Raw genomic sequence first — 144,179 nt, 5'->3', positions numbered from 1 at the left:
TCTTCTCTCCTGGCTTCCCCATCAGCACCTCCAGTTTGGGCTTTCTTCCATCTCATTTGCTTTCGTTTTCTAGCTCCTTCTTGGGCTCTGCCTACTTCCTCTGTAACTTTGCTCTGCCTCAGTGTTTTCAGCTGTGCCCTGTTCTCTCCTCTGCTCCACTGGCTTACTTGTCCTCTGTCATTGCACCAAGGACAGGCTATTGGCGTTGATGATTCTCGATCCAACGTGACTCTTTAGCTCAGGCTTTGCTGAGCTCCAGCCTCATCCATCTGACTGCGTGCTTTTGTCTCTACTTGGTTGTCTCACTGCCATCTCAAATTAGCATATCAGTGGGATGATTGATTCAACACCCTCCCCCACCCAACCACTAAATAAATGGAACCCTGACACCTACATCTGCGTGTTGGCCATTCCAGGATTATGAAAGTCATCTTTGAATCTCCTTTTCATCATCCCTTCTGCACACCTCATCCAATCCGGCAAGAAACCTGCAGGTTTAGGCTCCAAAATATATCTTGGATCTGCACTTTTCCCCATTTTTATTCCAAGCCTATATTATCTCTCAGTGAAACTTTTCCTGTAGCATCCTAGCAGGTGTCCCCTGCAGCCTTCTAATCTATTCAACATGAGGCAATAGCAGCGATTACGCCACCAGCCTGCTTAACACCTTTCATAGACCCCTCTCGGCCCCTAGAATAATTACAGGTGCCCTGCTGTGGTCCACCAGAGGCAGCATGAGCTGTTCCCTTTTCTCGTTACCCCGCATACATCTTGACCTTTTGTTTGTTTGCTTTTCAATTCCTAGGACACGCTGAGCTATTTCCCGAATCAGGGACATTGTTGATTTTGTTATTCCCTCTACACAGCCTGCTCTTTCTTCCCTTTCTGTGCATGTTTAGCAACTACTCATCCTTCAAGACTCAGACTAAATGTACTCACCTTCTCAAGGAGGCCTTCACTAAGCATCTGGTCTGAAGAAACCCTTCCTCCATTATTCTCTGGCTGGCTTTTGTTTTCAAGGCACAGATCATAACTAGTATTTACTACTTTTTGGTTTGCTTTTTAAAATCTCTTTCCCTTACTAAAGTGTCGATTCCATGAGGTCAGATAACAGGTTTATCATAATCGGCATTCTATTCCAGAGACTAAGGTCCTAACAGAAACATAATTGGTTCTCTATAATTATTTTATACAAAAATAAATTAGTATTTGCTGTTTTAATGTGATAGGAATTCTTTCAGGTCAGAAATTTTGGCTTGTTCATCTTTGTATCTACACAATACCTGGAAGACAACAGCGGCTTAGTAAGTGTTAAATACCCAGGTGGACCAATGGATGGAAGAGTACAGGAATGAATGTAGCATATATAGATGAATGAGTGAATAAGGAAATGAGTGGATGAAGGTAAGCAGCATATTCTGTTTCCTTCACTTAATTTATTTAAATTTGTCTCAATCTAAGTCTGAAAGTTTGGCAGAATTTCATGGCAGAAGTGCTGAAATCTTCTCTGCTTCATAGAACAAAAGCAGAAAGAGGGAGAGAGTTTGGAATGTTTGATCCCCAAGGTTACAAAACCCAGACATTGCTTCTCTCTGAGCCTTGGTCATGTTTCAAATCTTGCTGACTTTGAGTCAAGGTTTCTGGGGGCAGTGCATGTGAGTTGGGGTGTGCATCAGGGAACTTGAGAAGCAATGATATCAGCTCTTTTCAAACTTAAAATAACAAGCCTCTGTGGAAGCTTCACCCCAGCCCCCTTATAGGGTTGTTGAGTGGTTGGGTTTCTGAACACAGTAAACCAGGAAAAGATGTTTTCTTGAAATCAAAGTTCAAATACTCACCTGCCATCTCAGCACCTTTCCTGCTCTGCCACATGCTCACCTGCTATCTTTGTGGAGGTTCATGCTCTCTGGTTTTCATATGATGGCATTGATGATCATAGCTACAGTTTTTTGACCACCTCTGTTGTGCCAGGTACTTTACGTATGCTACATATTTAAAACAAAGAAACAAACAAAAGGATATAAAGCAACCCTTCCTGCCCCCATATCTTGCAGAGTGTTGGAGACTCTTCCTCCCTATTCTCAGTGCTCTCCTGCCTGACACTCCTCCAGGCTCCCCCTATCCTTGGCCACAGATTCTCAAGGTCTCCACTTGGCTAGATAAAAGGCTTCAAGTCATAAGCAACAAAGAGGCAGAAAGTGGAGGCAGAAATCAAGGTATTCTGCATAAAGATGTGATTTGGAGGAGTGGAGAGGAGAAGAAAAGAGCTAACCCATTAAGCACAAACTTTGCTGTAGTTAGAGTGAGGTCTTTCTGTTGACTTCCTGGATTTTGATGATTACATTTTTATTTTCAGGGTAGGTAATATTGCCTCCATTTTCAGAGGAAAAAACTAAGGCTAAGGCAAGTTATGGCCTTGTCCAGTGACTAAGTAGGAGAGCAGGGACTCTAGTTCAGGCCACAAATTCTAAACATGGAATTATTTACTTTTCACCATGCTACTTCCTTACCCCAAATAGGAAACAGAATCATATTTGATTCTGACAATATTAGAATCCTTCCAGGACCCCAGTCCTAGTGGTAGGGGTTGAAGAACAGAGGCGGCAGATTTCAACCATTTCTATGAGCAGGAAAGGAATTGTCACCAAGATAGACAGCAGAGTTAATGTTAAAAACATGGCGGTTATTCAGAGGAAGCCAGGAAAAATTTGGAGCTGTCTACATCCCTAATGATCTGATTTTGACTTTTTGAATTCTTAAAAAACTCTCTCACCCTTCTTCCTCTTGTCCTTCTGATGAACACCAATAGCATTGGGACTGAAAGGCCAAAGGAAGAAAAATCAATGGTTTTTCCAAGATACAAAACTCTCAGAGTAGATGGTCCCCAAACATCAGATGTGAGGTGTGTTTCTGAGAATGGGCTTATACAGATGCCATGAAGAAAGATGCTGAAACTCCAGACCATTACTGTAGGTAGTCATGTATCCATCCATCCATTTATTTATCTATCTACTCAAAATTTATTTATTCTTCCTTTCAAAGGAATATTTATTGAATGTCTACTGTGGTCTAGACATGGTGCAATGTAAAAATATCAAATATAAAAATGAGTAAGACTCTTGGAGTCTATGGTCAGTAAGGAAGAAAGGAATCAAATGGTTTATCACAAAACAATGAAAGAGGTGTTGCAGTTGAAGCTGTATAAAGGATTGTGTGAACATATTGGAAGGAACAAATTTTCTTATGGATAGGTTTGACAGTTTGCACAAAGGAGAGAACATTTGATTTTGGTCTTTAAGGATGAGTAGGTGTTTGCTAGGCAGATACATTTGCAAAGGGTATGTATGATTTGCAATGAATAAAGAACACAGGCACAAAAAGCACAGAGTAATAATAGGCTTTAGTGGCTTGTGGCCAGATCAAAAATTGTGTGTGTGTGTCTGTGTATGTGTTAAGGGAGTGGGTGAAGAGCTGGGTCTTGAGTCTTGGGTGGGGAGGGAAGAAAACTAGATTAGTTTGTTGGAACCAGGTTATGAATTGTCACAAATAATAAATGCCAGGCCAAAAAATTTACATGGGATCCTGTAGACAATGGAGAGACACTGAAGTTCTGCTCAGATGCCAGTCTGTACATCGGCATCATTTAATAAGCTCACTAGTTATGATTATGGTTTCCCTGGAGCTTGTTCTTTAAATTTGCCAGCTTGTGTGATCAATGCATATTAGTGAAAATAGAGCAGAGATTGTATTTTGGAAGTATGAACCTTTTATAAATTACATAGACAACATCTTGCCAATAAATACAAGCAATTTATCAGAATTGATTATCCCACCCCAATTCCATCAAAACACCCTGATTAGTCGCAGGGACAATTGAACTTATTATCTCCTGTGACACAAATCAGAGGCCAGTTTCACTCTTGGGACATACTGACTGAATTTAGTCATTTGGGCTCCAAAGACTATAGTATACTAAAGACTTATAAATATACCTTTGTATATTTTATTATGATGTAATCCTGATATCACCCTATGATAGATATCAGGTGCTTTTATCTTCATTATTCATGGGAAGAAAAGTTGAGGTTTAGGGATATAAAGTGACTGGTTTGAAGCCACACAGGTCAAAAGTGGTAAGTCTGAGATTTAAGTTCAGGTCTGTTTGCTTTCATATCTGATGTGGCGGTGAGAATAGAGAAGTCCTCTTACCTCATTCTTATGAAAAGGAGTTCACATTGATTTTTGACATTTTCTGGATTCAAGACTCTATTTACTGCATTTTATTGAGCATCTTCTATAAGCTGGGCACTTCTCTAAATCTGGAGAGACAAGACTGTTGCCATAATGGAGCATATATTCTGATGTGTCTGACAGATAATAGAAGAATGAACCAATGTAACTAAAGAAAATAAATTGGGGTCTGGCCAGGCGCGTGGCTCATGCCTGTAATCCCAGCACTTTGGGAGGCTAAGGCAGGTGGATCACGAGGTCAAGAGATCAAGACCATCCTGGCTAACAAGGCGAAACCCCATCTCTACTAAAAATATAAAATATTAGTCAGGCATGGCGGTGGGTACCTGTAGTCCTAGCTACTCGGGAGGTTGAGGCAGGAGAATGGCGTGAACCCAGGAGGTGGAGCTTGCGCTGAGCTGAGATTGCGCCACTGCACTCCAGCCTGGGTGATAGGCAGAGCAAGACTCTGTCTCGAAAAAAAAAAGAAAAAAGAAAATAAATTAGGGTCAAGGTAATGGAGAGTGACTGGGGGAAGGACAGTAGAAGATGGAGTGGAATGTAGACATTGGGCAAAGAGACAAAAACCATTAAAAAATTTTTGCATTGTGGTAAAATATACATAACATAAAATATACCATCCTAGCCATTTCTTAGTGTACAATTCAATAGTGTTAAATACATTCACATTGTATTGCAACCAATCTCCAGGACTCTTTTCATCTTGCAAAGCTGAAACTCTGTACTCATTAAACAACAATTCCCCATTTTCACCTTCCCCTGGCCCCTGACAATCCCCATTCCACTTGCTGTGTTCATGGATTTGACTATTCTATGTACCTCATATAACTAGAATAATATAGTATTTGGCCCTTTGGCTGATTTCACTTAGTATGATGTTTTAAACGACCTAAGTTGTAGCATATATCAGAATTTACTCCTTTTTAAAGGCTAAATAATATTTCATTGTGTGAATAGTTCACCTTTTGTTATTCATTCACCATTGATAGACATTTGGGTTATTTTTATCTTTTGGTTATTGTGAATAATGCTGCTATGAACATGGGTGTACAAATATCTCTTTGAGATACTACTGTCAATTATTTTGGGTGTGTTGCTGCAAATAGAATTGCTGGATCATATGGTAATTCTATTTTTAATATTTTGAGAAATTGACATACTGTTTTTCATAGTGGTTGCACCATTGTACATTTATACCAAGAGTGCACAAGAATTTGTTTTTACACCCTTACCAACTCTTGTTAATTTCTTTTTTTTTTTTTAAAGGAGCCATTCTAATTGGTCTTAGGTGGTACAAAAAAAGTATTTTTTAAAGTTATTTTTTGACCCTGAAACCAGAGCATAACAAAAAGCTACCTCCTGTTAAAGACTTTCTCAATCCTCAATCAAAATGATTTATAATGGGTCAAATGATTTATGATGATTTATGATGGGCTAAATCAGCCCTGATTTATGATGAGCTCAATCAGTAGCTTATGGACAGAGTCCATCCCAGGTCTGGAAAGCTGAGGGTTTTTTCTTGAGGAAAGTCTTGCTTCTGTTTAAAGCTTCTGCATAGTTGATTGCTCAGCACTGCTCAGCACCTGAGCCATCCTTTTCATAAGAAGCACCATTTTTCCTTGGAGCCTTGAGTTGAAGAGGTAGTTAGGGAAAAACTAGAAGTGAACTCCCTCAATCTGATAAAGGTCATCTATGAATAAACTCTGGCTAACAACATATTTAATAGTGAAGTATTGAACACTTTTTCTCTAATCTTAGGAATAAGCTAAGCATGCCCACTCTCATTTTTATTCACAACTGTCCTGGAAATCCTAGCCATTGCAATATCACACACACACACACAAAAAACAGAAAAGAAATAAGTGAAAGATTCTCTATTTGCAGATAACATAATTGCTTACACAGAAAATGCTCTAGAATCTATGGAATCTAAGAAACAGCTATTAGAAATAATAGTAATTAACTGCATTATATATATGTGCGTAATACATATATTATATATATATATATATAGGCAGTAAACAATTTTAAAACCTTAAAAAGTTCCATTTGCAATAGCATCAAAACTTAACAAACCTGGGAATAAATTTAACAAAAGATATGCCAGGCCCCTTACATTGAAAACTATAAGCTATTACTGAGAGAAATTTAAAAATACTGAAATGGAGAAATATACTATGTTCATGGATCAGAAGAAGAACAAATAGTGTTATAATGTAAATTATGCTGAAATTTGTCTATAGATACAATACATTTGAAATAAAAATTCTAGTAGGCTTTTCTTAAAAATAGATTTTGACAAGCTGATTCTAAAATTTATATAAAAATGTGAATGACCTAGCATAGACAAAGCAATGTTTAAAAAAAAGAATAAAGTTAAAGTTTATACTGCCTGATTTTGTGACTTAATATAAAGTTACAGTAATCATGATATCACGGTATCAGTAAAGGTTATATATACAGATCACAAGACAGGATAGAGAGTTATGAAATAAACCCACACATATATGGCCAATTAATTTGTGACAAAGATTTCAATTCAATAGAGAGGGGAATCTTTTCCACAAATGTGGTGAAACAACTCTGACAGGAAACAAATGAACAAACAAACATCAGCTCTTACCCCCACTGTACACAAAAAATTAATTAAAATGGATGATTGATCGAAATGAAAGAGCTACCACTAAAAGTTTTGAAGGGAAACATAATAAATCTTTGTGACTCTGGGATCTAAGAAGACAAATATTTTTTAGATCACTAAAAGCACAAAACATAAAAATAAACTAGATTTCACCAACTTTTTATTTTTATTTATTTATTTATTTTGAGATGGAGTCTTGCTCTGTTGCCCAGACTGGAGTGCAGTGGCACAATCTTGGCTCATTGCAACCTCTGCCTCCCAGTTTCAAGCCATTCTCCTGCCTTAGCCTCCTGAGTAGCTGGGACTACAGGCATATGCCACCGTGCCTGGCTAATTTTTTTTTTTTTTTGTATTTTTAGTAAAGAGGGGTTTTGCCATGTTGGCCAGGTTGGTCTCAAACCCCTGACCTCAAGTGGTCCAAGCGCCTTGGCCTCCCAAAGTGCTGGGATTATAGGTATGAGCTACCGCGCCCAGCCTCATTTTATGAACATTTAAAAAAAAAGCACAAGGTTTTCTTCAAAAGACACGGCTAAATTAAAACATGAACCACAGAGAAAATATTTGCAAGCTCCTTTTTGACAAAAGAATGCAGAATGTATGAAGAACTATTAGAACTTCAAAACATGATAATTTAAAAATGGACAACAGGCTTGAAAAGACACTTCACAAAAGAAAAGACACTTCATGAAAAAGCACATGACAAAATGTTCAACCTCATTAGTTACCAGAAATTGACAAATTAAAAACAATGAGATACCATTATAAACTGCCTAGGTGGGCTAAAGTGAAGAAGACTAACAATAACAAATGTTGGTAAAGATGTGAAGTTAACTAGAATTCTCATATACTGCTAAGTCATATACTTGTTTTGGAAAACAGCAATTTTTATAAAAGGTAAACATACACTGTAACATCCACTCCAGGTTATCTACCCAAGAGAAATAAAAGCATATGTCTACAAAAAGACATAGTCAAATATTCAAAGCAGCTTTGTTTGCAATAGTGGAAAATGGGAAACAATGCAAATGTTGATCAGTGAGTGAATGAGGAGCTCCATACAATAGAACACTTATCAGCAATAATAAAAAGAATAATCTATTTATAAACACGACAACTTGGGTGAATCTCAAAACAATTGCACAGAGTAAAAAAAGTCAAGCAAATACAGACATCACATGGCCTATGAAGCCATTTATATAAAATTATAAAATAGTACATTAATTTATAGCAAAAAAAAAAAAGCCAACCAGTAGTTTTCTGGGGCCATGGGTGAAGGGAGAGATGGATTGCCAAGGAGCAAGAGGAAATTTTTGGGGAGTGGCAAATGTTCTGCTTCTGGACTGTGGTGGGTGTAAAGCCGAAGTCATTGAACACTCAAAGTAATTAAACTATGCACATTGCAAAGTATAATTTTACTGCATCTAAATTATACTCAATAAAGTAGATTGAAATGAAGTAGAGAGGTAGGTATGAGGGTGGGGGAGATGAGTGGGTGCAGACAGGGAGGTGATCCCACTGCACCATGGTGAGGGGCTAAGAGATCAGAGAGGGTTGAATTCACCACCCGGTTCTGCCTGGGTGCCTGGTCAGCCTAGGGGTCAAGGGACTTAGGCATCTTTTAGAAGGGTCACTCTGTCCTAGATCTGACAGTTACCAACAGCAGAAAACAAAGGCTATTGCTAATGGGAAGGAATCTTGGACTAGGAGAAAACAGATGGGGGCTCTTTTAAGCTTTTCGCCTGACATTGAGTAATGATCCTCCCCTCTCTGTGCCTTGAAATTTAAATCTCCAAAATGAGGAAGTTGACTTAGAGCCTAAGATGATCAGAAAAGTTCTCTATAACCCTGATATTTGAAAAAAAAAAAAAGTTAAGCCTTCTTTTTAAAAAAATAATAAAATTACTTTTTCTTTCCTCAGTTCAGGCATATATTTTTCTAAGATGAGAGAATCAAACATCTTTCACATGAAGCCTCACATGCTTCAGAATCTGGTCCAAGCTCCCTCCTGCTTTTCTCTGCCTTCCTTTGTACATATTTGTACCCTGTGCTCCAGGGACCTAGGACATTTTACCTTTTCCCAAACACTCCAGGCTCTTTTTACCTTTCCTCACTGTCTCTGTCTCAACAACTCCAATTAATCTTTGACTCCTGGCTCAGACACACACATTCTCTCTCTCTGCGGCATCTCCTGACTCACTTGGACAGCTATTTGCTTCCTTCTCTGAGACTCCTTCAGTGCCCTTTTTGGAAGGTTGCTACAGATCCAGCTCATTGGGCTATAATGATTTATGTTTGGGTGGCTCCCTCTTGACAACAGATTATGAATTTCGTTATTTTGTTTGTTGAGGTATTTATCCAGCCTCCATCTACATGCAGGGATTATATCCAAGAAAATGGTAAAATGCAAATAAGTAAAACACTGGGAGCAGAGAACGTGTCAATTATCACTGTAGAGATGAAGCAGGGGAAAGTGGGTCACGGATGTTCATTCATAAAGACTTCCTCAGTTGCTAAAGGTTGGGCATCTTGGAGGCTAAATCAGAAAAAAAAACTGTGAATTACATGGTCCTCCCTATCCCCAAATGAAAAACACAGAAGCTCACCAGCACAGCCAAGCTTTTTCTAGTTTTCTAATTTAAAATAAGTATTTTGCTGTGTGATATCACAGTGGGGACACAAAAAGAAGATGTGATTCAAGGCCTGGGTGGCATCCCTAGAGCAAGGGCAGGAGCCGATCTCACAAGGCTGTTGGGTCCCTCTGTGAAAGCTGAAGGCAGGACATCAAAGAAACCCAGTCCAGCCATTCTGGGAATTATGGTGTGGTGCTGGGAAACTCCATCGCACTTGTGGTTATTGTTGTCCCTGTTCTACCGCTGAGGCTGGAGAGGTTGAGTGATGTGTACGTGGTCTTGGAGATGGCAAGAGACATCCATTTGGCAGGCAAGTTTTGAGTGCCTTGGATGTGCCAGGCGCTTTCTTGCACTGGGAAGACAACAGTGAAGAAAGCAAATTTCTTACCCTTATGGTTCTTTCATTCTATTGGTAAGAGACAGATAAACAAGCAGACTAACAATGACTACACTTTATATTAACTGGTGATGCACACTATGGTGGATATACCACGTAAGGAAGGGGCGTCTTACTGACACCAGGCTATGGGTGAGGCCTCTGCTTTTCTAACAGAGACCAGAGGGAAGTAAGGGAGCTAGCCATGGGTATCTGAGAAAAGCTCTTCTGGGTAGAGAGAATGCATTGAAAGTCTCAGAGGTGGGGACACGCTAGGGTTGTCAAGATGCATCAAGGAGGACAATGTTGCTAGGGCAGACGCATGAGAGGGAGTGTGGAGGGAGACACAGCCAGAGGGAGAGTGTGCGGCAGCTCACGCAAGGCCCTGTGGGCCATGACATGGAATTTAGATTTTACTGAAAATGACATGAAATAACACTGAGAGATTAAGAACAGAAAATGAATGTGATCTGACTTATGTAGTCTACATATTAGTTTCCTTGGGCTGCCAAATCTTGGTGGCTTAAAGCAACAGAAATTTATTTTCTCACAGTTTTGGAGGCCAGAAGTCTGAAATTTAGGTGTCAGCAGGGCTGGACTCCCTCCAGAGGCTCTAGGGGTGAATCCTTCCTTTGCTTCTTGCAATTGGTTGGGGCTTCAGGAATCTTTTGGCTTGTGGGTGCATAACTCCAATCTCTTCCTCCAGATTTACATCAGCTTCTCTTCTGTGTGTTTGTCTTCTTTTCCGTCTCTTCTAAAGACATTTGTCCTTGGATCTAGGGCCCACCCAGAAAATCTGGGATAATCTCATCTCAAGGTATTTTATTTGATTACATCCACAAGGCCTTTTTTCCAAAGAAGGTCATGTTCACTAGGTCCAGGTATTAGAATGTGGCCATATTATCTTTGGGCAGCCATTCAAACTGCTATACAAAGTGAAGCAATCACACTTTTTGTTTCAAATCACACTCTCTGTGAGAATCTGCGAGAGGGTTAGGGTGGAGGAGGAAGACCAGTTAAGAGGCTCATACAATCATCCAGTGAGAGATGCTGTGGCTTGGGCCAGGGTGGGGAAGTGGAGAAGCACATATTCCAAACATAGAGCCAAATGGAATAAAACTTGTGAGAGGAGAGGTGACAAAGGTTGCTCCAAATATGGAAGGAAATTAACACTAAAAGAGATGAGGATAACTGTGGGAGGAACATGTTTGAGGCAGTGGGAGGCAATCTAGAATTTAGTTTTGGATACATATACCTATGTTTTCTATTAGACATCAAAGTGATGATGTTAAGTAAGTATTTGGCTATATCAGTCTGGAGTTCAGAAGAGAGGTTGGTGCTTCAGCTGTAAATCACTAAGTCATTGGTGGGACAGGGTTGTTGGTGAAGCTCCCTAGGAATTGAGTGTAGATGGAAAATAGAAGGTCAGAAGATGGGGCCCTGGATTCTCTAGCATTGAGCAACCAGAAAGAACAATGAGAATCAGCAAAAGAGAGAGAAGGAGCAGCTAGTGGTTGTAGAATCAAGGGTTGGGATTTGGATGGAAATCTGAACCCAACCTCCATTTTAAACACCATATTGTGAGGAAGCACTGTGGATTATAAATCTGTGTCCCTTTGCAGGCTACCACAGAGCCTGGCACAAAGCAGGTGCCAGCCATGTGTCTGCTTTGTGATGAGAAGGATCCCAGACAGGGCACCTGGTAGACTACAGCCTCTACATTAGGATCATCTAATGGGACCAGCTGGAGCAGGTGGACAGGGGGCAGCAAAACAGGGAGGACCTTGACTTTCCTCAAACAACTGAAGCAAATCTCTGTCTCTGGTTGGCATTTCAGGAAGCCCTCAGCCACCCAAAGTGTTCTAGACAGAAAGGCTTAGAAAGAAAGCCAGTTAGACAGAGGGGGTGGCTCTCTGGTGCACAGAGTGGGAGCAACTGAAAGACAGAAAAGATGGGGAAGAAAGCATAGAAGGCGTGGCCTCAGTGAAGAGAAGGCAGGACTTAGTGGAGGAGGCCTGGAGTGTAGGGAGCTGCCTTAGATGACATGGGGATGCTGGACTTCGGCTCAAGTTGAGGTTCTACACATCGTTGCACTTCAGTTTTCCCATCCATAAGTGGGATTGGGCCTGGCTGTCCTCATAATTTTGTGATGAGCATCAACTGAGAAAATGCAAGTGAAAGTACTGCATAAACAAAAAGCACAGTGGCCAGAAAAGGGGTTCGTTTTGAAGGAAGAATCAACAGCAGCAGCTTGGAAAATGATAACCTGCAACTCCAAGAATGCTAGTGTTTACTGCATCGGTCTAATTTTGTATGAAAGACACATAGGAAACACCTGATCTGTGTCAAGCTCTGCGTCCAGCTTTGGAGGAATGAAGAACTAGACAAGATTCTGACTCTCCAGTGCTCCTGGTGGAAGTGTGGTGGTGGGTAGTGAAGTCCATTTGGCTCACACATTGCGAGTGTCTTTTGTCCTCCTGATATCATGGAGTGCTTCCCATGTCAGCCATTACACTGTGGTAGCCTCTAAGATAGAACGGTGAATAACAGTGTTATCTCAGGCTGAGGGAGAATGTCTTTGGAGTTGAAGGAACTGAGTTCTGGAAGATTGGCACCTTGGACGTTACGTTGGAGTTTATAAAAATGCAAAATCTTTAGGTCCTTCCTGGGCTGACTGTATCAGAATCTGTAATCTAGCACAATCTCCAGGTGACTCGTGTTAAAATTGACTGCATATTAAAATTGCAGAAGCAGAGACGCTATTGATATTCAGCCTGAATAAGTCTGTATTTTGAGGGGATGTCCTGTGCATTGTTGAGTGTTTAGCAGCATCCCTGGCCTCTACCCACTAGATGCCAGCAGCATCCCCTTCCCGCTTGTGAAAACAGACATCCTCCAGATGTCCCTTTGGAGGAAAAACCGCTCTACCATTGAGAACCTCTGGTATAGAGCAGGGCGGCTCAAAAACTGATCCCAGCCTGATAGCCTCAGCAGCGCCTGAGAACTTATAAGGAAGGTGGATTCTAAGGCTCCACCCCAGACGGATTGAAGCAGAAACTGTGGGTGAGTGGCTGAGCAGCTGAGCTTTAACAAGCACTGCAAGTGATTGATACATGAACACTAACGTATGCTAGAGCAGTGGTCTTGTCCTGGATGCGCATTACAATCACCTGGGAAGCTTTCCGAGCTCTATCATCTCTGCTCCCCATCGCAAACCAGTTAAATCAGATCTCTGGTGGTAAGTGACCACCAGATTCAAATGCAGATGCAAATGCAGAGCCTGGGCTGAGAACCAATCAAGACAAATGCAGAGGGGATTCATCCAAGCTCACTCAAGTCGACAGTAAGAGGAGACCAGAACTCAAGTCTCCCGACTGTCTGGTCCAGGGGGACCTTTCCTCACTAGGGAGAGGACAGGTGACAAACAGCCTCCTGAACTGGCTCCCGAGGAATTGCACACCCACAGGGCATGTTTAGATACATCTTTGATCAGAAGTCTTGGTGCGTGCAAAATGCTCTAATCTCTGAGACGTTCTGTGACATAAACTGCCCAGCGGGCTTTGCAGATAGGTTTGAAGGAATTCACTGTGTTTATAGTTTTCTGGACACCAACAAGGAATTCTGGGCCCAGATCTTCCTCTCTCTGTCCGCTGTCTTCTTCCCCAGCACCCGGAGGTCAGAGCATTTGCTGACTTCTTTTCATAGGGCTCTGTAGGTGATGTCGTCCTATCAGGAAACACCAGAAATGTCAGCACTCATATAAAAGTGTTTGTCACAGGCGATAACCCACATAGTCACTCAAGCACCACAGGACAAAAATAGGCAGAAGGGACTTTTGAAATTCTTTAGGGGCAGATAGGCGGTAAGTGGGCTTCGCACTTTCTCCTCAGCATCCTCACACACTGTTAAGAACCAGTTTCGAACATGGCGCCTGGTGAAGCCAGACATTCTCCATTAAGGGCTCTCGGGTTCCTTCCTGACCCAACTCCAGGCAGCACACCCTCACTCACATTCATTATCTTGTCATGATAATTCTGTGGAGTGTGATTTCTCTCTACTTTGCAGCTTGGAAACTGAGGCTCAGAAATATCTGATTCCCCCTATTCAATTGTGCAGTCTACATTGATTGAGTGCTGACAGTTGAGGCTTTGAGCCAAGAATGGAGATATGCTACAGTTTTGGACAACCTTCACAGAGCCCGTAGTCAGATGCAAAGGTCAATAGATAAATACCATGCGGTGTGGGCTGTGCCAGTCATTGACTTTTGTCTCTCAGCCAAGCCCATTCCATACTCTGAGATGATGGGGCTGGGAGTCTGAGAACCACGTTCCCCAGAATCCCTTGCTAGCAGGTTAGACTCCCAGGTGGGATCAAGGGGATGCCCTTCCCGTTCTTCCACCTCTCAAAGGAGCAGTACAGAGCTCCAGCCACTCAGGGTTTGTGGCAATCTAGACACAGCTATGCCCTACACTGCACTCTGAGCAGCAGCCGTCCAGGTGTGAGGAGGCCCTCTGAGGAGCCAGTGCTGCCTATGAAAGTGTCCCCTGTCCACTCAGAGACTCAAGCACCAACTGTGCAGGACCCTTGAGGAGGCCCTGGCCACAGACACGTGGCAGCTACTTGGTGGTCAGAGCACCTGCTCCCCACACTCCCCTTCTCTGAACTTCTAGGTCCTAGTAACCCCACCTCTTCCCTTTTGTTCCCTCAACCCTAGAGCTAGTAATAGCTCTCTCAAGTCACAGATCTCTGAGTAAATGCAGCGCTAATTTAGAAAAAACTTTTCAGCCTTCCCACACCTGTAGCACACATCTACTGTATTAAATCTCCTCTGGTTGGAATAACCTCTCACGGCTCCTGGGTCCTCTCTGGACCCTGACTGATTCAGGTCAGCTCAACCTGGGGAAGACCTACTTGGGAAAGTGACAAAGCTGAGAAGTGGAGAGTGAACAGGAGGCAGCCAGGCAAAGAGAGTAAGGGAGTGTGGCAGGAAGAAGGAAAAGGGTGTGCAAAGGCTCTGCGGTGTGAACACACTTCTGCCATTACAGGAACCGTGAAAAGACCTCTGCAGCTGGAGTGGGGGCAGTGTGGCACCTGATGAGGCTGAAGGGGTGTGCTGACGGGGGGCCTCATAGGCAGGGCCTAGCCATAGTTGTATGTGGGGTGCCCTGTCTTTCCTAGGGTGGTGCCATGGCACGAATGACCTCTCTGAAGGCGTGTCATGCAGTGCCCTTGCCTGTGGGTCACAGAAAACATTGGATCTAATCTGAAGAGTAGTGGATTTTGAATGGGAGAGGTACAGGGTGTGATTTGTATTTGTAAAGGGCAACTTTACCTGCTATGTAGACAACACATTGCAGCGAGGCCGAGGGGAACTGGAAGTGGTTGTAGCAGTTTGCGCAGGAAGAGATAGGGAGGAATGGGGCTGGAGCAGCATGAGGCTCCCTGGCTCTCTGACTTGGAGGCAGTCACTTCCTCTTTCTGTTTAACCAGCTATAAAAGGAGGAGGCTGGGCCAGGGCAAGGATTTTTCAGTTGGAGTCTGAGTCCTCTGAGGGGGTCTATGAATGGGGGTCAAGGGGTGGGAGAGACTCTGAGATTGTACACAAATGGTTGGACCTATGTCCACAGATGCCTTTTTCCCTCAGGGAAAAGGGTTCTTGGCTTTCAGCACATTCTCTGTGAGGTAACAGCCACAGAGTTTTAAGCCACTCATCTAACAATGTGGAAAGGGACTTGCAGCTCAAATTGCCAATGGCTTGCGATTCTGGACCTTCCCAGTGAGTCATGCATTCTTAAAGTGTTCCTGCTGGATGTTAAAGTATGTGAGGAAGGGGAGGGGACCCTGACACCATCTGGAGGCAGGGTGACATGCCCATGGAGCTGCTCCAAGCACAGGTACAGAGGTAATCCACTCATGGTGGCCTTTCTGAGCAGCAGGCTGGAGGCACCATTTCACTTGATCATTGACACAACCCAATGAGGCAACAGGCATCGACACCCACTTCGTTACCTGTGCGAAGGCTCCCTGAGGCCACCATGCCACACTGCTCTCTCACATCACAGCCAGGGCTGCCTTTAGGAGCGCCCCATGTTTGCCTTCTGCCATCCCCACCTTCCAGCATTCGTCGCCTCTGACCAGTGCCCTCTGACACCTCTTTCCATCTCCCCTCTCTTCGGAAACAACTGAGTTCTCTGGAAAAATAAAATGTAAAATCAGACTCACTCTCAGTCCCACGAATTGGGGTCACTGTGTCCAATTTCCAAAGGGAAATGCTAGCTTCATGCTGCAGTGAGACTGGAAATACCGTTCCTTTCTGAAAAAGTGGGTCAGGCACTAGAACATGTTACAGGGACTGGGGTCTTTACATGGCGCCCCTGGAATCCCTGAGGGCAGGGCTGCAGCTGGCTCTCGCGTGTGTGCCCACCCTATCCTGCCAGCCCAGCCCGTGGGCTCCATCCTCCAACCGGGGCCGAGGCAGAAAACCAGATGCCTTTCCTATGACTCCGGCATGTCCCATCTTGCTAGGATTTTTCAAATTTTTCTGTGGAAGCTCTTTATGGTCTGTGACCCTGGCCATTGCCGAGCCAAAAAGACAACAGATTTATGGCAGGCCTGGAGAGCAACAATCCATGGATGCATTTTCCCTGCTTTCAGTCGGTAATTTATTTTTAAATGATCTTTCTGTTATTTATGGGTCTCGCTGACTCCGATGGCCAGGGTGAACTGCATCTTATCAGACTAGCCCTTAACTGGATTAAAGGGCATCCCTCACATGTCATCAAAAGGAGGACTAAGAACCCCGATGTCTCAGAAGTGCAGCTGAACTGATTCGTCTCCTTTTGTCCCTGAACAGCGATGTGAGCTCAGGCCAATGCCTTTGGGCCGTGGGGTCAAACCTTTGCGGCTCCTCAGTGTTGAGGGCACCAGGCATGACAGCCGACTTCCTGCCTTGTACAGTGGGGCTCAGGACACCCGCCAAAGACGCTTATAGTGACAGTAGGAGAAGTCGTAGGGAACACCTGGTACATCTAATACTCAATAAACGCTACCTGTGTGATTATTATGACCTTCTTTACCTAGCCCTCATCTCCCCTCTGGGAATACACCACTCAGAACCCAGGATGAAAAGATAATCATCTTTATATGGGGCTTGACCACTTCTAAAATAGAAATTCAAACAATAAACCAACTTGGGGATGCGCACGGTGGCTCATGCCTGTAATCCCAGGAATTTGGGAGGCTGAGGCGGGTGGATCACTTGAGATCAGGAGTTCAAGACCAGGCTGGCCAACATGGTGAAACCCTGTCTCTACTAAAAATACCAAAAAAAAAAAAAAAAAAAAAAATTTGCCGGGCATGGTGGTGTGCCTGTAATCCCAGCTACTTGGGAGGCTGAGGCAGGAGAATTGATTGAACCCGGGAAGTGGAGGTTGCAGTGAGCTGAGATAGCACTATTGCACTCCAGCCTGGACAACAAGAGTGAAACTCCGTCTCAATAAATAAATAAATAAATAAATAAATAAATAAATTAATAAAATAAGACAAAATAAACCCACTTGGAATCCTGAACCCTGATGTTGGAACAACATGGGAAGACAAGACCAGGATGGCAGTTTATTTCTCTCCCAGAAACGAAGATCCGCTTCCACTCCAGTGTAATTACAGTTTAGCAGGGCCTTGTCTGAGGCTGAGGATTCTCACAAGTACACAACTGTCTATTGTTCTCCCTAGCTCGTTACCATGGTGATCTAATTAAAGCCGCACCAATGCTGCCAGCCCGTAGGTATGGGCTGCCCTTGCAGCTCCTAGTGGCCAGGGGCGTGTGGCCTGCCCCTCTTGAGGCACCTTCCCAAATTCTCAACGAGAGCTGGTTGTCTGGGATGGGACACAAAAAATGCCCTCCATCTGGGGGCAAGCTGCGGGTTAAATGCTACTCCCCGCATGTTCAGAAAGGTGCTGCAGGCTTGCTTTGGGACCTTGGGAAGTGGCTTAATACACTTCATTCTCAGTTTCTTCGTGTATAACAGGAATGACAATATCTGCTTTGTACAGAAAAGAAAAGGTTTGTGGAAAGACCTTGAGGGAGAATGCAAGCAAGCCTGCTCATGGCTGTCATCCTTCCGCTGCACCCTGTTGCAGTGGCAGGAACATGGCAGGGGTGAGGAAGGAAGCCTGGACAGGCCCAGGTCCAAACTGCGGTCCCGAGGCAGCTGGGAGCTGCCTCTCAGACCTCTTACCTGGTCTGTAAGATGGGGACAACCGTAGTCAGCTCACGTGGCTATGAAGATGCAACAAGATATGTGAAGTCCCTGGCACATGCTGGGCATACCACCACCTCCCAGTAAATGCCAGGCCAATGGAAGGACAATTCAGTGTCAGCTCCCCAGTACAGGAGCCAGCAGCCCATACCATGCCATGATGAAGCATGCCACCTGATGGGCAAGAGCATGGGCTCTGAGTTCAAATCCTTGTGACTGTGACCCTGGGCAAGTCAATTTCTTCATGCCTCTAGTCTTGTTTGTAAAATGAATATAACAGTGTTGGAGCTGGAGCTAAATGATGACGAAAATGGATTATGCCTAGAATATATTTGATACTGAATTGGAGGTAAACTCCTGTCCTCCTGTTCTGTCCAGGCCCAGGGCACAATAGGCCTCCTCCCTGTTTGGATCCAGTGCTCAGCCCTTTCATTTCACAAGCATGCTCCCCGTGAGGGAGCACTGTGTAGGTGCCACCATACACACCTGGTGTCTACTTTAATCTTAAGATTCAGCCTATGATATGAGCACTATCGTAACCCCAGTTTTTGGAAGGACAGACAGAGATTTAGGCAGGTAAGGTGACTTGTCCAAGGTAACACCACCTGTAAGTGATGGAACTGGGATTTGAGCTGAGGCAGTCTGACCGCCTTGCCCTGGGCTTATGCTTCTTAACCACTATCCTCTGCTGCCCCTCACTGGATTGTCATTGAAAACCTGTGAAGTAGGCACGAGGATCCCCATCTAAGCAGATGAGTGAACAGGCCAGGAGAAAAGACTGGGTCTTTCAGTGCCCCAAAGCTGGCCAGTAGTAAGGGCGGGACCTGTATGTTGGCCTCATCCCAATGTCAAGGGCAAATGCTCTCCTATCTCATTGCCTTGAACCAGCCTTTGGGATCATCACTGAAACTGGCAAACCATCCAGTTAGCCACCTGACAACGTCTTCCATCCCTTGCCTCTCCTCATCACTTCCCTTAGCATTCCTGGGGTCCTGTGTGAATCAGGCAGTGTGTCGTGGACATGTGCTACTGATTATTTCCCCGGCTTATCAAAGGCCTGATCTCTTTCCTTGTAGCCAGAACAGCTCAACACCTCGTCCACCCACCACAGCCCTCATTTCCTTTTTATGAAGATTGGGGAGCAAAAACATTTCAAAGGCTACCAATTAAATGAACCCTGCTGTGCCCGTAACCACAGTGCCCCTTTAGAGAGCCGGGGAGTTATAGAGTCAGTAACTGACAGGCCAGCACATGTGGTCTTTATGATCCTGCAGTTCTCCCAAGATGTTGGCTGCTTTCCCTTCATTCTTGATGCCCTGAGTTCTGCCCAGTCAGTCCAAAGGACAGGGCTCCATCTGGCATATTTCCAACTGGATTGTGCAAATCGTGTGTGCCCACCTACAGGCCTTGAATGCTCCACAGGCCAAGAGCCTGTCCTTTATCAGGGAGCTTTATCAGGGAGGAAGCTTTATTGCGGAGGAAGACCAGGTTCTGCACGCTTAACTGCATGCCTAAGCCTGATTGTCCTAAATCCCCTGGATAGCCCAAGAGCCTTCTGTTTCTCTCCACTCCTTCTCCATTGCTCAATTCAGACTTCGCTATCTTCCCTCTGGTATGTTACAACTGTCCCATAAATGATCCCTCTTCCTCCACCAACTCTGACTGCAATCTACCCTTCCCATGACCACCAAGGGATCTTTCAGAGAAAGTTAGTTTTTTATTTTTTATTGATTTATTTATTTTTGAGACAGGGTCTTACTCTGTGACCTAAGCTGAAGTGCAGTGGTACAATCACGACTCACTGCAGTCTCAGGTGATCCTTCCACCTCAGCCTTCCTGGTAGCTAGGACTACAGCTGTACCACTATGCCTGCCTACTTTTTGTATTTTTTGTAGAAATGAAGTTTCACCATGATGCCCAGGCTGATGTCAAATTCCTGGGCTCAAGTCATCTGCCCACCTCGGCCTCCCAAAGTGCTGGGATCACAGGTGGCACTTAAGCCTTCACTGCCATATTCGAAGTCCTGTAATGACTCCCTATTGCCTATAGCACAGAGGTGAATCTTCCTAGGTTGGCATACAAGACTCTGTGATGGAGTTTTTGCCTATTTTTCTAAATCTTCCTCTCCCTAATTTAAACTCTTTACTCCAGCAACATGGAACAGTAAGAAGTTCCCTGTACACACCTGCATACCACCACACTGCCTATTGATGCCCTTCTGAGCTCTCCTTCACAAAACCGCTTCTATTTATTCCGATATACAGTCCAGGCATCACCTCCAGTGGAAGATGACTCCACGATCACCAAAGCTCACAGCCCCACCTCGGTGCTTTTGTATACTTGTGGGCCCCTTTCCATACAGCAAACATTCTTTTATACCCTAATGATCTGATTTCTTATTCTTTGGTTCTGGTAGACAGATGGACTTCTGAAAGTAGGCATTTTACCTTCTTTATTTTGTCATCTGAGTGTCTCAATCAGTTGCTGGCTCAGAGTAGACACTCAATAAGAGTCTGTTGAACTGAGCCAAGATTAAGTTGGCTCAGGGAAAAAGGAACGGCTGGCAGCCTTGAGAGAAGATCTTTACCTCTTTGGGCTAAACTATGTGTTTCATTGATCTTGAATGAGAAGCCAATGAAGGAGTTCACATGCCTGCTCCCAAGGAGGCTGCTTGACAAAATAGCAGTGTGTGTGTGTATATATGTGTGTGTGTGTGTGTGTGTGTGTGTGATTTTTATCATCTTAATCTGAAAACAAGAATGGGCCAAGCCTTGCAGGATTCAGATCACATGCCTTAGTGCATGTCTTTGGGTTGGAAGCATCTTCTTCAACACTTCTATTACTTGCTAGAGGAACACACCAGGGAAGAGACTTCGTCCCCTGAGGGTGGCATATTTGGAGCTCAACTCAATACAACCACCATAGAATGAACATTTGCTATAAGTTCCACCAGGGGATGAGCCACACATAGAGGACGTCTTGGGTAGCAAAGAGTGAACCATTCCCGATCTCTGCCCGCAGATGATCATAGTCAGGGGCAGGATCAGAAGACGGTGTAGATAATTGTAATACAGGGGATGATGCCATGATCCAGCGAAACTCAAGGGCCTGAAGGATAGCCTCTGAGTCTGACTGTGTGGTTGAGAGGAAGAGGCTCTCGTGCTCATTTTCCAAGTACTGCCAGAAATTAACCAGGGGAATGGGCAGAGGGAGCTGCTGCTTGGCCAGCAGACAGGCTGTGCTGCTGTGTACAATGTGCCCTGCTGCTTTGAGAGGCCACAGATCACCCAGTCAGTCTGTCCCCCATACAGAGACAGGTTCCCTCTGCATCTTCCCTAATAGCTTGGCCTCCAGGCCACTTTCTGCACTAGGGTCACTGCTAATGCTAAGCCAGGACTTACCCTTCAAGCCATGCCCTCTGGATCATTGCTTTTAAAGCAAAGAGCAAAATGGAAAGATTTTGCAGCTGTAGCTGGAGAAGAGAAATGATGATAAGGCCATCCCTGGGTTCCCCTGTGAGTTTTATCATATATGAGCTGCCTGACTTTGGTTAAGTCCCCTCACATCTGGCCTTTGGGAAGATTTGATGACGATCTCCTTCTAGCCAGGTTTTCTGCAAGAAAGCCCTGTCCCTGGGCTGGGCATCAAGACCCAGCTTGGGGTGGAGGGGAGTCTGACATTTTGGACACTGGTACTGAGGACTGGGGTAGGGTGGCCTCACCTGGATTTCCTATGCAGATCAGGCAGGCCTGCAACACGGTGGGGGCGTTTCAGGTTGGACAGTTGCTGCAGTCACAAAGCCTCAGAATTACCCTGCAATGCACGCAGGTCACGAGCAATAAAACGCCTTTTAAAATGTCATCTGCTGAACTGCAAATTCCAACTAATAAATCCCCGTGACCTGGAGGTACCTGGGGTCAAACATTTGCAATATGGCCCCTGGAGCTGCCCTGCTCCCTGGAAGATGCACCAGCTTTATGAGCTTGCTGTTTGATGGTTGCCATAGAGGCCAGCACATCCACCTGGGATGGGGGGTGGGGAGGGGACAGAGACTCAGTAACATGTTGTAATTACCCAACATCCTAGTGAATCATGTGTCAGCACCCACAGTTGGGGAAAGATTGGGAGCTGTTGCTCTCCAAGGACCAGCTCTGTAATCTATAAAACAATGAGATCACCATCTGGGCTAGGGGAAATGGAGACAGGGCTCGGCTCTGTTCTCAGAGTAAAGGAAGGGAAGAGAAAAAAGATAACGATAGCAACAGAGAGGCTGCTGCCTCTGGCATGGAAGGAAGCTCAGTCCGTCCGTCCATTGTGCTGCGCTTGACTTCCCGACGGCTCTTGGGCATAGGCCTCAGTGCCCTCTGTGCCAGATGATGACAGTGCAGCTCTGAGGGCTCATTCCACTCTCCCAGGCTGCTCTGAAAAGGGGACTGTCTGGGCCTTTCTGGCTCTTTCCTCAGTGCTGCTCCTCCCTGAAGATAGTGCTTTCCAGTGCACAGGCCATTTTCCTTCCTGTGGGGAACAGTCCTTTCCCACAGAGAACAGGGAGGTCATTCCTCTCATTTTACAGATGAAAAGTGGAGGCTTGGAGAGTGGAGAGACAACGAATTGAACCAAATTTTACAAGATGATTGGGTTTGGGGTAAGCTGAAAGGCACAGGGGGCATCCCAGGTGGTGAAAGCGGTGCACACAGCCTCGAGTGACCTGCACCCAAGGTGTACTGGGCTCCAGCAGAAACAGTGCTTTGGCTGGAGGGAAGTGTATCCAGTGGTCTCTCTCAGGGAGCAAGGTTCTCTGGCTTTGGTACTACACACACGATTTCAGGCTTTCATAAAATCACCTTTGGGGGTGCTCCTAGATACACCCTTAGAAGTCAGGTGGCTTGTCTGCAGCCTGACACTCAGGACAGGCCACCATCTGATCACTGCTTCTCTCTCCAGACACTCCCCTTGCTGAGAATTTCGGCCAGGTCTCACTGCCCCACATGTCACCTCATTCTGTCCTGGGTGTGACCCCCTCTTCCTTCGCCCTTCCCACTGCTCATGTCCTAGAGAATCCTGCCTCACCTTCAAGGCCCAAGCCCCAATGACTCCAGGAAGCCCACCTGGATTGCTAACTCTCTGAGTCCCTCCACACAGTGACTTACCAAATAAAAACAGCTTCTCTTTTTTTTCCCCATTAGGAACTGAGGCTCATAATAAACATAAATGACAAGTTACATACAACATGTATAATTTATACATAAACCGCTTTTTTTCTCTTCGGACTTTATGATGCCCTTATCTACTGAATTTGTAATCTTTGCTCTATTCATGCTGCATAGATACTGAGTCTAGCTCAGTGGATGCTGCTATAAAGGCCAAGAAAAAGAAAAGGGAGAGCTGACCACATCTTGATGCTTGGTGATGTGATAATATCATCGCAGTGCTTTATGCTTACTGCAGAAAATAAGGAAACCAGCTCTCATGTTGGTGTCTGATTGTTCCAATGTAATGAGTACCCTGAGAGGAAAGCTCTAGCTTATTGCAACAGTCATGGTTTCATGCAATACTGAGAAACTGCTAGTGTGTATATCTAACACAGAAAAGCACTCACTACATTTACTCTTCTGTTTTCTGCTTTTATTCTGATCATTGTCACCTCAATTACAACTACAGCTCTTTGGGGGTCCCAGACCCTGGCTCCCCATGGACCCAGGAGTCCTGGAAATAGTACATGCTCCATGCATTCTGGTTGGAGTTCTCTTTTATTGCTGCTACAAAGAGGAAGGAGCAAAATGATCACAGTAGCTCTTCCTAGTGGAAATGACTAAGGTGTAGAGATGCCTTAAAATTTGTATGTAAATGTCGTGGGTTAAAGCTGACTTTGCCACAGGGGAATATTGACAGGGCTTTAAAAATAATGACCCAGCTAATTAATGGTGAAATACAATAGGGTTCCTGGAGATGTCCTCAGGATCTTTTCATTCAGAGCATAAACAGGAAATCAGAGTGGCCAAGTGGGCTGTGCCTGGCACTTGGCTTCTGCGCAGGGAAGTGGAAGCACAGGTGATATCACTTTGTTTCCTGTCTGTGACTTTGGAGCTGTGAGGTCACTGGGCACAAGGTCCATGTGATGTGATCCCAGACAAAGCACAGTTTCTTAGTTCAGGAGTGAAATAAATGGGTGGAAAGAGTCCTCCATTGGGACCAAAGAGATCCATGTTTTAGACCAAATCTTTGACTTTGGACAGGGGACTTAACCTTTTGTCCGTTCAGTTTCCTCATTGGAGACAAAGATGTCAACCATCCAGGGTTGAATCAAAATGAACACAGAGAACTTTTTATTTTATTTTATTTTATTTATTATTATTAGTTTTTGAGATGGAGTCTCTCTCTGTTGCCCAGGCTGGAGTGCAGTGGAGTGATCTCAGCTCACTGCAACCTCTGCTTCTGGGGTTCAAGCAAATCTCCTGCCTCAGCCTCCCGAGCAGCTGGGATTACAGGCGCCTGTCACCAAGCCTGGCAGATTTTTATATTTTTAATAGAAATGGGGTTTCACCATGTTGGCCAGGCTGGTCTTGAACTCCTGACTTCAAGTGATCCACCTGCCTCAGCCTCCCAAAGTGCTGGGGTTACAGGCATAAGCCACCGTGCCCAGCCCACAGAGCTTTTTAAAAAACTCCTAGCAAACAGTAGGTGCCTAATTAATGTTAGTCCATACAGCATAGCCACCTCTGTTTTTTGATACTCACACAATAATAATTTTCATGATTTGCCTGACCCCTTGCATATTTCTGAGGCAAAATCTGAACTTGTGTCCCATAACTAGCTGTTGCTCCTTAGATCTGGATGGTAGGTGGATGATTTTAAAGAGCCAGGAGAGCCCCGTGTGCAGAAGACTGCATGCATGGCTCACCTTTCCAGGAAGCTTTTCCTTCGTAGCCCAGGCCACCCTGAGCTCTCCCATCTTCATTTTTTATTGTCTGTTTATATTGCTTTTGTATTTTCAGCAAGGTCATGAATCATTTCATGAATCTGGATTTGATGTTAGGAAACTTAGGTTCTAGGGAATTGCACTATTTACTATGACTGGGACAAGTCACTGAAACGCTCTTAGCCTCAGTATCCACATCTAAACTATGGGGCCAACCATACCTTTTGGCTTTGTTTTGAGGATCAAAAGTGATCTCATGTTGGTGGCAAAAGCCCAGTTCTGGGGTACAGTGGATACTCCTGAAGTGCCAAAGCGTGGCACACAGAGCTCTTTCCTCAGGAGTCCTGGCCTAGCTGAGGGCCTTCTTTCCTTCCTTTCTCCAATGATCTAGACCAGAGGTGTCCAATTTTTGGCTTCCCTGGACCACATTGGAAGAAGAATTCTCCTGGGCCACGCAAAAAATACACTAACACTAATGATAGCTGATGATCTAAAAAAAAAAAATCGCAGAAACATCTCATAATGTTTTAAGAAAGTTTACAGATTTGTACTGGGCCACATTTAAAGCCGTCCTAGGCCCCTTGGGCTGTGGGTTGGAGGGTTGGACAAGCCCCACCCCCCGCTGTCCTCTGCACATCTTTTGTGCATTTCAGGCTCTTCCTCTGTGTTGCTGTTGTTCCCTCCCTACTAAGTGCTTCCCCATTTTACTCAACTTCATTTAAACATCTTGTAACCAGCTCACCTGTCTTCACTGTGGAAGGTCTCTATTGTCACTTTGCTGCCTGAGGCCAGAGGCTACTCTCTTTGTGGCCTGCACCAGGCCTTTCTCGCCCTGCAGTGGAGTAGGGGTCAGGAGTGAGGGATGTCAAGCTGGGAAAAGGGAAGCCTCATGAGCCGTGAACAGGACATAAATACATGCCTTTCATTAAGTCCCTACTATGTACAAGATTCTCTGATGGGTACTTTACTGTTTTCACTGTTTTCTCACTCTCAAAAGACAATGCTAAAGTCACATTTTGCCAAGGAGGAAGCAGAAGTGTAAAGATGAAGTCACGTGCCTAAGTTTTTAGGCCAGGGAAGCAAACACTTCAGTGGATCCAGGTTTTGAACCCATGTCTATCTAGGTCCAGAGACAGCTGAATAAAGCAAGACAAAGTGTGATCGATGGGCGTTGCAGGAAGTCATCTTCTGACTCCTCCTGACACGGAGAGCTGCTCGCTACAGAAGGCATAGAGTCTTTGAGGACAGTGAGCTACAGGATGCTGAAATGTGCAGGCAGGAGGTGAAAATCATTGGCAGGGGCTGCTGTGGAGGAGATTCGGGCCTCTTGTAATAATAAAGTTAAGTGAAATCAAAAGAAATACTCTTGTTCTCTCCTAGCTCTGATGGCCCACGGAATTGCATTCTCACTCTGACTGATGCTGAGGGCCGGCTCAGTGGCTAAGAATCCCTCTCGCCTTCTTGAAGTCTGTGTCTCCACAACAAACCTCCAAAGCTAATGCAAGGCCATCTAATATGGCTGCTTCTCGGCACCTCACCTCCCAGATCTTAGGCTGCGGCTTTCGGGAAAAAGCTAGACCTAGCTAGACCCACAGCCATACCTCCTCCTGCATCCAGGCCTCGAACACCCACCAGAGTGGGACCTGGGGGCCCCTCCTGCCTGCCTGTCCGAGTGCTCCATCTCCGGAAGGGTCCCCGAAAGACCGGGCCCCACAAGGGGAGGCTTTGGAGAGCCTGATTGCATGACAAACACCACACATATTGAAACACTCTGGCAGTTTCCCGGTGCTCCCAGTCAGAGACCTGACCCTTTTGACCTCAAACATCTTATTAAAGCCCCTAGAGCCCCACGTCTCTGCGAGGGAGAGAACGAAGCAACTCCTGGACTCATTCTCTTCCCTAATTCATTCAAGTAAGCCCGGCTGAGTGGGGCCTGGGCCTTTGATGTTAAAGGCCCCTAATTGGAAGGAAGTGAAGTGTTAGCCTGTCAGCCTTTTAGTCTCTCATCAAATACTTTAAGAGGTATCCACACAGTGCAGTTCTCACACTGGTGCCGAGAAAGCCCGGAGTGGACTGCTTTTTGTTAAAATGTTTAAACTTTGCATCTGTCTAACAGAAAGTTCATTACAGATGTCACAGTTCCTGGTGGGCTCTCTCTTCCCTCCCCCGGCCCCCACCCACCTCCTTCTGCTTTAGGAAGGACTTGTCTCAGGGCCCACAGTGCTCGCCCACCCGCCCACCCTTAGCCCACCCGCCCACCCTTAGCCCACGGGAGAGGAAGGTGGCTGCAGGAGCTAATTACCGACCCCCAGACGCAGGCCTGCAAGCTCCTGGTTGGGGCCTCCCTCCGTGGGGCTCCTTTGATCTCCGTGTTTGGAATTGTGTCACTCCCCAGGAATGTGCTCCCCCACCCCCATCTCTGCATCCCAGAGTGTAACCCTTTCGGAGCACCTCTCTTTTTTACAGCCTGGGCCATCAAGCCCAGAAAGGGAAAGTGACTTGCCCAATGTCCTTCTGGGAGCTAGTGGCAGCGCCGGGTCCACCAGCCAGGACTTCTGATCCCTGGGATGGTGGTATTCTGCATATACCTCAATGTCTGTCTTTGGGAAAAGAAGGCTGGGACTTTACTTATCTACATTTATATAGAATGGGATTACATTTGCCCAGATTCATGGGCAACAGGCTTGATGATGCTTGAGTCTGGAAAGGGAAAGTGGTTCTGTTTCTCTAGGATACATATGGTGGGGGCAGTGGGAGAGGAGTGCGGGCCACTTAGCAAAGAGACTCCAGCATCCACGAGGGCTTGACCACCTGCCAGGGCTTGGCAGGACTCTCAGAGCAAATCCCATGCACCCAGACCTGCCACAGGATGCAGATGCAAACGCAGGAAACTCCAGGCCATGTGTGGACTGAATGTGGGTGCTCCTGTGCATTGGTTTTACAGATACACAAAGTTTCTAACTGATCTCTTGTGGTTGATGAAGAAAGCAGCAAAATTCCTACTCCACGGGACTCTTGAGGGTTCCTACAGGGACCATTGTGAGTTAGTAGAAAGTATCAAATACATAATAAATGCCAAACACATGTAATTTCCAAATCAGTTTTTGACTTTCTGCAGTTACACAGTCAATGCTGGGCTCTGGTAAGACCCCCTTCAGACATTTAAGTTAAAATATTAAAATTTGAAACAATACAACTTGATTCAATTCATTCTTGGTCCTAAGTTTCCCTTTTCAATTTATAAATGTAATCATGGCTTGATTATTATGCATTTAGGGAATTCATTTACTTATTCATTTATTCAAAACATACTCTGCATGCTCCTGTTACAGGCTAGAATGGCGTATCTCAGGTACCATTTTCTCTCCAGTGTGTTTTCATATCATTAGTGTCTCTATAACAGCGAAAGGGAAGAGCTGATGTTCTCAGTTTTAAGTGTGAGAATTTGAAGTGGAAAAGCAAGTTTGTTATTCCTACCAGGGACCCTCTGATAGATGCTGGCCATGCCTGCCTGCCTCTACCTGACTGAATGAACGTGGTTTCTGTTTCAGACCCTGTTTCCACTCTGCTACCCCAGGGTGGGCTGCTCGCTGGCCATAAGCACATGCAGCAAGCCATGCATCTGCCCACATTCCAGGCTCAATCAGGGTAAAGAACTGGTGTGAAGATAGAAGACTGAGGTCAGCTCTCACTAGAAAAGCCCTCAACTCAGCTCTATCAGAAAACCCAGGGCTGGAGAGCAGACTTGAACTTCATTAAGTTTGTCTTTGAAATCTCGACAGACCTTAGTTTGAGGGCAAGCCAGAGAAGGCCAAATATCCACTGGTAGACAGACTCAGGCAGGGAGCCCTGACCCAAATCCAGTCCAGAAGGTCCTTCAATTTGGTAGACGCACACAGACACAGAGATAGAGAGATATATATATATACACACACACACAGAGATAGAGATACATATACAACACACATAGAGATAGAGACATATATACACACACACATACACAGAGATAGAGATAGACACATACACACACACAGATACACACATACACTCACACACAGAGAGAGACATATACACACAGAAATACATATATACACAAACACACAGAGAAACATTTTATATATATATACACACACATATACAGAGACACAGGCATATATATACACACACATACACACACAGAGACACAGAGAGAGATACACATGGAGAGGGAGACATATACACACATATACACACACACAGATATACACACACAGACACAGAGAGACATGTACGCATATATACATACACAGATACACACACACACAGAGATACACATACACAAAAGTACACACAGAGATATATATACACATGCATACACAGACACATATATGTATATATTTTCACTTTAGGTAATCTCATGACATCTCCATGAAAACATTTCCAGAGCAAAGCTCCTTTTAGCGAGGTTTGCCTGAGCACGATCAGGTTTGGGAAAGGTCCAGCATAGTGTCCGGAGCCCTGTGGGTGAACCACAGGCCTGGGGTAGTGTCTCAACACGCCACATGTGTATTTCTAAGCCCCTTCAATTCTTTCAGCATTTCACAAATGAAGCTATTAGAGTAGACTGGCTTTAAGTCTTGTTCCAGGGGGAACATTTCATGATACTATGAGAGTACCAGAACACATGGGATAGTTTCATAATCATTACTAAATAGAATAGTGCCTAGTTTGCCAAATTTGAATAAAAACAGAAAGACAAGGCCCCGTTGCCTAGGTTTATAAAGTTCCATGCCATTTTCAGAGTGTGCAATTTTGTCTGAATATTCCATGTCAGTGTAACCTAACCTCTGTTTTAGATCCTGGTGATGATCCTGCAAAGTTGACATAATCACCACCACCTTCCCAGGTGCATAAATTGAGACTGAGAGAAAAACAATCAGCCCCCGATTTTACAGCTACAGAATGCTGGAGCTGGAGCCTAGCGTCCTGACCCCTGTACTGCACTTACAGATTTCTCCGGATCTTGACTACGATCCAAAGCAATCGTGCTGGAACTAAGGAGAGCTGCAGCCTTATCCATCAGACTGAATCTTTTATTTTTCTTCTGGCTGTTTGCATGTTATAAACAAAGCTACGAGTTATTCTTTTTTTCCAAGGTGGCACACAGTAACTGGTGGGGAGGGTCAGATGCTTTTCTTGGAGTACTGATTCCTAGGAAATACCTTAATCTCATTGAGTCAATTCATTAGTAGCTTCTAAGACTTTAATCAACTAACATTTCTGTGCTAAGGCAAAACCAAACTATTTTAAAATTTTTAAAAAAACAATTTCTAATCAACCTGACTCCCACTTAGAGTACTTTAGCTGAGAATCTTTTTGGCCCCTCCCTAATTGTCTAATTAATGCAATATTAAATTGACACCAAGCAAATGGGAGCTGAATTGTGTGCTAACAGTTTGGGCAAACTGAGAAGAAGTGTAATTTCTGTGCGTAAGCCAGATGGGAGCAGAGAAGAGGAAGGGATATGTGCATGCTAATTTGCAGTTTGACAAACTCCTTTTGTAAAAATAAACACTTTTGCAGAAGTCTAAGGAAAGCAAATGTCATCCATTTCATACCACACAATGCCTACTCATAGATATTGAACATGTGCTCAGTGCTCATTTCTTTTTTTTCGACGGAGTCTTGCTCTGTCGCCCATGCTGGAGTGCAGTGGCGCGATCTCCGCTCACTGCAAGCTCCGCCTCCCGGGTTCACGCCATTCTCCTGCCTCAGCCTCCCTAGCAGCTGGGACTACAGGCGCCCGCCACCACGCCCGGCTAATATTTTGTATTTTTAGTAGAGACGGGGTTTCACCGTGTTAGCCAGGATGGTCTCCATCTCCTGACCCTGTGATCCGCCCACCTCGGCCTCCCAAAGTGCTGGGATTACAGGCGTGAGCCACTGCGCCCGGCCCACGTGCTTATTTCTAACCACATTTTACAGTAAGAGTCACATCTAATGAAAGCAGAGAAGTTCACCTCCTTATTCCATCACTGCAGTATTGGCTGTTAGGTGCAAAGAGACTTGAGCTGAACTAAGAGATGCATCCAGCCTGGTGCTGGGAGGAAATGCTCCAAGTTCCTTGTTCTGGAACTGGCCAGAGGCCCAGGGGACTGAACAGCACTCCAGGTTTCCATTCTTGCAGATGTCAGATGCCCACCAGAGACACAATCTGGGGTGGCAGCATTATCTGGTCCATCTCCTACATCGGTCTTGAAAGGCTTTTTCTGAGGGAGAGGGAAGATTTGCTGCAACCCATTCTTGGACATCCAACAGAGGCTTTAGTGGAACCACGAGTTACAGATCAGGAGCAGTGACTATCAGTGCTATAAACTTTTTTCGTAACCCTCCCAGAGATAGACCTACAGATGTGCCACCCAGATCCTTCAAGAAAAGACTCGTTGCCAGTCATAAGGACCAAGGTCAACGGACAACCTTTAGCTATTTTAAAGTCTCCTGCAGCTGCAGAGAATGATACTTCATGTAAGGTGTCAGTACAGGTGCCTGATTTGGGGGCGGCCTGTATCAGGTGCCTGTGCAAGGCAAGAGGGGCACAAAAGCCCAGCCATTTCTCTCCAACATGGGAAGCTGCGAGGGATAATACACTCTCCAGAGAGCCTCTACTGGATAGTGGAGGCTTTGCTGGGCCTGCATTACGGTTAAACTTCTCCCTCTGCCCAATCCTCCTCCTTCACAGGCATTGATCCCTAATAAACGTCTTGCTCTCCAAACTCTCTCTCAGTATCTGCTTCCAGAGGATCCAGCCTGGGGCACTGTATTTCTTGCTTGTTTTTTCCCTTTCTGTAGGGATAAGATCCTATGAAATAAAGGAATGCTTATACTGGCTTTCAGGGATATTATCCAGAGTTGAGAATATTTTTTCCTGATTTGGCCCCTATAGTCTGGGAGATTTGGGCTAGGAACCCTGGTACTGAATGACTTAGGATTTTCTCAGCAATAAGCAGTGTGGCTTTGTATGGCTGCATCTCTGTGCAGAGCACACTGATATAGCAGAAAGCCAGGCTGTCAGCAGTGTTAGGAGTTAACTCTTAAAACTCGGACATTAAGCAGATTGTTTTGAGTAGAAGGCTCTAGGGACACAATCAGATTAATCTAGATAGCCCAGGCAATTGCTTCTGAGTGTATTGAATTAAGCTCAAAGACCAATTCAGGAAATGGCCCGGGTATTTGCATTACCAAAACAAACAAACAAATAGACAAACAAAATAAACAAACAGTGTGATTCGCTTGGAGGGCAGCAGATCCCCAAGATGAAACTGAGCCTGAGGATTCCACAGCAAACTGTCCCAATAGACATAGCCACAGACTGTAGGGCAGCCAGTATTGCAAAGTATCACTAGGCATATGGGCAGCAGGGGTGGTGCTGACCCGGAGAACTACCACCACCACAAAGTGCCCAACACATGCGGCACAGGGAGAGCAGCCCCCAAAGTGACCCTGCACATCTCCACAAGACTCGCATGGAACGCTCTTTGAGGAACCCTGGTTAGGATTCAGGATTCAACCATCCACAGGAAATGAAATTTTGTATATGCCCAGGCATTTTACCAGGACAAGCTCATACCTTCTTCAGAACATGAGAAGGAAATGTCATGGCTCAATATTTACATGAAACTAATTGTTATTTTGGCTTCATCCAGGGCTTAGAAAGATATCTCATAATTAAGGCTGAAGTGTCTCAGCTGCCACTGGCAGGGCAGAGCTTCAGACCCAGGGGCAGAGGAAGTCTGTTAACTCACAAACTGGCAAAACAGGAATTATTAGAAAACACACTGGCATCTAGTGATTAGAGGAGAGTGGACCCTAAATTGAAACCAGGAGACAAAAACCACTGTGGACTTTTTCTACAAACCACAGAGTAGGATGCAATTTCAGCTGAACTTAAACGAGCAAGACTTAAGAATGGAGGAAGATTAAAGATAACTCATTTAGAGACGTTCCAATGGTCCTGATTTGATACTTGATGGTCCATTAGAATTCTTGGAAAGTATAAAAGGAGAAATACATTGTTGCCAATTACCAAAGGGTCATCAGGCAAACACCTTCTGGCCTGCCTTCCTGGTGGCCATTCCCAGTGTACATCTCAATTTTCTCAAAGACTCTTCTTAGAAACACAGGATGCTAAAAGGAGTGGAGCCTTAAAGATGCATCTAGGCATGGGATGCCATAGATGAGGAAACTAAAATCTAAAGGGAATGGGACTTGTCATCCCTGGTGCCATGCGGGGCCCAGGCTTCCTACCTTCTAACCCATACTCTTCCTGCAGAACCTTGCTAACTTGCAATACTTATGCTAGGGATTTTCAAGAAGCCAGGCGGAGAGAATCTCATTATGTACCTAAAGCTTCTCTGGTGCTGCAACACACTGTTCGATAGCTTAGGTCTTGTTGAGCTCATGAAACAGTATCTGTGGCCTCTTCTGCACTCTCCATATTTGGCAGCCACACCAAACTGCATCAGAGAAAGATCCCCAGCCAGGGAAGGAAGGCATCTGTAGAGTGCAACTTGCTTGATTTTCAGTATTGATAAAATAGGTCTGCTTGGTCATTTGGGGAAAGCACAACAGAAGGGAAGAGGAGAGAGCACCTCTGCACACCCAAGAGCAAACTAGGGGGTGGGGTCTGGGTGGTGGGAGTGGGATAAGAGGTCAGGGGCAGCTTAACCTGTCCTCCTGTCTGCTTTACTAATCTCCTCTGGACAGCTCTGATCTCACCTTGCCATGGAGTTGTAAGTATGTTAGGAGAGAGCGCACAATGGATGTCAGAGGTAGACACAAGCATTAAGGAGTCTGCTGTCAACAGGCTCAAAGGAATTAGTGGGGGCCTGTGTTAGGGGCTGACTGTGATGGGTAAGGGGCAGTTTGGAAAACAGTTCTTTCCACTTGCTATCTTCCAACAGTTATCAGTTGCTTTACAAATGATAGTCATGCACCACATGAGGATATTTCCATCAACGATGGACCACTTATGTAATGGTGGTCCCATAAGATTATAATAGAGCTGAAAAATTCTTATTCCCTGTTCCCACCACATCAGTGTGCAATTACTTTATTTTTCTCATAAATTTAGTGTAGCCTAAGGGTACCATGTTTATAAAGTCTATACAGTAATATCTTAGGCCTTCACATTCACTCACCACTCATTCATTGACTCACCCAGACCAGCTTTCAGTCCTGCAAACTCTATTCATGGTAAGTGCCCTATACAGGTGTACCATTAAAAAAAACCTTTTGTACTATATTTTACTGTACCTTTCCCATGTTTAGATATGTTTAGGTACACAAATAATTACCATAATGTTATAATTGCCTACAGTACTCAGTACAGTAACATGATGTCCAGGCTTGTAGCCTAGGAGCAGTAGGTTATACCACATAGCCTGGGTTCATAGTAGGGTACACCATCCTAGGTTTGTGTAAGTGTGATGTTTGCACAACAATGAAATCATCGAACAATGCATTTATCAGAACATATTCCTGTTGTTAAGCAACACATGACTGTAGGAGGTTCATCCTCAAAGACTGAAACTTGAGTACCTGAGCATACCATCCAGGGGCGTGGGTATCACCCAATCTAGCCTACCACTGTTGACACCTGAGCAGTCCTTCTGGTATTTGAGGTTGGACCCCCTGAACCTGCTACTACCACCACAGCTGCCACTCATCTGCATGTGCCATCTGCAGACCTGGGGACTGGCCCATTCAGCCCATTGTAGCCATCATCAAAAACAGCAGGGATCTCTTGGGTCCCAAAGATTGTCCCACCACTGCTACTGTGATTGCCCATGCCACACCTACTGCCCAGGGGCTCAATAACCCACCTGCCCAGCCCACCTCTGTCATTCCTGGCACCTGAGCAAGCCACCTGGAAGGCCAATAATCAGCCTGCCTGGACTGGCTAACACATGCCAGCAGACACCACCCTGGTGCCCAAGGATAGGCATGCTCAGCCTGCTGCTGCCATCAATGGGGCCTGAAGACTGGCCCACATGGTGTCTCAGTCCCCAGCAAAACTTCACCACTGCCTCCACTAACAACTGCACCCTAAGACACTGAGGAAATCACAGATACCACTGATGCTGCTTTTAGCCAAAGAAATCATACAGAGACTACGCTACCGCACAATCCCGGAATCAAAGCCAAAGTACCATACTCAACCAACACCACAGATACATCTTCAGGAAAATGTCCTTCCCCAAAAAATCAAATTAAAAAATTGGAAGAAGAGACTGTTATGCTAGATGTGCAGATATCAACATAAGGACACAGGAAATATAAAAAAGCAAGGAACTATGACACCTCCAAAGGAACACAAGAATTCTCTAGCAACAGATAACAATCAAAAAGAAATTTATGAAATCTGAAAAACAATACAAAAAAGTCATAAAAGCAATTCATGATATGAATGAGAAATTTACCAAAGAGATAGATATTATAAAAAATAACCAAATAGAAATTCTGTACCTGAAAAATTCATTAATTTAAATACAAAATACATTCAAGAGCTGCAACAATAGACTAGATCAAGCAGAAGAAAGAATCTTAGAACTAGAAGACAGGTTTTTTGCAAAACCCAGTCAGATAAAAATGAGTACATAAGAATGAGCAAAGCTTACATTGATATATGGGACACCATAAAATGACCACATATTTGAATTTTTGGCCCAGAAGGCAAAAAGCAAATGAAAGGGTAAGAAAACATATTTAATGAAACAATAGACAAAAACTTTCCAAGTTTATTTAAAAATTAGACATCCGGATACAGGAGGCACAAAGATTCTCATATAAATACAATTCAAAGAAATCTCCTCCATGGCACATTATGGTCAAACGGTCAAGTCAGAGACAAAGTAAATTTTTACAAACAGCAAAAGAAAAGCTGCTAGTAACTTATAAAGGAACCCCCATGAGACTAACAGCAGATATCTCAGCAGAAACCTTACAGGCAGCAGAGGATGGGATGATATATCAAAAGTGCTTGAAAAAAGAAAAAAAACCCTGGCAACCCAGGATACTATATCAGCAAAGTTATCTTTTGTAAGGGAAAGATAAATAATTTTTTTATTCTCTAAGCAAAAGCTGAGGAAAATCATTACCACTGGACTGAACTTACCAGAAATACTTAATTGAGTGCTACACTTGGAAGTGAAAGAACAATAACTACTGTCATGAAGACATGAAAATATAAAAGCCACTGGCAGAGAAAGCTCTTAAACAAGTAAGAGAAAAAACTGAAATGTTACCACTACAAAACACTACCAAACCACAATGATAAACAATACGAGAGAAAGAGAGAGGAACAAAAGATATACAAAATAACCAGAAATTACTTAATAAAATGACAGAAATAAGCCCTCACATATCAGTAATACCCATGAATTTAAACTGATTAAACTTTGCACTTAGAAGATATAGACTGATTAAATGGATTAAAAAACATGACCCAACTATGTGCTATCTACAAGAAACTCATCTCACCTGTAAAGACACATATGTATTGAAAGTTAAGGGATAGATAATGATATTACATTCAAATGGAGACTAAAAGTGAGTAGGAGTAGCTATATTTTTATCGGATAAAACAGACTTTAAGTCAAAAAGTAGTCAAAAGAGATAAAGAAGGTCATTATACAATGACAAAAGGATGAATTCAACAAGAGGATATAACCATTCTAAACATAGATGCACCCAACATCAGAGTGCTCAGATATGTGAAACAAATATTATTAGATCCAAAGGGAGAGATAGACTCTAATACAAGAATAGTTGAGGACTTTACCATCCCACTTTCAGTATTAGGCAGATCATCTAGACAAAAATTCAACAAACTTCAGATTTAAACTGCACATTAGATCAAATGGATCTAAAAGACATTTGCATAACATTTCATTCAATGGCTACAGAATACATATTCTCATCAACACACAAAACATTCTCCAGAATAGACCGTATGTTAGAACACAAAACAAGTCTTAACAAAATTTTAAAAACTCAAAGTCATACCAACTATCTTCTGAGACTACAACGGAATAAAACTGAAAATCAACACAAAAGGAACTTTAGAAAATGTACAAATACATAGAAATTAAACAACATGCTCTTGAATGACCATTGGGTTAAGAAGTAAACTAAGGAGGATATATTAGGTGAGTGCAAAAGTAATTGCAATTTTTGCATTGTTGGAATTTGCTACTTGATATTGGAATACATTCTCAAATAAATGTGGTCGTATTATACATCATTTTAATGGGCACTTCTTGCTTTATGCTTTTTTGCCAGTGACTTATTACTTGCTGTTTATTTTATGTTTATTTTAAACCCTGGAAATAATGTTAGGCAAAAAGTAAATTTGAATGATTTTCTTATTCGAGTTCAAAATGGGTTGTAAAGCAGTGGAGACAACTCACAACATTAACAATATATTTTGCCCAGTATCTGCTAATGAAATACAGTGCAGTAGTGGTTCAAGACTTTTTCAAAGGAGACGAAAGACTTGAAGATGAAAAACACAGTGGCAGCCACTGGAAGTTGACAATGACCAATTGAGAGCAATCGTAGAAGATAATCGTCTTACAACTACACGAGAAGTTGCCGAAGAACTCAACATCAACCATTCTATGGTCATTTGGCATTTGAAGCAAATTTGAAAGGTGAGAAAGCTCCATAAATGGTTGCCTCATGAACTGACTGAAGATTTTAAAAATCTTTATTTTGAAGTGCTGTCTTCTCTTATTCTATGCAACAACAATGAGCCATTTCTTGATCGGATTGTGATGTGTGATGAAAAGTCACTTTTATACAGTAATTGGCTATGACCAACAAAGTGGTTAGACTGAGAAGAAGCTCCAAAACACTTCCCAAAGCCAAATTTGCACCAGAAAAAGTAATGGTCCCTGTTTGGTGGTCTGCTGCCAGTCTGATCCACTACAGCTTTCTGAATCCCACTGAAACCATTACATCTGAGAAGCATGCTCAGCAAGTCAATGAGATACACTGAAAATTGCAATGCCTGCAGCCTGCATTGGTCAAAAGAAATGGCCCAACTCTCCACAACAACACTTGACAACACGTTGCACAACCAGTGCTTCAAAAGTTGAACAAGTTAGGCTACAAAGTTTTGCCTCATCTGCCATATTCCCCTGACCTCTCACCAATCAACTACCCCTTCTTCAAGCATCTTAATGACTTTTTGCAAATAAAATGCTTCCACAACCAGCAGGATGCAGAAAATGCTTCCCAAGAGTTCATCGCATCCTGAAGCATGGATTTTTATGCTACAGGAAGGAACAAACTTATTTATGGTTTGCAAAAATGTGTTGATTGTAATGGTTCCTATTTTCTTTAATAAAGATGTGTTTGAGCCTAGTTATAATGATTTAAAATTCACAGTTGGAAACTGCAATTACTTTTGCACCAACGTTGAAAACCTTTTTTGAAACAAATGAAAACCACAACACAACATATCAAAATGTATGGGATATAGCAAAAACAATCCCAAGAGAGAAGTTTATAGCGATAAATGCCAACATAAAAAAAGTAGAAATATTTCAAGTAAATAAACCATCGACAATGCACCGAAGGGCCTAGCAAAGCAAGAAGATACCAAACCCAAAATTAATAGAAGGAACAACAACAAAAAGATCAGAGCAGAACTTAAAGAAATAGAGACTATAAAACAATCTAAAGGTTCAACAAAATGAAAAGTTGCGTTCTTAAAAATATAAACAAAGCTGATAAACCACTTGCTAGACTAACCAAAAGAGAGAAAAGACCCAAATAAACAAAATCAGAAATAAAAATAGACATTGCAATGATACCACAGAAATACAAATGATGATCAGAGACTGTCACAAACAAATGCATGTGCACAACCTAGAAAACCTAAAGGAAATAGATAAAGTCCTGGACACATACGATCTACCAAGATTGAATTAGGAAGAAATAGGACATCTGAACAGACCAATAACAAATAATGAGATTGAATCTGTAATAAAAAGTCTCCCCCAAAAGTAAAGTGCAGGACCAGATGACTTAGCTGCTAAATCCTACCAAACTTTCAAAGAAGAAATAATACGAATTTTCCTCAAGCTATTCTAAAAAATGAAAGAGGACATAATTCTCCCTTTTACTCATTCTATAAGACCACCATTACCCTAATACCCAAACCAGACAGGAATGCAATGACAAGAAAAAAACTGTAGGCCATTATCCCTAATGAACATAGATGCAACAATTCTCAAGAATTGAACACACTGAATCCAACAGCACATCCAAAATATATATATATATATATATATATATATATATATATATATATATGCCATGATCAAGTGGAATTTTCCCCAGGGTTGCAAGGATGGTTCAACATAGGGAAATAAATAAATATGATGCATCATATCAACAGAATGAAGGACAAAAACCATATGACCATCTCAAAAGATGTAGAAAAAGTATTTGATAAAATTCAACATCGCTTTATGATAAAAACTGTAAACAAATGGGGCATAGAAGGTAAATACCTCAAAATAAAAAGGCCATATATGGCAAATCCAAAACTAACAAAACATCACACTAGATGGCCCACTTTCGTGACTCCTAGTCAACAGAGTACTGGAAGTCCTAGCCAGAGCAATCAGGCAAGAGAAAGAAATAAAAGGCAAGGCATCCAAATTGGAAAAGCAATCAAATTGTACCTCTTTGTTGATGATATGATCCCATAGCTAGAAAAAATGAAAGACGCCACCAAACAACTCTTAGGTCTGATAAATAAATTCAGTAAGCTTGCAGGATACAAATCAACATACAAAAATCAGTAGCATTTCTGTACATTCCTACTGAACTGAGAAAGGAATGCCGAGGGCAATCCCATTTCCAATAGCTACAAAAATAAAATAAAATGCCTAGGAATAAATTTAACCAAGGGTGTAAAAGATCTCTACATGAAAAATAACAAAATGTGAATGAAAGAAATTGTAGAGGACATAAACAAATAAAAAGACATCCCCTGCTCATGTATCAGAAGAATTAATATTATTTTTTTTTTTTTTTTTTTTTTTTTTCATTTTTAAAAATTTCAACTTTTATTTTAGATATAGTGGATACATGTGCAGATTTGTTGCATGGGAACATTGTGTGATGCAGAGGTTTGTAGTACAAATCCCGTCACCCAGGTAGTTATCATAGTACCCAATAGGTAGTGTTTTAAACAAACCACCCCACCTAGCTCCATCTCTAGTAGTCTGCAATGTCTGTTGTTCCCATATTTATGTACATTTGTGCTCAGTATTTAGCGCTCACTTATGTGAGAACATGCATTTTAGTTAAAGAGAGTATATCTGCATTTTAATGTTACTCCCCTGTCTAAAATCCTTTAATTTCTATGTCCAGCATAAGATCCAGATTTTTTTTTTTTTTTTTTTTGAGATGGAGTTTCACTCTTGTTGCCCAAGCTGGAGTGCAGTGGCGTGATCTCAGCTCACTGCAACGTCTGCCTCCTAAGTTCAAAGGATTCTCCTGCCCTCAGCCTCCCGAATAGCTAGGATTACAGGCATGCGCTACCATGCCTGGCTAATTTTTGTATTTTTTGTAAAGATGGGGTTTCACCATGTTGGCCAGGCTGGTCTCGGACTCCTGATATCAGTGATCCACCTGCCTCCGCCTCCCAAAATGCTGGGATTACAGGCGTGAACCACCATGCCCGGCCCATATACACTCTTAATTTCCAACCTACTTACCTGCTTTCTTAAAGAACCAGTTCTGTGGCTTTGAACATGATGTTCTTTCTGACTGGAGTGGTCTTCTCCCTCCCTGCCAGGTGAGCTCCGACTCATCCTTATTTTCTGTGAAGCCTCCTCTTACTCCCCAGGAAAGACGTCAGACACTCCTTTGCATTCCATAGTAACTTGCATATGTCTCAAGTAAAGCACTTATAAGTGATGCTGTTGTTTGCATGCCATTCTCACTAGACTGAGGATGCTCTGAGGTCAGGGTTCGTTCTTGATTTACTTAGCTCCATCCCTGTTCCTTCATTGGTCTTTTTCAACAGTGGCTGTCTATCCCAGGGCTACTGGTAGTTCTTTTTCAAGTCTGTTTTGGGCAATGCAAGGATAGCAAAAAGGAATAGGAAGATTTCTTGGAAAGGGGAAAGGATCTCCAGGTTTAAAAATACTTTCAGAAATGTTCTGAGAGGAGAAATTTGTGTTAATTTTTGTGAGAGCATATTACTAAACAGCAGCCTCCTCTCCCCAAATTGAAAGTAGTGCATCCACCGCCTCCCGGGTTCAAGTGATTCTCCTGCCTCAGCCTCCCAAGTAGCTGGGACTACAGGTATGTGCCACCATGCCTGGCTAATTTTGTATTTTTAGTAGAGAAGAATTAATATTATTAACATGGCCATACTGCCCAAAGCAATCAACAGATTCAGTGGAATTCATATCAAAATACCAATGTCATTTTTTACATGAAATAGAAAAAATAATCCCAAAATATGTATGGAATCAAAAAAGTGCTCAAATAGGCAAAGCAATTCTGAACAAGAGAGAACAAACCTGGAGGCATCACACTATCCAAAATATACTACAAGGCAAAACAGAATGGTATTGGTATAAAAACACACACACAGATCAATGGACAGAATAGAGAATCCAGAAATAATTCTATGCATCTATAGCCGACTACTTTTTGATAAAGGTGTCAAGAACATATACTGGGGAAAAGACACACTCTTCAATAATAGCTCTGGAAAAATTGAATGTCCATATGCAGAAGAATGAGACTGGATCCCTATCTCTCACCATAAACAAAAATCAACTAAAGATGGTTTAAAGACTTAAAATTAAGATCTGAAACTATAAAACTACTAGAAGAGAACATAGAGAAAACAGTTCAGGACAATGGTTTAGGCGAAGATTGTATGACTAAGACCTTGAAAGCACAGACAATAAAAACAAAAATAGGCAAATGGAAGTATGTTAAATTAGAAGGCTTCTTTGCAACAAAGAAAACAATCAGTAGAATGTTGAAAAACTTGTTGAATGGGAGAAAATATCTGCAAATCATTCACCTAACAAGAGACTAATATCCAGAATACATATACCACTCAATAGTATAGAAACAAGTAATTCCATTAAAAAGTGGGCAAAGGACATTAACAGACATTTTTCAAAAGAAGACATAAAAATGTCTAACATGTATATGAAATAATTCTCAACATAACCATCAGGGAAATGCAAATCAAAACCACAATGAGATATCATCTAACTCTGGTTAGAATGGCTATTACTAATAAGAAAAAAAATTACAGATTTTGATGAGGATACAGAGAAAAGGGATCTCCTATGCACTGTTGGTGGGAATAGAAATTAGTACAACCATTATGGAAAACAAAATAGAGATTTCTCAAAAACTAAAAATAGAACTACCAAATGATGCAGCAATACCACTACTGGGATTTCCAAAGGAAAATAAATCAGCGTATCAAAGGGATATCTGCACTTGCATGTGTATTGTAGGACTATTCACAATAACAAAAATATGAATCAAACTGAATGTCCATCAATGGATGAATTACTAAAGAAAATTGGGCATATATACACAATGAAATATTATTTGGGCATAAAAAAGAATGAAATCCTGTCATTTACAGGAGCTGGAGGTTATTGTGGTAAGTGGAATAAGCCAGACATAGAAAGACAAATTTCACACGTTATCACTCACATGTGGGAGCTAGAAAACTTGATCTCATGAAGGTAGAGAATAGAATGATAAATACCAGAAGCTGCAAATGGTGTGTGGGTGAGCGGGGGAATGAAGAGAGGTTGGCCAATGGGCATAAACATACAGACAGATAGAAGGTATAAGTTCTAATGTTTGATAGCAGAATAGGGTGTCTATAGTTAACAACAATGCATTGTGTAGTTCAAGTAGCTCTTAGAAGAGAGAACTTGATATGTTGCCAACATCTAGAAATTATAAATAATCAATGTAATGCATACCCTAATACCCTGAACTGATCATTATGCATGCATTCTATCTAACAAAATATCACATGTACCCCATAAATATTTAAAATACTATGTAGCAATAAACTTTTTTTAAATAAAAAAGATTAAATATTGTTTTAGAGATTGCACAAAAGCACAGCTTCTAGACTACAGCTCTATGGCTTCTCAGACCACCATTCTCATTAAGATACAGAGCGTTGACCAGGCGCGGTGGCTCACACCTGTAATCCTAGCGCTTTGGGAGACTGAGGCAGGTGGATCACTTGAGGTCAAGAGATCGAGACCATCCTGGCCAACATGGTGAAACCCCATCCCCACTAAAAATACAAAAATCGTCTGGGGGTGGTGGTGCGTGCCTGTAGTCTCAGCTACTTGGGGGGCTGAGGCAGGAGAATTGCTTGAATCCGGGAGGTGGAGGTTGCAGTGAGCCAAGATCGTGCCACTGGACTCCAGCCTGGTGACAGTGAGACTCTGTGTCAAAAAAAAAAAAAAAAAAAAAGGTACAGAGGGTGTTAATGGTGACCTCGAATGCAAAAATGGCTTCTGCTTACTGATTTCATCACATTGACATTTTGCCTGTATGTACTGACTAGTTGGTGGCTTAAATGTTTCTTTGCTATGCAAATCTGATCAGGCCAGAAGGAGGCTACAGCTGATCAAAATGTTGAAAGTTTATCAAAGCTGAAATGTACAAGACAGTAGTGACACTGAGCTCTCCATTTATTTTTAAGAATGGGGCACCAAAAGGTTCATTGGTAGCTGTTGGTGTTTGTATGGGGAGCATAAGGCTTATCAACTTGGGTTGCTCTTAGAGTGCAACTCTTGTTGAGTTTTATGTTGCAGGAACCCTTCGTGTCAGTGCCTCTAAGTTTATTCTTGGGCTGGTCAGCTTCCCCAAAGGAGACTCTTCCAAACTCCTGCTAAGCTTTGTAAGTGTGGCTTCCCTTTCTGAGGCTGAGTGGGAGAAGAGAGCTGAATGGTGGTAGGGTTAGGGGTGAGGGTTCAACTTTCTCTTCTTCTCAGCTATACTTCTCTTCATATGCCAAGGGAGCCTCTGTTTTGCAATCAACAGAGAATAAGTCTTTATTCTTCTGCTGAAGTGAAGGAAGAAATCTAGGGTTTTACAGCATCAAATATAATTTTAATTGATTCTCCTGTTTTTAACTTCACCTGTATCTCCACTTTTAGATGTACATAGAGCCACAAATTCCAGAGCCTTTTGAGATTTCTTCTGTTTCTGGAAGCTTTCTCCATCACTGGCTTAGGATACAGCTTTCTGGACTTAGCCAAGTCACTAATCCACTGGTCCTCCTACTCCATAGCTGTCAAAATTTTGTTGCAATTGTCCTTTTCACCGATTGTTCTTGTTCTTGTAAAAAAATCAATTTATTGACACATTACTGGAGTTTCTGGAAGGAGCTGAAGGTAGTGTATATGCTCAGTCTACCATCTTGAATGGAAGTGTTAGAATTATGTCTTTGTCTCTTCAGCATTGTGTGAATCTCTACTCATAACACTGATAACTCAAACCTAGAGCAAACCAAAGTAGTTTCCATAATCTTCAGAATCTCTTTTGACTTTTGTTCTCCTCTTTTTCTCAGTGATCACTCTCTGTCCTGAATAATTAGTTGACTCATCAAACCATATCTAGGTTTGTGGGTCACAAAACTAGATACTCACGGATCCAGAAAAAGGAAGTGAGGACAAGCATTCCAAGTAGGAAGGTGGGGTTGACACAAGCAGAGGCAGGGGCAAACATTGCATGTTTGGTGAACACAGTGATCAATGTGACAGGAATGTGGGTATGTGTATCAGCCGGATGAGGTGTGTCTGGATAAGGAAGTCACAGCTTGCCACACATTCTTTTCACTCTCCACCTCTCCACTTCAACAAGGCTGCCCCACTTGTAGGCTTCTAACAAGGTCAGTCTATTTTACGGTTATGTATTTTCCTTCTCCCATTCCTTTTGCTTGGAATGCAAAGTCTCTGCTTTGTATATTTGGAAAACTCTACTTTTTAAAGATTCAGCTCAAAAATATCTACTCCATGAAGACTTTTATATACCTTGCATCTTATTCCCTTCTTTGGGACACTGTCTGGTCTCTTCGCAATCTCATGGTTACCTACACAGCCTCCCATTAATGAGATAAATAAATATTAGATGTTTTTCTGAAGGGCAAGGATGGTGTGTTATTCCTCGGATATTCCCAAGCACCTAGCACATGGTGGGTAGTCAGTAACTTGTGTTAACTTAGAGAATAATTTATGTTAAATGGTTTATTTGTTTGCTCATTTATTCCTTTAGTTTTTGATTCATTGAGTCATTTGATATTGATTGAGGCTGTCAATGATCAGGCCAATTAAGTAAAAACTATTACTCAGTGGGGCAAAAGTTCTCTGAGTGCAGTGGTTAAAAAAGGTATTCTGGGGAAAGAAGACTCAGGTCATGAAGAATGGGAAAGATGTAAACAGCTCAAGGAGAGCCTATCTTCAGATTCTCCCCTTAAGAGACTCATAGTCTTAGAGAAAAATAAGATGTAAGTCCTATGACTCTGAAAATTGAGTAAAGTAAAATGTGATGTGTAGTTTAAGAGAAGTTTAAATTACTATGGGAATACAAAAAGTAGGGAGACCCCACGGACAGGGATTTCTAGGGATTTAATGAAAGAAAGACCAAATGGGTGTTATCTCCCTCCATCCATGTCAATCTGCAAAACATGAACTCAACTTGCTCTGTATGAGGCTCTGTGCTCATTACTAGCATGACAGACATGAGCAAGACACTGTTTCTTCCTTAAGTTGTTGCTGGGAAATAAATACCTTTTACAAATTCTCCCAAGATGGATGTGGACATGGATGTGGACAAACTGGAACCTTTGTGCCTTGCTGGCAGGAATGTGAAATGGTGCAGCACTGTGGAAAATAGTCTAGCAGTTCCTCAAAAAATTAACATAGAATTACCACATGATTCAGAAGTCCCACTTCTACATATATACCTCCAAAGAACTGAAAGAAGGTAGCAGAACAGATACTTTTACACCCATGTGCATAGCAGCATTATTTACAATAGACGAAAAGTGAAAATAGCTCATATGTCTATCAAAATAAAAGGATTAAAAAATGTGGTATATATATGCCATGGAATATTTTTCAGCCTTAAGAAAGAACAAAATTCTGATACATTCTACAGCTTCTATCAGCCTTAAGAACATTATGCTAAATGATTGAAGTAAGCCAAACACATAAGGGCAAACACTGCATGATACATTTTTTTTTTTTTTTTTTTTTTTTTTTTTTTTTTTTTTGTGACAGAGTCTCGCACTGTTTCCTAGGCTGGAATGTAATAGCACGATCTCCGCTCACTGCAACCTTCGCCTCCCTGGCTCAAGTGATTCTCCTGCCTCAACCTCTCAAGTAGCTGGGATTACAGGTGCCTGCCACCATGCCCAGCTAATTTTTGTATTTTTAGTAGAGACAGGGTTTTACCATATTGGTCAGGTGGGTCTTGAACTCCTGACTTCAAGTGATCCACCTGCCTAGGCCTCCCAAAGTGCTGGGATTACAGGCATGAGCTACTGCACCTGGCGTGTATGATTCTTCTTATAAGAGATATCCAGAATAGTCAAGTTCATATAGAAGGAAAGTAAACTAGGGCTTACCAGGAACTGGGAGGAGGGGGTAATAATTGTTTAATGGGTCCAGAATGTCAATTTGGGATAAAAAAATTCTGAAGATAGATGATTGGGATGGTTGCAAAACAATATGAATGTGCTTAATGCCATTGAACTGTACACTTAAAACTGGTTAAAATGGTAAATTTAGGAGGGCAGATCATTTGAGCTCAGGAGTTTGAGACCAACTGGTCAACATAGTGAAACCCTGTCTGCAACAAATACAAAATTAGCCAGGCATGGTGGCAGATGCCCATAGTCCCAGCTACTTGGAAGGGTAAGATGGGAGGATCACCTGAGTCCAGGGAGGTCGAGGCTGCAGTGAGCTGAGATCACACCACTGCACTCCAGCCTGGGCAAGAGAGTGAGACCCTGTGTCAAAATAAATAAATAAATAAATAAAATGATAAATTTTACGTTATGTATATTTTACTACAGTAAAAAAAGAAAAGGCAGAGGGGTTGTTGTAGGGAGAGTTCTAAGACCAAAACACCAAATCTTAGTCTGAAGATGTAGTGTTGTTTCTGTGGCTTTCAGGACTAAGACAGACAGGGCAGGGGCATGGGATGTGGGTTTGAGGCAAGCAGTCTTACTCGAAGGAAACTTGATCTCTACCTGTGCACCAGGGCTCACTTAGCCTGTGGCCAACCCCAAGTTGTATTCCCTGGACCAGGGTGCTATGGCCTTAATGTTTCTCAAAGCTTTTATAAATATCGTCATGAAACCCCTGCCGACAAAGTGAGAAATCTGGAACAATTGTGCAAAGTTTGTTTTTGATAATTGGAAAATAATATCTAAAAAGAATATATAATTTAGGCTGAAAAAGCAGAAATTTGATTTATTTTTTTCCAAGAAACTATGTGCAATCCTCTGTTAACACCAGAACATCACAGGGAAATAGACTTTTGGGGAACAGCTTCAACTGCCTTGAGTCCAGAGTGAGATCAACAAGACAGAAAATAGAGCAGGGTAGGAGGAGAGATCCTCCTCAGTTAGTGGTGTCTTTGTCATTTGTATTCCTAGAAAGAAACACAAATGGCTTCAGGCTCTTGAGGCCATCTGGTAGTCTTTAGCATCTACTAGGGGGATCTTGTTAACATTCTGAAACTTGGGCCCCTATAGACCTCCCAACTCTTCAGTAGCATGACCTGAGATGCTCTCAGGGTCTCTCAAATTTTACCTTCCTTTAAAATCACCTATAAAACTACAGATGGCTGGACCCAACCCCAGAGTTTCTAATTCAGTGAGTCTGACGTGTCATCTGAGAATCTGCATTCATAACAAGCTCCCAGGTGTTGCTGATACTGCTGGTCCAGGGACCAGCCCTTTGAGAACCACGGTTCTGCATTGACAGCTCTCCTCAGATGGCTCTGATAATCAGTCAGGTTTTGTAAACCCTTTGAGAAACAGCCATCTGTGGGAGCCACCAATAGCTTTTGGCTTTCTTTGGATTTAGTTTTCAAAATCATACCTCTGGAGGTAGGGAAGGAAGGGCAAGCTATAATAAAAGTGAGGAAATAAAATGATCAATGCATGGGAGGTTTTCCTAGTCTTGCCCCTTTTCTAATCTGCACATTCATTGCATATGGTGTCTTCTACACCAAGGCAAGATTATGTGGTGATATGATTTGGGTCTGTGTTTCCACCCAATTCTCATGTCAAATAGTAATTCCCAATGTTTGGGGAGGGACGTGATGGGAGTTGATTGGATCATGGGGGCAGATTTTCCCCTTGCTGTTCTCGTGATGATGAGTGAGTTCTCATGAGATCTGGTTGTTTAAAAATGTGTAGCACTTTCTGCCTTGCTCTGTCTCTCCTGCTCTGCTATGGTAAGATATGCTTGGTTCCCCTTCACCCTTCTGCCATAATTGTAAGTTTCCTGAGACCTTTCAGTCATGCTTCCAGTGAGAATGGACTGTATAGAATATTGGCACTAGAGAAGCAGGGCATTGCTACAAAGATACCTGAAAATATGAAAGTGGTTTTGGAACTGGGTAATGGGCAGAGGTGGAACAGTTTGGAGGGCTGAGAAAAAAGACAGGAAGATGAGGGAAAGTTTGGAACTTTCTAGAGACTTGTTGAATGGTTGTGACCAAAATGCTCATAGTGATATAGACAGTGAAGTCCAGCATGAGACTTCCAAATGGAGATGAGGAACTTACTGGGAATTGGAGTAAAGGGGTCACTCTTGCTATGCTTTAGCAAAGAGACTGGTGGTGTTGTGCCCTGCTCTAGAGATCTGTGGAACTTTAAACATGAGAGAGATAATTTAGGGTATTTGGCAGAATAAATTTCTAAGCAGCAAAGTGTTCGAGATGTGGCCTGGCTGCATCTAAAAGCCTAAGCTCATTTGCATAAACAAATGAATTACCTGAAACTAGAACTTACATTTGGAAAATTTGCAGCCTGACCATGTGATAAGAAAAACAACAACAACAACAAAAATGTTCTCAGGAGGAATTCAAGGCTGCAGACATTTGCATAAATAAAGAAGAGCCAAATGTTCACAGCCAAGACAATGGGGAAAATGCCTCTAGGGCATTTCAGGGACCTTGGAGGCAGCCCCTCCCAACACAGGCCTGGAGGCCTAGGAGGGGAAAATGGCCTCATGGGCCAGGACCAAAGTCCTGCTGCCCTGTGCAGCCTCTGGACATGGTGCCCTGCATTCCAGCCACTCCACTTCCAGCTGTGGCTAAAAGGGGCCAAAGTACAGCTCAGTTCACTGCTTCAGAGGCTGTAAGCTCCAAGCCTTGGTGGCTTTCAAGTAGTGTTGGGCCTGTGGGTATGCAGAAGGCATGAGTTGAGGTTTGGGAGCCTCTGCCTAGATTTCAGAGAATGTATGGAAATGCCTGGCTGTCCAGGCAGAAGTCTGCTGCCGGGGCAGAGCACTCATGAACATCTACTAGGGCAATGTGGAGGGGAAATGTGGGGTTGGAGCCCCCACACAGAGTCCCCACTGGGGCACTGCCTAGTATAGCTGTGAGAAGAGAGCCACTGTCCTCCAGACCCCAGAATGTCAGATCCATTGACAGCTTGCACCATGCACCTGGAAAAGCTACAGGCACTCAATGTCAGCCCATGAAAGCAGCTGCAGGGGTTTACCCTGCAGAGCCACAGGGGTGGAGCAGCTCAAGGCATTGGGAACCCACCCCTTGCATCGGTGTGGCCTGGATGCATGACATGGAGTTAAAGGAAATTATTTTTTAACTTTAAGATTTAATGACTGCCCTGCTGGTTTTTGGACTTGTATGGAGCCTGTAGTCCCTTTGTTTTAGCCAGTTGCTCCCTTTTGGAATGGGGGCATTTACCCAATGCCTTTGCCCTCATTGTGTCTTGCAAGTAACTAACTTGTTTGTGATTTTACAAACTCATAGGCAGAAGGAACTTACCTTGTCTCAGATGAGACTTTGGACTTGGACTTTTGAGTTAATGCTGGAATGAGTTAAGACTTTGAGGGTCTGTTGGGAAGGAGTGATTATATTTTGAAATGTGAGAAGAACATGAGATTTGAGAGGGGCCAGAGCCTGAGTAATATGGCTTGCCTTTGTGTCCCCACCCAAATCTCACATCAAATTGTAATTCCCAATGTTGGGGGAGGAACCTGGTGCGAGATGATTGGATCATGGGGGCAGATTTCCCTCTTGCTGTTCTCATGATAGTGAGTGAGTTTTCATAAGATTTGTTTTTTTAAAGTGCATAGCACTTCCCCCTTTGCTCTCTTTCTTCTACTCCACCATGGTAGGACATCCTTTCACCCTTCTGCCATGATTGTAAGTTTCCTGAAGACTTTTGAACAGTCTGCAGAACTGTGAGTCAATTAAACCTTTTTTCTCCATAAATTACCCAGTCTCAGGTAGTCTTTATAGCAGTGTGGGAACAAACTAATACACATGGACATCACTGACTGAAAGGGGAACAATTGATAAGTAAGACCATGGCCATCAATTTTGTTCTTGAGTGATATCTAGCCAGTTTAACTCATTTGCCATTTTCATTAAGTTGTGACTGCTGGGGAAACTGAATCCCTCCATCCATGGAATGAACCACTTGAAACAAAACCAGTGACCAACACAGGTGCAACTGACATGCAGAGATGTTTAACTGACTTGATGAAGGGGAATGATAAGAATTTCCTGGGTCAAGAGAAGGGCTGGAAAGTGACCCCAAGGCCTGGAAAATAATAGGATCAATGTGGAGCCCAGATCTGGGAATGAATGGGGCTCTGTCATCTTGTGAAGTCTGAGGATCTGATGTTACTGTTGCTTTGGCCAGAGGAATGGCTCACTATCCAGTTGAAAATGCTTCCACAAGAACTGGATGGGGACACAAGCAAATAACCATGGCACTCCATCCTGACCCTGGGACCAAGGAAGTCTCTAAAGAAAAATTGCAACAGGATTAATAGTACTAACATGGCCTTGTATTTCTACAATGGTCTACCCTTTATTTTACTGTTTCATTTTATTGGACCTCAGGTTGCATAGACTTGGATTAATTATAATCCTGATATACACTAATTATTGGTCAATTATTGGTGACTTTTATTTACTTATCCTTAATTATTATTTTCTTTTTTTCTTTTTCTCTTTTTTTGAGACAGAGTCTCGCTCTGTTGCCCAGGCTGGAGTGCAGCGGCACTATCTCGGCTCGCTGCAAGCTCTGCCTCCTGGGTTCATGCCATTCTCCTTCTTCAGCCTTCTGAGTAGCTGGGACTACAGGTGCCCACCACCACACCCAGCTAATTTTTTGTATTTTTAGTAGAGACAGGGTTTCACGATGTTAGCCAGGATGGTCTTGATCTCCTGACCTCGTGATCCACCCACCTCAGCCTCCCAAAATGCTGGGATTACAGGCGTGAGCCACCGCGCCCAGCCTAATTATTTTTAATAATGCAGCAAGTATTCTTGAAAACACCATCTAAAACAAAAGCTAAGACCTTGACTATAACCAACTCAACCTTCTGCCTCCTTGTTCCCTCTCACAAGGCAATCAATGTCTGAAATCCTGTGTTAGTTCACTTGCTTCCTTTATTATAAAGTTATATTGCCTCTCTATGTAACACCATTGTGTATACAGATTATATACAATGTGCATATTATATATAATTGTGTGTAAATGCAAACATATTCACTTTAGTTGTTTTTATTTTTACCAAAAGGATATTATACTGTATGTAATCCTTTGAGATTTACTTCTTTTACTTAACTTTACATTTTCAAGATTAATACATATTGTTACATTTCTCTATATTTCTTTTATAACTGCTGTATAATATACAAGTGTGAGAATATATCACACTGCATTTACTCTCCCTTTGACAGGCATTTGGGTTGTTTCTAATTGTTTTTGCCACGAGAACATTGCTGTAATTGGTACTTTGGTACATGTATCCTATATCCTCCAATAGTTTCTCTTTTCCATTCTGATAGGAAATGGTGCCTCTGTGACATCATAAAGTTATTTACATGCATTTGTTTGTTTCTGAGCTCTCTATTCTATTCCATTGGTCAATGTGGCTGTCCTTGCATCAATACCTGACTGATCTAATTACTATAGCTTCATAGTAAGGTGGTGTTTGGTAAGGCAAGTTCCTTATTCTTGTTCTTTTTAGGAAGTATCCTTGTTAGACTACTTTTAGCCCTTAACTCTTTCATATGTATTTTATAATCATCTTATTAAAATTCATTTAACAATACCCTAGGTGGAATTTTTATTTAAATTGCATTGAATCAATTTGAATCAATAGATTGATTCGGGAGAACTGATAGCATGTAAAGAGTCTACTCATAAATATATTTCTCTATTTATATATATTTTCTTTAATATCTCAGTAAACTAAAAAAAATTATAGAGGTCTGAAACATCTTCTCACAGTTGTAATTTATTGTCTTTTCTTTGTGTTTTCTGTGTTTCAGGTTGTGTTTAGAACAGCAGTTGACATTTTTATATTGTTCTTGTAGCCAGTTACCTTGCCAAACTCTCCTATTATTATTTTTTTTTCTTTCTTTATTTTTGAGACACAGTCTCTCTCTTTGTTGCCCAGGCTGGAGTGCAGTGGCATGATCTTGGCTCACTGCAACCTCCACCTCCTGGGTTCAAGAGATTCTCCTGTCTCAGCCTCCCGAGTAGCTGTGATTACAGGTGCCCACCACCATGCCCAGCTACTTTTCGTATTTTTAGTAGAGATGGGGTTTCATCATGTTGGCCAGGCTGGTCTCAAACTCCTGACTTCAGGTGATCCACCCACCTTGACCTCCCAAAGTGCTGGGATTACAGGTGTGAGCCACCGCACACAGCAAACTCTCCTATTATTCTAATCATGTACAGGTAGGTCCTTTTAGTTTTGTAAGTAAAAAAGCATTATAATCTGCAAGTATTGACAACTTTTTCTCAACTTAAAAAGTTTTTATGCACCTTTTTATTTTTTCTGGTTTTATTGCCCTAGCAAAACTCTTCAATACATTGTTGCCTAAATGTGGCAATAGAAATTTTTTTTTTTCCATTTCTAACTTGGAAGAGGATTCTTCCAACAATTTTTCATTTAGGGTAAGTTTTGCTTTAAATATTTAATGTACATTGTTTATTGTGTTTATTTATTTCAAATTTTCTAAGAGTCTTATTAAGAACAGGTGTTGAGGCCAGGTGCAGTGGCTCAGGTCTGTAATCCCAGCACTTTGGGAGGCCGAGGCGGGAAGATCACGAGGTCAGGTGTTTGAGACCACCCTGGCCAACGTGGTGAAACCCCGTCTCTACTAAAAGTACAAAAATTAGCTGGGCATGGTGGTGGCGGGCACCTGTAATCTCATCTACTCGGGAGGCTGAGACAGAAGAATTGCTTGAACCTGGGAGGTGGAGGTTGCAGTGAGCCGAGATCATAGCACTGCACTCCAGCCTGGGTGACACAGCAAGACTCCATCTCAATTAAAAAAAAAAAAAAAAAAAAAAAAGAATGAGTGTGAATTTTACCAAATGTTGGTAAAATGAATGGTTGTTTTGGGGATTAAGGTTATGCTAGCTTCATTGAAGAAATTGGGTCATTCTCTCTTTTACTGCTGTCTAAAACAGAATATATTTGTTTAAAGTTTGGTAGAACTTGAATGTAAAATCATCTGGTTCTGGTGTTTTCTTTGTGGGAAGATTTTAATTGCTGCATTAGTTTATCTAATAATTATAAGACTATCCAATTTATTTATTTTTTCTTGAGTTAGTTCTGTTTATATTTTTCTAAAATATTTGTCCATTTTACCTAAGTTTTCAAAGTTGCAGGCAAATAGTTGCTATATTAGATTTTTGTCCCTTCTAATGTCTTATTTATCTGTCTCTATGGCCCAAATTATACCCCACTTTTCACCATTAATTTGTGCCTTTTATCTTCTTCTCTTGATCGATCTTGTCATGTTTGTTTTTTTCCAACTTTTGAGTTTTTGACATTTTTAATTATATCTTTGTATTTTTTGTGTTGGTCTCTGCTCTTAATTTTATTATTTTCTGCTTCTGCTCTCCATGGTTTTATTATCTCATTCTTATTTCTTAACAGGGACGCTTAACTCCTTAATTTTAAGACCTTCTCCCTTTCTAATATTATTTATGGCTTGTATTAAAAAATATGATATCTCACACAAGTTTTGATATATTTTGTTTTCCTTATTGTTGGGTTCTAAATATTTAAAAAATTAATTATGATTTATTCAGTAACACATACTTTTTTAGTGTTTATATTAAAATTTTAAAATGGAAACTTAAAATATTTTGTAAACTTATAATTTTTTATGTTGTGTTCAAAGGTTATGGCCTGTATAATTCTTTGTGAAATTTAATTTATTAAGGCTTTCTTTTGCTAATACCTAATCAGTTCTCTCTTTTTCTCTCTCTCTCTCTCTTTTTTTTTTAGAGATAGGGTCTTGCTTTGTCACCCAGGATGGAGTACAGTGGCATGATCATAGCTCATGGCAGCCTTGATCACTTGGGCTCAAGTAATCCTCCTGCCTCAGTCTCCTGAGTAGCTGGGACTACAAGTGCATGCCACCATGTGTGGCTAACATTTATGTATTTATTTTTTTTGTAGAGATGAGGTCTCACTCTGTTGCCCAGGCTGGTCTTGAACTCCTGGCCTCAAGAGATCCTCCCACCTTGGTCCCCTAAAATGCTGAGATTACAGGTATGAGCCACTGTGCCCAACTACCTGCTCAGTTTTTCTAAACGACCCATACTACAGTTGAAAAAAGTAGATATTCTCTAACTATTGGAAGGAGACTTTATATTTGCTCATTAGTCAAGATTCTTAATTAATTCTCTATAATACTATGATTTTGCAGAAATATCTGTAATAAGCCACAAAGAAAGCTAGATTCATTTTTAGAGCCAGAGCAATTACCATCTGCCTCCCAATTTTATGGCCTGGCCATCATAATCTTGGCTTTCTTGTTCCAGAGTCTGTCAAACAAGGTCTCACTACAATGACTATACAACTGAGATATTTTGCAGTTCTTTTATATCCTTTCTAATTTTTTTCAGCTTGTATGATCAATAATCAAGAGAGATGTGTTGAAATCTTAAAATGTAATAGGAAATTTGTTCACTTCTCTTTGTATATTTTGCTTCACTTGTATTGAGACTTTTTTTATTAAGTTCAAAATATTTAAAAGTTGCTGTAGCTTCTAAATTCATTGAAATGACTTTTCTAGTCATGCAAGGATGGCTCAGTCATTAGAAAATAACTCACTACATTCTTAATAATGCTTTATATTTCAAAATTAGTTTTACTTGTTTAATATAGGTTTTAAAAAGCTTAGTTAAAGTAGTTAAAGCAGGTTTCTTTTAGTTAGCATTTGTCTTGTATTTACTTTATCTTTTTAATTTTAATCTTTTCAAAATTTTTATTTATTTATTTATTTATTTTTGAGATGGAGTCTCGTTCTGTTGCCCAGGCTGGAGTGCAGTGGTGCAACCTCAGCTCACTGCAACCTCTGCCTCCTGGGTTCAAGAGATTCTCCTGCCTCAGCCTCCTGAGTGGCTGGGATTACAGGTACCCCCCAACATGCCCAGCTAACTTTTGTATTTTTAGTAGAGACAGGGTTTCACCATGTTGGCCAGTCTGTTCTCGAACTCTTGACTTCAGGTAATCTGCCTGCCTCCACCTCCCAAAGTGCTGGGATTACAGGCGTGAGCCACCGCACCCAGCCTAATTTTAATCTTATGTTTTATGTGTGTCTCTGATAAACATCATGGATTTATAAAATCAATCTAATTTTTTCTTTCCTTTAGTGAATTCATTAATTTAATTTTATGTAAATTATTGATATATTTGGGCTTGTTTCTGCCATTTTACTAGATTTATTTCAGTGTATCCCACCTTTTATGATTAAAAAATCCTTTTTTAAGACTAAAGATTGGGTACAGTGCACACTGCTCGAGTGATGGGTGCACCAAAATCTCAGAAATCACTACTAAAGAACTTATTCATGTGAGAAATTTAAAAAATCCTTTTTATATTTTTAAATATATATATTGCATATATATATATATATTTAAAGTTCTTATTTTACTAAGCCTCTCAAGATCCCTGGAGTTCCCCATTCACACCCACCATATTGATAGTGTCTACATTTAACTCTGGATAAACTATGGATTATTATAGTTATATTTCTCTTTTCCTTTAGTCTTAAGTTATTTTCTAGATAATTACAAATTTTACCAAAATATTTGATCCCTTTTCAATGTGTGCCTGTGCCCTTGTGAAGAAAAACTTTTGAAATTTTTTATGCCAGGTAATATTTTTATCATGACTTCATGTATGAATGACAGTTTGGCTAGAAATTAAATTTTGGATTCTAAGTTCTTTTTCTTCAGTACTCTAAAAATACTACTTCATTATCTTCTTGCATCAGTATTGCTACTGAAAAAAACCAAATGTCATCTTATTCTTGCTCCTTCATGAATAATTTGTAGGCCGGGCGTGGTTATTCATGCCTGTAATCCCAGCACTTTGGGAGGCCAGAGCGGGCAGATCACAAGGTCAGGAGATTGGGATCATCCTGGCTAACATGGTGAAACCCCGTCTCTACTAAAAATACAAAAAAAAAAAAATTAGCCAGGCATGGTGGCAGGCGCCTATAGTCCCAGCTACTCGGGAGGCTGAGGCAAGAGAATGGCATGAATCTGGGAGGCAGAGCTTGCACTGAACTGAGATCGTGCCACTGCAGTCCAGCCTGGGCAACAGAGCAAGACTCCATCTCAAAATAAATAAATAAATAAATAAATAAATTTGTACTTTTCCTTTGAAACTTTTATAATTTTCTCTTGATATTGTTAATTTCATTATAATACATCCTGTTCTAGTTTTCACACTCATATCTCTTCTTTCATTCTGAAGTCTTTCAGTTTTTTCTAATTCTGGCAAATGTATCTCTATTAGTTACTTGAATATTTCTTTTTGGTGGCTTTAGTCTCCATTGGGCAAAACACACTTTTCTTTCTTTCTTTCTTTTTTTAAAGATGAAGTTTTGCTCTTGTTGCCCAGGCTGGAGTGCAATGGTGCAATCTCGGCTCACTGCAACCTCTGCCTCCCAGGTTCAAGTGATTCTCCTGCCTCAGCCTCCTCAGTAGCTGGGATTACACGCATGTGCCACCACACCTGGCTAATTTTGTATTTTTGGTAGAGATGGGGTTTCTCTATGTTGGTCAGGCTGGTCTCGAACTTCTGACCTCAGGTGATCTACCCTCCTTGGCCTCCCAAAGTGCTGGGATTACAGGCGTGAGCCACTGCACCTGGCCAGGCAAAACACACTTTTATAGATGTAATCAAGAAAATGGAGATGAGCTTACTGATAATAATTCTGTGTGGCCCCTGTGCCAATAAACTTATGGTCCAGATAATTGAGACCTTTTCTCCCACTTTACAAACATCTATTGGGATATGAATGCCTCCACCTCTTAATGGTCATACTTAAGCTTCTTAAATTCATTTCTATCTTTTAAATTTTTCTGTCTCAGTCCTCATGGTAAGATTTTCAGTTATCAACTCTTGCTTCTAGTGTTTTCTTCCTGACTGATCTGTTTAGTAAATGTATACAGAAAGAATATATCAACAGGCTTCATATAGAAGACTGGAATATGTCCAGTTAATTATGACCATGAGTATAATGACATTTTTTCCATGCTCAGATGTTTTCTTGCTTTTTCAAGGTATAAGAAAGAACTTAATTAGTGCATTTCAGTAATGAAAAATAAAAATTTTAAACCTCTTCAGTTTATGTACAGAGATCATCATCAGTGTGGGTCTCTGGGAAGTCACAGAATGCTGATATACTCTTGGCCTGGCAGTCAGAAAGCAGAGGACAGCGGGGATGGGGAGTGCTAGTTACCATGTGACCCATAGGGCTTTTCTAATGTTGAGTCTATATCTCTCCATTGAGACCAATTTGATTTCCAATTCTGGCTCCGCCATTATCTCATTATGTGAGTTTGTACAAATGAATTATCATCACTGGGTCTCTGCTTCCCTATCCATATAGGAAGTCTATTTGGAAAATATCCATAGTGTCTTCCAGCTCTAGAAAACAAATTTTTCTAGTTGGAATGAAGTTGAGTCTCTTATAGCTCTATAATACTATGTTTTTGTAGAAATATTTGTGAAAAACTATAAAGAAAGCCAGACTCATTCTTAGAGCTACAGCTATGACCATCTGCTTCCCAATATTAGGGGCTGGTCATCATCACCTTGGTTTTCTTGTTCCAGTGGCTGTCAAACAAGGTCTTGCCACAATGACTATACAATTGAATCTTTAGAATCAGATATAAAACACATAATGACAGATCTGATTGACTGCTGATTTGACACAAACTACAACAATTTCTATACATCATACCAGTGTTTGCCAAACCAGGAAATATACAAAACTGGTAAAATATACAAACATTTTAGAGCATATTGTTAAAAATTTACAGGCTTATTCTAAAGTAGCAAAATTTTACAAAATGATTTCATTTATTTATTTTATTCCAGAAATAAAAAAACATATTGAATATGCTGAGTTTTTCACTGAGTTTTCATAATACCTTTTATGTAAACTTTTTTCATCATAAAGATTATTAGTGATTTGTAGATAATTATGGAAAATACTGCTGAATGCTGTCTAGTAAAGTCTGCATATTTTCTAGGTAAAAACTTCCTGTGGTCATACTTCAGTATAAGTAAAATTCCTTAAATTGCTGTATGAAAATTCCTGGTGCGTTGTGGGTCTTGGCTGAGTGAAAACTGGCTATTCATGCAATACAACATGTTAAAAACAACATTAAAATTAATTCCTCCTGGTTTAATAAATAACTTTTGAATTTCAGTAAAAGAAAATAAAAATGTTAAAACCTTTTAACTTAAACATAGAGATTGTCACAAATGTGGATCTTTGAGAAGGAATGGGATATTGACAGAAGGGAAAGAAAGGTATTTGTTGAAGCTTAGAAAGAATGACCGATGTGGAAGAAGAAAAGGTATCAGGGACACTAAACTAACAAACCATAGTACATTTGTCTGTTACCCTGTAAAATTGCCAGTCAGCATGGTTTGGAATGTCCAGCTTGGTGGCATATTGACAAGGAGGTCCATACTTTGTAGAAAAAAGGACCAAGGCCCATGTTGCATAGTCACTGCTGTGCACTCAGCAGTGTTTGTGATTCACAAACAAAAGGATGCTTGAAGGCTTAGACTAGCTCCAGGAAGGCAGTTGTCACTATAGGGTACACATAATTGTGTGAATGGCTTTGGCATTTTTGTTTCCCCCTATTTGACCTAATGTAGATCTGTAAGTCATGAGCTGTCTTCAGTGCTTCTCAAAGGAAACACTATTGGTATTTCATAAATGCAATTCTTCCTTGTGTTGGACTGTCCTGTGTATTACAGGATGTTTACCATCTTGAACTCCCTGCCCACAAAATGCTAGTAACCCAACGGCAGTTATGACAACTAAACACACCCTAGCATGTTTTCAAATGCCCCTTAGAGGGCGGTACTTTCTCTGGTTGATTACCATTGGCACGTGATGATCTCTGCAGTCTATTTCATCTGAGAAGTGTTATTTTTTTTTCCTCTATGTGTTACGCATTTTTGCTGTATGGAAGAACACACAGGGGGAAATGAACCCATTATATTTTGGAAGGTTTGTAAAAGTATCATTCATTTTTCATGACTCAAGTCCACCATGATCACTGCCTTCTGGCAGTGATCTCACCAAACATAGGTGATTCCTCCTCCGGGCTAACTTGGACCCAACTTAACCTCTATTATAGCAGTTGCCATTTTACCATCACTCCCTAAATGTACCCCACTTGACCTCAGGCTGTGAGTTCTTTGAGAATACACAGACTGTGCCTTATTCATTCTCTATCTTCAGTAAACAACATAGTTCTGACATATATTAGGTACGATATAAAGTGTTGTCAAATGAATAAATGGATGAGAGAAGAGTAAGGTTGAATCTTTTGCTTTTTCTACATGAACATTTTCCCTCCAAAGGGATTTTCATTATATTTCTAGCTTAACGAACAGAAATGGAGAGCTAAGAGATTAAGTCTGGTTGATAGTGATAACACAACAAAAATAATCATAAATAATATTAAGAGTAAATTGGAATCATAATTATGAACACCATTACAGAAGATCTTACTCTGTGCCACATTGTTTAAGCACTTTATTTAACTAATTTCATTTAGCCCTCACCGATTAGGTAAAGCAAGCGAGACACCTAGGATGCAAAGTTTTGAGAGGCCTCACTCTCAGCTGTGAACCCTGCAGTGAGTGAGTGCTTCGTTCATCTTGTTCCAGACCTTCCTCTTAATCATTCTCTCAAATATTTTTCATTCTCATCTTATAGAGGAAGAAACAAGGGCTCAGAGAGCTAATCTGCTTATCCAAGCAGGTAGTGAGTGATAGAGGAGGAAATCAAACCTAAGCTTATCTGATTCTGAAGCACATGTTTCTAACCCATTAGAGAAAGGACTTGTGCCAGGCTTGGGGCGGTTTATTACAGGTCCATCCTAGATGAGTACAGAATCAAAGAGAAACCATTTAGAAGCATTATAGCAATTTGACAATGCCCCTACAAACAAGATCATGATCAATGTATTCATTACTTTGAACAGAGTAGAGGTACCAAAGCATCAGCACATCACGATTGGGAAAAACAAACAAACAAGCAATGAAATTGTCCTTTGACACAGTTTGAGAAGCGCTGCATTAGGAAATACCAGAGAAATTGGGAAATTTACTAAATTTTTTTTCTTTGCAGTTATAGCACAAGCTGAAAGACATGGTACTCAGAGAGTAACGTAATAATGTGAAATTTTATCAGACTATATTTCTAATTATTTAATTTTTTATCTTTTTAAACATTTTTGGTACCTCACATACAGAGACGTGAGTTGTATTTTTCATAACCTATTGTTTATGATGCAGTCTCAGCATCATGCATGACCATCTTTCATTTTGTATACTGATATGATATAATACTATAATAAACACTGATGAATCACCACCCAACCCAGGAATCAGATCAATTCCATTACAACTACCTGAGGCCTCCTCCGTGATCATATCTGCTTTCCTTTCACGTCTCTTAACATTATGTCACTAAGAATCACCCATGTTCTAGCTATGGATATTGTTGCTTAAAGTTGTTCATTCATTTCCATGGTGATAATATTCTGTGACGTGAATGTCCTTATTTTCTCCTTAATGGGCATTTGGGATGTGTGTCAGCCATTATTTCATTGTCTCTCTTCCAGAGCCACCCTTCATTGCTGTTCTGTGACAATGGATACAGACCCTGTAAACATTTCACCTTTGTCAGTGATGGGTACTAGATGGCAACACAAGACTTCTCTTCCAGCGCCAGTGTGCTCCTTGGGAAGACTTCTCCAGTGCCAGCTCCAGTGCTAGCTATTGTAGTACATGGCAGGCAGCAGCACATGGGGCTGGAAACATGTGGAGTTCCTGTTTAGGAAGCTTCCCATGGTGCCCCTCAGGTGGCTACACGATGAGTTCTGAGCCACGTTGCCTCCCTGTGAGTGGTTTCTACTGGCATCCTAGAGAGTGGATTCCCACCGGACACCTCAGTGGACTTCTCTACCTTCCTGTGAGCCACAGCAGAGACCTTTCCAGTGGAGTCTGCATCTTAACTTTGGGGAAGGGGTCCTCTTTTAGGTGTATTCTTTTCTTTAGTGCTGTAATTCAGTTCTAGGGGTAGTGGCTGCACCTTGTATCTTCTATTCTTATATCCTTTAGAGTTCTCTTAACCTCTGAATAACCAATTGCCTGTTACTCTAATCTCCCATTATAATTAATATTTTATTCACGTATAAAAGTCCCTGTCTAAATTACTGTGTGATTTATGTCTCTTGACTGGACCCTGACCGATAGAGTTTGTTTTTAATTTTTTGTTATTACACAAAGTGCTTCTACAAACATTATTGTACATTTCTCCTGGGCATAGGTGAAAAATGTTCCTTAGGTATAAGAATGTAATTGCATAACCATAAAGCATGCAAAAGTTAAACTTTATAAGATAGCCCCAAATCATTATTGTTACTAGCTATGTCTGAGAGCCATTGTTTCAGATTTTCCCATCACTTTTTATTGTCTAACTACTAAGTTTTTGTCAATCAGAAAGGTACAATATGATATATCATTGTGGCTTTGATTTCATTTCCTTGAGTAAGAATGAATTGCAATGTATCTTCATCTTTTTATTGGTTTTTCCTCTTCTTTGACATGCCTGCTCACATCTTTATTTTTCAGTTGACTTTGGTCTTTTTTATTATGATTTTTTAAAAAAGTACTTTATATACTTTTTTTCCCTTTGTCTGATATGTCATGACAAGTGTCTTTCCAGTTTCTTAATTTTCTTTAAAAAATTTAAAGGAAGATTTTCATGAACAGAATTTTTACTTTTTGATGCAGTCAAATGAGTCAAATTTATTTTAGGGTTAACATTGTTGTATCATTTTTAAGAAATTTTGATCTATGCTAAGGCTCAATATGTTTACTCTTATATTTTCTTCCAAAAATTTTACAATTTTGTTCTTAACTTTGGATCCAAATTTGCTATTTGTGTGTGGTGTGAGGTAGCAATCCATGTACTCTTTCCATGTAAAAAAATATTTTTTTCAGACCAGAGTATCTGCTTTTTCACTCTTCTCTTCTATGCCTCCTTTGTCATATGTGAAAATTCCATATATAAATGGATCTGTTTCTGTGTTCTCAATTTTGCTCCCTTATGGACCTTAATTTCCATATAGGAAGAGAGTCAGGATGATGAAATGCTGATAATTGGTGCAAAAGGGGCATTGGCAGTTACCAAGAATCTATCAAGCATTGTATTGGGCAATTTACATGCATTTTATCCTTTAATCCTGGCAATAACCTCTGAATCATGCATCATTATCCACACTTCACATACGAGGAAATGAAAGCTCAAGGAGATTGTGTGACTTGCTTAGTCTCATCCAGTTTGTAAGTGGTGGAGGCCAGGATATGAATCCAAATTCTGTGTTCTTTCTACTATATTATATTGTTTTTCTAAATCATCCAAATTGAATTAATTCACATCTTTAAGAATTGGAGCTGGACTAAGATCAATGTAAGAATAATTCTATAATTTAATTTAGGCATTTCTTATAGTTGGAAGACAGGCTTTGGAACACAGAGTGAAGATGAAATATGCAAGCATCTGTAGGCTTGTCCTTGGCATTCAGAGAATGGGCTTTGGGCCACAGACTCATTCTGCCACCTACCAGCTGGTGGGGTTGGATAGTCACATACCATCAGGTCTTGTTCTCATTGGCCATGGGAGTAGGTAAGGTGGAGCCCATGGCAACCTGCTGGAGTGAAAAGAGCAGAAACCAGAAAGATTGCAATTCAAATTCTGGTTCTTCCATTTACTTGTTGTTTATACTTGGAAAATCACTTTCCCTCTTTGAGCCTTAAGTTCCACATTTGTAAAATAGGAAAAATAAACTCCACCTTGTATGGTTCTTGTCATATCTATTAAATGTCTAGCACAGTGGTTGGCACACATTAGGCAATTAGTAGATAACAGCTTTTTTTCCCCCTTGCAAGTGGCTAAGATGAGAGCAAGAAGAGACTTTGCAGGCTGCTCCTATAGTTTGTTCTCCAAATATATTCTTTCTTTAGGGGTGTTTATTTTTTACCAATGAGGACTTCAGCTCTCCTGGAGACCCAGATCACTAAGCACAGGCTTTGCCACTCTTACTATTAAAAAAAGATCAGACATCTCCAATCTTCTGAGGATGGCCTCAAATGGGAAGACATCCCTCACAGAACAGGGAGAACACTACAGCTACTTAGTACAGGTCCTTGGCTAAACCGCATTTGTTTTCACTCTTGATCTTGCCTATTTTGGGGCAGATTAAGCTGTGAGATTCCAGAATGAAGAATGACCACTAGGGGCAACTAATTCAGGCTCTTTATTTTGCTGAGGGAGAAGATTCAGAAAAAGCAAGGGAGTCAATGGGGGCCACACAGTGATGGGAGATGGAGCCCTTACCTAGCCAGCTGTTACTGCAACCACGCCCTCTCTTAACATTTCTACCCGAGATTTTGAGAGTAACCTCACGTGAAGGACCAGCTAATCCTGCTCATTTGCTATCTGGATACTATCTTTGTTTTTAGCTTCACCTAAAATGGTTATTAAAAGATTCAGCAGACTTTTAACAGCAACTAGATGCCCTAAGTGCTAGTATCTGTAAAGCACTTACTATGTATCAGGCGCTATTTAAGTACTCTGTATGTCCTGACTTATTTAATCCTCACAACAATCCTTCGAAGTAGGTATTATTATTGTTTTCACTTTTGGAGATGAGGAAGTTGAGGCATTCAGATACACAACTTAATCAAAATCACTTGATTCCCGAGTTTACATCTTTAACCGCTCTGATATAGTGCCTTATTTGTTCTGATGCAAAGTAACTGACACTGTAATAACAAAATGGAGCCCAAGAAATTTACTAACCAGAAAGGAAAGTAAGGTTTTAGGACAGTTCGGAAGCTCTCAGAGTTATATTCAAGACATATAGCATCAATGTATTTATTTTATATTTTTCTCCCAAGACTTACTTCTCTGGCTCAAATAACACAATGGAGCAAATGTCTTAAATAACATATGGACTGCTATTCAGAAAAGAAAAGAAATTTGGCACACACTTTCTGGTAAATTCAATAATGTGAACAGTATTGAAAATGTATTTGAAGTGATGAAATTCAAGGTCTAGGAAATGCCTAACTACAGGAATGAAATATCAGAAATATACAGTCTAAGATAATTTCATTAAGTAGAATTCACATGTGTAATATAACTGTGTATCATGTAAGTAGAATTTTCTCATTGTCAGACCAGAATACATTATCTGGGTCCTACAGTTATCAGGTTCCAAAAGGAAGTGACAGTCTTTGAAACAGTAAAGATCATTTATAAATTAGTCTATAAATACCCTTCTCCGCTTAACACTAACATCTATTCCTACCCATTGTTTCAGTAGCTATCAGTTGTTTGCTATCTTTTAGATATCAAATATTTATTATAAACTACCAGCCATGCTATCCAAATCAATTGCAAAGTGAGATGTCTTTTTGTAAAAGACATAAGATTAATATTGGATACTACTCAGATCATATACAAAGCTGTTGGCATATCAGTAACTGGCAGAGACTGTCCAGTTGAAACATAGAGAGAATATTTTAAAAAATAATGGTGACAGGATAGGTGTTCAAAGGAAATTGATTTAAACATCAAACCCCTTGGAGAAATTAATGAAGTCCCTCCCTGTTTTTTTTTTCCTAAAAATATGTGATTTTTATTATGATGCAGTACAATCCAAATGTGAATTGAAAATTGTCATAGTATACTGTGATACAATTTTGCCTGGAAAAACAATGCCCCCTCAAATTCTAAGATTTATCTCACTGCAGCTATAACCTTTTGTTAAATATAAGATTAATAGCTTATCTAACATTTATTTCATTTTTAGCACAATTTGCTGCCTAAACTTACTTGCCCTTAAAAATATATCATAAAGTGATCTCCCTATGTTGAGTTAAATTACTTTAAATTTGTCTTTTGACAAAACCCTTCCTTAGTTAATGCCTCTTGTATTTAAACATAAACATAAATACAGACTTGAACAATCATTCTTAGGAAAGAGAAAAAATGCAAGTATCAATTCAATTAATAAACAAGTGCCTATTAAATGTCCCCAACACTTTGATTAGAAACAAAATCATTTGATTACATTTACAGGATTATATTTACAGAAACTAACTCTTCAGCAAGTTTCCTGAGCAGTATACAGACGAAAAATAAGAAATAAACAAAAGGTCTCAGGTCATTCCAAACAAACAATAAGAGCTCTCAGTTGTGTATTTAAAACCAGTAGCTCTTAGTTGATATGAAATTACTGACAATCATGTCTCTAGCCTAACAGTGAGTCAAGAATAAGTCAAGGGAGAGGGGTGGTTTACTATGTATATTAATCACTTCGTCAATGTCTTGTGCAGAAATGTTCCTAATTTTGGATAAAATTACAGCAAATCTTGTGCAAAAAGAAAGGAAGAGAGCTATAGAGTGAAAGGCTGAAGCAGGAGCTAAGAGCGAGGACACCATCTGGTCTTGATCAACCTCTCTCTGCCAGGTCTACACAGCTGGCTAGCTTTCTTTCCCACTACTGAGGGTATATGCATGTTCTTTGCCAAGCATGGTATATGCAAGCTGTGGTTTTCAATGGCTAGATATGCAGAGGATAGACTTCTGGTTTGGAGGAAGAAATTCTAACTCAGCTGCCAGGCCATAAAGGGGGCTCAGGGATAACAACAGCCTACCACCTTTGGAATTCACCTTATTTTCGGTCTCTGCCTCTCTTTATTTTAGGTCATCTCTTTATGACATTGCTTCTGTGAAGTTGTACATATGGGGAAGAGTAAAGCCACAGTGCATCAATAGTCTTATGAGAAGTCTCAAGGAAGGGAGGGCCTTGTAGAAAGGTAGAGAACAGAAGACATAAAGTGACAGAAAGGCAAAATGTGTTATTTTAACAAAAGTGTGCATTGGCCAGGTCTAGCAGATGGCTTCAGAACAAATGAAGCACATGTATATGAGGTTGAAACAACTAGGGTGATTGGAATTATTTTGAGAGTGAAAGAAGACATTATTAATGATTAATCCTGGGCTCTGGGAATACACTGTGACTGTCTTGTACAAATGAGACTTATGGTCACCCTAGCAATAGCTGACCCCACAGTGAAGGAAGTGCAGTGCCTTTGGGGTGGAGTCGTGGGAGTATGGTTGATGCCCGCATCCTGGCTATTATAGGGGAGGTCATTATTGAAAACATTAAGAATTTGTACTGTGAAGGCAGAAATCTTGCCAGCTTTATTTAACCACTACAGAATTAAAAGTGTTTTAGGTTAATACGTTGTATAACTATAACGTGTAAATATATCTACCATTTACAGAAGGGTTTGAATGAGAGAATGTACCAACCTCTTGTTTCATGAATTGAATAACTTGGGGACTTAGGTGTTTATTTTATAGTTATTTTTAAATTATTATGCTAAGATATCTTTTTACATATTATAAATTAAATATAACATATATGAAATTTCATAACATTTTTCAGGAAAGTAAACTTTGTTAGTTTCATGTTGGCTGGACATTGCCTGTGTGAAATCCATGTCAGTGTATTCGACATTTATTCCTTTGGTTACTCTATTTCTATATAACCCTGAGATTGTAATAATAGTATCCTAACCTGTCCTCTATATGTTTTCTAGTTTTGTCTTTCACAATAAAGTCTTTAATCCACATGAAACTGATTTTTGTATGTGGCATGAGATAAAGATCCAAATTAAAATTTTTTTTCTTGTATGGCGAACCAATCCTCCCAGCTCTGTTCCCCACTGAACAGCAAAGTGAGGATCAGAATCTATTTCTGAGCTGTTTACTTTATTACTTTCATTTATTCATTAATCTCTGAACAGAAAAATACTTTCTGAATTATTATAGCTTTAGTTTAAGTTTTGATACCAGTTAGGGCATTTCCTTCCAAATTGATCTTCCTCAGGCATGTCCTGGCTCTTCCTTGCCCATTGCATTACATTTTAATTTTTTAATCAGTTGTGTTCTATGAAAAAAGCTATTAGGATTTTAATTAGAATTGTGATCACTTTCTCATTTGATGTCTTTATGATACTGGTTCTTCCAATCTACAGCTCTGGTATATTTTTCCATTTATTTAGGTCTTATTTACTATTCTTCAATATATTTAATGCATTTATCCTTATAAATCTTTTATATATTTGAAATTTATTCTTATATTCCATGTAAGTCTTTTGCATATTTGAAAGCTGTTTGTTGCTTTTTACAAATTATATTTTTAAAATGGTATCTTCTAACTTTTCCCGTTAGCATATAGAAATAAAGTAAAATTCACTTTTACATAACAACTTTATTTTCTTGCTAAATTATCTTATTAGGTTTCATAATTTAACTACAGTTTTAACTTTTCTATATGAACAATCAAAATATTTATGAATAATGACAGTTTAGTTTTCTTATCTTAAATTTTTTTATCATTTATTTTTCTTGCTTTTTGTGCTAAGACCTCAAATGAAATATTAAGTCAAAATGTTAATAGTGGGCATTGTTATCTTATTCTTGCTTCAAATAATTTACCATTAAACATGATGTTCACTATAAGTTTTTGAAAAAATATTTTATGCAGTTAATAAAATTGCTGTCTATTCTAACTTGCTAGAATTAGCAGTCAGGTTGTTGTTGCTTAACTTTTTAAATTATTACAAATACTACTAATTGTACATATTTATGGGATTCATGTGATTTTTGATGCAAGCCTATGATGTGTGACAATAAAATCAAGGTAACTGGGGTATCTACCACCTCAAACATTGATCCTTTTTTTGTGTTAGGGACGCTCTAATTCCACTCTTTTAGTTATTTTGAAATATACAGTAAATTATTGTTTCCTATAGTCACTTTATTGTGCTACCAAATGGTAGATTTGATTCCTTCTAATTATATTTTTATACCCATTAACCAACCCCTTTCTTTCTCCCCCTCCCCACTACCCTTCCCAGACTCTGGTTGTTGTTGTTTTTAATGGTATCAAATTTAAAAAATATTTTTCTGCAACAGTTGAGATGATGATGAGATTACGTTTAATTACATTAAAGGCTTTTTCTCTTATTAAATCAGCCCACATTACTAAAAAACCTTGCTTGGCTGTGATGTGTGTATGCGTGAGTGTGTGTGTTACGTATACATGTGTGAATGTATTGTTATTGTTTATTCTGTGTTGGATTATTTTTTCTTATAGGTTACTATTTGATCTCTTTTTTATTTTATTGATATGTAAGATCAGGCTATAATTTTCTTTTCTGTGTTCTACATTTTTAAAGACTATTATTTTCTGTGTTCTACATTTTTTAAGACAAATTTTTTTGGGGGGGAAGAGTTTTGGATTTACAGAAACATCACTAAGTAAAGAGAGTTCCTGTAAATTCCTCACTGAGTTTCCCCTGTTGTGAATCTCTTACATTGCCAAGGTATGATTGCAAAATGAAGGAACCAATTCTGTTGCAGGATCTGGTTGAAGGTGCCACATTTTATTTATTTGTCATATGACCTTAGCCTCCTCTGATCTGTAACAGTTTTTCAGTCTTTCCTTGTTTTTCCTGATCTTGATAATCTTGAGGAGTACTGTCCAGAAAGCCTGCAGAATGTTCCCCTGACTTGGTGTGTCTATTGCTTTTCTCATGATTAGAATTGGGATATGAGTTTTGGGAAGAACCTCACAGGGGTGATGTGCCTCTCTCTTCACATCATATTAGAGGGCATTTGAGATCCTCATGACATCGCTGGTAACGTTAACATTTGTCACTTGGCTAAGGTGGTGTTTTCCGGGCTTATCTACTACAGAGTTACTATTTTTCTCTTTCTCTACTCTATTCTTCCAAAGCGAATTACTAAATCTAGCCCATCCCTGGGAGGCAGGCAGGGTTAAACTCCACCTCCCAGATGGGGAGTATCTTACATATATTATGTGATATTCTTCCATAAGGAAACTTTGTCTCTTCTACCCATTTATTAATGTATTCCATAATCTATTTGTATTGGTATGATATAATATATATTTATTTTATGCTTTAGGTTAGAAATGGATTATTCTTCAATATTACATTATTTATTTATTTATATTTTTTACAGTTTCTTTTGATTTCTTCTGTGACCCAAGATACATTATTTATTTTGTTGCTCAGATTATATTAGCTTTGGCTATTGGGAGCTCTTTCAGGCTAGCTTCTGTGCTTCTTTGACATGCTCTCATCTTTTTGTTTTTTGAGGGCTTCCATACTTTCTGGCACTGTGACATGCTCCAGGCTTAACTTATATTTTATGTTGGATTAAAGATGAATGGAATTAAAGAATTAACCATTTCTTCAAAAAGCTCTGGTTCTTTTTTGTTGGAAAATGGTATTTAGAAACCAAGATGTGGGTGCTGGTTGTGTTTATTGCTACTGGGGTGTAACTGCTTCTAGGACTTTTCAGTGGACAGAGCTAAAAAATATGAGTATGTATACTAACCCATGTATGCACGTATAACTATAATTATTTCTCTCTACATATAAATCTGTATCTATATTAAACTACACATAAGTTCATGCTGATATGCCCGATTCTAATCTAGTGCCACAGGATTAGTTCTACACTTCTTGCTTATGTATAACTTCTCTTTCTAACACTGAGAAACCTGGTTCTTACATCGAATATTCCTTGACTTATTTCAGCTTTATAGTTTATAGTAAAAAATGTCATATATTGTAAGGTATCTCTTCTTATAATCATTATGTAACTAAATTTCTCAAAGAAAAAGAATGATTATCTCAGTGTACAGACTAGAGAACTTAGTTCTTTCTTTAGATCTATTGTGAGAACTGACCTATCTTTTTTTGAGACAAGATCTTACTCTGTCACCCAGGCTGGAGTAAAGTGGTGTGATCTCAGCTCACTGCAGCCTCGACCTCTTGAGCTCAAGTGATTCTCTTGCCTTAGCCCCTGCAGTAGCTGGGACTACAGAAGTGCACCACCATGCCCAGCTAATTTTTTGTCTTTTTTGTAGAAACAGGACTTCACTATGTTGCCCAGGTTGGTCTTGAACTCCTGGGCTCAAGCAATCCGCCCGCCTCAGCCTCCCAAAGTGCTGGGATTACAGGTGTGGACCACCATGCCTGACCAGTGTTTTTTTCTTCTGCTTTATTTTGTGTTTTCTGTTTGCCACATTTATTATTATTATTATTTTTTCTAGCAAAGCTTTCTTGCTGTTAAAACAAAGTCTTGTTACACAGAATATAAGATCTGTAGCTTTCCTTAAATTTGTAGCTTCTAAATCAAAGTTGCCTCATATATTCAAGTACCTTGTATTTTGTACTGTAGTGAACACCTAATACAGGTCTTCATAGTTTATCCTGTAAGTTCAGGGCTCATCTTATACTGCCAAAACTTCAGAAACCCTGATTTTACTTAGACAACATCTCAGTGCAAAGGCCTCTGGAGTCCAGACATCCTTATAGCCATCGGGCACCATGGAGCATGGGCAGTTGCATTCTAAAGGCATAAACTTTTGAGAACTGTGATCTTGAACATTTTTTTCCTGGGAAGGAACATAAGTGAATTTGAAACATCAGATTATTTTGGTGACAGTGAAATTCTAATGAGAGTCTCTTTCTTCTATAAGAATGAGAGCCAAGGACCAGTAAAGAACAGACTTCTCCCATTTGAACATTCTTCCCAAGAGGGAGATTCACATTTACTAAGTGGTCCTTCTTTTTTTTCTCTGTCATCCAGATCAATATCTGGTTGTTTCATTTTTCCTTTTCCTTCTTTCTTTTCTCCCTCTCTCCCTTCTCTCCATCTCTTCTTCCTTCCTCTCTCACGCCTTCCCCCTCTCCCTCTTTTTCTCCTCTTCAATCTTCACTCTTCTCTCCCTCTTTCTCCTTTCCCTTTTTTTCAAACTTGGGTTCAAAGCTTGGCTCTACCACTTATTAGCTGGATGATTTTAGTGGCTATGTAACCTCAATGATCCATGTTATCTTTATTTTAAAATGTGACTAATAATATGTTTACTGAAGAGTTTTTGTGAGACTCACAAATAAGTTGCAAATTTCCTGGCACATTGCCTGGCACATAATAGGTGCTAGGAAATGGAAAGAATTGTTATCATTATTTTCTCCTTTCAAATCCTACTCTCTGACTCTCTTTTCTCCCCCTTTGTTCTTGATGGACAGAAAGGCAAGCCACAGACGAAGGTGGTCTACTGTTCTTGTACATCCGCATATGTCTACATTCCACTGGTGGAAGCAGGGATGTAATTTTTGCATCTGTTCAAAGCCAACCAGGTTGAACCCAAAGGACTGTGTCAGGTTAGAGTTGTACCCTTATCCCGCACCAGTGTATTATTTAAGATTGAAATGGAGTATCCAAGTTAGAGGCATTTGGGGCCTAATCAGCTCTAATTTAGTGTATTATAATTCAGTTGAGGCTCTACAAGCTGCCTTAGACTCTTAACACCAAGAAGCAAGCCTGAGAAATAGCCTACCTGGTACTAGATAATGTTGGTGGCCAATGAATAGCTTATCGTTTATAAAACCCTTTTACACCATGATTTTATTTGATGCCTTCAATAACATTATGATGTTGTCATTATTATACTTATAAGAAAACTGAAATTCAGAGTGGGAAAGTGATTATAGGAACCAAACCTTGTTCATATTTCCACATTCTCTCAACGGCCTCCTTCACTCTGTTGGTCACTGCTACCTACATGACTTTCCACTTCCAGACCTGGGTGAAATGCCACACAAATGAGCTGTGTCATGGCTTTGGGTGCAGCCACCTAGATGTCAGAGGATGCAGCCCCAGCGTGTGTGGGCATTTGCTCCCTGTGGAATGAATCTTGACCACTGAGATGAGAGTTGGGAGGAAACAGCTTTCTCATCCTTTCTCCTCTCTTTGTATAGCTTTGGGGTGCAGATTTTCTACCAAATTGTATTAGTTTTCTAGAGCCACCCTAACAAAATGCCACAAAATAAGGGGCTTAGACAACAGAAATTTATTTCTTCCCAATACTGGAGGCTGGAAGTTCAAGATCAAGGTGTCGACATGGTTGGTCTCTCCTGAGGGCTCTCTCCATGGCGTGTGGATGGCTGCTTTCTCACTGCGTCATCGCATGGTCTTTCCTTATGCACTGGCATCTCTGGAGTCCGTTTTTGCATACAATGTCTTGGAAGGATACCAGTCAGATTGGATTAGGCCTACTAACAGGGCCTTGTTTCAACTGAATTGACTGTTTAAAGGCTCCATCTCCAAATGTAATTACATTCAGAGCTACTCAGGATTAGGGCTTCCACTTATGAAGTTTTGGGGGGTCACAATTCAGCCCATAACACACACCTCTGGAGAAGACCCCATGGGAGTCGAGCACACCTGCTGGGAGTGAGCTGCTATGTTTGCTAACAACTCAGGGTAAAGCCCTGGGTGGCAGGGTAGTGATGTATCACATGACATTACCCTGCACCTTACTTAGTGTATTTCCATCCTTTTCCTCATTCTCACTACCTTGACCTTACAACTCCACATAGAGTATCAGCACTTTCATCCTGGCCTCAGGCTCTACCTTCTAGGAGACCTGGGTGAATACAGTGGCTCAGTCAAGGTGGCAGCTGGGGCTGGGACTCGAGTTTTTAAATTTCAAATCTCATCTTTTCATTATCTCAAATTTGTCATTTATTCATCAGCGTTTTATGGAGTCCATGACATGCAGAACATTGCCAGACATGAATGAAATACTGTGATGAGCAAGAAATAGCCTGAAACCGGAGGCCCATAATCCAATGGTGAGATATGACCACATACAACATAAATAACACCACCACCACCACAAACACGAAAGCATGACTTCTGAGCAAAACAACTCCTTGTCTCCAGAAAGGTTGCATGTATTTTGCAACTTTTTCCTAGATGCCAAGTTCTAGGCTATCCCATTGGTGAATAGAGAAGACATGATATATAAGTTAAATTCAAATAATTAAAAGCTAAACAAAAACAGGGCTGATACAGCACCTAAACCAGAGTCACATGGTGCCAAAGACCAAGGCATATGACACTTGCTCATGAGCAGGCCTGAGACTTTCAGAGTTTAACTTGCTGAAGAGTCTCGTGCTCAGGTTGACACACAAGGAGGGGCAGGTAGACGCCCTTGTCCTCGTCAATGTTCTGCCAGCTTTTTAACTCATCCAGTCAAGTTTTGCAAGATCCAATGAGCACTCCTTTCCCATTTCTACAGGAAAAGCACAAGTTGTTTCTTTTGGTGACTTCTTATAATTCAAATAGTTATTCGAATTTCCTTGTAACTTGAAGGTATCATCAATATCACTGTTACATACAATTAAGGTTCCGATAGATGCAATTCTAACCTTGATTGGAAACATGATGCCTTATAGCATCTGAACTCTTTCCAGAAGGAGTCATCAAAATTCTTGGAAAACTCTTAGAAACTCAGGTGGAAACAGTCTACCTAAAAAAAAAGTCCACTTGGGTCATGGTCCAAAGAATCTAACCAATAATCTTATTTTTTTAAACTTGTTTATGGACTAAGGTTGCTTTATATTAAATATCTCAAAATGGTGCTGGACAAAAGCAAGGGCTTTGGAATTAGACAGACTAGGATTTAAATCTAGCTTCTATTTGTATGCCATACTCTTGCAGCCTTGGTTTGGACATTTGTAAAGTGTGGCTAATAACACCTATCTAATTATAGCAAAGATTGAATAAGATAATGATGGTGAATCCCAGCTCCGCTTTTAACTTGTTGTGAGAGGTTGATCAAGTTTTTTGATGTCTCTCTGACTGATTTCTTCATCTGCAAAATATGAATTATGCTAACATACATACCTATATCCTATGTATACCTATGAATAACATACCTATAATAATATAGGGTTAGCATGAAGATAACATTTATTTTAATTAATACAAGTGCTGGAACTGTACCTGGCACTCAACAAAAAGCATTCTGCAAATATTGGCTATTTTTTTTTTTTGCATTATTGCTATGAGTGATCAGATTTAAATAGCAGTCTCTCATTTGGTTCCCTGAATTCATTTGACTTCCTTTGCTTCTTGAAAGTACTTTCCCTGTTTATGAAAATAATCTAATGGAACTGGTGGTGAAAAATTCTTGAGGATGTTCATTTTCGCCTAAGTCCTTTCAACCAAAGCATTCTCTTATCCAAACTGTGTGCTCCCAAAGCTCAATGATTCTGGTTTATTCTTCCCTGTAAGCCTGGGAAGCTCAATACTTGCCTTTCTAACCAATTCCCATGACTTATCAACAAATCAGATAGGCCTACACTTAACATTTCTGTTTGCTTTGTTCTTTTTCATTCTTATTCACTCTGTAGTGTCCAGTTTCGTAAAAACTAGCCACGTGCGGCTATTGAGCACTTGAAATAAGGCGAGTCCAAATTGAGATATGCTGTAAATGTAAAATATGTGCTGAAGAATGAGTATGAAAAAGTAAGGCTGGGTATGGTGGCTTACACCTATAATCCTAGCACTTCGTGAGGCCAAGGAAGGAGGATCTCTTGAACCCAGGAGTTTTAGACTAGCTTGGGCAACACAGGGAGACTTGGTCTCTAAAAAAAAATACAAAATTTAGGTGGGTATGTTGGTGCACACCTGTAGTCCCTGCTACTAGGGAGGCTGAGGTGGGAGGATTGCTTGAGCTCAGGAGGTTGAGGAGGTTGAGGCTGTAGTGAGCTGTGATCACACCACTGCACTCCACCCTGGGTGACTGAGACCCTGCCTCAAAAAAAAAAAAAAGTAAAATATTTCATTGGTGATTTTTTGCATTGAGTAAGTAAAATACATGAAATACATGGGTTAAATAAAATACATTACTAAAATCAACTTACCTGCTTCTTTTAATTTTAAAAAATATGGTCACTAGGAAATGTTAAATGACGTATATTGCTCACATTCTACTTCTGTGGGACAGCGATGTTCTTAATCTTCTCATCCAGCTTCTCTCTAGCTCCAATCCATCATGTACTGTTGTCGTTTCCATCATGTGCTAGATGTTGTTTTCAGATGGCCACTCTCCTGCTCAAAAATCACCATGATCTATTACCTTGATGTAAGCCAGGGCACAAGCCTCCAGGTGTGCTGAGTGGAAGGAGAATCTCGTTGCCTGTTTCTCCTGGGATCCTGCTAAGGTGGATGTATTGGGACTTCTTGAGCCTGCCACACACTTCACACCTCTGCTCCTTTGCCTATGTGTTTCCTCCTGCTTGCAGTGCTCACACACACCTTTTTTTCCCCCTGCATAGTGGGTTTATTTCAACCTTTGAGACTCAGCTCAATGTTATCTCCTTTAGAAAGCCTTCCCACACTGAGTTGCATGATCACGCCCTCTCCTCTGCTCACATTACTCTTGGAGCTGCCTCCAGTGATTGCCTTTTACATCTTTCGTCATCAGTATAGGTGTCACCTTGCAAACAAGACTGTGGGGACCCTGGTGACTGGGGTCAAGCGTTATGCCTTTCTGTATCACTACTACCTAATTGGGTCTCAGTAACTCTGCAGAGTAAGTAAATGAATGGAATAGCTCTGGAAAAATGGAAATAGGTGGGATAATCAACATCACAATCTAGGAAATTACCATCTACCTGGTAAAGTTGCTATGATGGAGTCTGTTAACCCATTCTGCTTCTCTGACCTTGGTGCCTATTATTTTCTACAGCATTCTCCCCCTCTATTGCAGTTTCATTCCTACAGTCCTTTCTTTGTTCATGTAGTTCCACCCATCCAGAATTTACTTTTGCTATTCTTCACATCTTTCTAGAACCATTACAGAGTCGTGTAGAAAGCCATATATACCTGTGTAGAAATTTAGAAAATACTTGCAAAAAGTTTTGAAAAAATTAGCAAAAAGTTAGTTATGCTTTTTATTATTATTATTATTATTATTATACTTTAGGCTCTATGGTACATGTGCGCAACATGCAGGTAAGTTACATATGTATACTTGTGCCATGCTGGTGTGCTGCACCCACCAACTCGTCATCTAGCATTAGGTATATCTCCCAATGCTATCCCTCCCCCCTCCCCCCACCCCACAACAGTCCCGAAGTGTGATGTTCCCCTTCCTGTGACCATGTGTTCTCATTGTTCAATTCCCACCTATGAGTGAGAATATGCGGTGTTTGGTTTTTTGTCCTTGCGATAGTTTACTGAGAATGATGACTTCCAATTTCATCCATGTCCCTACAAAGGACATGAACTCATCATTTTTTATGGCTGCATAGTATTCCATGGTGTATATGTGCCACATTTTCTTAATCCAGTCTATCATTGTTGGACATTTGGGTTGGTTCCAAGTCTTTGCTATTGTGAATAATGCTGCAATAAACATACATGTGCATGTGTCTTTATAGCAGCATGATTTATAGTCCTTTGGGTATAAACCCAGTAATGGGATGGCTGGGTCAAATGGAATTTCTAGTTCTAGATCCCTGAGGAACCGCCACACTGACTTCCACAAGGGTTGAACTAGTTTACAGTCCCACTAACAGTGTAAAAGTGTTCCTATTTCTCCACATCCTCTCCAGCACCTGTTGTTTCCTGACTTTTCAATGATTGCCATTCCAACTGGTGTGAGATGGTATCTCATTGTGGTTTTGATTTGCATTTCTCTGATGGCCAGTGATGGTGAGCATTTTTTCATGTGTTTTTTGGCTGCATAAATGTCTTCTTTTGAGAAGTGTCTGTTCATGTCCTTCGCCCACTTTTTGATGGGGTTGTTTGCTTTTCTCTTGTAAATTTGTTGGAGTTCATTGTAGATTCTGGATATTAGCCCTTTGTCAGATGAGTAGGTTGCAAAAATTTTCTCCCACTTTGTAGGTTGCCTGTTCACTCTGATGGCAGTTTCCTTTGCTGTGCAGAAGCTCTTCAGTTTAACTAGATCCCATTTGTCAATTTTGGCTTTTGTTGCCATTGCTTTTGGTGTTTTAGACATGAAGTCCTTGCCCATGCCTATGTCCTGAATGGTAATGCCTAGGTTTTCTTCTAGGGTTTTTATGGTTTTAGGTCTAACATTTAAGTCTTTAATCCATCTTGAATTAATTTTTGTATAAGGTGTAAGGAAGGGATCCAGTTTCAGCTTTCTACATATGGCTAGCCAGTTTTCCCAGCACCATTTATTAAATAGGGAATCCTTTCCCCATTTCTTGTTTTTGTCAGGTTTGTCAAAGATCAGATAGTTGTAGATACGTGGCATTATTTCTGACGGCTCTGTTCTGTTCCATTGATCTATATCTCTGTTTTGGTACCAGTACCATGCTGTTTTGGTTACTGTAGCCTTGTAGTATAGTTTGAAGTCAGGTAGTGTGATGCCTCCAGCTTTGTTCTTTTGGCTTAGGATTGACTTGGCGATGCAGGCTCTTTTTTGGTTCCATATGAACTTTAAAGTAGTTTTTTGCAATTCTGTGAAGAAAGTCATTGGTAACTTGATGGGGATGGCATTGAATCTGTAAATTACCTTGGGAAGGATGGCCATTTTCATGATATTGATTCTTCCTACCCATGAGCATGGAATGTTCTTCCATTTGTTTCTATCCTCTTTTATTTCCTTGAGCAGTGGTTTGTAGTTCTCCTTGAAGAGGTCCTTCACATCCCTTGTAAGTTGGATTCCTAGGTATTTTACTCTCTTTGAAGCAATTGTGAATGGGAGTTCACTCATGATTTGGCTCTCTGTTTGTCTGTTATTGATGTATAAGAATGCTTGTGATTTTTGTACATTGATTTTGTATCCTGAGACTTTGCTGAAGTTGCTTATCAGCTTAAGGAGATTTTGGGCTGAGACAATGGGGTTTTCTAGATATACTATCATGTCATCTGCAAACAGGGACAATTTGACTTCCTCTTTTCCTACTTGAATACCCTTGATTTCCTTCTCCTGCCTAATTGCCCTGGCCAGAACTTCCAACACTATGTTGAATAGAAGTGGTGAGAGAGGGCATCCCTGTCTTGTGCCAGTTTTCAAAGGGAATGCTTCCAGTTTTTGCCCATTCAGTATGATATTGGCTGTGGGTTTGTCATAAATAGCTCTTATTATTTTGAGATACATCCCATCAATACCTAATTTATTGAGAGTTTTTAGCGTGAAGGGTTGTTGAATTTTGTCAAAGGCCTTTTCTGCATCTATTGAGATAATCATGTGGTTTTTGTCTTTGGTTCTGTTTATATGCTGGATTACATTTATTGATTTGCGTATATTGAACCAGCCTTGCATCCCAGGGATGAAGCCCACTTGATCATGGTGGATAAGCTTTTTGATGTGCTGCTGGATTCTGTTTGCCAGTATTTTATTGAGGATTTTTGCATCAATGTTCATCAAGGATATTGGTCTAAAATTCTCTTTTTTTGTTGTGTCTCTGCCAGGCTTTGGTATAAGGATGATGCTGGCCTCATAAAATGAGCCAGGGAGGATTCCCTCTTTTTCTATTGATTGGAATAGTTTCAGAAGGAATGGTACCAGCTCCTCCTTGTACCTCTGGTAGAATTCGGCTGTGAACCCATCTGGTCCTGGACTTTTTTTGGTTGGTAAGCTATTGATTATTGCCACAATTTCAGCTCCTGTTATTGGTCTATTCAGAGATTCAACTTCTTCCTGGTTTAGCCTTGGGAGGGTGTATGTGTTGAGGAATTTATCCACTTCTTCTAGATTTTCTAGTTTATTTGCGTAGAGGTGTTTGTAGTATTCTCTGATGGTAGTTTGTATTTCTGTGGGATCGGTGGTGATATCCCCTTTATCATTTTTTATTGCATCTATTTGATTCTTCTCTCCTTTTTTCTTTATTAATCTTGCTAGCGGTCTATCAATTTTGTTGATCCTTTCAAAAAACCAGCTCCTGGATTCCTTTATTTTTTGAAGGGTTTTTTGTGTCTTTATTTCCTTCAGTTCTGCTCTGATTTTAGTTATTTCTTGCCTTCTGCTAGCTTTTGAATGTGTTTGCTCTTGCTTTTCTAGTTCCTTTAATTGTGATGTTAGGGTGTCAATTTTGGATCTTTCCTGCTTTCTCTTGTGGGCATTTAGTGCTATAAATTTCCCTCTACACACTGCTTTGAATGCATCCCAGAGATTCTGGTATGTTGTGTCCTGGTTCTCATTGGTCTCAAAGAACATCTTTATTTCTGCCTTCATTTCATTATGCACCCAGTAGTCATTCAGGAGCAGGTTGTCCAGCTTCCATGTAGATGAGTGGTTTTGAGTGAGATTCTTAATCCTGAGTTCTAGCTTGATCGCACTGTGATCTGAGAGATAGTTTGTTATAATTTCTGTTCTTTTACATTTATTGAGGAGAGCTTTACTTCCAAGTATATGGTCAATTTTGGAATAGGTGTGGTGTGGTGCTGAAAAAAATGTATATTCTGTTGATTTGGGGTGGAGAGTTCTGTAGATGTCTATTAGGTCCACTTGGTGCAGAGCTGAGTTCAATTCCTGGGTATCCTTGTTGACTTTCTGTCTCGTTGATCTGTCCAATGTTGACAGTGGGGTGTTAAAGTCTCCCATTATTAATGTGTGGGAGTCTAAGTCTCTTTGTGGGTCACTCAGGACTTGCTTTATGAATCTGGGTGCTCCTGTATTGGGTGCATATATATTTAGGATAGTTAGCTCTTCTTGTTGAATTAATCCCTTTACCATTATGTAATGGCCTTCTTTGTCTCTTTTGATCTTTGCTGGTTTAAAGTCTGTTTTATCAGAGACTAGGATTGCAACCCCTGCCTTTTTTTGTTTTCCATTTGCTTGGTAGATCTTCCTCCATCCTTTTATTTTGAGCCTGTGTGTGTCTCTGCACGCGAGATGGGTTTCCTGAATACAGCACACTGATGGGTCTTGAGTCTTTATCCAATTTGCCAGTCTGTGTCCCTTAATTGGAGCATTTAGTCCATTTACATTTAAAGTTAATATTGTTATGTGTGAATTTGATCCTGTCATTATGATGCTAGCTGGATATTTTGCTCGTTAGTTGATGCAGTCTCTTCCCAGTCTCGATGGTCTTTACATTTCGGTATGATTTTGCAGTGGCTGGTACCGGCTGTGCCTTTCCATGTTTAGCGCTTCCTTCAGGAGCTCTTTTAGGGCAGGCCTGGTGGTGACAAAATCTCTCAGCATTTGCTTGTCTGTAAAGTATTTTATTTCTCCTTCACTTATGAAGCTTAGTTTGGCAGGATATGAAATTCTGGGTTGAAAATTCTTTTCTTTAAGAATGTTGAATATTGGCCCCCACTCTCTTCTGGCTTGTAGGGTTTCTGCCAAGAGATCCGCTGTTAGTCTGATGGGCTTCCCTTTGATGGTAACCCGACCTTTCTCTCTGGCTGCCCTTAACATTTTTTCCTTCATTTCAACTTTGGTGAATCTGACAATTATGTGTCTTGGAGTTGCTCTTCTCGAGGAGTATCTTTGTGGCGTTCTCTGTATTTCCTGAATCTGAATGTTGGCCTGCCTTGCTAGATTGGGGAAGTTCTCCTGGATAATATCCTGCAGAGTGTTTTCCAACTTGTTTCCATTCTCCCCGTCACTTTCAGGTACACCAATCAGACGTAGATTTGGTCTTTTCACATAGTCCCACATTTCTTGGAGGCTTTGCTCGTTTCTTTTTATTCTTTTTTCTCTAAACTTCCCTTCTCGCTTCATTTCATTCATTTCGTCTTCCAGGGCTGATACCCTTTCTTCCATTTGATCGCATCGGCTCCTGAGGCTTCTGCATTCTTCATGTAGTTCTCGAGCCTTGGTTTTCAGCTCCATCAGCTCCTTTAAGCACTTCTCTGTATTGGTTATTCTAGTTATACATTCTTCTAAATTTTTTTCAAAGTTTTCAACTTCTTTGCCTTTGGTTTGAATATCCTCCCGTAGCTCAGAGTAATTTGATCATCTGAAGCCTTCTTCTCTCAGCTCGTCGAAGTCATTCTCCGTCCAGCTTTGTTCCGTTGCTGGTGAGGAACTGCGTTCCTTTGGAGGAGGAGAGGTACTCTGCTTTTTAGAGTTTCCAGTTTTTCTGCTCTGTTTTTTCCCCATCTTTGTGGTTTTATCTACTTTTGATCTTTGATGATGGTGATGTACAGATGGGTTTTTGGTGTGGATGTCCTTTCTGTTAGTTTTCCTTCTAACAGACAGGACCCTCAGCTGCAGGTCTGTTGGAGTACCTGGCCGGCCGTGTGAGGTGTCAGTCTGCCCCTGCTGGGGGATGCCTCCCAGTTAGGCTGCTCGGGGGTCAGGTGTCAGGGACCCACTTGAGGAGGCAGTCAGCCCGTTCTGAGATCTCCAGCTGCGTGCTGGGAGAACCACTGCTCTCCTCAAAGCTGTCAGACAGGGACATTTAAGTCTGCAGAGGTTACTGCTGTCTTTTTGTTTGTCTGTGCCCTGCCCCCAGAGGTGGAGCCTACAGAGGCAGGCAGGCCTCCTTGAGCTGTGGTGGGCTCCACCCAGTTCAAGCTTCCCGGCTGCTTTGTTTACCTAAGCGAGCCTGGGCAATGGCGGGCGCCCCTCCCCCAGCCTCGCTGCCGACTTGCTGTTTGATCTCAGATTGCTGTGCTAGCAATCAGCGAGACTTCGTGGGCGTAGGACCCTCTGAGCCAGGTGTGGGCTATATTCTCCTGGGGCACCGTTTCCTAAGCCCGTCGGAAAAGCACAGTATTCGGGTGGGAGTGGCCCGATTTTCCAGGTGCCGTTTGTCACCCCTGGAAAGGGAACTCCCTGACCCCTTGCGCTTCCCGAGTGAGGCAATGCCTCGCCCCTGCTTCGGCTGGCGCACGGTGCGCTCACCCACTGACCTGCGCCCACTCTCTGGCACTCCCTAGTGAGATGAACACGGTACCTCAGATGGAAATGCAGAAATCACCCGTCTTCTGCGTCGCTCGTGCTGGGAGCTGTAGACCGGAGCTGTTCCTATTCGGCCATCTTGGCTCCTCCCCCAGTTATGCTTTTTTCTTTTTCTTTTTCTTTTTCTTTTTCTTTCTTTTTTTTTTTGGAAATGGAGCCTTACTCTGTCACTCAGGCTAGAGTACAGTGGCACGACCTTGGCTCACTGCAACCTCTGCCTCCTGGGTTCAAGAGATTCCCCTGCTTCAGCCTCCCGAGTACTTGGGATTACAGGCACAAACCACCACGCCTGGCTAAATTTTTGTTTTAATTTTTAGTAGAGACAGGGTTTGGCCATATTGGTGAGGCTGGTCTTGAACTCCTGACCTCAAATGATCCACTCGCCTCAGCCTCCCAAAGTGCTAGGATTACAGGCGTAAGCCACCACGTCTGGGCTGATAATACTTTTTTTGACCAATGATACAACAGTTTGCATTTAATTAGCATTAATTGTTGCATGGATATTGTTTATATTTTCTTACTTCAAGTAAACCCCTGAGGCCAACACTTGAGTTTAACTTGTCTTGTTTCACTACCATATGCAGCAGAAAAATATCAGATGGAAATGTGTAAGATTACAGAGGAAAGAGCTGTGAAGTCAGTACGGGATATACTGTATAGTAAAAACAGTGGGGTACAGAAGGAAGAAAAGGGAGATAAACGGACAGAATGAAAGAGGTGATCACAATACATCCTGATACACTATATCATTTAATATACAATAAAGCTTCTATCATCAGACCATTGAGGGGGTGGAGCTTTAAAATAAATGATATTATGCCAAAAGGTTAACTGTTAGAACATAATCAAGTTAGAATACAAATAACGAATCACATCTAATGAAGCACACCTCCAGGATGCAACTAATGAAAATAGTGGCAAAGCAATGCCTGAGAAGTTTGCAGAATTGAATATGGGTATAACCCTTCGGTAAAATGTACCCCCTAAGTTCTGAGCAAAATAAATATAAAACAAATCCACACCTACGTCCATCATAAGAAACTGTTGAAAATCAAGGATGAAGAAAATGTATTATGTCATATAATAAAAGGAATTAAAGTTAAAATTCATGAAAATTAGACAAATTTTTGTTGGAGTCTTTCACTGAGGAAACATTTCTTTTTTTTGAGATGGAGTTTCACTCTTATCACCCAGGCTGGAGTGCAATGGCGCGATCCCGGCTCACTGCAACCTTTGCCCCCCAGGTTCAAGTGATTCTCCTGCCTCAGCCTCCCGAGTAGCTGGGATTACAGGTGCCAACCACCACACCCAGATAAGTTCTGTATTTTGGTAGAGATGGGCTTTCACCATGCTGGCCAGGCTGGTCTCAAACTCCTGACCTCAGGTGATCCGCCTGCCTCAGCCTCCCAAAGTGCTGGGATTACAGGCGTAAGCCACCATGCCCAGCCTGAGGAAACATTTCTTAAGCTTAATAGTGATAATGCCATTCACATGACAAATAACTGGTAAGCTTAGCTTAATAGTAAAATAAAATAATACTTGATAAACGAACAGTAAACTGAAAAAATAATTGTAGCAATAACAATAGGGCAAAAGTTAAATAAAATTTTTATTATACACATAAGAACTGGCACCTGGTTAGAAAAATCAGCAAAGAGTATGAAACAATAAAGTTAATAGAAAAAATAAGACACATAGTTAATGAATGCATGAAACATACTTAAATATTTCTAATAAATATATGTAAATATATGAAAAAATCAATGTTGGAAAAAATCAAAATGATGTCAATAATTTTTATACAATAATTTAGCAAAGGTGAAAAAATGATACTATTTAAACGGGGAAGAATGCAATGAGATAGCTCTTTACACATATTCAGTATAACTAACAAAGTTGGCAAAATTTTTCTGGTAAGCAATTTGAAATTAAGTTTAAAATACGCAATTAATTAAAATGTGTTGAATCAGTGCTACAGCTTCATTTCCATTTATTTATCTTAGAGAAATAAATAATTTTGGACCAGAATGTTTATTACAGAATTTTTCCCTTGTATTTTTACTAACTTAAGAAAATAGAGTAGTAAAAAGACTAATACGAAAAATAATAAGGTATTCATTACCAAAAATTTAAAGAAACGTTTAATATTTTGTCATTTATTTTATATTTTAAAAAATATAAAAGTTTAAGTAAAGTTTATATCCCTTTTGTTCTCATGTTAATACCCATTGTACTCTATCCATGGAGGAAATAATTAATATGAAATTGGTATAGGTCCTTCTAATTTTTTTAATTTTAGAAAACTTTAACTACTCTATATCAGCTATATGTAATTTTTTTGTATTTAAAACTACATAATTGCATAAATTACTTTTCTAATTATTTCAAGGTTTTGTTTTTTACAATAAATCCGTAATTCATTTATGTAACAAATATTTATTGAGCATCTACTATATGCAGGCAATGTTCTACATACTTAGGCTGTATCAGTTAATAAAACAGAGAAATATGTCTGGCTTCATGGAATTTATATTCTGCTGGAAGGAGATAGACCATATATACAAGAAGTTTTAAACAAGAACATTATAGATTACTTACAAGGTGATCGTGCTGTGGAAAAAAAGAAACTAGAGCGGAATAAGGGCAATTGAGAGAGGTGGGGTTTCAGAATGAGTGGGTTAAACTTTTAAACAGGATGGTCAGGGTAGACCTCATTAACAAGGTGATACTTGAGCAAAGACTTGAAGGAGGTAAACGAGTGAGTCAGGTGGATTCCCATGAGACGTCAAGTTGGAGGGAAGAGCAGGCACAAAGGTCTTGAGTGGGAGACCATGCTTGGTGGGCTTAAGGAATGGCAAGGAGGCCAGTGGGGTTCAAACTGAGTGAATGTCAGAGACTTTACAGGAGTCAGATCCTAGAGCACCTTGTAGGCTCATATAAGGAGTCAAAGTGGAAGTCATTGAAGAAGGTTTGGAGCTGGTTACTGACTTGGTTAAATATACTTAAAAATATGTTTTGGCTCCTCTGTTGACAATAGATCATAAAAGAGTAATTGTGGAGACAGAGAAACTATTGCATTCATTCAGGCAAAAGATGATGGCAGTAGTGCCAGGGCAGTGGCAGCAGGGGTCATGAGAACTAGTTGGATTTTGGACCTATTTTTAAGATGGAGCCAATGGGATTTTCTGATGAATTAAATGTGTAAATTAAGGAAAAGAGTCAAGGATAATTCCAAGGATTTTAGTTTGAGCAATTGAATTGAGTGGATAAAGTCACCATCAGCTGAATTGAGCAAGGGTGTGGATAGTTCAGAAGTTTTGGTCTCATTAAGTTTGAGATATGTATTAGCCACTCAAATGGAGAAGAATCCATTCAAAATTAATTTTTGTTTCTGGCTTGATGTAAGAATCTGTTTTTCTCCTACAACTGAAACCAGTGATCCTAACATCTGAGAGGTCTATATTTTTACCACTGATTTACAATGCCACAGCTATAATATCCTAAATTCCCATTGATACTTGAATTTGTTTGGGGACTTTCTTTTTGTTCCATTGGTCTATCTGCTTTAATTAATTATGCTGCTTTAATCACATTCTATTACTTATTAAAAATTTTAATTTTATTTTATTTTAAGTTATGGGATGCATCTACAGGACGTGCAGGTTTGTTACATATGTAAACACGTGCTATGGTGGTTTGCTGCACCTATCAACCCATCACTTAGGTATTAAGCCCCGAATGCATTAGCTATTTATCCTGATGCTCTCCCTCCCTCCGCATCCGCAATAGGTCTCCGTGTATGTTGTTCCTCTTCCTGTGTCCACGTGTTCTCATTGTTCAGCTCCCACTTATAAGTGAGAACACACAGTGTTTGGTTTTCTGTTCCTGTGTTAGTTTGCTGAGGATAATGACTTCCAGCTCCATCCATGTCTCTACAAATAACATGATTGCATTCCTTTTTGTGGATGCATAGTAATCCATGATGTATATGTACCACATTTTCTTTATCCAGTCTATCATTGATGGGCATTTGGGCTGACCCAATTGCTACTATAAAGCGTGCTGCAATGAACATATACGAGCATGTATCTTTGTAATAGAATAACCACATTCTATCACATTCTATTACTTTCTTATAAGCCTTAACATCAGATAGGACAAACTATCCTTCATCTTAATTTTCCTTATTCTCTGGACCAGAGGTTTCTAGCATTTCATGGATTATGATAAAGGTTTGTCACAATGCCTAGGTCAAAAGACACAACTAACAGTTGTTTCTATTAAATAGTTAAGTTCCCAACGACTTAATGAGGTTTTGTGTACTAACAGCTTAGTGGCCATTTGAAAAAATATACTCACATTAAAAGAAAAAACAACATTTTTATCCCATCTATAAATGCCACAATCACTTACTAATGAAATGTGTGTGGCTGTTGAGCTTCGTACAGCTTCTCAAACCTTGCAATGAGAATAGACACCATCACCCTCATTTCCTGCCCCATATTTGTTTTTGTGAGGTACTTACTTTTTATTATAACAGCCAGTGTAAACTAATCTCTGCAAATATCACATCATGTACAGAAATGCAGCTTGATCTGATGTTGAAACTCTTAACTTTCTTGAAACTACTCTTTCTTGAGTAGTTCGTGGGATGTCCAATAGATGTTGCTAGATTTTCCTTGAAATTTAAAAATACCTTATGGTACCCTTGTCAGTTTGTTGCAGCGTCCTAAGTGCCTTGCTGTACGATGTGGGAAATGCATATCTTAGTTATTGTTGGCCATTTCCTGAACCTAAGAATTTGCCAAGTCCCACAAAAATTCCTGATAAAATTTTGATTGGAATTACATTGAATTTCTAGAGTAAATCAGAGATGATTAAGATTTTTAAATTAAATTGAATTTTATTATTATACTTTAAGTTCTGGGATACATGTGCAGAACGTGCAGGTTTGTTACATGTGCCATGGTGGATTGCTGCACCTATCAACCCATCATCTACATTAAGTATTTCTCCTAATGCCATCCCTCCCCTAACCCCCCACCCTACAGGCCCCGACGATTAAGATTTTTATGTCTTTTCACATATGCAGAAGATGTATTTAGTTTTGGCCTTCCTCTTTAATGGTCTTGCAATTTTGTTTTGTTTTGTTTTTATTCCTTATAATTTTTTTTTTGCTATTATAAGATGTTTTTCTTTTTTTCTGCATAAATTTCCAAATGATCATTGCTCTTTACTTTGTATATTGATTTTATAATCGACAACTTTGGGAAACCCACTTGTTAGTTTTATTACTTTGTTGATTCTTTTGGAATGTCTGTGTGGACTATAGTACTGTCCACAAATAAGGAAAATCTGGCTCTTGTTTCCCACCATATACCTTTTTTTCCTTCTTCTCTTCCTTCTCCTTTGCTTCTCTCTCCATTGGCTAGGACCTCCAATATAATAGGGGACTATGGATAACAGAGGATACTAGCCACCACCTTTGTTTTGTTTCTGATTTTATGGAAAATATTACCAGAGTCTCATCATTTAAGCAGTGGTGCTCTACTTTTTCACAGGTACTCAAGTTAAAGAAGCTCCTTTTTATTTCTTGTTTGCTTATAGATATCTTATTTATTTTACATTCATAACTATGAAATTTTGTTAAATATTTTATTTCTTGCAAGTACTGAGATTACTATGTATCTTTAAATTTATTATAACATAAATTTAATTAATAGATTTTTTTCTGACATTAACCATCTTTATATTCCCAAGATAAATGTTATTTAATCTGATGTATTATGTTTTTAAAAGTATGTTTCTAGATCCAATTTGCTAACACTTGGATGTTTACATTTATAGTCACCGGTGACATTGGTATATACTCTTATTTCCTCATAACATACTTATCTTGTTTTGGATAAAGTAAACCGATTCCATAAAACGAGTGATGAGAGTTTTCCTCTCTTTTTTGTCCTAAGTAGATGTTGAATTTTCAGATAATTTTTTAGCATTTGTTGAGATGATAAATGCAAAATAACAATTTTCTTGCATTTGTTGAGTTTTTCTTTTCGTCTATTAGTATATGGTGAGTTGCATTGACTGGTTTTCAAAAGCTGAACCAGCTTTGTATTTCCAGGATGATAATATGTCACTTGGTTATGACATATTACCTTTTCTATACATTGAGAGATGCAATTTGTTAAAATTTTGTTAAGAATTTTTTGCATCTATGTTCATGATGCAAGATTAACATACAGTTTTCTTTTAGTGTAATGTTCTTGTCTGGTTTTGGCATCAGGCTAATGATCACCTCATAGAATGTGTTGGAAATTATTTCAGCCTCTACAATTTTTTGGAAGAGAGTTGTAAAACTGATATGATTTTTTTTAACTATTTGATATAATTGATCAGTGAAGCCAACTTGGCATGAGGTTATTTTCGTGGAAAGCTTTAAATTACAAATTTAGTTTTAATAAAAAGTAGATACCTGGCTATTCAGATTATCTGCTTCTTGAGTGAATTTTGGTAGCGTGTATATTTCAAGGAATTTTTTCCATTTTATTTAAGTTGTCATTTTTTGGCATAAATTTATTAATAATATTTTCTTCTCATTATTTTATTATATGTAGAGTCTGTGGCATTGTCACCTCTCTTTCAGATATTTGTAGTTTGTGTCTTTTATCTCTTTTCTGATCAGTCTGACTGAAGGTTTATTAATTTTATTGATCTTCTCAAGAACCAGCTTTGGGTTCCACTGAGTTTTTCTAGTTTCTCTGATTTTCAAGTCAATATCTGATTGTTCTAGTACCAAAAGAGATAAAATACATGTAAAACACAATAGTCTCTGGCATATTGCGAGCATTCAATGAATAAGTGCTTTTAATGTTATTTTATAATTGTCATCATCTTTTATGATGCAAATTTCTTCCATGTTCTTTGATAATTTCAATTGCAAACTTGTCTTCTGTGTGAATTTCATTTCTACTTTTCTCTATGGTTTCTGGCAGTTTTATAGTGCCTTCTCCCTGGTGCAGTAGTTTTCCTTGTTCAGAACTAGCTCACGTATTATTATTGGTGGTTTGAGTTTTCATCTTGCAAAGCTACTGTAAAGCAATTTTCAGAAACAGGGGAAAGCTTGTCCAATGTCCTGATCAATCAGATATCTCTTTCTTTCCTAATTTCTTGGCAGCAAGTAAGTATCAGCTGTATCTTTGGGGTGGGTTTGCTGCTCTTTGTGCCTCCTGTTCATAAGTGGTAGATTTCCATTACTGTTCATCATATAAGGAAACTCTCTCTTAACACAACTTCTTGGCAGAGGTTGGGGGGCCGTTATGAGAGTGAGAAGCATTTACTTACATGATGCTATGACTGGCATCTCTAGCAGTTGGGCAGTGCACCACCTGGCCAACCACACATGGTAGTCATGCTTGCTCTGGTCTTCCATATCTACTTCTGAACATGTCTAATTCCTGCTTCTTCTGCCTGTTTGGGTTATGGGGTCCTGAAAGATTACATTTTGTCTTCCCAGTGACATAGTTCCATCATTTACAGCTCATGGAGTTAACAGTACTATTGTTAAGCATGGTTCTCTTTTGACATATTTTTAACCAATTATCTATTATGATATGCATCTGGAGTACAAAGGTGGAATTAAGTGGTTTATTTGGGAACTCACAGGACCATCTTGACTGAAAGCCAGCATTAATTTTCATAGTAAAACTTTGGAAACAACTTAATATTAAGCACAGAGAAATGGCTAACTACATTCAATACTTTCATACCATGGAATTTTATGCAGCCTTTTAATGTTTTTGAAATAATTTTAATGACATTTGAAAATTCTAATGTTATAATGTTAACTGGAAAGATAAGATTTTTAAACTGTACTTGTACTATAATCTCAACTAAGTAAAAATAGGCATATAAACAGGCTGGAAGGAACTAACATAAAATAATACCAACTGTTCTCCGGATGGTGTTACTATGAATGGTCAAATTGCTAAATAAATACTTCCATAAAATTTAAGTTTTTTACAATGAATATACATTATATTGATGAGCAGAAAAATGTGAGTGGTATAATAAAAGCAAAAGTCCACTCACTACATTGAGCTTACCTTGGCAGAGGCAATTCATCACTTCTGCATGTCTCTTCCTTTCTGTACCAAAATTTAGGGACTCTTGGTCTCAACTGTTGCTGCCAGTTACATAGGACAGCAGTCAGGCTCCTTAAAATCTCCAAGATCATGATAGCCCACAGTGGTCTTCCTCTTTTTAACACTCTCTGTTCAGGTTTGTGCTGCATGATCAGTAGATCGTGTTCTACCTTGTTTAGGGACCCTGATGGCTACTTATGTCATCCCAACCAGTACATGACAAATAACATGTCATCTAACACTGGCATGTACCATCTAGATCCAGGAGTTACTGCATACAGTAGGTGCTTAATACATCTTTCCTGAAATCATCCTCACCTGTGTAATTACAGCTCTGCCTCTGCCCAGGATGAAGGAAGCATAGAAAATAAAAAGTGGTTGGATAAGGTGGTAGAATTCTGTGTGATTCTGTTTTTTATTTTAAAATTCCTATTTTGGCTGTCATGTTTTTGTGGAATAAAATAAAATTTATCTTGAGTTCTTGAATTCCTTCGATTCCTTCACATCTGGGAGTGTGGTCAAGAGCTTTCATTCTTGGAGACCGAGGTTCAAATGCAGGCCCTTTCTGTTCTAGTGTGGCTTTCGTAAGCCACTTTACCTCTCCAAGTCTCACATCCTCAGCAACAAAATAATCATATTGGCTTTGAAGCAGTTGATGTGAGACTCAGTCAAGGTAACCTAAGTGAAGTTCTTTGTGCATAGCAGTCACTAAATGAGAAAGCTCTTCTTCCCCGCACCTTTTGTACAGTAAACCCAGGTAGGTGGACAGAGTAAGTCCACTTTGGATTTCCTAAGGGGGACCTTTGCTACAGCTAAAGGGCCTCTGACCTTGATTCAAGAGTTTTATTTAAATGAGCAGACAGTCTTTGTGTGAACATTGCCTCTTTTGAGGATATATACTACCGAGAACTCAAGAACTTGGGCTGTGTGTCGCTCTGTTCCAAGAGAACTTCCTTGGGATTATCTGGGGCACCTTTTTAATTTCTCAGACACCTCTGTCGCTTCCTTTCATCTCTGGGCCCAGGAGAAGAGAGTTTGATTGGACCTGTCAACATCTGTAAGGAGGCCACTTGAGAGTCATTTGAAGAATTCCCACACCCAAGAGCATCTCAGAGCAGCTGGGAAGACCCAGGCAACCTTGAACCTTAGGCCCATGTCTTGTCTTGGAATGCTAGCTTTTGAATGGTCTGTGTGGGATTGTCAAAGTGACTCTCCAGGTGTGTGTTAGTGGGTTTGCAAGTCATCACAGTAGCAGAGAATATCACATGAACAAATCAGACAGTTCGTTCTTTGCTATGTAAAATATTATCAACCTTAATTATAATACTCATACTTTAGAATATGAATAAAATAATATGAATAGAATATGAATGGAGTATGAATACAATAAAATGGAGTATCAAACTCCTATTATGCTCCAGGCACTTGGCTGGGTTTATATCTAACCCTCACCACACTGTGCAAGCCAGGACTTATGGTTTCTATTTATAGATGAAGAAACTGAGGTTCACAAAGTTCAAACCACTTTCCAAAGGTCACTTGATGGATGAAAAAGCCTGGATTAGAACGTATATATGTATTTTATTTTGAATCCTTTGCTTTTTAAAGAATGACTCTGACTGCTTCTCAAAAAACGTAAAGATAGTTTGATGAGAAAGAAATATGGGCAGTTGCTAATATTAAGAGCCAAGATGGGGGAAAAAAGCCAATTTCCCGGGGCTGATGTTTGAGTTGAAAGGTTCTTGCTAGTATGAGCCACAGTTAAACTGGCACCAATTAGAGTCAAGTGTAATGAAAAATAAATACAGCTGAGCTGTTAGGCGAGCTGCTATGGCCCAGCATCTGTCAGCACTTCTATTATACATTGAGTTTTTTCAAGGAATTATAAGGGCTGTAAAAATGTGTGCTATGGTGGAACTTGGCAGGGAAAAAGTTTCCATTTAAAGAGCTTTTCAAATATATTTTCTAAAGTTTCAAAAAATTAGGTTTGAAACTTTAGTTATGAAGTTAGCAACCATTTACATAGTCCAACACCTTTTAACCGACTGCCGAAGTGACAAGGCACTTCAGCACCAGGACAAATGCCTCCGTGGGGGTTCCTTCAGCCCCGTTCATGGGCTTCCGCCATGACCTTTGCTTCCCCACAGTGTTCTTGTTGGTCTCTACTGCAGCCTTAATAGCAATATCAGGTGTCATGTTCCAGGGGAGTAAAGAGTTGGGGAGTGAGAGCCCGGAAGGGTCGTGGTTGCCCATGCCAGGGTGTCATGACCCCTGTGCGCCGAGATGCTCCTCTGAAAGCCCTTCCAGGCCAAGGCACAGCTCTACTGGCCTCCTTCCAGGCCAGAGGCTGACACTCAACCTAAAAAGGGACTGGGAAAGAGACTGGAGCTGGGGAAGTGTTGGCCAGGGAGGCTTCAGAGAATGTGGGCTACAGAGTCTGGTGACAGAAGGTCTCGATCTGCTTTTAATTAATTAATTAATTAATTCATTATTTTTCTGAGCAGAACTCAAGACTTGGAGACAGAAAACCATGGTGTGACCTACAGCTCTGCTACTATCTTATCTTTTGACAATGTGCTCACTGCCTAATCACTTTGGGCTTTTGTTAACTTAATTCTGAAGGGAAATGACCATCTTTATACAAGTCGCAGAATGGTAAGGAATGAGAATAACGAGTGTTGAAGTACTCTGTGAGCTTTAAAGAGGTACACCAATAGAATAAAGGAGAATCATAAGGAAACATGTGTTGATCTTTTCCTAAGGATCCTTTCCTAGTGGCCAGGCAAGGTGAAGGAGAGAAACATGAATAAGACATGTTGTTGACATACAAAAACCCAGAACAGACAAGAGTCAAGTTGGACTAAAGGGCATTTTGACAAATGTCCACACCCAAGAGAAGGGGTAAATCCAGGACTCAGTGGGCCATAAACAAGCCACCCGCCCCAACATTTTACCAGGAAAGTCCCAGGAAAAGAGTTGATATTAAATTCCATGCTGGGATTCTTACTTATCCAGAATTCCATCATTGCACATCAATATCGCCATACCTGGTCTTGGTGTTTCTTGTCATCATTTCACAATGAATACTGGAGTCAACAGGCAGATAATGTTTCTGCATAAGTCAGTTGGGGCCAGGGCATCTAACCATGGAAGTGGTAACCCTCAAACTTGACCTGGTGAAGGACTCACTGGTGGTGTTTATTAAAATGTAGAGACCCAGGCCCTCCCCACAAAGATTCTGACTTTGTAGGCAGCAGCCCCCAAATCTGAATTTCTAGAAACTGTCTAGCTGGAGGTAGGCCATATGGCCACACATTGAGAAACACTGGATTTAGACTTCTCTGAGATGGCCACATGAGTCCAAATTGTCAGAGCTGGCAATGTCTATACAGCTTCCTTATTTTATTGCTGAGAAAACTCTGCAGAGGGAAGAGGTTGGTATTCATAGAGCATATGAGACGTGTCAAATGCTGTGCTGGCATTCAACTTAGGCCTTCTCATTTCATCTTCACCATGCATCTGGTTCCTTCCACTGAAGGCACTTAGATGTATTCCACCTTGAGATCAGGACATTAACCTGCCTCTCTGCTCCAACATCTGGGCAGCTGAAGGAATAAAACAGAATGTGTCTACAGCCAGTACACATTTGTGTGCTCTGTGATGAGTGGGACTTTTCATTTTGGGGACTGCTTCCTCTCTCTTTCAGCCCTCAAGAAGCACATCATTTGCTTCTCTCTTCAAGCTCTTTATCTTCCTCCAGCTCTTCACTCTCAAACAAAATTCCTATTCTTTCTTCATTAAAAACATTGTGTCCTATCATGGTGGCAACACCCATAATCTCAGCACTTTGAGAGGCTGAGGCAGGAGTAGCACTTGAGGCCAGGAGTTTCAGACCAGCCTGGGCAACATAACAAGACTCTATCTCTACAAAAAATTAAAAACTCAGCCGGGCATGGTGGCATTCCCCTGTATTTCCAGCTACTCAGGAGGCTGAGGCAGGAGAATCACTTGAGCCCAGGAGATTGAAGCTGCAGTGAGTTATGACCACAGCACTGTGCTATAGCCTGGGTAACAGAGTGAGACTCTGTCTTAAAAAAAAAAAGAGGCCTGGGGTGGTGACTTACGCCTGTAATCCCAGCACTTTGGGAGGCCAAGGTGGACGGATCACTTGAGGTCAGGAGTTTGAGACCATCCTGGCCAAAATGGCGAAATCCCGTCTCTACTAAACATACAAAAAATTAGCAAGACATGGTGGTGGGTGCCTGTAATCCCAGCTTCTCAGGAGGCTGAGGCAGGAGAATCGCTTGAACCCGGGAGGCGGAGCTTGCAGTGAGCCGAGATTGTGCCGCTGCACTCCAGCCTGGGCAACAAGAGCAAAACTCCATCTAAAAAAAAGAAAGAAAATTCCAACATCTCGCTGGACTTCCCATCTATCAGTCATGAGTTAACTTAATACATCCACCCCTCTCCAATTCCTTTTCCCTAGTCTCTGGGAGTGAGGCCCCTTTCCTCCTGCTTGAGGACATCTCTTCTCACGTCCTTGACCTGAGTTTCCTCACCGTATCAGGTGCATTAATTTCTCACCACAACTACTCCTTCCTGTGTCTTAAATCCCCTTTCTGTTGCTTTCTTCTCAGACCAGAAATCTGTTGAAGCCTCTTCTACACTAAAGCACAATCTCTTCCCACACTTTATTTCCTTCTAGTCATGCTGTGATCTCACTTCTTTCCTTGTCACCCAAACTTCTTGAGTGTCATTGTCTCTCTCCACTCTTACCTCCCATTCGCTGCTCAATCCATTTCAATCTGTCTCCCAGTCACACTCCTTTAATAAGATTCGATTTGCTAAGGTTACCTTACTGCTGCCCAAATTCAGTGGATATTTTTCAGTCCTTCTTCAGTAAGATAGGGATATTAATGCTTAGCTCTTAGTGTCTATTAGGTTGTTTTAAGAATCAGTGCCAAATGTATGGAACTGCTGGGTACACAGACCTATCACAGAATAACAGTTCAGCAAATGATTCCCTTTTCCTTCCTCCTCCTCTTCCTCCTCATTATTATAATTGTTGCTGTCATTATTTCAGGGACTTCAGGTGAATTTGACACCACTGACCATTCTCATCTTTTAGATTTTGTGACATCTATCATCTTAGTGCTCTCATCCTCTGACGATTCCCCCAATCTCTATAGGCCTCTGTCTTCTTTCTCCCAAGATCAGTATTCCCTGGGAGTCTCTCTCTGGTCCTTCCTTCATCTTACTCTTCCTGCTGTCCCTGGTTGAGCTCCTGCTTGCAGTTGCTAGTTACAAGCCAATAAATTCTGTTTCCCCCGCACTTAGACATGCCCCTGAGCCATGTGTCCAGCCTGCTGGACATTTCTTCCTATTCTGCAAGACCTGGCACATAAGAGTTGCTCAAGAACAGTCTGGCCTCTTTAGGGCCCCAGGCAATTTCTATACAGTATAGTGAAGTTTGGGCACAGCAGCCTTGACTCTACCCAGAACAGCCTAGTGTGTGTGTATGTGTGTGTGTGCGTGCACGCGCGTGCGTGTGTGTGTGTGTGCATATGTGTGTGTGCGTATGTGTATGTGTGTTTGTGCATGTGTGTGTGGCAGCTCTAGGCTCTACTGTTCTCCGTGAGAGATGGTGCACATTTGATAATATGGAGCTATGGTCACAACTGCCAGGTGGCATGTAGCTACTACCTAGAGAGAAGGATGAAGGAGAGGTTAGCTGAAGAGCTGGAGCCAGTGGCAGGCAGAAGTAATTAAGGCAGCTTTCACAATGCTGTGGAAGGCCTTGGGCTGTATCTGGCAGAAATCATGGCAGAGACAAAATGGAATCCTAAAGTTCCAGAGATTAAAGTTAAAGTTTGTTTCCAAGTTCAAATACTAATTTCTTATATGCTTAGCTTTTAACTTTCCATAAATACGGGCAGAACTGTTGGCACATGAAAATGCCACATCCCTAAACCTGACACAGGACTAAAGGAGAAGTGTTTGGTTTTGGATTTAGACAAAGCTTGGCTCCTCTGATAACTGTATGACTTTCATCAACCTATTTCACTTTTCTGAGCCTCAGTCACCTGTATCAGGAGGGTGACAACATCCTGGTTCTCTCATTCACTCAACATTTATTGAGAGCTTTGTTAGTCCCTGGCAAGAAGCTGGGTGCTAACCTGCTGAGATAACTCAGATATGTCCTTGCCCTCGAGGACTATAGAGAATAGAAGAGGAAACGGGCACACCTGCAAGAAACTTAGTCCGAGGAGTGTGGAAAAGCGAGAAATAAAAAACCATGCCCAGGTTTCTGGCTTTAGAAATCAGGAAGAGGATGGGATCGACTCAACCATGGAGAGGAGGAACCCAGGAGAAGGGCCAAGTTTAGGGTGGGAAGAAGATAAAGTTCAGTTTTGACCATACAAGATGTGAGATGCTTGCAGGGTGTCCACATGGAGATGCTCAGCAGGAGAGAAATGCATCTGTCTGGGCGTCAGGAGAAACTCTGGAGTTGGAAACGCCTATTTGGAGTCCTCAGCACAAACCCATTCTGTGAGCCCCAGAGCAGATGAAAATGCTCAGAAAGTGTATACTAAAAAGACAGCCACCTTGACAAGGGCAAGGAAGGAGAAGCCTGAAAAGGGCTCCTTGCATAGGTAGGAGGAAGAACTGAAGAGCATGGGAATATAGAAACCCGGAGCAGGAAGAGGGTCAGTATTTTTGAACACTGCAGAATTCAAGGAAGAAGAAGACTACAGAAACACCTCCGATGGCTTAGCAACAGAGAGGTTCTTGAAAGCAATTTCAAGGAAATAATAAGGCTAGAAGGTCTGGCTTAGAGAGAAGAACTCCTGACTCTTCTAGTAAAACTTGAGGAAGACTGGAAAGAACAGGATGTAGGTAAGTTTGTGGAGGATTCGGCAAGATGTTGTTGGATTTTCTTTCTAGGAATCATCCTTCCTTCCTTCCTTCCTTCCTTCCTTCCTTCCTTCCTTCCTTCCTTCCTTCCTTCCTTCCTTCCTTCCCTCCTTCCTTCCTTCCTTCCTTCCCTCCTTCCTTCCCTCCTTCCTTTCCTCCTTCCTTCCTTCCTTTCCTCCTTCATTCCTTCTTTCCATAGGTTTTTGGGGGAACAGGCAATATTTGGTTACATGAGTAAGTTCTTTAGTGGTGATTTGTGAGATATTGGTGTACCCATCACCCCAGCTCTATACACTGAACCCAATTTGTAGTCTTTTATCCCTCATCCTCCTCTCACCTTTTCCTCCTGAGTCACCAAAGTCCATTGTATCATTCTTATGCCTTTGCATCCTCACAGTTTAGCTTCTACTTATGAATGAGAACATATGATGTTTGATTTTCCATTGCTGAGTTACTTCACTTAGAATAATAGTCTCCAATCCCATCCAGGTTTCTGTGAATGCCATCAATTCATTCCTTTTTATGGCTGAGCAGTATTCCATTGTATATATATTCTACGGTTTCTTTATCCACTTGTTGATTGATGGGCATTTAGGCTGGTTCCCCATTTTTGCAATTGTGAATTGTGCTGCTATAAACATGCATATGCAAGTATCTTTTTTGTATAATGACTTCTTTCCCTCTGGGTGGATACTCAGTAGTGGGATTGCTGGATCAAATGGTCATTCTACCTTCAGTTCTTTAAGGAATCTCCACACTGTTTTCCATAGTGGTTGTACTAGTTTACATTCCCATCTTTCTTCTGGTTTCTGATTTGTGGGTGACACCATGACTGACACTTGCTCTTAGTCAGGGCCAGCTCGTGAGGTGGGAGGTCTGAGAGAGAGAGGGTCATTTGATATGGACTGAGGAGGATGGGAATGGGCCAGGCACGGGAGGCATCGAAAAGTTTCAGGCAATGTCACAGAAACAGATGGGGAGAGACTATCAGTTTGTATCAATGTCAACCTGTGTCCCTGTGATTTTCTGCAGGAATGCACCACACTCTGGATGTGGGTGCAGAGAAGATGGCTGGCTGGATCCAGGGTTTTAATGTTTCCAGGTAAGTTTAAAGAAAAGAACAACTGACCTCTTGACAAGCTGATGGACAAGGAGAAAGCAGAGGGGCTAAGAGATAAGTGGTCTCTATGAAGTCAAATTAGCGGAACGCTGAGGTAGCAGGATGAACTGAGAAAAAGCTGGATGGGTTTGAGAGCTGTGATCAGAGACAGATCTGCACTCAGGGTTTCAGGGCTGGGGCAGCTCCAGGGAATGCAAGTTCCAAGGTGAAGTCATGGGAATGGGTGGCTGAAATGGGATGGAAGGAAAGGTGACAGGAACGAGGTTGATGTCACTCAGGGAAAGGGTGGTGAGAAATCCCGAGATCTGGGAGTCGAGCTCCTTAGCCGGAGGACACTGTTCAGGAAGCTGTGCAGCTGGCTCGGGAGAGTGGACATGTATCCCTCCAGTATGGGGAAGCAGGGGAGTGTACGTGTGTATGCCAGGGATTCGGCCTCTGGGCTTTGGTAATTTGGCAATATGCCGCTCCCATCAAGCCTCTGCAGTGCTCTGTTGAGCCAGATTCTTCCCAGAGTCCCTGATTCCTGATGCTGAGCCTACCCCATCACCTGCTCTCCAGGGGCAGCCCTTGAAGGCGGCAATTCGTCCTCCAGTGGAGCCCTCAGCAGTGACTGGGGAGCCCCAGCCCCTGGGTCAGCCAGGACAGAGCAGCTGCCATCGTTGGCTGAAGGCTACTTCTTGGCATTCGACGGCAGGTTTTGTTTAGACACAGGAGGCGCATTGAGAAATGCTTCCAGACTTGTGCCTGGGGACATGTGGGAAGCAGAATAGCACATGGAGCATTTTAAAGCCTTCAAAAGGAGTTTTGGTGCCTGGCCCCGCCCTAAACGTTTGCACCCAGATATGGTGTTTCCGTGTGCGGGTCTCATACCTGTGCCTGACAAGTGGGAGGCCGCTGACAAGCAGCCTCAGTGGCTCACAAATGGAGCTTGGTTTAAAGTTCAAGTCATAACTGGATGGTGCCTATTTGTCCCTGACCAAACTCAGCACAAAAAAAGGTTGCACTTCTTTTTCCTAAAAGGCAGCAAATGTGGACAAATATTAGCTCTTGGAAATAAAGGGGGAAGTTATTCATTCACTCAGCAGCATTTTCCAAGCCATCAATCTTCCGTGGATTTCTATTGCTTTAATCATCAAGGTTGTTTATTTGGAGCAATTTCTGAGAGAATAAAAGTACCTTTGGCCTTTATCTGCTGTCATCAAAGCATCCATTAGGGGACTGGAGCCCTGTAGGGAGGCTCAAGGGATTATTCCGAGAGGTTTTCTGAAACGCACAGGAATTCTGCTTTTTCTTCTCCCTGGGGCGGCAGTGAAGTTTAAACTGTAATCTGAAAGGTTGAGTTTGTCGTCAGGTTTGTACCATTTGAACAGGATTTTGTTCAAGGCAAACCTACCGATAAAAGCATTTTAAGTGACCTGGAAAAAAGGCCGGCCTGCCTGCCTGGAAATTGTGTGGCCTCTGACAGTCTCCCAGCCTTGGGTTTCTGACAATAGCACGATGGAGTCCCTAGCAGCCTGTACAGTAACAGGATGTCATCTTCTTGAGGAGGGCTGGGGGCAGAAGCAGGAAAGAAGCTGAGTGGTCCCTGCCCCGCCAGAAGGTGAAGCATTACGCTGCTTGGTGAACTAGAAGTGAGAGGAGAAAGAATTGAAATTATGTGGAGCCTGTGGGTAAATGCATCTGGGTGTACACACATATGCACAGACACAGCACACAGGCACACACAGCACACATGCATATATACACACACACACACACACACTCACCGCCCCATGCCTCACAGGCGCCTCTGCCTCAGGTGCCTCCCAGCTCCAGTTCTGCCCAGAATGCCACCTCCCTTCCACTGCCTCCCAGGCCCTTTGCACTCCTCTGCCTTCCAGGGCAACATCTTCAGGCCTCCTGAACCAGCCCCTGCCTGTCGGATGTGGACCCCTCAGAGGGACAACAGGACCTCCTGACTGTGAGTGCCTTTGCCCCTCTCTGGGTTCCGGGAAGCAAGGGCTGGGAACCTTCACTGCAAAACACATGAGCAGCTGCTCCGTGGCTCAGCCTGAGTAAGCAAGAATGGCTGGTGTGGCCGCCTCCCCAGGCTTCTCTCTCAGCCTCCTGCTGTGTCAGCTGTGTCCCCATGCTCCAGAGAAGCCAGCTCAGCAGTCATCCTAGTGGAGCATACGCCCCCCCCCCTCCCCACAGAGACAGCATAGAAATACACACACACCATAGAGACACACACACACCTCACACACTATAGAGACACACACACAGCATAGAGATACACACACACCACAGAGACACACAGCATAGAGATACACACACACCACAGAGACACACACACACACCACAGAGACACACACTTCACATCACTTAAAGACACACGTGCATTACACATACAGCATAGAGATACACACACAGCACAGAGACACACACACACCACACACATACCATGCACACCCCAGAGACACACGCACCTCACATACGACAGAGACAAACACACCTCGTACACCACAGAGGAAAACACACACCACACACCACAGACACACCACACACACCCCACACACCACAGACACACACACCTCACACACCATAGAGACACACACACACCACACACACCTCACACACCACAGAGACACACACATGCCACACAGACCACAGAGACACACACCTCACACATATATACACCTTAGAGATACACACATATTCCAGAGACCCCTCTGTATCTATACCTATCACTATATAAATTTAGATAAATACAGATATAGATATACACACCAGACACACACACACACACACACACACACACAGGGACATCTACACAGAGACACCATGCCACAAGCACCATAGAGATATGCACACACACACATCATGACACAAATACCCTAGAGCTAGACACACACCATGACACACACACCTCTTAGCGACACATGCATAGGAATGTCTGCATACACATAGATCTCAGACATCTGCATATCTCTATCTATTTCTCCATCCCTACACACACTGCAGAGACACACACAAGTACCCCACAGGGACATCTGCACACACACAAACCACACCACACACATATCACAGAACTACATGCCACAGAGACACCTGCACATACTACACACACACATACACGCCACAGGAACATCACACACACACGCACGCCACGGGGACATCTACATACATACATACCCTACAGACAGATGTACACACACACACCCCATGGAGACATCTACACACACACACTCATCTGTTACAAAGGGAAGAAACATTCCAACCTTTGTGCGCAAAAACATGGCCACACAGGCAGGCAAACAACCATGAGATGGACACGTCATGTGCACGTGCTGCACACACCCAAGTGTGGATGCCCCTCTGAAGCCTCCAAGCTGGCTTATCAGGGGCATCCCTGGACTGGGCCAGACCTGGAAAAGAGAAGGGGCAGTGCAGAAGAAAAGGCAGTCGGTGTTTGCCTAGGAGCTTCCCAGACCCTGGAGCCCGCAAGACTCAAGATCAGATCAGAGGGAAAATCCCCCTTGTGACGGGCATTGGGACCAAGAGAGTGGGGAAGGGCCAAGCATGGTGGAAGTGTGGCCTTTACTGCAGGCCCCATCGTTGACTTGCTTTGTGGCCTTGAGCAAGAGTCTCCGTGATCTGGGCCTCAGGTTCCCCATCTGTAAAATAGAGTTAATGCAAAAAGCAAATGATAGGAAACACGTAGAGGTGCGGGAAAAGATCAAAGCTGAGAGCTTATTGCTATCTGTGTGGGTATTTCATTTATTTATTTTTTACTGGTAGGAAAAAATAATCCCTTCTTGAAGATCTGCAATCATCAGAAAAGGAGGTAATAGATCATGTGCTACCAAGGATTATTAAGGGATGCAGGAGGCGTCTTCCTAACGCTAAGGTCTAGATCAAAATCAACCACATGCTTTTGTTTCTTTTCTTTTCTTTCTTTTTTTAATGGTTATTTTCATGGCCGCTTCCCAGAGGAGTTGGGACACTGGGATGAGCACCGGGGCTCCTGAACACTGAGTCTAGGGCTCTGCCCTTCTCTGTTTTCCACAATGCCACAACTTTTTTAGACAGTGTTTTCAGGATAATCTATTTTTATTTTCCAGATTCTTGGGGGTGTCCCTGAGTAGAGTCAGATGAAGATGGGAGAAAGAGGGAATGCAGCTAGAAGGAGGTTTGGTGGTAGTGCCTGGCCGGCCTGTAGAGGCCAGGAGCCAAGTGACCATGGTGCTGGCAGCCAGCGAGGCACCTGGCCACCCTGCTGAGCCTCCATTCCCCTACTCCCTGGGGCTGCAGTGTGGCCATGAGCTGACTCTACCCATACTGTGAAAGGTCTATATGCCTAGCCTGTGATCCTGGTGTGTTTGAAGTAGCTAGTTTAAACTTAAACTAAACTAATTTGTCCAGAAACTCTAGTGGAGCTTTCCAGACCCAAATTCATCACCTTCTATTGTGTGAAGGTTTATCTGAACCCCTTGGTGTCCCAATGCCCCTGCTATGCCACTATGCCATGGGGATCCCACTGCCATAGAGCAGATACCAATTGATATATATTAGTGAGTGTGTTTTCTCCACTAGACTCTGAGCACTTTAATTTCCAACTCTTAGCACAGTACGTGGCTCAGAGTATGTGTATAGTAAAGGTTTGCTGAATCATTGAACTAAGTGGCATTTTCTGGTTCTGTCTCTGGCTGGAAATTCTGTGGGCAAAGGAAGTGCCACAAGAAAGCTAGAGTTGATGCCATGTGTCACAGGAGAGTTGTACAAGGAAAGCCTTATGAAGTTCCACGGAAGCGAGGTCACATCCACTCCAGGGCATAAAAAAGGTTTCTGAGAGAAGCCGGCCTTGGGATGGATTGTACAGAATACACGGGTATCTTGCTTTCTATCTGCTACCCTGGGAGGCTGGGGCTCCTCTGACTGACCTTCAAGCCTAATCATTGCCTTGTGAGACGTTATGGAGAGTGGTCTCACACATTTGCATGGACTCACTCCGTTTTCTCTTGGCAAATAGGTCTAGCTCAAGGTGGACTCAATGCTTCTTGTGGACATTGTATTCCTAATTTGAGTGGTTCGCTGCCTCTTGGAAACCCACACTTCACTCTGCAGGCAGCACTCTTCCAGCCCCTATCACACTGTATTAGTGACCACGTGTTTATGTGTCTGTTTCTCCCTCCAGACAGACACCTGTGAGCTCCTTTTGGCCATCCATCCAGTCATCTTTATCACTTTTCATGTTTGGCACACAGGAGGCAGTTTGTCTCTAGAAAGTACTTCTTGAAGGGTTGAAGGAAGGAACCAGACGTGGTGAGGCTATCTGGAGGCTGGTGGCTCAGGGATCCCTGGATGGATGGTGACTAGTTCCAGACTCTAATCCCCCACTTCCAGTGGTTTTCTGCACAGAGGATGAAGCTTTTAAGTTGAGGTTGGCTGGGGAAGCAGAATTTAGAAAGCTGCATTTTATACCCAGATGTACCTGCCATTAGTGACATAGAAGGTTTGCTTTTCGTATTTTGGTGACAGTTGAAAGCAGATATTTGAAAATAAAGCTCTGTCTCACAATAAAATATGACCACTTGGAAAATGTATTCTGAGATTTTTGTCGTTTAAGTTAAAGAGCATCTTCCTAAACAGAAACATATTCCTAGTGTAAGAATTTTCAGTTATTGCTTTTTATTTTCCTTCTAACTCATTCTTATGCCTTCCTAGAAATATGGGATTACTCATTAAATGACCCAAGTCAGCATTTTTTGAGCACAGTGTCTGCATTTGTCTTGAGCTCTTAACAAATCAAGTCTAATTCAGGAAAAATAGTAGCATTTCTGCCTCATTTATTACTGTTTCCTTTGTCTGAAAAATGACCACAGGGACTAGATGTTCACAGCTGCAGGGACTAGTGGCCAGTCTTTTGCTCAATCAGTTTATAATGGGGTGGGGTGGTGGGTGGTGCAGCGTAGAAGGAAGAACAAGGTCTCTGGTGTTCAACAGAGCTTGATTCAACTCTTAGTTGCATATTGGAGTAGATGTGTGCTTCTCTGAACTTCTCTGAAGCTATTTCATAACCTTTAAAGTGGGATTTCTCATATATAAATGGTTATGATGCTGGCGAGGTTTAAAGATATGATGTTTATAATGTACCTAGCATTGTATGGCATATAGTAAATGTTGCATAGTAGCTTCTCTTATCATTATCATCGTATTATTATTAACAATAATAATTATGGAGTGAACAGTAAATATTATAAGTTCATAATATTTAGTTCCTACGACTTACAAAAAATCAGTATAAAGAGGCAGGAGCTATTTCACTCATTTCATCTCAATTATAGTCACCATGAAGTTTCATTGTTTCTTAAAAGAATTTTAAAATCACATTACAATAGTCAATTCTATCATTCTTTAAATAAATATACAGATTAGATCAAGAGTTCAAAGTTTAGACCAGATGTAATTTTTTAGATTCTAATTTAACATAAGTTCTGTATTTATGTATGGAGATGTGGGTGTTTATATGTGAAGCATACAATATATACATATATTTTTGAATATATATAAGAGAGCAATTTATGGCCTCATAAGCAAACTAGAAACTATACATTTGGGGCTGGGTACGGTGGCTCATGCCTGTAATCCCAGAACATTGAGAGGCCGAGGCAGGTGGATCACGAGGTCAAGAGTTCGAGATCAGCCTGGCCAACATGGTGAAACCCAGTCTCTAATAAGAATACAAAAATTGACTGTGTGTGGTGGCACATACCTGTAATCCCAGCTACTTGGGAGGCTGAGGCAGGAGAATCACTTGGACTCGGGAGGCTGAGGTTGCAGTGAGCCAACATCATGCTACTGCACTCCAGCATGGGCAACAGTGCAAGACTCCTTCTCGAAAAAAGAAAAAAGAAGAAGAAGAAACTATGCATATTAAAATATACCTATGCAGTGGTTCAAGATGTACTCATTTACTTTGTAAACCAATTTACTATCTGATGCCAATCAGATTTAATATAATATAAAATATTCTATAGAGACATTAATAAATTTGCACACAATAAACATATATATGTGATTATAAACATATTAATATGTGTTTATTTCAAATGTGAAATTATTTTCAGATGCCCACGTCTTAGGAGAACCCACTGTGGGAAATATAAACACTTGTGCCTGACATGCAGCCCCAAACACAAGCTTGACTGAAGGCTCTAGAGGGCCAGACACCTCAACTGTGTCACACGTAATTGATCCCAAACAGGCCATGGTTTGTCAGAACAAGATTAGGGCCTATAACCCTGAGGGGGAGGATGACGTGAGCCCATTGGACAACTCTGTCCAAGAAGCTGTCAACCTGCTTAGCGTGGCTGGGAAGTGGCTTCATTTATCAACTTAAAATCTCTTTCTGTAATTCTTGGCCATTTCCTTTTTTTCTCTTCTCAGGGAGACTGGAAGAGTAGGTTGTGACCTTTCTTATACTTAGGCTCTGGCCAGAAGGAGCCATAAAGATAACTACCAGCTCTTCAAAGGCGTCAGATCCCTGGCAACCGCACAGGGGATTTTCCCAGCACTTGAGCAAAGGAGCCTGGGGATACTGGTGGTTTACTCCACTGGGGCCACTGCCAGGGCTGCATGTGGTGAGCCATGGCCAGTGCACTGCTTCTGGGGACAACACGGCCCTTCAGCATGACACTCCGCTGGGGGCCACACAAGGGGCCACAGGGAAGACACAAGTTGACAGTGTTTCTTTTGGGGAAGCAGCTCACACTAAAGAAACCTGTTTCAGGTGGCTTTGGAAAGTTTTCCAAAGTTCACTTTTGATTTGCAGTGACGGGATGGTGTGCAGGGCGGAATCTAAATATCTCTGAAAACACACTTTGAAGAAATTTCAGCTTGTAGGTACTTAAGATAACATACTACAGAGTTTATATATATATATAAATATACTTATATATGTTTATATATGTGTTTATATATACAACAGTTTGTATATAAACTATTATGTATACGTTTATATATATGTGTGTGTGTATATTTATGTATGTGTGTGTGTTTTCCTATGTGACTATATATAATATATACACACACACACATACATATATATGAGTGTGTACATACATAACCCACATAAAATACTGAGTTTATGCCTTGACTACCTTTTAGTATTTGTGACCTAATTGAATCCTTGCAAAAACCCTGATACAGATATCAAATCCATTTTGCAGATGTGGGAACTGAGGATGAGAGTTTAACTAGTTTTTCAAGTGAAAAGCTGGGCTTCAAACCTGAACCTTCTAATCTCCTTGTTCTGATCCCCACGGTAGCCAGTGAAAATATGACTTCAGTTATGGAGGGATTGAGGTTAAAATTATGGACCACAGCCACGTTGCTGCTAATGCTGTTTTGAGTTATTGGGTTTTCATTGACGATATATCAAAATATGAAAATGCAAATTAGCCAGGTGCCGTGGCGGGTGCCTGTAGTCCCAGCTACTCTGGAGGCTGAGGCAGGAGAATGGTGTGAACCCGGGAGGCGGAGCTTGCAGTGAGCCAAGACTGTGCCACTGCACTCCAACCTGGGCGACAGAACGAGACTCCGTCTCAAAAAAAAAAAAAGAAAATGCAGATGCTTTGTGTGGACAGAGGAAGACATTGAGAAGGGTATCACTGTTCTCTAAAAGCTGCCTAAACTTGCTTGCTGATAAGTAGAGCTTTTTATATTCCAGTAGTTATTACAATCATAATAATATAATTATTTATTGAACAAATATTTATTGTGTACCTGCTATGTGCAGGCACAGGGAACAGAGAGTGAAGTAATTTGCAAATGTCCATGTCTTCGTGTAGCTTAAATGAAGTGATAAGTGATTAATTGTCAATGATCCTGTTTCCATGAGAAGGATGTTTTGTTGCAGGTAGAGAGAACGTGGCTTGATTCACTGGGACGTGGACCGGGGACACGTGTTTCCTCTCCCATCCAGGTGAAGAGCAGTGTAGCTGGCCTCAGGGATGTCTGGAGCGAGCCATCCAGACACTGCAGGCTAGACCGTGCTTTCTTCTCCTCTTTTTGGCCTCTCTTGGTGAATGGGATCTAGCTGCTCAAATTGTCCTTCATTTTGCTTACTGCTCCCCCTAGGCCCAACAGATCTCAATGTCATTGTCAGATGCATTGTCAATGCATCTGTCTCTCTCTGGTCCCAGTTTAAATAAGTTGGGGAAGGGCACTGATGGACCCAGATGGGCTGTGTGTTCTTTTCTGGGTCTGCCACAGATGTGCAGCAAGTCCGAATCTGTGAGAAGCCAGAACTGTCCTGGGAATATCTGCACCATGCAGTCAGAAGGAGACAGTGGCGTTTCCCCGATCGAGGGGGGCATGATGGGTAAACTACATGCATCTACTACACAAGGTCATTCCTTTAATACTTTATCACATGCAATGGGCTTTTATGGCTGTCACTCTACAACAACTAACTCCACCAGCTCTGCAGGACAGAATTTATGATCCTCACTTGACAGTTGAGGAAACTGATGTCACAGAGGTAACACTGGCCAGAAGCCACACAGCTAGTCAATAGCAGAGGCAGGATTTAGATGCTGATTTTCCAGATTCGAATTCACATTTTGAAAGAGACTGAAAGGGCTTCTGAATTTCAGAGGCAGAGTCCATTGATCTTTGTGTAATCTGTGCTCCATGTTTTCTTGCATGTGGATTCCTTGAACTCTGGTAATTCCAGTATGGCTCTCTGTTAAAAATTTGTTGAATCCATGAGAAACATGGCTCCCTGGTCAAGCTAGAAAGTTGGTATTTTGTAAGTGTATGGTAATTTTAGGTGGTATGGGGTAAAAGCATTAACTGGATTTTTCTAAACTATCCACTTTATCACTGTGGGAAATTCTACACCATCCATTGTGGCAGCACATCAAAGCTTTTTGTTTGTTTTCTTACTGACCCTCTTTCTAAAGCAAGGGTAGAATTAGGATTCCAGTAACATTTATTTCCTCATCCATCTGCTCATCTATCCAGTCATCCATCCAGGCCTTCCTCCACTGACGCGTCCATCCATTATGCCGTCTACTCATTCAAAGTCTGTTTACCACGTGCTTTATGCCAGCCACCGAGCTAACAGTTGAATGAGACAGAGACAATAGAACACAAACTCCTTCTTCACTGGGCCCTCCGTCAAGGTTGGGAGGCATCCACTTATTAACAAATAACTCTAATACCAAAGGCAGCTCCACTGAGGACATCTAGAATTCTTAGAGTCATTAAATAAATATTCAAGGCATAGGAGGTAGCAGAGTGTTTCCAGACCAAGACCTGTCACTTGATTATGATTTGATGTGGCATTAATACATTTAAAGAAAGGGTACCAATAGGAAGATCATGGACATAGAAAATCAGGATTAAGAGAAACAAATGTCAGAATCCATCTCACAGTGTCCAAGTGATGGGCACCTGAGCTCTCAGCCATTAGGTTATTGTGGAGGTTGCCCTTTTGAGGAATAGCATGTCTGACTTCCTGAGTCCACATGTAATATCCTCCCCCAATCCTTCCACTTCTCTTCTTTTGAATATAGGATCATCAAACAACATGTGTGGAAATAATTTTAATTCTAAGGTACCAGGATGTCAGGATGAGGCAGAGTATGTGGTATCTTCAATAGGGTGTTCAAGTAATTTAGTGCCTACACATAGGTATCCTCACTTATCAATGAATGGGTTTGCATTTTGATTATTTATCACTTTTTGCACTTTTAGTTAATTTGATCCTGCCACTGAGATTCTTCTGGGAATCTCGACAGATCAGGGTCAAAACTCTGAAGCAGACAATCTTCCATCATGGTATTGTTCTTACAGAGCCCTGCCTGGAACCAGTTGGCTTATCTAGAAAGCATCTGAGTCTCATTCTTATCTTCATATCCTCCCCATCCACCTTCTCTTTCCGCCCCATAACAATATGGTGGATGCGAGGATGAATGGAACATTCAAACAAGTGAAGAAGGAGGCACAATCTCTCAGTCAGAAGAACTACAAATGGGAAGTAGAATTTGAGCTGAGCCTTAAAAAGGCTAGAATGATTCGGATAGGTAGGGAATGTAGGCAACTGCCTTCCAGCCTGGGAGAAGCATATGAACAACTACATAGAGGTCATGGGCAAAGTGTATTCAAAGAAAGGTATATGGGGGATGTGGGAGAAGCTCAGAAAGTTAGCCCATGAGAATGGATATGTTGACTAGCTTGATATTGTAGAGATTTGCAATGCCTTATAAGAAACTTGGCTTTTCTCCTAGGAAAATAAAGGTGTTAAGCTGAGAGAATGGTGTGATCAGATTTATGTTTTTGCATTTTCCCCCCAGAAGCAGTTGGAGGGATGGACTGGGGATTGAGGTAGGCAGTACAGTTAGGGGACAGCTGCATTGGTTCAGGATAATCTGTTTCCAATCTCTGAGGCAGAATTACAATTTCTGGGACTCTGTGATGCCTTTTACACATGAGTTCAGAATTTACTCTGAATCATTATGAGTGTCTACACTCATAAACTACTTTGTGTGTTTTAATTTATTTCCAATCAAACTGAAAATGCCAGTAAGCTGTTTCACATGTATCACCAGACTTATGAGAAATTAAACTCAGTTCACAATATTTACTGAGCACTGATTGTGCACACAGCATGCTGTGAGACTCTACCTGGAAGACAAAGAAAAGGCATAAGATGTGGATTTTTTCCCTTTTGGCTTATTTCCCATCTCATGGGTGGGTGAAATCTATGGCTGATCCTAGTCCCAGGAGACTCATCTTTCCTGCTGGACTCTGGGTTGAGTTGACAGGGGTCTTGGCTGGCAGGCATCTTGCAGCTGGGTTCTGGAGTGGAGAAAAGTAGAGAAAAGGAACTTCTGGGACAGGGACCTTGGGGATGAGATGCTTTCTAGCCCTGGGATTCATTCTTGGATTCATTCTTTAGTGGGAAGTCCTTTAGCATTGAAGTTCTGACATCCTACTTGGAGTTGTGCCTCAGTAGAACAGTTTCAGAACTGTTGGGGCACAGGCACCCATATAATTATGCCTGATTGGCTCAGAGGCACACAGAGATGATGCTGCCATGAGTGTCAGGTTGTACTCCTCTCCTGAGGTAGAAGGGCTCACCATGGGGCACAGCTAGCTGCCCAGGCGCAGCCAGAGCAGGTGGGATCTCTCACTGACTCATCTCATAGTAGCAATAGATGAACAAGTTTCACTTGATTTCACAATCCTCCTGGGTTTTTTCCCTTTCCTGTAACCTGAGAAATCAGCAGTTCTAGGTGTTATTTGGGGCCTTACAGTTTGAGGCAGCTCTCGGACAGTGGCGAGCTTTGCATCTTAAGTGGCTGTGAGATGTTCTGAGAAGAGAAACTGAGGCCAGGAGATGGGAGGCCTAGGTGAACTATGGGCTCCACCTGGGGAGATCCTGGGAACAATGACAAGTGTGCAGCCTTTCTGTCTTATAAGACATTGCTCATTTAACCTCACAATTTTTTAGGTGAGGGAACAGAAGCTCAGTTAGGATGTTGTGCCTGCTCTGGAAACAGTGGCAGAGCTGGGACCAAAACCAAGTCTTCCATCTGCAATTCCTATGTCCCTTTGTGCCAAAATAGAGAAGTCCCTTGAGCCTAAAAACCCAACAGTATTAGAATTTGTAAACTAAAGACAATAACATAGTAGATGCTTGTTATTAGTCTGCTAATAACAAAATACCACGAGTTAGATACTTTAAGCACAGAAATTTATTTTCCACAATTCTGGAGACCAGAATTGGTTTCTTCTGAGGCTTTTCTCCTTGGCTTGTAGATGGTTGTCTTCTTGCTGCGCCGTCATGTGGTCTTCCCTCTTTGTGTGTCTGTATTCTAATCTCCTTTTCTTATAAGGATATCAGTCATAATGTGTTAGGGCCCACCTATATGACCTTCTTTTAACTTAATTGCCTCTTTAAAGACCCTATCTTCAAATACAGTCACATTCTGAGGCTCTGGGGTTAGGACATCCACATATGGATTTTAGGGGAGATATAATTCGGCTCATGACAATGCTTAACACATGTTTATATTAAAAATATCTACTCACTACAGTTAAGGGAGTTTTGTGAGGCTTGATGGAGACAACTCATTCATTCTTTCAATCACAAAATGCTTACCGAAGATGTCTCCTTTAGATACTTGAGTGCTTTAGATACAGTACTGCATTGAACATTGCAGCAATATGACAGGCTTGTTGTCATTATTTCCATTTCACAGATGAGGAAGAGGAGCTTTAGGAAAGGATATAAATCTACTCCCAAAGTTGTACACAGAGAACGGTGGAGTCGGGATCGAACTTGCATCTCTGCGGACAACTTCATTGTTATAAAAAAAGCAAGTGAAAATATTCTGTTTTCAGGATATTCTCTGAAATTCTGTTCCTTTCCCATGTGCCCAGCTTTCGCCTGCACTGAAATTATTAGACTGACAAGGGGGGCAGGTGGGTAGAATGCAGATACTATTGCTTTCAGAGAATCCAGCTCCATTGGGCAATCCTTTCTTACTGTCTCAGCCGGGAGAAAGAGCCCCTAGCCAGAGGGAATCAAATACTTTTCAAATGTCTCATTAAAATAAAAAGGTGATTCTTGCATTGGTCCTGTGATAAAGACTACAAAGCAGCACCATGAAAACTCCCTGGTTTACCCTTCTGAATAGGCCTCAGCTCCAGCAGCAGAATGAATTAGCGGCCACCCCATTATCTGTAACCCTTAGAGAGCACAACCCAAGCTTTGATCTGCCAGTGTCAAGGAAACTGATAAAAACTCGTTCTGTTTCTAAGCTTTCCAGGCCTGAAATTCTCTTTTCCCTTCAGCACGCTATAAATGACCCTCTGAAGTGGCTAGGCATTCTTTCACAGTCTTGTTTCCAATCTATTCATAACCACGGTTATCAATTATTATACCAGCTGGAATTTCTGAGGGCCAGGAGGCTGTCAGGAGCTCTAATTGTGGTTCAGGGATAAAAGCAAAAACACACAAATTTTAACCAATCATAATTAACTTATTCTCCAAGTGCAAGGAAAAAAGAACCCCCCCCAAAACAAAACAACACAAAACCAAGGCCTATGAATCCCCTCCACTAATCACTCTTGAAAGCAGCCAGGAAGGGGGAGACGGACTCTTTTATTACCATGGTCGCTCCCGATTGGCTCCCAGAGGAGGAGTGGGGCCAACTGGCAACCAGAGAAGTTCTTAAATCATCAGGGCTTTTTTTTTTAATCTTAAAAAACCCTCATTTTTCAAAGTAGCATGATGTTTTCCAAGCTCCTGACAGAGCTTTGAATAAAGAGGCATCAATTTCTCATTGAACCCAAACAACTGACTGAGTGGCCCAAAATATTTCACTAAAAAGAAGTGCAGTGGCAGCTATCATGTTAATAAAGGAGGCGCGTGTGACCTGGAAGGAGGCCCCAAGTCATCCGATCCCCAGGCGCAAGGTTAGGCAACAGGTTGAGCTGGGGAAAGCCTTACTTAGCACAGCCCCGACACTTAGTAGGTGCTCAAGGGGCTAGCTCCTGTCCCCACCCTGCTCCCTTCTTAGACTGGCCAACAGCCAGATGTCTTGGAGGCATCTGGCTAGTGGCAAAGGCATCTGAATGGAAGGCCCATGATGTCATGGAAAAGGCACGGCTTTGGAGTGTGACAGCTCTTCGTTTTTAAGCCTCTCTGAGACTCAGTGTCCTCTCCCTTACAATGGTGATAGCAGGCCCAATTTGTAGAGTTGCTATGGGGGCAAGGGATAAAGCTCTTAGCAAAGTGCCTGACATAAGGTGGGTGCTAAGTAAATGTTTGCTGTGGCTCCCAATGCTGCTTTGGGGATATGTGGTCATTTCTGGCACAGGGCTTCAAAGACCACCTCCTTTTTCTATATTGCCTTTCAGCATCTGCACAGAATTCTTCTGCAATCCTTGTTAGGAAAGCAGATCAGAGGAAGAGTTAGAGTCGTCTTATAGCAAACATGCTGGGGAAGGACATCAAAAGAAGAGACAAAACAGCGTTTTCCAGGACAAAGAAAAGAAGGCGTTAATGAAACGATTGGGCAATATCATTCTTTCCACGTAGATCACCTGGTTACAGAAAACCATATTTTTGCTTTCATCACTGGTATTTAGCACTGCGAAAGCACTGAAGAAGATCTCACCAGTGTGTATTTATATTGTGTTATGAGATCAAGAATCCAAGTGTATTTGTAACATTTATTGATAGAATTGCAGCCCAAGGAGCTTGAGACTGATATATAAAAGATGTGCAAGTATTCTCTTGGTAGTTTTTGTTCACAGAAGCAGACATATAACCGTGTCCTAAAATTTTTTCACAAAGGAGTATTTTCTTGAAATATTTACATACATGGTAGGAGAGAATATTTTGAAAACATGCTCCTCCTTGGGTCTAAGTTGGAGGATAGATCATCAGGATAATTAGTTTTAGCTGTCCCAAGAGTCAACCCCCGCCCCCCCCAATTGAAATAGCTTAACACAAGAAGAGTTATTCCTCACTCAGCTCACTCAGGTGACATCAGATGAGGGTGAGCATCCTTATTCCATCTTGTGGCCATGATGTGAGGACTATTCATCCAAGAGTTTGACAACCTAGTAAGAGGCATACATTCCTGGGATAGCTTCAGCCACAAGTCATATAAATTACTTCCATTCATTCTGAACAAAACTGTGAATATGACCCTATTCTAATCACAAGGGAAACTGGAAAATGTAGGGGAGCACATGAAATATTTGCTGAGCAGAAATGCTCTCTGCTATAGGAAGCATTAGAGATGGTCCCTTGGCTCTGTACCCATGGCATAGGAGTGTTCTTAGGAGGGAAGAGAAATGAGATAAGGCTGTTGGAATGCAGGTTCCTGAACAGAGTAGCCCAGGGCATAGGGTTGCCTCTGCCCCAGGCAGGAATTTATAATCTCTGAAGCACATGGGAATCTGTAGCAGTACCAATGAGTTGATATTTGGGGGCAATGCATGGAATTTTTTGGCACCAGCAATTTTCAGCACTGAGTAAGGATTTCTATGTCAAGCATAGATCAAGAAGATCCATCTGTACTCAGGAAAGGGACTCTGGAAAGGGGCTGTCAGGATGTTGATTAGAGGTGAAGGCCCCTGCTCACCAGCCTAGGGCTCAGGGTTGGAATTCAGCTGTAAGTGGAAACTGATGAGAAATGTCCACCTGCTGGACGGCTGGGCAGGCAGAGAGGCTAGTTCCATACAATGGGAGTAAGATAAGGAGGCTGTGGCCTTAGTGTAATGCAGGTGCCATTGTGGTGTTCACCCCAGTGAACATTTGCTAAGGGAGTAGAGAATAATTCTGGAGTGCACTGGAAGGGATTTAAGGGAGTCCTATAAGCCAAAAAGGTCAGAGTGGGCTGAGCCTGCAGGGGGGTAGGTATTTTTAATGGTTGCTGGGAGGGGCCGGGCAGACTAGGACAGATAAAATATATGATAAGTTCCTATACAGTGATACCTGAACTGATAATAATTGCTGCTACTCTAAGTGACTTTTGGGTCAGCTTCTCTCTTTCAAAGCTAATCATCTAAAGGAAGAATGAGATCCTACAAAGGACTCAGTAGGGCAAGTCTGGCAGAGAAGAGACTTATGATAGTAATTGTGAGCCTGATACATGCAGTGCTTTTCATTTTAATCCATGTGCTGATTTGTCCCTCACTGAGTTTATTAGGCAGGCAAGGATTATATTTGTTACTATGATATTAATGAGGAAGCTGTGATCTTTTGGAAAGCCAAAGTGATCAGCTCATAGATGAGCAGCTAACACATCACAGGGCTGGAATTCAAACCCAAACCTTCTGATTCTAGCTCTGTGATATTCCTTGCCTGTTAGCAGATGGAAGCAATGATTGTAAGAGCTGCTGTAGTGGCACCTGCCACTTTTCCTCCTTCACTTTCTCCATCATCATTATCAACACCCTCATCACTGCCCTCAAACATTACTATTATCACCATCATCACAACCACCTAACTCACAACCATCATCTCCAACATCACCTTCATCATTACCATCATCATCATCATAATCACCATCATCATCACCAACATCACCACCATCATCACCATCATCACCATCAATACCATTATCACCGTCAGCACCATCATCACCGTCATTATCAACGCCATCATCACCATCATAACCGTCATCATCATCATCGCCATTATCGTCATCATTGCTATCATCATCATCTTCTTCATCCTAAAGATAATCCCATTGCTCAGCAATGAGTAATACCTATCCTTTCAGTTTGTTCCTGGTGGCAATGAGTTTGCATTAATTCATTCAAAAATCCTCACTCACTTCCTAATCAATAATTTTATTCAACAATGGGTGATAATTATTTGGTGTAAAAAATAATAATCATCATTTCACTTAACTTCAAATCTTCTCCTTGTACCTTCTCAAGGGGCAGCACAGAAGACCCAGTTTTATCTGAGAAACCAAGAAAAATGAGTCTAGGAGGGTGAGAATGGTCATTTGGTCATTCACTCTATCAATAAACAGCCACTACTATACAATGTAGTGCTCTGTAGTTACCAAAGACAGCACCTACTATACCACGTGCTGGCTTGGGGCTAGATGGTGGCATAATAGAGAAAAATAAATTTCATCTCCGCTGTTGGGGTCTACAGTCTGGTAAACGCTACACTTCACTGGATCTCTGTAGAAGTGAATTCTTGATTCTTCCTTTTTAAATTTTATTTTATTTCAATAGTTTTGGGAGAACCAGTGGTTTTGGTTACAAGGATAAGTTCTTTAGTGGTGATTTCTGAGATTTTGGTGCAAATAGCATCAGGAAAAACCTCTTCTTGATTTTTTTTTCATCTCCAAAGTTTTTGAGCTGTATCTTCCAACTCAAACATTGGGCCAAATGTTTGAACTCACATGTAGAGAACAGATGTGAGAATATTATCCCATGATTGTACCCTAGACCACTAGGGGGTCAGCAAACTATGGCCCAAATCAAGCCACTTGTATTTGTTAATAGGGTTGTGTTGGAAGACAACCACACCCACTCATTTAAATATCACCTATGACCACTTTGGAGCTACATCAGCAGACTTGAGTAGTTTCAACAGAAAACATACGGCCTGCAAAACCCAAAATAACAAATATCCTGCCCTTGAGGAAAAATGTCCTGGCCTCTGCCCTAGATTCTGCCTTAGATCCTGTTATTATAAACGAACTATTGTGCCTGTCTGAAGCCATGACCTCTACTTGCACACTAGATCTTATTCCCCCATCTACTCAAGAACACCGTTTTGATTAGTTTCCCCTCATCAATTTTGCACACTCTACTGGATTATTCCATCAGATTACAAACATGCTGTTATTTCTCACATTTTAGAATACAAAACAAAACCTTCTTCTGGCCCCTCTTATTCCACCAGTTACTGCCCACTTCTCAATACTTGTTTGCAGTGCAACATTTCAAAAGAGTTGCCAACTCTAATTTCACTTCTGCTACTCTTTTTTGAACTTACTCTGACATTGCAACTGTTTTTGTTAACATCACTGATGACCTTCAGTTTGCCAGATACAATGGTCAATTCTTGGTCTTCATCTTACTTGACCTCTCCTCAACAGTTGACACAATCAATCCTCCTGCCCCCTTCTGCCTTTACTCCTTTTCCTCACCTGACTTCCAGAACACAGGACTTCCACATCTCCCTCCCACTTCCCTTCTGCTCCTTCTCAGCCTTTTGTCTGATTCCTCCACTTCTCCCATAGTCTAACCTTTGGAGAGTTTGAGATGCAGTCCTTGGTCTTTGGTTCTCTCTTCACCCACTTCCTTGATTCTCTCATTTACTTTTGTCATAGTCAGTTCAGACTGCTATAACAAATTAGCCTAGTGTGGGTGGCTTAAACAGCATTTATTCCTCAGGGTTCAAAAGTCTGGAAGCCCAAGATCAGGGTGTCAGCATGGTGAGAGCCTGTCTTTTGTTGTATCCTCTTATGATGTTTCCTTGGTGCAGGCACAGAGAGAGATACAGTAATTCCATTATGAAGGCCTTGCCCTGGTGACTTACCCAAAACTGATGACCTCCGAGAGGTCCAGTCTCTACATACCATCATATTGGAGATTAGAGATTCAATATATGAATTTGGTGGGCACACATTCAGTTCACAGCAAGTCACATGGCTTTAAATACCACCTATATGCTGAAGATCCCCAGATTTTTACCTCTGCCCTAGTACTTTCTCTTTTTATAAGGCTCATATCTCACTGCCTGCTCAACAGATATGCGTGACTGTGGATGAGACATCTTAACATTAACATAATGAAAATGGAAACTTTAATAACTCCTCCTCATATGCACAGTAGTTGAGGCACTTACACTGTTTAAGCCCCACACCTTAGTCATTCACATGTCTTCTTTAACATCCCATGTCCAATCCATTAGGAAAGCACACCAATTATATCATCTTGTCCGTTGCTCTGCTACCTATGAGTCTCCAAGCATCTCTCACCTGGATATTACTACAATTGCTTCCTGTTTTCCCTGCTCCTACAGTTGCTTGCCAAATCCCCACCAAGCCCCCACTTACCACGTCCTCAGTCTATTCACAACAGAGTAGTCAGCTAATCTTTTAAAAATGGGTCCGATTGTATCCCTCCTTTCCTTAGTTCTCTTCAATGGCTCCCCATTTCACTCATAGTAAAAGCCAAAGTCCTTCAACAGGCTGGTAGGACTCTTATGTCACCTGGTTCAACATGACCTGGCCCTACCATTCTGATCTCCTGCTTTTCACCCCTCACTCTGCTCCAGCCACACTAACCTTCTTCAATGTATTGAACGTGCTAGGCACCCTGATACTGCAGGATTTTGCACTGATTGTCTCCTATGTCTGAAACTCTTCCTGCAGATATGCAAGTCTTTGCTTAAATATTGCCACTCAATGAGGACTATTTACGTTTTACTTCATTAAAATTGCCAACTGACTTCTTCAGCAGTTTTTTCCTCCATGAGTTATTTTCCCCATAGTGTTTGTCCCCTTCCATTATGCTAGATTCTTCAGTTAACTGTTATATCTGTTGCTGATAATTCACTTCCCCTTACTAGAATGTAAAATCCCCTGTGGGCAGGGATGGTTGTCTCTTCTGTTCACTGATTTATCCCACATGCCATGAACAAAGCGTGGCTCCAGTAAAGGCACTCAACAAATATTTGTCCAATTAATAAATCATTAAGTATGAGCTACTGATCAGTTCAGACAGTGAGTAACATTCTCTACTCTTAAAAACAAAACACTGGCAGCCAGAGATAGACTTGGGAAACTGTCAGGAAGAGGCAGCCGCAGAACAGCCCAGGATGTTTCGGCTTCCGTGCTGCTGACCAGCGGTCAGAGGTTCCCAGGGCACATGGCTAAGTGGAGCTCACTGCAGGAGAGGCCTGCATGTCCCAGATAAGGAGGCATCATGTGCGGTGGCTGTGGCTATGATGAGTGCAAGGACTATTTTTATATAACAGAGGAGAAGATAATCCTACAGACATGATGTCAAGGTCTGAAACAAGTTATACCATCTCAGGGAAGCTGGCAAGTGATGCTGTTTAACCCAGAGACACCTCATTAGCAGACAATGTTTGGAAGCCTTACGAAGGAATTTATAGGTTGTTTCTAGCCAGGAAAGATTTCTTTGTGTTCCCATGGTGTTCTATGGCCTATGATTGGCTTGGGGAGCTCTCCTGGGGTTGGAGAAGCATAGGTCGGGGGTCAGAAGAGGATTTGAGGTTATGTCTCTATAACTTGAAAGTCTTCTACATTGGGCAAATTTCGTAACCTCTAAACACTTCGATTTCCTTTTCTGTACAGTGGTGATAAAAGTGTCTACTTTTTTAAGACTGAACTTAGATAGAATAAAACCACAAATGTGAGTGATTTTATCAGTTATAAAGACAGTATAGGGCAATTCCTATGATTATACACAGAAACAAAGAATGAGTGACTATCTAATGCAAATCTGTGAGATATCACTTAATAAACCCCAAACAATCAACAATGATTTGCTGACTACTTATGTTAAACCCAACATGTGTTCAGCACTTTGAGGGTTAGAGAGTGTGGGGCAGGGACATTATGCGTGAGGAGTGACCAGCCTTGTTATTCATTCATACAGTCATGGAGCAAGGCAAGACAGCATTTCCACAATTCTGATGTGTAGTTAACTGTGTCTCCTGATCTTATTTAATTCAACTGATATTCTATTGATTTATTACTGTGATCTGGGCCTGTAAGATAAGTTATAAGATATATCAACTGATGAAATATTTACGGATCTAGTTTGCAGATGAGGAATTGTAGTGTCTGATTGGTAAAGTGGGTGTCACAATATTGCACAATTATCACGTGGCAGAACCAAGCTCTGGATTTTTCTGATTTCAAGTCCTGTGATTTCTCCTTAGTCCATCTATGTCACATATGAAAGCCATCTTTCTTTACCCATAGGAGTATGGAAACTTAAAAGAGGACACACTGGCCAGGCACGGTGGCTCAGGCTTGTGATCCTAGCACTATCGGAGGCTGAGGCGGGTGGATCACCTGAGGTCAAGAGTTTGAGACCAGCCTAGCCAACATGATGAAACCTCGTATCTACTAAAAATACAAAAATCAGCTGGGTGTGTGGTAGGCACCTGTAATCCCAGCTACTCGGGAGGCTGAGGCAGGAGAATTGCTTGAACCCAGGAGGCGGAGGTTGCAGTGAGCCAAGATCGTGCCATTGCACTCCAGCTTGGGCAACAGAGCAAAAATTCCATCTCAAAAAAAAAAAAAAAACAAAAGACACCCCAGTACTGTGAAATCTCACTTCAACACACATTTGTTTCTATGAAGTTAATGTTTGTGTCCCTACAAAATTCCTATGTCGAAGTCCTAAACCCCAATGTGATGGAATTTGAAGGTGAGGACTTTGGGAGATGATTAGGTCCTAAGGGCGGAGCCCTCATGAGTGGGGTTAGCTCCATCTTATGAAGGACCCCAAGAGATCTCTCCCCCTCTTTTCTTTCCCTCTTTCAAATGTTTTTTGACTGACAGTACAAACAAAAGAATGAAGGGATGAAAATGCTGAATTCAAAGTACTCTAAGCTCTTTCAGTACTTTGATCTTAAATTTATGTGAAGATTGCACTGTAGCTTAATCATTTGTATAGACCATTTTTGCTTTTGTCTTTCTTATTTTTATTCATTTACCGAATTTATTTTTCTGTTTTAAGAAAAATTTTAATTGACACATAATAATAGTATACATATGTGGGGTAAAACAGAATGTTTCAATACATGGATACAATGTGCAATGATAGAATCACAGTAATTAGCATATCTAATCACCTCAAATATTTATCAGTTCTTTGTGGTGAAAACAATCAAATTGTTCTAACTTCTTTTTTGAAATATACACACATTAGTGTTACTATAATGGGCCTGCTGTGCACTGGAACACCAGAACTTATTTCACCCATCGAACTGAAACACTGTACCAGTCGTCTAACCTCTCCCCAACCCCTTCACCACTGTGCCCTCCAGCCTCTAGTAACATCTATTTTACTCTACTTCTATGAGCTCAACTTTTTAAAGTTCCACATAGGACTGAGATCATGTCATGTTTGTTGTATTTCCATGCCTGGCTTATTTCACTTAACACAATGCCCTTCAGTTTAGTCCATTCTGTCACACATGGTAGAATTTTATTCTTTTTTATGGCTGAATAGTATTTCATCACATACATATACCACATTTTTTTTTTATCCATTTGTGCCATTCAACAAATGTTTGCATATATTTGTGCCCAGGCACTGTCCTAGGAATAGGTAAATGGCATTAAACAACAGAGTCAAAGTCGTTGCCCTCAGGAAGCTAACATCCCAGAATCAGAATGGGAAACAGACCATAAACAAAAAAGCAGAGCATGCAATATAAATCTGGGGGCCAGGTGCAGTGGCTCACGCCTGTAATCTCGGCACTTTGGGAGGCCGAGGTGGGTGGATCATTTGAGGTCAGGAGTTCGAGACCAGCTTGATCAACATGGCGAAACCCCATCTCTACTAAATATACAAAAATTAGCCGGGTATCATGGCGGGCACCTGTAATCCCGGCTGCTTGGGAGGCTGAGGCATGAGAATCACTTGAACCCAGGAGGCAGAGGTTGCAGTGAGCTGAGATTGTGCCACTGCACTCCAGCCTGGGTGACAGAGTTAGACCCTCTCTCAAAATACTACTACTACTACTACTACTACTACTAATAATAATAAATAAAAATAAATCCAGGTACTGATAAACTAAAGAAAGATGTCAGAAGGAGATGGAGATTCTTTTTTAGGAAGGGGGGACTTTGAAGGTGAGAACATTTAACTGAAGATCTGGTGAAGTAATATTTTATAAAAAATAAACTATTTTATACTATAAGTTATTATGAGCTAATGCTTGCCCTTCAGTTGCACCATAGGCCGAAACTATCTTTGCAGCCGCCCTGCCATATAGGTTGTCTCATCGTGGCTTGAGGAAGGATGTGGAACTTCTCACAACATCACAAAGCACTGTGTTGCACCATGGGACATTTACAATTTTTAAGTGGTTTTGCTTTTTACTGAACTCAAATGTGTCTTCCATGTAACACCCACTGGAACTAGCTTTTCTTTCTGTGAACAGAAATTGTCAATTGTTCATCAAAATCTTAATTGTCTTCTTTTTGGACCACAGCTGGGTTCCATCTCTCTGTCTCCTCTGCAGTTGGGTGTGGCCATGTGGACATGCATCTGAATTATAGCTGAGGAAATACTGGCAAATTGATGCCCCTACAAGGCCTGGCCCATAAAATCCTCGGGCATGAGTGCCCTCATACTTATTTCTCTCTGTCAGCTGAACCCAGACGATGATGCAGCCCTAGCAGCAGAACCACAGAAAAACTTGGAAGGAGTTCTGGATCCCAGAATTACCAAGGGAAGGAGGGAAATCTTATGCACTTATTTACTTTCCCAAGACCGTCAACATGAGCTAGAAACAACTTTTGATTTTGTTAAGCCAATACCTGTTATTCTATAGCTGTGTTGAGTGTCTTTGAGTTTAATTTTATAGCAGCAAAATTTGTGTTTGAGCTTAATTTTATAGCAGCAAGTCTAATATAACTATGGCACTCTGGAACAGAACAATATATATGCCAGATACCCATGGCTTTCCATACCTCTGATATCATTGATTGTATTTGCAGACCTATCTTAATATCAAAATTGATTTCTATAAACCCGTATATTTCCAAAAGACAAAATGGAGGAAAATACAAGCACATATAAGATCTATTTCTGAAACTTTATTTCCAATTTAGAGTGTGTGAACTGGCACATGGTAGGTAGTATAGCAAGTGGTCAACAAATGTTTGTTCAGTGAATGAATGGTTGCACTGTGATGAGCTTCATATGCCAAATGGGTAGATAGTGGCATTTTGGGGCAAGTTTCTTACCTGCAAGCATTTCTGGGTCAATGTCTGCAGATGGCTGCAGGTACCACAGAGACTTTGAACATTGCACCATACCAAAGGAACATGTTACCTTATTTCTGGCTCGGCAAAGATAGAATAGTAGCCAAAAATGGTTTTCCCCACCTGTTTTATTTTCATGGGGATTTGATTTATAAAATTTGAATTACTTATTTTTAGAAAAGGATTTTAGAGGTAAAACTGCCAAATTGCTACTGGACCTGGAGTCCTAGGATAGTCCATCTGTTCTGCCTGTAACATTGGGTGTTGCCATCCTTCTGAAGAGATGGCTTGTGCAAACTTGGGAACCAAGGCAGAAATCACACTTATGTTTTCAAAATTTATCAAAAGCACTTCTATGTGCCAGACACAGGGCTGTGCCCTCTACACACACACATCAAGCAAATAAGCTGAAGTGGAGCTGGCCATATGGGAAGGGGTGCATATCATATCCCTTCAGGAGTTCAGGCGAAGCTGACAGTCATGAGTCTGGGTGCTTATGAATGTTCTCTTTCTCTTTTATAAATTGTTTCTGGGCATCCATGTTCCAGACTAAGTTGAGACCATACCATGGAGGCATACAAAGATGACAATTCTTAATTATTACTTATATTTGACCCCTTTCCAAAAAAACCTGAGGTAGCTTACACAGATATGAAAAATAGACTTAGATAAAAATAAAACACCATTAAAAGCACATAATTATCAACACAGTAAAACTTGCAAAATTGGAAGAATAATGATAATATCTAGTGGCATACTCTAATGTCCTTCAGTCATTTATGTTGAGCTGCGGTGTGGACTCCGAATGTCCCGGCAGCCAGTGTAGACAGAAGTGTGATCAGTTACCTAATTCAATCATGCATGATGGATGTATATTAGTTGCTCAGGAAAAACTTGTATTCTTAGACTTGGGACATGGAGAAATCGTTACTATGGGGTTCCATAGAGAAAATTTGCTGTGTTGTTCTGAACCAAGTTCTTAATAACATTCTGATAATAAGTGTAACAGAGAGACTATAAAACCTCTTGGTGTCACCCATGCTTATAATGCCAAAGTGTCCCTCATGGGATTGATGAGGGATGATTGTCCAGGAACGCAGCTTTCTATGGCCAGATGCAACAAGAGTTTTCATGGAATAGACATTCTATCTGACATCAAATCTTGTTTATTTATTTTTCATAAATGAGCTGTCACTAAGTCTTAGAGAACAGAACTGGTGACACGCCAGTCCCTGATTTAAAGACTCCCAGGGCATAATAGCTGTTTGCGACATGTTTCTCACTTTTTCTTCCTTCCCATGCTTGAGTCCCCAGTTTCTAGAGATTTCTTTCTTTTCTTCCCCCTCACCAATGCCCACTCTTGAAAAAGCACCGATTAGTGAGAGCCAATCTCTGGATCCCTTGTTCCACTTTAGGAGGGCAGTCATTGTTTCTGACATCATTTAGAGACTTCTGCTTCAAAGTGTCCCTAATATAAGCTCTCATACCCTCACATTATAAAGGCAGCTGAACTCTTGTGAGACTGGAAAAAATTCATCCATCAACTAAAACACAAGGCAGAGAAGGTGAGAATGATGATTTGTAATTGGTAAACGCTTTGCCACCGGAAAAAGATCAGCACAGCCACCCTGGAACGAAGGTGGGGCACTGGTGTGCTTCTCCCCATGCACTGTATTACCAAGGTCTAGGCACCCAATGGCTGCATATGAGAATGCTACCCAGCCATTCTGACCTTCTTTTTTTTTTATTTGTTTGAGACGGAGTCTCGCTCTGTTGCCCAGGCTGGAGTGTAGTGGCCGTGATCTTGGCTCACTGCAAACTCCGCCTCCCGGGTTCACGCCGTTCTCCTGCCTCAGCCTCCCGAGTAGCTGGGACTACAGGCACCCGCCACCACGCCTGGCTAATTTTTTTTTGTATTTTTAGTAGAGATGGGATTTCACCGTGTTAGCCAAGATGGTCTCGATCTCCTGACCTCGTGATCCGCCTGCCTCGGCCTCCCAAAGTGCTGGGATTACAGGCATGAGCTACCGCGCCCAGCCAACACAGCCCATTTTTAAAAGGTGATCTTTTTTTGTAGCATTGCTACTCTCCACCCTCCTCATCAGGAGCTTCCATTCACTATCTGGTAAGAGATATTAAACAAAACAAAAGACAAATGATAGAAGAGGATTGGCTATAGAATGTTGCCTTTAGAGAAGTGTCAGTATCAGAAGCAAAGCACTGTAGGCGAGGCTGAGGACAGACAAGAAGCCCAGAAGGACTGACCTGAGCAGAAGCTCAATCTGTACCCATGTGGCCAAACAATAATTTAGGACCTGGAGAAAACTTCCTTAACATGAAAAAGAATATCTGTGTTCAATTCAGCAGCTGACTGCAAACACACTTCATGGTGAAATGCTGTGGATGTTACTTCCAAAATAAGGAAAAAATAAAAATTAACAATTATTACTTAACTTTTCTTTTGCAGATGTTGTGTATTTGCAAATGTTTAATCAGTCTGGCTAATTAAAGTGCCAGATATTGTGTTAAGCATTGGGAACAAAATGATGTGAAAAACATATACGGTACCTAGCCTCATGGAGTTTCCAGTTTGTAACGGGGATAGATAGCCATTCATTAAGTAATCATATGTAGCATGTGAAACAGAATTAATGATAAAGCTGCAAAGGAGAGCTCCATGGGTACTTTGAGCATATGTAACTGAAGGAGTTGATCTAGAAGGAAGGCTTCCCAGAGAAAGTGAGTCTAAAACTCAAGTGGAAAGATGTTAAGAGTTTACTAGGTGAAGAGGGGTACTTAGAACATTTCTAGAAATGACACGTTAGAGGGGGCTTGGACGGGTGGGTGTTGGCAGTGGTAGCAGAGGCTGGTAAAGTAGATAAGAACCAGCTATGCTGTGCACTACAGGCCACAGTAGGGAGCTTCGTCATTATCTTGAAAGAAACAAAAAGACATTGACATTTGATGCATTCAGGTGGCATGATCATTTCATGTTGAAGATTGTACAGGTGACAGTACTGAGAATAAACTAGGAGGCTGTCAGTGGGAAAGAGGGTAGACTTGGCAGGAAGCTCTGGCCTCAGTGAAGGTGAGAGCTGACGTGAACTTGGACAAGAGTGGCATTGGTGGGGAAGAGAAGTGGACAGGTTCAGCCAGCACAGTAGTATATGGAACAGAATTGAGAGGAAGGATATTGGAAGGAGGAGCACAGTGCTCTCATTTACTGGAAATACAATTATCTACCTAGAAAACCAAAGATGATTAGGGAAAATTCTTTTCAATTATTAAGAATTCAACAAAAAGCCAAATTATAGAATATTATATATGGATATCCTATATTTCAGCAAAAAGAAGATGCTATAATAAAGAAGTTAGTGTATTCATAATAGCAAAAGAATATAAAATACCCAACAATAACATAAATAAATGCATGAGAACAAAAAAGAAAAAATTTACTTATAAATATAAAGGAGGACCCACATGAATGAGTAAAAATATGATATCCTTCAAAGAGAAGAATACATATTGTAAAGATATCAATTCCTTCCAAATCTATTTATAGATTGAATACAATACTGATGTCAGAAATTCCAAAAAGATTTCAAAAATCATGACAAAATAATTTGACAATTCATCTGGAACATAAACAGATAAATAATTTAAATTTTTGTTATAGTTTACTTTAAATGGTGCTTTTTTAATAGAAAGGAAGGGAAGGAATTTCCCTACCAGATATCAAACACTATAAAGCTACAGTTATTAAAAAAATTAAATATGTGATTCTGGTGCAAAACTCACCTAACATTTTAATAGAAAGAGGAGACATTGCCTTGAAGCAGATGGCAACATACAATAAAAGTTTCATTACAACCCCATAGGGAAGGAATGGCTATGCAACAAATAGGGCTGGGTTTAACAATGCAGTTGTAGGAAAGATTCCCGTAGGAAGGTCTTTCTTGTTTTGAGCCACGATGGTTGATCAAAATTATCACGGTAAAAACAAAAACAAAAAACTTGTAAATTTTTTGAGTTTTGAATTTTGCACTAGAGACTAACTCACAGAGCTTTTTCAGGAATTGATATCCATAATAAAGTTAAAGTCTTACTCCAACACTTTTCTTTGTAAATAGAAGGTAAAGAAGCACCATAATACAAAGACTTTGTAATGTTACTTCAGCTGTAGGTATTACCCTATTTGGTGACAAAGTGTGATGAGTCTATAAATTGAATATGTATTTTATCTCCTCCAGGTCCCAAAATATTTTTGTCCAGTATGTTCTTAATAGCTTTGTATTCTTTAGATTTTTTTTAAGTGATCCCTCAAACAACTAATTCACAAGTATGCTGGCATACATACATATTTGGTGATCTTTAGTGTATTTAAATGCTACTTGATGGGAAGAAATACTAGCACGTTTTTTCTCTTCTCTCTGCCTGCAGTTACTGATTCACTTCTATACAACACTCAGAATGATATGGCTAAAGAGAAACATCTAAAGTTTATGCATATTTCAAAATGTTTCTAATTTTGTTTCACTTTCCTATGAGACCCACAGTTTCTACATTTATTTAATGAAGCCATTAAATATCCCATTGGCTTTGGGGAAATGAAAATTCAGAGCAACAGCATTTTCTGAGTATGTGTGATTCAGGCACTATGGGGTGTGTAGTGGAGAGTTAGAGATGAAGCAGGCCTTCTGCCTGTCTCTTGAGACCTCATAGTCAAGGTCTATGTGAGCGCCCACACTCTTGCCCAGTCCCCTTTGACCAATGTGATCAATGGTCGCCTTTGCTCATGGGGTTGCCTATTATATCCAGGATAAAGCCCTTTTTCTGTGAAAAATGACAAGATCTTGTGGGGATCCAATCTCAACTTCAGTCTTGGTCTCTGACAAACTGTTCTCAATCATAACCCATAGAAACAATTCTTTTAGTTTAAAGTTGGGTAATCATAAACTTGCTTTTGTGGGGGCAGGGAGAGGGAAGGAAGTTGGAAACATTGATTACAAGGCTGAATTAAATACTAACACTAATTTCTCATTTCAATTTAAGCAAAAAGGGGGCCTTTCTGAGAGTTCTCATGCTTTTGAAACATTAAAGATTGGGAAGGTGCACCCTACGGTTAATAGTGATGAGCTTCGTACATCTGAGGCCATCCTCTTGACTCTCCTTGCTCAGGAAAATTTCCTATTTGGGAGAATGAAGAGCACAAACCAGATAGTATATTCAACTATGGAAAAATAATGACAAATTTCATCCAGCAACCATATGGAAGAGAAAGTTTGATTTTCAAGTTATAGTCATTTTATTGCAGTACCTGATCATAAGAGAGTAAAACCTTCAATTGAAGTTACAAAGAATAGGGCAATGATACATGCCAGCCTTTCATGTCTTCCAATAAAGTCTCAGTCACTCCCCACAATTAATTACTCTTCTTAGTGAAGATCTGGATAGTTCATTGCTTAGTACTAATCCCTGTGAACAGGCTCTCCCTTTCCATTGATTTATCTAGATTTGGCCTAGTGTTTACTATTTAGGCATCATTCACTTTGTAGAACCCCTGCAATTCTTAGATCTCTGATTGCTTCCCATGCACTATGCTATGGGTTTTGGCATGCATTATCTTACTCAATTCTCACACGTTGTAGGTAGATTATAATTTTCAACTCACATCGTTAAGAATAAATAACCAATAGAGGCTTTGAACAGAAAGTAAGTGGCTTTGTTGCCTGGATTCATCCATTTATAATGGGGTAATTAATATATGGCAATTAAAAAAAATCCCAGCTGCTTCTCCGAATAGGCAGAGAAACCAATATCACAGCACAAATGATGCATATTATGTGAGGAATCATTTGTGTGCCTTCCTAAGTTATGGAACTGTTAGGTCAGTAGATACCCACTGGGTTAGAGGAAGGTTCAACAGAACCTTTTGGGCTTACTGAACATATTCATGTGCAGGATTGGTACTGGTATGGCGAATTCAGACACTAATAATCTGCCCTTTCTCCATGAGGCTCTCAGTGTGGTGGGTGCAGTGGTAAGTGAGGGTGTGATGCATTGAAATTGAATACTGGAACAAAGCTGTGTGCATCCAGTGATGACCACTGGAGCTGCCCACCCAGGCAGAGGCACAGGACCTCTAAGCTGAGAAAAGCCTTCAAGGGTGGGTGGACCCATGCAGGCATCTTGCAGGAGATGAGCTCTGCCCTGGCTCTGAAGCCTGATTTAACCACAGTAGATCATCCTTAGTCAAACTGGCTCTGACAGGAAAGCAGTCCCAAATACTAAGAGTTTCTTACAGGGGCGGGCTTATGGTGCCGTGGGGCCAGGACTCCAGTTCCACTTCTCTGCAATGACTCTCAGCTGCACCCTCTGAGTTTTGAGTTGCAGTACAATGACATGGAAGTCCCAGGAGCCAAATCCAGACAGGATGAAGGCCCAGGGGAAGAATAAAAACGTCTTTTTCTCATTATTTGAAGCAAGAAAAACATTCCCAGAATTCCCCCTGAGCATTGGCCAGAACTGCATTACATGACAGATACTAAACCAATCACTGACAAAGGGAGGGAGATAACTCTGATTGGCTTGAATCGATCAAAGTTTCCTCTTAGAACTGGGGATAGGGAGTAGCTTGGGAGCAGGTGACTTTCTGAAAGTGATCTGGGTTCTGTTAGAAGGAAGAATGAACAGAATGACATTGTGCTGCAGGTGGACAGCTGAGCACATTATGCACAGAGATATTTCATTTTTTAGATAATTAGAATAGGGAGAGGACATTCTACACAGGGCAAAAATGAGGCTGCCTCTTTTGAGGAGAAATGGTTAATTTAGCTGAAGCATGAAAGCAAAAGGGGGAATGACTGCAGAAGGTATTCTGGACAACAGTACAATTATGATATCAGAGAACTCTTAATTTCTCAAAAACACTTCACTGACTCTCACACCAACTAGAACAGCAAGTATCAACAGAGGAATCTGAAGTCCAGAGCAGGTGAGTAAATCTTCCAAGGTCACACAGCCTGTAAACAACAAGGTCTGGTGACTCTCTGCCTGAGATCCTTTTGCAGTTCCTTGGCAATTAGTTGAGGCAGTTATATTAGTTATCTATTGCTGCGTAACAAATTATCCCAAATTTGGGAGTGGATCAGCTGAGTGGTCCTGGCTCTGCTGAGATTGCAGTGAAGCTGTCAACTGGGACAAACCATCTAAGGCTTGTGTGGGGCTGCAGCATCTGCATCTAAGCTCGGTTGCATGGACTTTGGCAGAAGGCCTCGGTTCTTCCCCATGTGAACCTCTCCACAGGGACCTCTCCACAGGGCTTCTTGCATTTCCTTATGGCTTGGTAGTGGCTTCCACTAGAGCCAGCAATAAGAGAGAAAGAGCAGGACAGAAGCTTCAATGACCTGTATTACCTAAATTTGGATGCCACACTCCATCATTTCCACTACATTCTGTTGGTTAGAAGTGAGTCAGTAAGTTCAGCCCATACTCAGAGGAAAGGTAATTAATCCCTACCTTTTGATGGGGGGAGTATCAAAGAACTTATGGGCATATTTTTAAACCATCACAGCAGCAAAAATGCAACACGCATCCTGACATCTGGGATGAGTTCACCATAGAGAAACCATTCAATCTGAAGGCATTAAAATACAAAAATGGTACTCCACAAGGATAATAGACCAGATGACTCAATAGGAACCATGATGATGGTGGGGACTGGGATTTGACTGAGGCTCACCAACAAAAACCTCAATTATATTGGTTCCATAGCTATGCATAAATTTGGAGAGAGAGCATCTAATACGTATGGTGGTAGGGAGTAGGTGAAATCCCCTGCTCATAATTCTGCCCTAGTAATATGCATTAAATGCTCACTATTATAATCAAAATGACACACCATCCTTCTTTCTGCTGACTGTGAGGCCTCAGGATGCCTAGGTCTAAGTCTCAAGGTTGGGCAGTTTTTCCCATGATCAGGAAATACAAGATCTTTTACTAGTACCCCCTTAGCAGTTTCCAAAATGCTGGAGAGAGCTCAGCATTCTTGGACCAGAAAGGAAAGCACAGAGTGGTACCTCCCCCTACCCCTTCTACAGCCCCAGTGAGGACTTTCAATCCAGTGGCCTCATCCCAGGGAACCTTGGGAGAGCTGGCAAATACCCTAAACAGATAAAAGATAATTGAACAAGGAGTGAGTAGTAAACGGTGACAAAGTGCTATTTCCATAATAAGCTTATCTGAGTAAACTTTCTCAGAGCCCCTGAGTTCCAAAGCAGGGTGTGGATTTGGCAATAGTAAAGAAACAGGCCACGCCAGGAATGTCTGGGGAGCTAATGAATGCCCCTGAAGTGGTTGACGTTCCTATCTCTGCTTTGGATCCCTGCCACCTTGACTCGAATGTCAGACGGTGTTTAATTGGCAAACAGGGCTTCAAAGGGTTGCTGGGCCCTGCTCCCAGGGCCCTGGGGCTGTTAATGTTTAATTGTCATGTGCAAGGGCCCACTAGCTCTTGGTAGATTTGGGTGTTTTATTGCACTTTGAAAAAGCAACGTTATGAGTCTCCTTCTTGCTCCATGGACATTTTTACAGACATGCCTTGGAGTCACATGTTGCCTCACCTAAACTCTGAGTAGCAAAGTCACCATGTTATTCAGCAGGGGTGGAGAGAAACACCTTCAAGCTGAAAATACTCCAGATTTACTTCATGTGTCCTAAAATCAACAAATATTGATTTCTTGGGAGCATCTGGATCAGCAACAGAGGAAAAAAAAAAAAAGAAACTGAGTTGGGGGTTTAGGTTTAAGGAAGAGAAAAAAGACACAGAAGTGAAATTGCTAAATGGCAGATCATACAGTTTCTTCATTGAATGCTGGTGGCATCCACTCTCCTTGACACTGGCTCTGTTACTCATGGCTCTGCTGGAAATGCAAATCTTTAAAAAAATCCCTCTCCCTAAAAGGGCCTATTTGCTTTATATTGTTCATGTAATTTAAAAAGTCTAGAGATTGTCTTAATAAGACTTTATAGCCTTCCTCTAATTACATAGGGAAGAATAAGAAATAATAGAAGACAAATACTTTTTTTTCTAAACTACATGGAAATTGTGAATAAAGGAGTAGCTTCCAACTTCCTGACACTTGAAAAGCACTGTTTTGAATTGAATATGAATGATTCCTTTGAATTTTCAATTCAATTCCATTTAATTGAACACATCTTCATTGAGTGCTTACTAAGTGTTCATATCAAACAATTTCTTTGGTTTTGAATTAGTGGCTTTTACAGAAATTGTTTCTTTTGTTGAATTCTGGAAATGTATCGGTTTGTTGTTTTAATCATCCTTTTGCTGATTGTGAATATCTCTCTAAGGAAGGAATGTAAAGAGAAATATCTAATTACAGCACTTATATCAGAATGGCAAAGTGTATATTTATCTTGTTTGTTAATTATATATGTCACAGCTAAAGACCAAACATCAGCTAATGTCGACATTAGCCAGAAGGGCCTGGCACACATCAAGAGCTGGGTGGATCACAAATAAAATACAATATAGCAAGTGGAAAGCACATAGGCCTTTTTATATGTTTATGTTGAATCAAATTTTTTTGTTCTTTTTTGCACATTCTATGTTCCAAACAGCCAGATTTTCATATGGTGGATCTCTAAGAAGTAGGTTTTACAGTAGAATTGCCATTATGAACAGGTTTCAGGGTCTCCCAGCATGTGTTAGGTTTTCAAGGCAATGTAGCAGACACTTAGAATCTTCCAAAGGATGTAATCTCTTTTCTTTAGCTCTCTTGTTTGCCTCAGTTCCCAGTCCTTCCGTCTCTACCGCTGATTTAGCGATTCCTCTCCTTTGACAAGTGGTAAGCAGACAACCTCTTCCAATCAGAGCCGGTGCTATGAAGTTCAATCACATCCAGGGTTCTCAGCCCCAGAGCTTCAGCCGCCTATGAATGTAGATGGGGGAATAGTCTATTGTGCACAAAGCACGTGCCCTCCAAATCCATATGCACAGTTAATTAGTTGAGAGCCCTAAAATGTTATGTGATTTCTTTCTTAATAGAAATGAGAAGTTGTAAAGATGAGAGGCCTTTATTCACACTTTATCAGCTATTTTAAATTAAGGGGTATATTATCCTCTGGATAGATTTACAGGAACACCCATTATGCACCTAACTCCTATTATCATTAATGGTAGTAAATGCATGCACACACAAGCTCAGCACTCCGGGCTTTACACAAGAGGCCACTCTTTTCCTCCTGTTATTAACAATTCCTGCTTCGCATTTCTTAAATATCTGCAAAATGAAACAAAACATTGTTCACGACTTAAAGACTATCTGGGTATATGTTTTTCAAAGCAAATGAGATTGGTACATTACATAGCTTTGCAAATTTACATTATGATAGCAAATGATTATGACCGCTGCTGCTCACCCTCTTTGAATCTCCCTAGAGGGGAACGCACAGGGCCAGGGGTGCAGAGGGGGGTGGCAAGGGGTCGAGATTTCCCATGTCAGCGTGGCATAAGGATCTGCTGGCAAGGAGTTGGAACTTTAGCCTGTCGACTGTTTTCTTTCAGTGTTGGCAAAGCCAGCACTGAAATGTATGGAAGAGATAGAAAAGTGAGAGAATAGAGTGCTAAGCAGAACTTCCAACTATGGGGAAGAGGCTATTAAAATATCCATTCATTAACTCACTCATTTCTTATTTATCCATCCATTCCTTTGCTCACAAATATGTATTAAATACCTAGTGTGTGTGTGCCTAGAAGGGTGCTGGGCTATGAGGACCTAACAGTGAAGAAAGATTAGAGCTTTGTACCAAGGAAACTCACAGTTTAGTGAAACTATAAAATTAAACAACTAATTGCACAGTTAGCTGTGTGATCCGGGAGACACGCAGGGAGCCATGAAGAACTTGGCTGAGTGGAGGGGACAGGCAGGAGAGATGCCTCAGGAATAAATGCAGAGCCTAACTCTGAAATGAATGCAGAAGTCATCATGGTAATAGGAGATGGTTTAGGAAGAGCTTGCTAGGTGGGAGGAACAGCATGAGCAAAAACCTGAGGAAAGCAAGATCCAAATTCTGGACCGGCCAGTCAGTAGTAACAATGATTGGTCCTTCCTTCTGAAATGCTGTACAGAAGGGTGCATTTACTTTTCCCTCTGCTAAAACAGGCATGTAATAAGGGTCACCATTTACTACCATGCATCAGTGTGCCATGAGGCTGAAGCTAGACCCCAGTCAAATGGATTCTTAGGGTTTGAGTTGTAACATCCGCACAATCTCTACTAAACGCCCCTGCTCCCCACTCCCACTGGACAAATCACCTCTGTGCTCCCTCTGCACAAGGGTCAAAATTGGAGGGATGGGCTGTGGAAATCCTCTATACCTGTGTTTGTCAAATGATCTGTAAGGAAGGATCAGGTTCTTAAAAATTCTGTTGTAAATGGATACTTTTATAAAATGTAATCAAAATGAATTATTAGAAAAATGATTATGCACTTCGACGTCATGACCATATCAATTTCTGGAAAACTCTTCTGAATGCTTACTCTTAATATCCGTACTTATCTCATTGCAGATCAATAGCACATGGCTTGCAGACCACACCTCCCCTTCAAGACTAAGACTATCCCTATGCTCCACACCTTGCCTCACTGACTTCCAGCCAGACTGTCAGCTAGGACTATATCTACAACTCTCAAAATTATTTACATTTCCTGCCTGGGCCACCTCTTGGGCAAGAAGATTTCCTGTATTACACCCCCACAGCAAGAAATAATATTTTATTAATTAGAAACTCTAAGAGGCACTCACCTCAAGTCCTGGTATTTCTAGGGCTGGGAAAGTGATCCCAAGTGTTTCATGCCTGTTTCATGCTTTCTTTTCTAAAAACTTCAACATTCACGTAAGGACTAAGATTCAAAAGCCAGCAGCATAGCAGATTGGAAAATCTGGGCTAATGACTTTCAGCATATGCTCGGGGCTGAAGACCCAGACAGTCGGAACAGGAGACCTTTAGACTCATTTTTCTATGGATGTGCCTGGGAGTCTAAGAAGGACATCTCCAACCCTGCTCGTGGGTTGGGAGAAAGACAAGGAAAGGCAAGTGATTGACTACAGAGCAGAGTGCAGTGAGATCCCTGCATGGACTCTGGTCCCTGCTGGAGCTCTCTTTCGGCAGGCAGCCTGTGGGAATCTGTAGTATGACCAGTCAGGAACTTGGCCCTGGGAAGTTGGAGGCATGGATATAACACAAGTCCCTGAGAACTTTGAGGAAGGAACCCCAAGAGATATCAACTTCCCTGTTGCTTGCTTTTCTTCCTCTGCATGACTTTATAGACTTGAAGGAGGACCTCATTGCTTAGTTTCCACCTCACTTATCTTACTCTGAGCTATTGTACTGGGTTATCTTGCCTATTAACATGATTCGATTATTTCACTGGAACCAGTAACTTCCAAATTATATCTCTAATGTACATTTTTTTCTGAGCTCCAGATTACATATCAAATTAACTCCTAACTCTACATGATAGACTGAACAATGCTTTGCCTCAAAGATGTCCACGTCTTAGTCCTCAAAACCTATGAATAAGTTACCTTTACATAGCAAAAGACACCTTGCCAATGTGATTAAGTTAAGGATCTTGAGACAAGGAGAAGGTCCTGGATTATCCAGGTGAGCCCAAGGGCATCACAAGGAACTACAGAAGAGGGAGGCAAAAGGGTCAGAGTCAGAGGAGATGTGATGACAGAGCAGAGGTCGGAGTGGTGAAGGGCCATGAGCTAAGGAATGTGGGCAGACCCTAGAAGCTAGAGAAGGAAAGGGACAAATGCCCTTGTGGAGTACAACTCAGTTCCAGAAGGAATTCAACTCTGCCAACACCTTGGTTTTAGCCTAAGACTATGTCACACTTCTGATCTTCAAAACTGTACAATAATCAATGTGAGTGGTTTTAAGCCACTTAGTTTGTGGTAATTTTTTACACCAGTAGTAGGAAACCAATACACCCCTGGGTATCCCAAACTCACCATCTGCCCTCCAAAATGTGATGCTTCCTCTGAACCATTCATTTCAAGACATAGTACATGACTCTGCTAGTTCCCAAACTAGAAACATGGAGGCCATCCCAACACCTCCCACTCGCTTACCCACAACGTCCAGTGGCTTTGTTTTAAGACAAAGTGTTTAAAGACAAAGTTCAAAATCATTAAAGTGATCCACAGGACCCTGAAATGTGCCCCAGGATCTCACTGACCTCCCTGGCATCCATCTTTGGCTGGATGGGTCTTTTGAGAATGCCTAGAGATAGCTCATACATCCACACTTGCTTCTAAGCCAGCCTGGAAGGCACCCCTCCCTCCTCCACCACCCACATCACTGGCAACTTTTTGAGGAATCAACTCTCATGGCGTTTCCTCCAAGAAGCCTTGTCTGTATCCACCACTGAAGTCAGGTGCCCACTTCCCTAAATTCTCATGCTTCAGTCTTGTAACAGTCACCACAAGTATTATGTTCAATTTATCTCCTTCCAGTTATTCTGCCATCTCATGAAGGCAGGAACCACATCTGTCTGGCTCTTGACTATAGGCTGTGTTGCTGCACAAAAGCAGACACTCAGTACTATTTACTGAAAACAAAAACAAAATAAAAAGAATAGGTGAGCAAGATTCCGGGAGGAGCTCAGGGATAGGATCTGGGATGTAGCCACCGTGGGGAGACTCAGCAAGGCTCGGACTCTCTGCTCACCTGGAAAGATGCTGATGGAGGTTTTTGCTTGGCCCTTGTCCAGAATGAATCCATGGATCTGCCCTGACAGATCAGGGGCTGCAGGCTCCCCGTGGTTGTTCAGGATCTGGGTGGTAGATCATAATCAGAACTGGTGTTTCTTGAGCTCTTACATAACAGGCGCTACACCAAGTGCTTTAGTGGATTAACTCATTTAATCCTCACCTGAACTCATGTTGCTATGGAGTTCCAACATGGATTCCAAGTGAGGATTAAATGAATTGATTCTCTGTCATTAATGTTATTAATAACTTAACAATTGCATTTAACAGATGAAACAACTGAGGTAGAGAAAGGTTAAGTGTTTTGCCTAAGATCAAACATCTCATAAGTGACAGAGCTAGGATCTGAACCCACACACACTGATTCTAAAGTCTTTGTCTTAAACACTGTGTTGTGCTTCCTACAGCATGAAGGCAGGGACTTGCTGAGGTTATGTGTACCAGTCTCCAACCATTGATATTGGCCCATTTACTTATTTCACAGGTATTTGCTGCTAATCTACTGGGTAGTAGACACTGTGCTAGGTGTTAGGAATGAGCAGATGAATGTCAGGTGTCTTCAAAAAGTGTGGACTTGAGTGAGAAGGCAAAAAAGAATGAGTATGATGTGATGTGGCAAGAGGGGACATGGAAACCCAGGACAGGACTTAGACCTGCTTCCTGGGTTTTGAAAGGGTTGTAAACTGCCTAGGTGAAGGAGAGGAGAGGAAGGGCCACCAGGTAGAAGAAAAAGTGTGTGCGAGGGCACAGGTACAGGAGAGCAAGACCTGTCGGGGTAAATTGCTCATAATTCTTCCAGCTCAGTGTGGCGGAAAGGAAGGTGTGGAGTGGTGCTATAGGGGTGTGGGGAAGATGAGGCAGACTGGGGTCAGCCTACAAAGACTGGGAACACAGTGCTGAGGATCCCAGTGTCACGTCATTCCTACCAGCCCAGGAAAGCAGGGACTGCCTTTCTTCTCCTGACCGGGTCACCACTCAGTTCCCAGCCTGAAGAGATGCATGCATGCTATTCAGCAATGACAACAGTTGGTGTGAATTGACCAACTGGATTAGATGCTGACCCAGGTAAACAGCTGGAGCCTCCTGGCAGCATATCAGCTCATCCTTAGCTCCAGCACATGGTGACATTCTCTCCAAAGCTGTGAGGACAGTGGAGGAAAGTGCATTTTGTCATTTCTTAGGACAAGAGCATGGGAACAACTATCTCCTGGAATGGCCCTTCCACAGGAAGAGAGAAGGATGCATGGCACAGAGGAAGGATGGGGCACCTGGATTCAAAATCTGCTTCCACCATCCATGGAGCCTGGGATGTTGAAGAATTAGTTTTTTCTCTTGGAACTTGCTTTCCTTACTTGTAAAATAAAGTTAATCCTACAAACACTACAAGGCTATTGTGAGGTTCAAATGAGACCAGACATGGTAAAGTATCTTGTAAACAGCAAATTATGAAAAACAAATACAGACAAAACAGAAAACATAAAACAACAACAAAGGTCTTAATTCTAAAGGACATGAAACTTTCATTTGACCCAATTTAGAGATCATTCATTCCTTCAACAAATAATAATTGAAGCCCTGCGATGTGTCATACCTTCACACATTCTAAGAATTATTCCTATTTACACACTTTCAAGAAACCTATCATTTCCTGTTGGGAAGGACACCCACAGCATCCCCTCTACCCTAGCCCCCATCAGAACCCATGGGGATGCCTCTGCTGCTTTCTCATTTTCTTTCCTTGGCCTTGTCCCACCCGAATCACTACTGAATTCCTCCTCTAACAGCTTCTTTCTGGGTGCCCATGACTGGCAGAAGCAGCCATGGCCTCTGCTTTAAGATGAGCTCAGCTTGTGTAAAGAGTGAAGATTAACTAATATAGGCTCCTCTATTAGAGGGAGCCAAGTATATTTGTGCACTTCCCCAGCCAAGGAAGGCATCGTCCCTTTCTTAGAGGCTTTCCAGAGTGTCAGAGTCTTAATCTAAATGGGCAGCTCTCTGGTGAAGGCCCAGGTTCCAGGGGAAGCCAATTGAGGAGCCATTTACAAGTGGAGAGGATGATAAAAGAGGTTTGAGTACTTCCATCATTACCACTGTCTGAAAGAGGCCTGCGTTTACTATCAGAAGATCTCTGTCTATCTCTTCAGTTTCAGCAATCTCATTTGTAAAATTAGGATAATAATAATCTCCTTCTTTCAGGACTATTATAAGGAACAGATTAAAATAATGTACAGGAATCAATTCTGTGTGTGATAAACCCAAGCGTGTTGGTCAACTCAGGCTGCCATAACAAAATATCACTGGTTGGGTGGCTTGATCAACAGAAATTTATTTTCTCACAGTTCTGGAGGTTGGCAGTCCAAGATCAAGGAACTAGCATGGTTGGTTATTTTCTGGTGAGGCCTCTCTCTTTGGCTTGCAGACAGCTGCCTTCTCACTGTGTCCTCAGATGACCTTTTCTATGTGTGCGCACATCCCTGGTGTCTCTTTCTCTTTTTACACCCCTCACTGCCCCTTATAATCTCATTTAACCTTAATTACCTCCTCAAAGGCCCTATCTCCAAATACAGTCACAGTAGGGGCTCGGGATTCAACTTATGAATTTGGGGGGACATCATTCAATCTGTAACATCTGGTATTCATGCAAACCATATCATCAATACTCAGTGCTCACCTCAGAAACAAACATGAATCGGTCATAAAGGTTTTTCAAAGCAAAATGTTTGGAAAACAAACCATGAATTTGTAGGGACATTTCTAAAGCCAAACCGAAATGTTTCCTTTGACTTTCTCTTATTTCACCCACATCCCAGCTACACTTCTTGGCCCTCAGGAGACAATATCCAGACTGGAGTTCTTGGTGAGAAATGCCCCTTGGAGATCTCCTGCAGTCACTAGATGCAGAATCGTTTCTCCAGGGAGTGAGCTGGCCCTGCTCTCAGCTCTGAGCCTTCCCAGCTTCTGAGGCAAGACCCCAGATTCAGGCCCCGGACTCCCAGAGCTTTCTGTCATCAACTTCTCACTTGAAGTTCTGCCTTTAGTGCCAGGAACACAGCAAATGATACATTCAGCTCAGCATAGCTGGCTGCCCGGGAACAAACCTTTCTGTTTACCTGAAAGCTTGCCTGGTGTTGAAGGGTGCAAATAAAAAGTCACTCTTTTGAAGATAAATACCATTTTGAGTCATTTCTTTCAGGAGCTGTTTCAGCCAGGTGTTCCCATTGCCATGGAGTACAGAAGGAGACTCACCTGACAGACCTGTGAGGCTGTGAGGAAACTTGCCAGGGACGTGAATCTAAGATCATTATTCTTGATCAGCCTGGGAATGAATAGAGAATGAGTCAGAGGCTCCCATGAAGCACATGGCAACAGGAATGGAACCAAAATGCCTACCTTCAAGGTAGCTCTTGATTGAGCTAAGCTTTTTGCTCTTTCAAATCTTGTTTTGGTCCAAAACTATTTCTGATGGAAAGTAGCATTTATACACCAGAAAAAGAGCAATTGACATTTCTTTTTACATTCCACTGGGGCTGCTTAGCCCAGGTCACAGGGCAGAGGGGGCTTGGGAGCTGAAGAAGAGAGGTCAAGAGCCCCAACCTGCAACTGGGGCTTGGGGGGCACTGAGGCTGAATGGGGTGTCCTCTGGCAGGCGTCAGGGGGCACACGTAGTTAAATTTGTAACCCTTAATTATTTAGAGTTGTTGTTATCATTTTTCCTTTTTGTTTCTCTAGGTAGAGTCATTCATTTTTGCAAAAGCAGTAACAAGAACAGCCAATACCAGGCACTGGGAATGCAGAGATCAATAAGGGACTTTAAAAAAAGTCTAAATCGAGAGGAGGACATAACAGCTGGGTGGGTGTCAGGTTTTGTTTATTCAGCTGGTTAAATATGTCACTGAAGACCCATCTCTCTGCTCTACCAAACACAGCCTCAGTTCCAACCTGAAGCCCTTGCTGAGTTAAAATGATTGCCAGTAGTAAATGGGCCTATTCACTTTCTTGTCTATGCCTCTCTTCAAACCATACAACCTTCTGTACAGGGCTAATGTAGATGGACAACCCTGGCCCAATAACTGTTGTCAGTGAAATGCCATCAGGTGACAGATTTAAGAATGGGATCCTGCACACTGCCATCTCTAGAAGGGGTTGGAGGTATCAGGATTGTCTTAGACCAAGCAGAGTTCTCAGATGAGCAGCATGAAAACACATTGCTGGTCTACAGTGGGAGGACGGAATGATGTTCTGGAGGCAATAGTAGCCAAGACCAAATTATAACTAACTCTTCCTGTTATTTTAATCCATGTTACTTGAAATTGACATGCACATAGTTTAACAGAAATCAATTTGTGTTTGCATGCTTATGATGGCAAAATGAAGAGCCATTCTCCCTCCCCTAACTCTGGGTCTCAAGCCTTAGAGGCAATCCTTAAAATTCTTTTAACTATTTCTCATTGGATTTAGCTCTTTGTCTTTAAGTAACACACTTATATTGATTTTTTTCTGACGAATATATTTACATATTATATATGACATTTCTCTACTGACAGGTGAGGATTTAGCATCTTGTTTCTGCCTCCACCACCACTACCCACACATACTCTTTCCCTGATTCCTGGGGCCTGCACACTACTGCCTACAGGCTGAATCCAGCCACCTGCCTGTTTTTCTGTAGTTCCTTAGATCAGGATGGATTTTATATTTTTAAAAAGTTGTGAACAGACACAAAAACAAAAATATGCTACAAAGCCTGTATGTGGCCCACAAAACCTAAAATATTTACTGTCTTGCCTTTTATAGAATGTTTGCCATACCCTTATGTACCCTTCCAAAACAGTAGCATTTAAATTTTGGCAAAATTAGTAATAATTTTTTGCATTGTTATGATTAAATAAATATTGTTTATTATGGGTTTAAGTCCTGTGATAATATTCCCTGTTTTGTACAACTTTAAAAAAATCTGGCATTAATAATTGTTCTCACCAGTCCAGGTGTTCATCAATTCTCAGTCTTTGCCAGGCTCTAGTCATTGTATCATATGTCTATTAACATTCCTTTTAAAATATCAAGACTATCATATAATGCACCTGCTTCTTTTTCATCTCAGAGACCTCTTTCCTGGGTCCCTCTGGCTTTCTGTTTCACCTTACCTTCTGTCTCTAGGCACAAATGCCATTCTGGTGCTTTGCTGGATCACCATTTCTTGAATCCTATATCTTCTCCATCTTCTCTTTCCTTGGTATATATCTTTTTTTTTTTTTTTTTTTCCAGGAGACCCTTCTCCAGTAACCTCCCAAGAAAGAAAATGTAGAAAATGTGGGTTTTTTTTAAGGCCTTGGTATCTATGGATGTCTTTATTCTATACTCACCCCCTTGACATTTGGCTAGATGAAGAATTCTACTTTGAATTGGGATTTTTGTGTCAGAATGATGAAGGCAGGACTCCGTTATCTTTTAGTATGCTTGTCTTTCATTCCCATTTAAGAGCAGGTCACTGGAAACCTCTGTGTCTGTGTAACCAAGTCACTTGGTTGCTTGATTTCACTGTGTGGTGACAGAGGGAGGGAGGGTAAGACAAGTAGGCCACTTGTTGGGGCGTTCCCAGGTGCCCACATCTGGCCGTCTCGTATCTGAGCTCTTTCGTTCTTATAGAAAAGACTCCTGCATTTTCTACCATGAGGAGCGCATATCTGGCTTCCAGAGTTTTGGGAAGAAGGCTGAATCCATTTCCCCTTAAACCTCTTGTTTTCTGAACTGCCTTTCGTCCCTCCCTCTCCTATATCTGGTGTCTGAGGCCACAGGTCAACATTTCAGTTTCTCTAAAAAACTAAACCGTGGTTCCTTGCTTGGTTATTTAAGGTCTGGGAGGAGACTTGGAGGCTCAAATGTTTCCCATTTTGATATTAAACCAAACCAGTCGTTTTAGCTTTACGCTTCCTTCACTTCCACTCCACTCCCTTCCTCCTGCCTACTGTAGTCTGTGGTTCCTGGCAAGCCCAGGTGCAAAGCTCCCTGACGGTTCTTTGGGACTTTGTGGTTTGCTTCACAAGCACCTAAGGTGCTACTTTCTCCTCTCTGCCACTCTTCCATTCTACTTTGGTCTTCAAAAAGTCTGATTTGCCTGCATCCTCAGTGACTCACTCTGTGAAAGGGGCAGGACAGAACTGAAAGATGGGACTGAAAAAAACCTTTTTTTAAGGAGGACTAAAGAGTGACTTGTAGGGAATAGTTTGTAGTAAGACACATTCAGAAATGATGGTGTCTCAGCATTCATTCAAAAACTGAGCTGTTATGTCCCAGGCTGTGTGCTAGGGGATGAATATGTATGACTTGGTCCCTGCTCTCAGAGGCTGGGATGGGCGAGAGGGTAGATAGGTGAATCAACATGATGTAGCACCCAGAGAAGATGCACTGAAGCAAAGAAGTGCAGGAGCTGAAAACTCCAGACGAGAGACATTTAGTTCAGGAGGTTGGAGAAAACTTCCTGGTAAAGGGTGGACATAGCTGAGTAGGTTGAACTTTTCAGTTAGTTGAATGAAGTAGTTGTTCTTAAGTTTCCCGGAGTCTCATGTAGGGTGGTCAATCTCATCTTTTCTTAATCATGGGACCTGACTTGGCATATCCTCCAAGCCTGGACCCTGTCCTATGGACACAGTTCAGTCTATCAGTACATGTGGGATGGGGCTCTATGTCCCAGTTGCAGTGTGCAAGGGTAACATAGAAACCAACTCTTCCCGAGTCTTACTTCCCAAGTCTTACTATGTGCCATGAATTGTGCTGCTTCTCATGCATTTACCTCATAAAATGTTCATTGTAATTTTATGAGCTGGCTAGGTCCTTTTATATTATTCCCTTCATAAATGAAGAAACCTAGAGTTAG

At 41.3% G+C, this 144,179-nt stretch overlaps 1 long non-coding RNA gene across 1 annotated transcript; it reads left to right on the top strand.

The window, feature by feature from the left end:
* The first annotated feature begins 44,995 nt into the window (after positions 1-44,995).
* On the top strand, positions 44,996-138,598 carry LOC129030423 (uncharacterized). The gene is made up of 3 exons (XR_008500649.1): positions 44,996-45,038; positions 98,900-98,969; positions 138,487-138,598. It is a non-coding gene; the product is annotated as an uncharacterized LOC129030423 (long non-coding RNA).
* Positions 138,599-144,179: the final 5,581 nt, after the last annotated feature.

Source organism: Pongo pygmaeus, chromosome 12 (genome assembly GCF_028885625.2).
Source record: "Pongo pygmaeus isolate AG05252 chromosome 12, NHGRI_mPonPyg2-v2.0_pri, whole genome shotgun sequence".
Taxonomy (NCBI): domain Eukaryota; kingdom Metazoa; phylum Chordata; class Mammalia; order Primates; family Hominidae; genus Pongo; species Pongo pygmaeus.
The sequence above is the reverse complement of the archived record's forward strand: the minus strand, read 5'-3'. Positions and strand labels throughout refer to the sequence as shown.